A 144,179-nucleotide genomic window follows, 5' to 3' on the forward strand; every position below is an offset into this window, starting at 1 on the left:
GGTATGGTGAGAAAGCAGGAATGGGGTACTGAAGTTGCATGTTCAGCCATGAACTCATTGAATGGCGGTGCAGGCTAGAAGGGCCGAATGGCCTACTGCTGCACCTATTTTCTATGTTTCTATGTTTCTATGAATACAGGCCTAGTCGACCCAATCTCTCCTCATACAACAGTCCTGCCATCCCTGGAATCAGTCTTGTGAACCTTCGCTGCACTCCCTCTATGGCAAGCCCCTCTCTTTTGTGAAAACAACCGCAAAGTATTCATTAAGAACCATGTCATGTATGTAACCATCATACAACTGTAACCTTCATGTAACTGTAATCTTCATGTAACCACTGTACACTGTACACATATCCTAGAAATGCACACCTTGACCACAGGGGGTGAACTTGTGGGAGACACTCCTCACCTGGGTATTCAGGTATTTAAAGGGAGGTCCCACGCAGGGTCATCACTTCTTAGTCCTGGGAATAAAGGTTAAGGTCACGTAGTGACTGTGTCTGCAGTACATGCCTCGTGTGAATTAGTAGCAAAGTGCAGGGACACCACATTTGGCAACAAGCAATGGGAATCATCGAACCACGAAGATGGCCACCGGTAGCACTGTGTGGGTGAGGACTGGAACGATTTCGTGGAAAGACTCCAGCAGAGCTTTGTCATGAAGGACTGGCTGGGAGCGGCAGCGGCTGACCAGCAGAGGGCGCATCTACTGACCAGCTGTGGACCACAGACATATGCGCTGATGAAAGACCTGCTCGCACCCCAGAAGTCGGCGGACAAGTCCTTTGAAGAGCTCAGCCAGCTGATCAGTGAGCATCTCAAACCGGCGAGTAGCATACACATGGTCCGGCATCAGTTCTACACACACCGGCGTCGGGAGGGACAAAACATCTCGGACTTCGTTGCGGACCTGCGGCGCTTGGCCAGCCTCTTTAAGTTCACAGATGCCTGCAGAGGGGAGATGTTAAGGGATTTCTTCATTGAGGGCATTAGTCATGCCAGGATTTTCAGGAAGCTCATAGAGACCAAGGACTTGACTTTAGAAAGGGCGGCATTGATAGCTCAGACCTCCATGGCAGGGGAAGAAGAGACCAAGCTAATTTACGCACGCAGCCCAGGTTCCAACATGACGGTGGACCAGGGAGTTAACATGGTGAATGTGGCTCAGTACCCCGCAGGCAGGCAAGGGCATTTCGAGGCTTGCCATAGAGGGAGTGCAGCGAAGGTTCACAAGACTGATTCCTGGGATGGCAGGACTGTCGTATGAGGAGAGATTGGGTTGACTAGGCCTGTATTCACTAGAGTTTAGATGAATGAGAGGGGATCTCATTGAAATGTATAAAATTCTGAATGGGCAGGATAGACTGGATGCGGGGAGAATGTTTCCCCAGGCTGTCATGTATCTGACATTATTATATATAACTGTATTCCAACATGCTATACATGACTGTAATAAGATATGACCTGTAACCACCAGCATACCTTACCACCAGGGGTGCACTTGCAAGAGACAGGTATATAAGGACAGGTCTCAGGCAAGTGCAGCATTCCAGAGCTGTGAAATAAAGGTGCAGGTCCAGAGTGACCTTGACTTCACTACATGCATCGTGTGAATCTGTACTGAGGGGACAGGACTTTACAGTGGCGACGAGTTACGGGATTACAGAATCCATAGAATGGCGAACAATGGATCAGATGAAAAGTACAATGCAGGAGACAATTGGGAGGACTTTATAGAAAGGCTCCAGCAAAGCTTTGTAACCAAAGACTGGTTAGGCGACAATAAGGCAGACAAGAGAAGAGCCCATCTCTTGACCAGCTGTGGCTCGAAAACATACGCTTTAATGAAGGATCTGTTGGCACCTGAGAAACCAGCAAGCAAGTCGTTTGAAGAATTGAGCACACTGGTAAGAGACCACCTGAAGCCAGCGAGCAGCCTACACATGGCCAGACACAGGTTCTACAACTACAGACGCTGTGTGGGCCAGAGCATACCCGACTTCGTGGCGAAACTTCGGAGGCTGGCTGGTTTATGTGAGTTCTCCGATGAACTGAGGAGAGAAATGCTGAGAGAGTTTTTCATTGAAGGAATAGGCCACGCAGGCATATTCCGAAAGCTCATAGAGACCAAGAACCTGACCTTAGAGGCAGCAGCACTGGTTGCACAGACACTCTTGGTAGGGGAAGAAGAAACGAGGTTGATTTACAATGCAGGTACGACAACTAATGAAATATCGGAACAAGAAGTTCACAGCACTAAACAAGCTGCTACCCCCACACACAGACAAAACTGGGAGAACAGGCTCTCGACAGCAGGCAGAAGCCATCAAGGGCCACAGGAATGGCCGTTCACACCTCATCAACCCACAATGCGAGCAATCAACTACAAACTGAGAGAAGCTCAAGAGAGATCAGCCAGACGCAGTTCATTCTTTGGGAACTCTTTGAACAATGGAACAGGTCTGTGCTGGAGGTGTGGGGGTGGGCACTTGTCAAGGGGATGTCGATTTCAGCAGGCTGTTTGCAGAAATTGTGAATATACAGGGAATTTGGCTCGCATGTGCAAAAAAACGGCAGCTCGGCTGGTATACGAATCGGATGGGTCGGAAAGTGGACCAGAAGATGGTGGGGACAGTACCTGGGACACCGATGTACAGCGGGTCAACACAATCAACGGCCGCTGCTCCTACAACAGGACGCCTCCTATAATGATGAGGGTCCTACTCAACGGGATATCTGTCAACATGGAGCTGGATACGGGAGCGAGTCAATCTCTCATGGGCGCTCAACAATTTGAACAACTGTGGCCGCATAAAAGAGACAGACCAAAACTCACAAGGGTCGACATCAAACTAAGGACCTATACCAAAGAAATCGTACCAGTCCTCGGCAGCGCCATGCTCTCTGTCACACACAAAGGGACAGTGAACCGACTTCCCCTGTGGATTGTCCCCGGAGACCCCCTAGCACTGCTGGGGAGAAGCTGGCTGACAAAACTAAACTGGAAATGGGATGATGTCCATGCCATGTCATTAGAGGAACGGACCTCCTGCTCAACAGTGAGAAAGCGATTTGAACATCTCTTTCAGCCAGGCACTTTCAAAGGAGCCAAAGTCAAAATCTGCATCACACAGGATGCTAGACTGGTCCATCACAAGGCCAGAGCTGTACCCTATGTGATGAGGGGAAAGATTGAACACGAACTAGACAGGTTTCTGCGGGAAGGCATTATATCACCTGTGGAATTTAGCGACTGGGCAAGTTTCATCGTCCCAGTCATGAAGCCTGATAGATCCGTACGAATCTGTGGGGACTACAAATCTACCATAAAGAGAGTCTCCCTACAGGACCAGTACCCGCTGCCCAGAGCGGAGGACTTATTTGCCACATTGGCTGGAGGTAAACTTTTCTCAAAATTAGACCTCACATCTGCATATATAATGCAAGAATTGACCGAGGAATCCAAGCTACTCGCCACCATCAACACACATCGAGGGCTTTTCATGTACAATCGATGCCCATTCGGCATCAGGTCGGCAGCTGCCATATTCCAGCGCAACATGGAGAGTCTTCTCAAGTCCATCCCGGGGACGGTTGTATTTCAAGACGACATATTTATCACGGGCAGGGACACCGACTCCCATCTCCGTAATTTGGAGGAAGTACTAAAGCGGTTGGATTGGGTAGGCCTACGAGTCAAGAAATCCCAGCGACCCCACATTATCCTTAGTAAAAAGATGTGTCCTAACCGGTGACTGGGCAGAGACTCGCGATGCCTGCCCCGAGGAATTAAAACCCTTTCACAGGCGCATGCATGAGCTATCACCACAAGCAGACTGTCTGATGTGGGGCAGCCGAGTAGTCATGCCTCTGCGAGGCAGAGAGGCATTTGTCCGGGAGCTCCACCGCGAGCACCCGGGGATCGTTCTCATGAAGGCCATAGCCAGATCCCATGTCTGGTGGCCTGGTATTGACGCGGACTTGGAGCTCTTCGTCCGAAGGTGCACCATTTGTGCCCAACTCTGCAATGTCCCCAGGGAGGCTCCACTGAGCCCCTGGCCCTGGCCTACCAAACCGTGGTCGCGGGTGCACGTAGACTATGCGGGCCCATTCATGGGCAAAATGTTCCTCGTAGTTGTAGATGCATTTTCAAAGTGGATCGAATGCACCATTTTAAACTTGAGCACAACCTCCACCATTGTGGAGAGCCTCGCAACCATGTTTGCAACGCACGGAATCCCTGACATATTGGTCAGTGACAATGGTCCATGCTCCACCGGCGCAGAATTCCAAGACTTTATAATTGACCACGGCATAAATCATGTCAAGGCGGCATCGTTCAAGACGGCCTCCAACGGCCAGGCGGAGAGAGCAGTGCAAATCATTAAACAAGGCATGCTTAAAATCCAAGGTCCCACGCTGCAAGGTTACCTGACGCGACTGCTGCTGGCATATAGATCTCGTCCGCACTCACTGACTGGGATCCTCCCCGCGTAACTGTTGATGAAAAGGACTTTAAAAACAAGGCTCTCAATAATCCTCCCAGACATGCACGAAATCGTTGAGGCAAAGCGCCGTAAGCTGCCTGAGTACCATGACAGAAATTCGAGGGGGAGATGGAATGAGATAGGGGACAAAGTGTTTGTACTAAACTATGGCAGGGGTCCCAAATGGCTTGCAGGGACAGTAACGGGCAAGGAAGGAAACAGGCTACTGGTAGTACAAATGGACAATGGCAAAACCTGCCGGAGGCATGTAGACCAAGTCAAAAGCAAATTTACCAACAACACTGCGGAACCAGAGGAAGACTACAATGTGGAACTCGCACCACACCTGGTGGACAGACAGAGGGAACAACCTGAGGAAAGGGCAATCCCAACAGACAGCCCAGGCGAGTCAACAACAATCACACCAATCGAAACAGACAGCCCAGGCGAGATACCAGCAACCACACCGAAAGAAAAACAGACACCAAGGCAAACAACTGAACCACAACTCAGACGCTCCATGTGAGAGCGTAGACCACCTGAGAGACTGAACCTATAAAGACAATAAGACCTTGGGGGAGGGTGATGTCATGTATCTTACATTATTATATATAACTGTATCCCAACATGCTATACATGACTGTAATAAGATATGACCTGTAACCACCAGCATACCTTACCACCAGGGGTGCACTTGCAAGAGACAGGTATATAAGGACAGATCTCAGGCAAGTGCAGCATTCCAGAGCGGTGAAATAAAGGTGCAGGTCCAGAGTGACCTTGACTTCACTACATGCCTCGTGTGAATCTGCATTGAGGGGACAGGACTTTACACAGGCAGCAATAGACTCTACGGTCGGCCCGCAACAGGGACAATGGAAAGAGGATCGGCAATTCACGCCATTGCGAGGAACAAAGCGTCTCGTGATGGGACCATTGACAACCACCATCAGAGTGCTTAAAAACAACCAAAGGGACAATCAGAGAGGAATGCCTGGTAACAGTCCTTTTGTTAACAACGATCTCAGGAGGTGCGGGGGTAGACACAATGCGAAAAGCTGCAGGTTCCAGCAATTTATCTGTAGGAATTGTAACGTCAGTGGACATTTGGCCGGAATGTGAAGAAAGGCTAATCTGCGAGTCAGAGGAACCAGACAAGGGGTCTGCAATGCAGGATGACACCTGGGGCAAAGCCATGGATGCTGAGGTTCAGCGGGTTCATGTGGCTGATGTCCACATCTCATACACCAAAACGCCACCCATGATGGTGAAAGTTTCATTGAATGGCATCCCGGCGGTGCACATGGAGCTGGACACAGGAGCCAGCCAGTCACTTATGAGCGCCCAACAATTTTAGAGACTATGGCAACACAGAGCGAGCAGGCCCAAACTGGAACGCATTGACACGCAGCTACGGACATAGACCAAAGAGATCATCCCAGTGCTAGGCAGTGCAAACTTGATGGTAACACATAATGGATCACAGAACCGGCTGCCACTCTGGATTGTCCCGGGAAATGGCCCCGCGCTTTTGGGGAGGAGCTGGCTAGCCGAGGTGTACTGGAAATGGGGGGATGTGCACGCCATTTCATCTGTGGAGCGAAGTTCATGCTCACAGGTCCTACAAAAATTCGGGTCACTGTTTCAGCCCGGTGTCGGAACTTTCAAGGGCACCAAAGTAGTGATACGCATCACCCCAGATGCCAGACCAGTGCACCACAAAGCCAGAGCGGTGCCGTATGTGATGCATGAGAAAATTGAAAGTGAATTGGACAGGTTGCTCAGAGAGGGCATAATTTCGCCCGTGGAATTCAGTGACTGGGCAAGCCTCATTGTTCCTGTCCTTAAAGCGGACGGCTCGGTCAGGATTTGTGGCGACTACAAGGCCACCATCAACTGAGTGTCACTGCAGGACCAATACCCGCTTCCGAGAGCGGAGGACCTTTTTGCCACGCTGGCAGGTGGCAAGCTGTTCACTAAGTTGGACCTCACTTCGGCCGACATGACTCAGGAACTGGCTGAAGAAGCCAAGCTTCTGACCACCATCACGACGCACAAGGGATTATTTATCTACAACAGGTGTCCGTTTGGCATTCGTTCGGCGGCCGCTATCTTTCAGAGGAACATGGAAAGCTTGCTCTATTCTATTCCTGGAACAATCGTATTCCATGACGACATCCTAATAACGGGTCGAGACACCGCGGAACACCTCCACAACCTGGAGGAGGTGCTACGCCGACTGGACCAGGTAGGCTTGCTGCTGAAAAAGGCCAAGTGTGTGTTTTTGGCCCCAGAGGTCGAGTTTTTGGGTAGGAGGGTTGCCGCAGATGGGATCCGGCCTATCGAATCCAAAACAGAGGCAATCTGTCGTGCGCCCAGGCCCAGCAACACATCGGAGTTGCGATCATTCCTGGGACTTCTGAACTATTTTGGGAACTTTCTGCCGAACTTAAGCACATTGTTGGAGCCGTTACACGTGCTCCTGCATAAAGGTTGTGAATGGTTTTGGGGGGACTGTCAAGAACGGGCTTTCAATAGGGCGAGGAACCTGCTTTGTTCTAACAAGCTGTTGACCTTGTACGACCCCTGTAAAAAAACTGGTTTTAACGTGTGATGCATTATCCTACGGGGTTGGGTGCATGTTGCAGCAGAGTAATGATGACGGCCGACTCCAACCGGTGGCTTATGCCTCCAGGTCGCTCTCCCAGGCAGAGCGTGGATATGGCATGGTCGAAAAGGAAGCACTCGTGGTGTTTACGGTGTGAAAAAGATGCACCAGTACCTTTTCGGTAGATGGTTTGAGTTAGAAACGGACCACAAGCCGTTAACATCCCTGTTGTCCGACAGCAAGGCTGTCAATGCCAATGCGTCAGCTCACATACAGCGATGGGCCCTCACGCTGGCTGCGTATAACTACACCATACGGCACCGGCCAGGCACCGAAAATTGCGCTAACGTGCTCAGCAGGCTCTCACTGGCCACCACGGAGGGGGCGTCAGAGCAAAGCGCTGAGATGGTCATGGCCGTTGAGGCTTTTGACACCGCAGGCTCCCCCATCACAGCCCGCCAGATCAAAATCTGGACCAACAGAGACCCCCTTCTGTCCATGATAAAGAAATGTGTCCTGACTGGGGATTGGGCGCCCGCACACGGGGCGTGCCCCGAGGAGGTCAAACCGTTTCACAGACGGATGGATGAGCTCTCCATCCAAGCCGACTGCCTGCTATGGGGCAGCTGGGTAGTCATGCCCCAGAAAGGAAGGGAAGTGTTCATCAGGGAACTCCACAGTGAGCACCCTGGCATCGTGTTAGTGAAGGCCGGGAATTGACTCAGACCATATCAGTACCAATGACAAAGGTAGAAAGAGGGATGAGAGGTATAGGTTGAAAGAGGGATGAGGTCCTGCAGGCAGATTTTAGGGAGCTAGGAGATCAAAATGCAGTACCTTAAAGGTAGTAATCTCTGGATTACTTCCGGTGTCACATGCTAGTGAGTACAGGATGAAGCAGCTGAATGCGTGGCTGGAGAGATGGTGCAGGAGGGAGGGCTTTAGATTCCTGAGGCATTGGAACCATTTCTGGGGGAAGTGGGACCTGTACAAGCCGGACGGGTTACACCTCAACAGGACCGGGACCAATATCCTCGTGGGGCGGGGGTTAAACTAGCTGGGCAGGGAGTTGGGAACCTGAGAGTAGATTCAGAAGGGAGAAGAAAAAAAGCTGGAAATGGAAAGCAGAAAATTAGAAACAAAGGCTGGAAAATAGCTAACAAGGGAGTTTGGCAATGCTAAATGGTATATACTTCAATGCAAGGAGCCTAGGGAATAAGACAGATGAGCTGAGAGCACAGATAGACACTTAAGAATATGATATAATCATAGAAATATACAACACGGAAGAGGGCATTTTGGCCCATCGTGTCTGTGCCGCCCAACAAGAGGCTATCCAGCCTAATCCCACTTTCCAGCTCTAGGTATTCGAACTATTACTGAGAGAAGGGCAGGTATAACAGCTCAACATTCCTGGTTTTCAGACGGGAAAGTGGGGGGCCCAATGCCCTGTTACAATGTAGGAAACAAACCGTGATAATGTATGCAGCAAACGAGCTCCGATTTCCAAACGTAAAAACAGTGCAGGTTGTCCCTTACAAACAACAACACGCAGAGGAGAGAGAATGGGTGAATTAATAACAGGTGGGAACCTGGACAGGTTGTCCCCTGTTGAGAGGCACTTGCCAGCCCTGCTTCACTGGCGCTGGAGCGGTCCACCGAGCGCTGGGTGGCGCTGTGTTGGGAGGAGGCGGGTCCGCCGAGCGCTGGGTGGCGCTGTGCTGGGAGGAGGCAGGTCCGAGGGTGGCGGTCCGCCGAGCACTGGGTGGCGCTGTGTTGGGAGGAGGCGGGTCCGCCGAGCGCTGGGTGGCGCTGTGCTGGGAGGAGGCAGGTCCGAGGGTGGCGGTCCGCCGAGCACTGGGTGGCGCTGTGTTGGGAGGAGTCGGTCCCGAGGGTGGCGGTCCGCCGAGTGCTGGGTGGCGCTGTGTTGGGAGGAGTCGGTCCCGAGGGTGGTGGTCCGCCGAGCGCTGGGTGACGCTGTGTTGGGAGGAGTCGGTCCCGAGGGTGGTGGTCCGCCGAGCGCTGGGTGACGCTGTGCTGGGAGGAGTCAGGTCCGCCGAGTGCTGGGTGGCGCTGTGCTGGGAGGAGTCAGGTCCGCCGAGCGCTGGGTGACGCTGTGCTGGGAGGAGTCAGGTCCGCCGAGCGCTGGGTGGCGCTGTGCTGGGAGGAGTCAGGTCCGCCGAGCGCTGGGTGGCGCTGTGCTGGGAGGAGGCGGGTCCGCCGAGCGCTGGGTGGCGCTGTGCTGGGAGGAGTCAGGTCCGCCGAGCGCTGGGTGACGCTGTGCTGGGAGGAGTCAGGTCCGCCGAGCGCTGGGTGGCGCTGTGCTGGGAGGAGTCAGGTCCGCCGAGCGCTGGGTGGCGCTGTGCTGGGAGGAGGCGGGTCCGCCGAGCGCTGGGTGGCGCTGTGCTGGGAGGAGGCGGGTCCGCCGAGCGCTGGCTGGCGCTGTGTTGGGAGGAGTCGGTCCCGAGGGTGGCGGTCCGCCGGGCTCTGGGTGGCGCTGTGCTGGGAGGAGGTGGGTCCGCCGGGCGCTGGGTGGCGCTGTGCTGGGAGGAGGCGGGTCCGCCAGGTGCTGGGTGGCGCTGTGTTGGGAGGAGGTGGGTCCGCCGAGCGCTGGGTGGCGCTGTGCTGGGAGGAGGCGGGTCCGCCGAGCGCTGGCTGGCGCTGTGCTGGGAGGAGGCGGGTCCGCCGAGCGCTGGGTGGCGCTGTGCTGGGAGGAGGCGGGTCCGCCAGGCGCTGGGTGGCGCTGTGTTGGGAGGAGTCGGTCCCGAGGGTGGCGGTCCGCCGAGCGCTGGGTGCCGCTGTGTTGGGAGGAGCCGGGTCCGGGGTTGAGCTGCTCGGGTTGCTGGGCGACGGGCTGCAATGGCCGGGCAATGGATGCTGCGAGCGATGAGGTGTGCCGGCTGGGTCTCTGCTCGGGTCCGGCGCAGCTTCGGCGCGGGCTTGCAGGCCGGCTCGCTCCTCGGCTCCACCGGCTGCGTGCTGGGCCTGCACTAGAACCGGCGGCGGGAGGGGGGTGTAGGGCGACCCGTGCAGCCCGAGGCGCTGCCAAACCCTGACCCTTAACCTCTAACCCTTAACCTTTACCTTTAGCCTCTAACCCTTAACCTTTACCCTTATCCTTTAACCTTTACCCTTAGCCTCTAACCCTTAACCTTTACCCTTAGCCTTTAACCTTTACCCTTAGCCTCTAACCCTTAACCTTTACCTTTAGTCTCTAACCCTTACCCTCTTAACCTTTACTCTTAGCCCCTTTACCCTTAGCCCCTTTACCCTTGGCCCTTAACATTTACCCTTAGCCCCTAACCCAACCCCTCGTCCTAACCTTAACCTCTAACAACAACCATTACCAGTGGGCATAGATTTAAAGTAATTGGGGGAGGTTTAGAGGGGATTTGAGGGGAAGTTTCTTCACGCAGAGGGTGGTGGAGGTCTGGAACTCACGTCCTGAAAGAGTGGTAGAGGCAGAAACCTTCACCACATTTATAAAGTACTTGGATGTGCACTTGAAGTGCCGTAACCTGCAGGGTTACAGACTTAGAGCTGGAAAGTGGGATTAGGCTTGATAGTCTCTTGTTGGCCGGCGCAAACACGATGGGCCGAAATGGCCTCCTTCTGTGCTGCAAATTTCTATGATTCTATGAACAACTTGCATTGATATAACATCTTCAAGTGGAATCTGGTTAAGCAATAGAAGGATTTGTTGATGGAGTTTAGATGAAGTAGGGGTAAGAGGAGACCGGCATAACCTGTTGGGCCGAAGGGCCTGTTTTTGTGCTGTAAGTACTTTGTTAAAAAAAAATACACCATCCAAAGGCGTTTTACTGCAGTATTTTCAAACAAAAATTCGACACGAGTCTCAGAGATATCTGGACAGGTGGTCAAAAGCTTGGTCAAAGAGATCGGTTTTCAGGAGCATCTGAAATGAGCAGAGAGAGGACAGAGTGGTTTAAGAACATAAGAATTAGAAGCAGGAGTAGGCCATTTGGCCCCTCGAGCCTGCTCCGTCATTCAATGAGATCATGGTTGTGACAGCTGTGGCTCCGTGGTTAGCATTCTTGCCTCTGAGTCAGAAGGTTGTGGGTTCAAGTCCCAGTCTTAGGGACTTGAGTACAAAAAAATCTAGACTGACACTATTTCGAAGAAAAGCAGGGGAGTTATCCCTGGTGTCCTGGCCAATATTTATCCCTCAATCAACATAACAAAAAGAATATCTGGTCATTATCACATTGCTGTTTGTGGGTGCATGCTTGTGTGCAAAATGGCTGCCGTGTTTCTTACATTACAATAATGAATATACTTCATTGGCTGTAAAGCTCTTTGAGATGTCCAGTGGTCGTGAAAGGCACTATATAAATCCAAGGCTTTCTTTTCTTTTTATGGCTGATCTTTTACCTCAACTCCACTTTCCGGCACCATAATCCCTTGATTTCCTTAATATCCAAAAAATCTATACTCCCTGAGCATCCACAGTTCTCTGGTAGGGTATTCCAAAGATTCACCACCCTCTGAGTGAAAAAAATTCTCCTTATCTCAGTCCTAAATGGCCGACCCCTTTCTGAGACTGTAACCCCTGATTCTAGACTCTCCAGCCAGAGGAAACCTCCTCCCTGCATCTAGCATGTCAAACCCTGTAAGAATTGTGTATGTTTCAATGAGATCACCTCTATTTCTTCTGAACTCTAGAGAATATAGGCCTAGTCTACTCAATCTCTCCTCAGAGGACAATCCGCCCCCCCATCCCAGGAATCAGTCTGGTGACCCTTCGTTGAACTCTGGCAAGGAGACCAAAACTTTACACAATACTCCAGGTGTGTTCTCACCAGGGCCCTATATAATTGCAGTAAGACATCTTTACATAAGAACATAAGAATTAGGAACAGGAGTAGGCCATCTAGCCCCTCAAGCCTGCTCCGCCATTCAACAAGATCATGGCTGATCGGGCTCGAGCCAGTGTAAGTGGACTCAGCTCCACTTACCCGCCCGCTCCCATAACCCTTAATTCCCTTATTAGTTAAAAATCTATCTATCTGTGACTTGAATACATTCAATGAGCTAGCCTCAACTGCTTCCTTGGGCAGAGAATTCCACAGATTCACAACCCTCTGGGAGAAGAAATTCCTTCTCAACTCGGTTTTAAATTGGCTCCCCCGTATTTTGAGGCTGTGCTCCCTAGTTCTAGTCTTCCCCGACCAGTGGAAACAACCTCTCTGCCTCTATCTTGTCTATCCCTTTCATTATTTTAAATGTTTCTATAAGATCACCTCTCATCCTTCTGAACTCCAACGAGTAAAGACCCAGTCTACTCAATCTATCATCATAAGGTAACCCCCTCATCTCCGGAATCAACCTAGTGAATCGTCTCTGTACCCCCTCCAAAGCCAGTATATCCTTCCTTAAGTAAGGCGACCAAAACTGCACGCAGTACTCCAGGTGCGGCCTCACCAATACCCTATACAGTTGTAGAAGGACCTCCCTGCTTTTGTATTCCATCCCTCTCGCAATGAAGGCCAACATTCCATTCGCCTTCCTGATTACCTGCTGCACCTGCAAACTAACTTTTTGGGATTCATGCACAAGGACCCCCAAGTCCCTCTGCACCTCAGCATGTTGTAATTTCTCCCCATTCAAATAGTATTCCCTTTTTTTGTTTTTTTTCCCAAGATGGATGACCTCACACTTTCCGACATTGTATTCCATCTGCCAAACCTTAGCCCATTCGCTTAACCTATCTAAATCTCTTTGCAACCTCTCTGTGTCCTCTACACAACCCACTTTCCCACTAATCTTTGTGTCATCTGCAAATTTTGTTACACTACACTCTGTCCCCTCTTCCAGGTCATCTATGTATATTGTAAACAGTTGTGGTCCCAGCACCGATCCCTGTGGCACACCACTAACCACCGATTTCCAACCCGAAAAGGACCCATTTATTCTGACTCTCTGCTTTCTGTTAGCCAGCCAATTCTCTAACCATGCTAATACATTTCCACTGACTCCGTATCTTCTGCAGTAACCTTTTGTGTGGCATCTTATCGAATGCCTTTTGAAAATCTCAATACACCACATCCATCGGTACACCTCTATCCACCATGCTCGTTATATCCTCAAAGAATTCCAGTAAATTAGTTAAACATGATTTTCCCTTCATGAATCCATGCTGCGTCTGCTTGATTGCACTATTCCTATCTAGATGTCCCGCTCTTTCTTCCTTAATGATAGTTTCAAGCATTTTCCCCCCTACAGATGTTAAACTAACCGGCCTATAGTTACCTGCCTTTTGTCTGCCCCCTTTTTTAAACAGAGGCGTTACATTAGCTGCTTTCCAATCCGCTGGTACCTCCCCAGAGTCCAGAGAATTTTGGTAGATTATAACGAATGCATCTGCTATAACTTCTACCAACTCTTTTAATACCCTGGGATGCATTTCATCAGGATGAGGGGACTTGTCTACTTTGAGTCCCATTAGCCTGTCCAGCACTACCCACCTAGTGATCGTGATTGTCTCCAGGTCCTCCCTTCCCACATTCCTGTGACCAGCAATTTCTGGCATGGTTTCTGTGTCTTCCCCTGTGAAGACCGAAGCAAAATAATTGTTTAAGGTCTCAGCCATTTCCACATTTCCCATTATTAAATCCCCCTTCTCATCTTCTAAGGGACCAACATTTACTTTAGTCACTCTTTTCCGTTTTATATATCTGTAAAAGCTTTTACTATCCTTTTTCTGTTTTGCTCAAGTTTACCTTCGTAATCTATCTTTCCTTTCTTTATTGCTTTCTTAGTCATTCTTTGCTGTCGTGTAAAATTTTCCCAATCTTCTATTTTCCCACTAACCTTGGCCACCTTATTCGCATTGGTTTTTAATTTGATACTCTTCTTAATTTCCCTGGTTATCCACGGCTGGTTATCCCTTCTCTTACCGCCCTTCTTTTTCACTGGAATATATTTTTGTTGAGCACTATGAAAGAGCTCCTTAAAAGTCCTCCACTGTTCCTCAATTGTGCCACCGTTTAGTCTGTGTTTCCAGTCTACTTTAGCCAACTCTTCCCTCATCCCACTGTAGTCTCCTTTGTTTAAGCATAGTATGCTCGTTTGAGACACTACTTCCTCACCCTCAATCTGTATTACAAATTCAACCATACTGTGATCACTCTTTTTAGGGAAGAAATTCCAGAGCTTGGAGCCTAGACAGCTGAAGGCACGGCCACCAATTAAAATCAGGGATGCTCAAGAGGCCAGAATTGGTGCAGCACAGAGATCTCGGAGGGTTGTAGGACTGGAGGAGATTATTTTCTAACACTGACGACTAACACTAAATTGCACAGTGCCAATAGTCATTGTGACGCAATGTCGGTTGACTGCATTGTCAATATGACTCCGTTAACACAATGGACCAGTAACCTGAACCATAGTATATGGGGACGTGTGTAAAGGCGGTTGGCTGAAACACTGGAACACCCCTGCAATAATTTAGCCCAGCCCCTATACCCTTAGCAGGAGGCCGTTCAGCACCTCGAGCCTATTCCATCATTCAATTAGATCATGGCCGATTTGTAGCTTAACTCCATTTTCCTATCTTTGCTCCCTATCCCTTGATGCCTTTCATAGAAACATAGACATTTACAGCGCAGATGGAGGCCATTTTGGCCCATCGTGTCTGCGCCGGCCGACAAAGAGCCGCATGGCCCTTGGTCAGCAGCCCTAAAGGTTACATACAAACCCATGAACAATAACGGAAAGGCAAAGAGCACCCAGCCCAACCAGTCCGCCCCGAACAAAAATCTTACCAATCTCAATCTTAGAAGCTCCAATTGTTCTCCACCATCCATAGCCTTTTGGGGGAGAGAGTTGTGGGGAGAGAGTTGAAGATTCCACTACCCTTTGTGTGAAGAAGTGCTTCCTGACATCACCCCTGAATGGCTGAGTTCTTTTAAGATTATGTTCCCTTGTTCTGGACCACCAGAGGAAATAGTTTGTTTCCATCTCCCTCATAATATCCTTTAATAGGATTTTTAATCCTTCAGTAGGGTGTCTGGGATAATCTAACCTCCCCTGCACCTCTGGGTCCCTGAGATCATTTACCCCTCACTCTCCTTACCCCGCACTCTTGGGTCCCTGAGATAATTCAATGCTTGAGCCTATTCAGATAATTGAACTTCTCCCATGTGCCCTTGAAATACTTTCACCCTCCACCATCCCCTTGGGGCCCCCAAGATAGTTTACCCGGCTTGTGCCCCTTGGACAGCTGAACCGCTGCCGTGACCCATGAGCACCCTCCTGGGCCTTGAAATAGCACATCACTCCCACTGTCTGACCACTGGGATATTTCAAACCCACCCCCACCGCCCCTAGATTTCTAAATAGCAACCATCTTGTTCCTGCCCTCAGATGCCTCACACCACCCACCTCGGCCCCCACCGACCACTGAGGTGGCACGATCACCCTCCACCCCATCCTGCTTTTCTGATTCTAAATACTGCATTTACTCAGCGAGTGACACGCAGTAAATTCTGGCAGTAGAAAATCACGGTACACCAGGGCCGTCATCCACTGTAAGGAGATATTTGAGTTCAGAATGAGTGTTGCAAACCTGTTTCTCTTCCCCCATCCCCCCAGTCATCAAGGTCCACGGCACGGCCCTGGACAACGTGGACCATTTCCCATACCTCGGGAGCCTCTTATCAACAAGAGCAGACATTGACGACGAGATTCCAGTGCGCCAGCGCAGCCTTCGGCCACCTGAGGAAAAGAGTATTTGAAGACCAGGCCGTCAAATCCACCATCAAGCTCATGGTCTGCAGGGCTGTAGTAATACCCGCCCTCCTGTATGGCTCAGAGACATGGACCATGTACAGTAGACACCTCATGTCGCTGGAGAAATACCACCAACGATGTCTCCACAAGATCCTGCAAATCCCCTGGACAGGCGCACCAACATTAGCATCCTCGCCCAGGCCAACATCCCCAACATTGAAGCACTGACCACACTTGATCAGCTCTGCTGGACAGGCCACATAGTTCGCATGCCAGACACGAGGCTCCTAAAGCAAGCGCTCTACTTGAACTCCTTCACGGCAAACGAGCCAAAGGTGGGCACAGGAAACGTTACAAAGCCTCCCTGATAAAGTGCAACATCCCCCCTGACACCTGGGAGTCCCTGGCCAAAGACCGCCCTAAGTGGAGGAAGTGCATCCGAGAGTGCGCTGAGCACCTCGAGTCTCATCGCCGAGAGCGTACAGAAATCAAGCGCAGGCAGTGGAAAGAATGTGCGGCAAACCAGTCTCACCCACCCCTTCCCTCAACGACTATCTGTCTCACCTGTGACAGGGACTGTGGTTCTCGTATTGGACTGTTCAGCCACCTAAAGAGTCATTTTTAGAGTGGAAGCAAGTGTTCCTCGATTCCGAGGGACTGCCTATGATGATCATCATCATTTATTTCCAAGAGTGCGGTAAGTAAAAACAGGTGATATTTTTGATCCAAATTGAGTGAGTCTCAATCTAAATGAGTGACAATTGATTGGTCTGCTGTAAGGTGTCAGCCGTGGCTCAGTGGGCAGCACTCTCGTCTGAGTCAGAAGGTTGTGGATTCAGGCCCCACTCCTGAGAATTGAGCACAAAATCCAGGCTGACGCTCCAGTTCAGAGCTGAGGGAGTGCTGCACTGTTGGAGGTGCCGTCTTTCAGATGAGATGTTAAACCGAGGCCACGTCTGCTCTCTCAGGTGAATGTAAAACATCCCATGACATTATTTCGAAGAAGAGCAAGGGAGTTCTCCTCGGTGTCCTGGCCAGTATTTATCCCTCAATCAATATCATTAAAACAGATTATCTGGTCGTCATCATGTTGCTGTTTGTGGGAGCTTGCTATGCGCAAATTGGCTGCTGCGTTTACCACATTACAACAGTGACTACACGTCAAAAGTACTTCATTGGCTGTGAAATGCTCTGGGACGTCTGGTGGTCATGAAAGGCGCTATATAAATGCAAGTCTCCATGGCTTCGCCCTTCCCTATCTCTCTAATCTCCTCCAGCCCTACGACCCCCCGTCGCAGCCCCCCCCCCCCCCCCAGCCAAGATTTCTGCGCTCCTCTGACTGGTCACTTGAGCACCACACTTTTCATCGCTCCCCCATTGGTGATCATGCCTTCAGCTGCCAAGGCCCTAAGCTCTGGAATTCCTTCCCTAAACCTCTCCTCTCTTCCTCTCTTTCCTCTTTTAAGGCGCTCCTTAAATCCTTCCTCTTAGACCAAGCATTTGGTCATCTGCTGTCATTTCTCCTTACAAAAGTAAAATACCGCGGATGCTGGAAATCTGAAATAGAAACAGAAAATGGCTTATCTGCGGAGTATTTCCAGCATTTTCTGTTTCCATTTTTAATTTCTCCTTATGTGGCTCGGTGTCAAATTTTGTTTGATATCGCTCCTGTGAAGCGCCTTGGGACGTTTTACTCTGTTAAAGGCACTATTTAAATACATGTTGTTACATAAGAACATAAGAAATAGGAACAGGAGTCAGCCATTTGGCTCCTCGAGCCTGCTCCGCCATTCAATAAGATCACTGCTGATCTGATCATGGACTCATCTCCACATCCCTACCTGCTCCCCATAACCCTTTACTCCTTTATCCCTCAAAAATCTGTCTATCTCCGCCTTAAATATATTCAATGACCCAGCCTCCACAGCTCTCTGGGGCAGAGAATTCCACAGATTGACAACCCTCTGAGAGAAGAAATTCCTACTCATCTCAGTTTTAAATGGGCGACCCCTTATTCTGAGACTATGTCCCCTAGTTTTAGTTTCCCCTGAGTGGAAATATCCCCTCTGCATCCACCTTGTCGAGTCCCCTCATTATCTTACATGTTTCGATAAGATCACCTCTTATTCAGCTCTTGTTTTTTTCCTTTAACTGTCCACAAATCCAATGAACAATGAATCCAGCTTCCGAATGAATGAGTGAATGTATGAATGGGAAGCAGAGTCAGGGGGCCTCTATGACGACAGATACCAGATTGAGACCTGAATCCATTGATGGTGATGTGGGATTGATGGACCTGATTTCCGCAGCCTGTCTCCTTTCCATTGGCTGGCCTGGGAGAGCTCAGCACCCTGCTCGGTTCAGCAACTGGCTGAAGTTTAACTGGCGGGAAGAATAGGGAGGTCACTTATTACTTGGAGGGTGCGAGTCTAGGTGGGGTAGAGGAACAAAGGGACCTCGGAGTATAAATACACAAATCACTAAAAGTTGCGACATGGGTTAGCAAGGCCACAAAAAAGCAAACCAAGCACTAGGGTTTATTTCTAGAGATGTAGAATTGAAAAGTAGGGAAGTTATGCTAAACCTGTATCGAACCATGATTAGACCACACTTACAGTCCTGAGTACAGTTCTGGTCACCACATTATAAAAAGGATATAGAGGCACTTCTGAACGTGCAGAGAAGATTTACAAGGATGATACCAGAACTGCGAGGGTATACATATTAGGAAAGGATGAACAGGCTGGGTTTCTTTTCTCTTGAAAAAAGAAGGTTGACGGGTGACCTAATAGAGGTCTTTAAAATGATGAAAGGTTTTGATAGAGTGGATACAGAGAGAATGTTTCCACTTGTGGGGAAGAGCATAACTAGAGGTCATCAATATAAGATAGTCACCAAGAAATCCAATAGGGAATTCAGAAGAAGCTTCTTTACTGAAAGAGTGGTGAGAATGTGGAACTTGTTACCACAGGGAGTGGTTGAAGTGAATAGTGTGGATGCATTTAAGGGGAGTCTAGACAAACACATGAGGGAGAAGGGAATAGAGGGTTATGTAGATAGATTTAGATGAGGTAAGATGGGAGGAGGCTCGAGTGGAGCATAAACGCCGGCATGGACTGTTTGGGCCGAAGGGCCTGTTTATATGCCGTATATCCTATGTAATTTGGGACAACTTCCTAGAGGTAGTCTCATACCACTTGACAACTTTGCACTCCAATCACACTGCACTGTGTGTGTTGACACATAATTAAAAATGCTGCATTATCAGCGCAAGCTGTTTGGTATCCTTACTCTATTTTGAAGTCCACGACCTTGTTTATATTCACTGATGTCTGAGCAATGCTGAAGCTGCTCTAGTTTTCGAACGCTCATTGACAGCCGACCTGTTGTGTTAAAAAAAAAACATTTTTTTTGCCTGCCTTGTTTCTTCAACCACTGCTCACGGCTGATTATTTTCTTCTCTCTGCAGAACCTGTAAAGGACAGCCAGCTGGAAAAGTACGGCTTGCCTGTGATTGGCACAAGGGTTCGCTATTGCACCAATCATGTCTCATCCTATGATCAGACTAAGAGGACTCCCAGATGGGTTCTTGAGCATCTTACAAAGGAAAAAGTGCGAGGTGCATCCTGTAAAACCAGACCTCTTGACCAGCTTTGCCTTGTGTTTGTAGCTTTGTAAACCAGGAGTGATTGGTTCCCCTCCTCCTGTACTGTCAGTGCCTGTCAAAGACTCTGTTCCAAACACCATTTGACAAAGTGGGCAAATTGAAAGATGGGACAGCAGCCCTTTGCTCCTGCCAGTTTTAAAACTTACAATATAAGAGAGTTACTAAGAAATCCAATAGGGAGTTCAGGAGAAACTTTTTTACCCAGGGAGTGGTTGAAAAGAAAGACTTGTATTTGTACAGCGACTTTCACAACCTCATAAGAACATAAGAAATAGGAGCAGGAGTGGGCCATATGGCCCCTCGAGCCTGCTCCGCCACTTAATACGATCAGACTGATCTGATCATGAACTCAGGTCCACTTCCCTGTCTACTCCCCAAAACCCCTTATTCCCTTATAGGTTAAGAAACTGTCTATCTCTGTCTTAAATTTATACAATGTCCCAGCTTCCACAGCTCTCTGAGGCAGGAATTCCACAGATTCACAACCTTCTGAGAGAAGAAATTTCTCCTCACCTTAGTTTTAAATGGGTGGCCCCTTATTCTAAGATCATGCCCTCTAGTTCTAGTCTCCCCTATCAGTGGAAACATCCTCTCTGCATCCACCTTGTCAAGCCCCCTCATAACCTTATACGTTTCGATAAGATCACCTCTCATTCTTCTGAATTCCAATGAGTAAAGGTCCAAACTGCTCAACCTTTCTCATAAATCAACCCCCTCATCTCCGGAATTAAACTAGTGAACCTTCTCTGAACTGCCTCCAAAGCAAGTATATTCTTTCGTAAAAATGGAGACCAAAACTGCACGCAGTATTCCAGGTGTGGCCTCACCAATACCCTGTATAACTATAACAAGACTTTCCTGCTTTTATACTCCATCCACTTTGCACTAAAGACCAAGATTCCATTGGCCTTCCTAATCATTTGCTGTACCTGCATACTATCCTTTTGTGTTTCATGTACAAGTACCCCCAGGTCCCGCTGTACTGCAGCATTTTGCAATCTTTCTCCATTTAAATAATAACTTGCTCTTTGATTTTTTTCTGCCAAAGTGCATAACCTCACACTTTCCAACATTATACTCCATCTGCCAAATTTTTGCCACTCACTTAGCCTATGGCCTTTTGCAGATTTTTTGTGTCCTCCTCACACATTGCTTTTCCTCCCATCTTTGTATCGTCAGCAAACTTAGCTATGTTACACTCGGTCCCTTCTTCCAAGTCATTAATATAGATTGTAAATAGTTGGGGTCCCAGCACTGATCCCTGTGGCACCCCACTAGTTACTGATTGCCAACCGGAGAATGAACCATTTATCCCGACTCTCTGTTTTCTGTTAGTTAGTCAATCCTCTATCTAATATATTACCCCCAACCCCGTGAACTTTTATCTTGTTCATTAACCTTTTATGCAGCACCTTTTCAAATGCCTTCTGGAAGTCCAAATATACCACATCCACGGGTTCCCCTTTATCCACCCTGTTCATTACATCCTCAAAGAATTCCAGCAAATTTGTCAAACATGACTTCCCCTTCATAAATCCATGCTGACTCTGCCTGACCAAATGTTGCTTTTCCAGATGTCCCGCTACTGCTTCTTTAATAATGGAATCCAACATTTTCCCAACCACAGATGTTAGGGTAACTTGTCTATAGTTTCCTGCTTTTTGTCTGCCTCCTTTTTTAAATAGCGGCGTTACATTTGCAGTTTTCTAATCTGCTGCGACCTCCCCAGAATCCAGGGAATTTTGGTAAATTACAACCAATGCATCCATCTCAAGACCGCAGGACGTCCCAAAGTGCTTTACAGCCAATGAAGTACTTTTTGAATAGTAGTCACTGCTGTAATGTAGACACTTACTTTCCAAGGAGTATGTGGCCTCCTTCATCTTTCTACCAAAATGTGCTACCTCACATTTATCAATATTAAAGTTGATTAGCCTATTCTACAAGTTTATTTATGTCTTCCTGTATCTTGTCACGGTCCTCCTCTGTATCAACCACACTCCCAATTTGGTGTTGTCCTCAAAATTTGAAATTGTAATTCCTTTCAGGAGAGATGGGAGGTGGCGTGGGGCAAAATTGATTTGGGGTTTTATTTCACTGCATTCTATCAGAAAATAGCCCTCCGTGTGTGTGCCTGCGTGTATATAGTTGGTAGCACCCTCGCCTCTGGGTCAAAAGTTTGTGGGCTGACACTCCAGTGCAGTATCGATGGAGCACTGCACTTTCGTACTGTCTTGGTTAAGATATTCAGTGCTTACTACTTTAAAATGGAATTATCCTTCCTTAATTAACAAACAAAAACTAACATTTCTACAACTAAAGTGTCAGCCGTGGCTCAATGGGTAGCACTCTCGCCTCTGGGTCAGAATGTCGTGGGTTCAGGTCCCACTCGAGAGACTTGATTCCATAATCCAGGCTGACAGTCCAGTGCAGTGCTGAGGGAGCGCTGCTCTATCGGAGGTGCCGTCTTTCGGATGAGATATAGGGGCTAAAATTCCAGCCTCGCTGGGTCCGTACGAAGTGCGCACAGACCCGGCGAGGCCTCGCAAAAGCTGGTTTTCGGGCCGCAATGAACATGCGCCGAAAACAGGCTTTTCTAATTGATCAAGCTTTCTCTTGACAGATCCTCTGCATCCCTGGGAGAAGTAGATCCGCGTGGGAGAGATTGGGTATTTGCCCATCTCGAGCCCAGCGAATATCCTTCAAACTTTTATGCCTGGTAAAAGTAGGCTATGCGTAAGCGTTTTAAAACTTATAAAAATTACATTTAAATACACATTTTTATAGTAAAAACCCTGTCCATTAAGGTAAGTTTATTTTTAACACTATTAAAACACATTAAAAAAAATCCCCCCCCCCCCAATTTTTTTTTCTATAAACATTTAATTGTTGTGTATAGAAGAACTCCATGAGGCTCAGTATTGTGAGCTAAACTTAGTGTGACCTTAGCCTTCTTTATTACAACTCCAGAGTGCCTAAACAACATGGCAGTCAATCTTTTATACTGGCCCAGCACATGTGTGCAGGTGACCATTAGGACTCCAACAGTCGCACCCTCTGGTGGCAAGTATTACATAGTTACATACATAACATCACCAACCCCTCCCCAAAAGTCTTCAGTACAAGTTATTCCTTCACTCCCTGGTTGATCGTCTAAGTTCAAACCCTGGTGTGTGAGAGTTGGTTGGACCATTGCTGCACTGCACCGCGGCTGGTCTGACCGGACTGTCAGGGATGGTGGGTTCATCCTCGTGATTGACAGCGAGGTTGATTGCCGGTTGGGCGTGTGTTGGTGGATCGTCTATGGTGATGTCCTTTTCAAGTCGTTCCTGGTTGTCAGTAAATCGCAATTTGGTCTGATCTAAATGATTTTTGCATGTTTAGAAACATAGAAAATAGGTGCAGGAGTAGGCCATTTGGCTATTCGAGCCTGCACCACCATTCAATAAGATCATGGCTGATCATTCCCTCAGTACCCCTTTCCTGCTTTCTCTCCATATCCCTTGATCCCCTTAGCCGCAAGGGCCATATCTAACTCCCTCTTGAATATATCCAATGAACTGGCATCAACAACTCTCTGTGGCAGGGAATTCCACAAGTTAACAACTCTCTGAGTGAAGAAGTTTCTCCTCATCTCAGTCCTAAATGGCTTACCTCTTATCCTAAAACTGTGTCCCCTGTTCTGGACTTCCCCAACATCGGGAACATTCTTCCTGCATCTAACCTGTCCAGTCACGTCAGAATCTTATACGTTTCTATGAGATCCCCTCTCATCCTTCTAAACTCCAGTTGATCCAGTCTCCTCAAATGACAGTCCAGCCATCCCTGGAATCAGTCTGGTGAACCTTTGCTGCACTCCCTCAATAGCAAGAATGTCCTTCCTCAGACTAAGAGACCAAAACTGAACACAATATTCCAGGTGAGGCCTCACTAAGGCCCTGTACAACTGCAGTAAGACCTCCCTGCTCCTATACTCAAATCCCCTAGCTGTGAAGGCCAACATACCATTTGCCTTCTTCACCACCTGCTGTACCTGCATGCCAACTTTCAATGACTGATGAACCATGACACCCAGGTCTCATTGCACCTCCCCTTTTCCTAATCTGCCGCCATTCAGATAATATACTGCCTTCGTGTTTTTGCCCCCAAAATGGATAACCTCACATTTATCCACATAATACTGCATCTGCCATGCATTTGCCCACTCAACTAACCTGTCCAAGTCACCCTGCAGCCTCCTAGCATCCTCCTCACAGCTCACACCGCCACCTAGTTTAGTGTCATCTGCAAATATGGAGATATTACACTCAATTCCTTCATCTAAATCGTTAATGTATATTGTAAAGAGCTGGGGTCCCAGCACTGAGCCTTGCGGCACTCCACTGGTCACTGCCTGCCATTCTAAAAAGGACCCGTTTATCCCGACTCTCTGCTTCCTGTCTGCCAACCAGTTCTCTATCCACGTCAGTATATTACCCCCAATACCATGCGCTTTGATTTTGCACACCAATCTCTTGTGTGGGACCTAGTCAAAAGCCTTTTGAAAGTCCAAATACACCACATCCACTGGTTCTCCCTTGTCCACTCTGCTAGTTACATCCTCAAAAAATTCCAGAAGATTGGTCAAGCATGATTTCCCTTTCATAAATCCATGCTGACTTGGACCAATCCTATCACTGCTTTCTAAATGCGCTGCTATTTCATCCTTAATGATTGATTCCAACATTTTCCCCACTACTGATGTCAGGCTAACTGGTCTATAATTACCCGTTTTCTCTCTCCCTCCTTTTTTAAAAAGTGGTGTTACATTAGCCACCCTCCAGTCCATCGGAACTGATCCAGAGTCGATAGACTGTTGGGAAATGATCACCAATGCACCCACTATTTCTAGGGCCACTTTCTTAAGTACTCTGGGATGCAGACAATCAGGCCCCGGGGATTTATCGGCCTTCAATCCCATCAATTTCGTTAACACGATTTCCCGCCTAATAAGGATATCCTTCAGTTCCTCCTTCTCACTAGACCCACTCTCCCCTAGTACATTCGGAAGGTTATTTGTGTCTTCCTTCGTGAAGACAGAACCGAAGTATTTGTTCAATTGGTCTGCCATTTCTTTGTTCCCCATTATAAATTCACCTGAATCCGACTGCAAGGGACCTACGTTTGTCTTCACTAATCTTTTTCTCTTCACATATTTATAGAAGCTTTTGCAGTCAGTTTTTATGTTCCCTGCAAGCTTCCTCTTGTACTCTATTTTCCTCCTCTTAATTAAGCCCTTAGTCCTCCTCTGTTGAATTCTAAATTTCTCCCAGTCCTCAGGTTTGTTGCTTTTTCCAGCCAATTTATATGCCCCTTCCTTGGTTTTAACACTATCTTTAATTTCCCTTGTTAGCCACAATTGAGCCACCTTCCCTGTTTTATTTTTACCCTAGATAGGGATGTACAATTGCTGCAGTTCATCCATGTGATCTTTAAATGTTTGCCATTGTCTATCCACCGTCAACCCTTTAAGCATCCTTTGCTCGTCTATTCTAGCCAATTCACGCCTCATACCGTCGAAGTTATCTTTCCTTAAGTTCAGGACCCTAGTTTCCGAATTAGCTGTGTCTTAATAAAGAATTCTACCATATTATGGTCACTCTTCCCCAAGGGGCCTCGCACAACAAGATTGCTAATTAGTCCCTTCTCATTACACATCACCCAGTCTAGGATGGCCAGCTTTCTAGTTGGTTCCTCGACATATTGGTCTAGAAAACCATCCCTAATACACTCCAGGAAATCCTCCTCACCGCATTGCTACCAGTTTGGTTAGCCCAATCAATATGTAGATTAAAGTCACTCATGATAACTGCTGTACCTTTATTGCACACATCCCTTATTTCTTGTTTGATGCTGTCCCCAACCTCACTACTACTGTTTGGTGGTCTGTACACAACTCCCACAAGCATTTTCTGCTCTTTGGTATTCCACAGCTCCACCCATACCGATGCTACATTGTCCAGGCTAATGTCCCTCCTTACTATTGCATTACTTTCCTCTTTAACCAGCAACGCCACCCCACCTCCTTTTCCTCTCTGCCTATCCTTCCTAAATGTTGAATACCCCTGGATGTTGAGTTCCCAGCCTTGGTCACCCTGGAGCCATGTCTCTGTGATGCCAATTACATCATACCCGTTAACTGCTGTCTGCGCAGTTAATTCGTCCACCTTATTCCGAATACTCCTCACATTGAGGCACAGAGCCTTCAGGTTTGTCTCTTTAGAATTTTGCTGTAATGTGGCCCTTTTTGTTTTTTTGTCTTGGGTTTCTCTGCCATCCATTTTTACTATTCTCCTTTCTATCTTTTGCTTCTGCCTCCATTTTATTTCCCTCTGTCTCCCTGCATAGGTTCCCATCCCCCTGCCATGTTAGTTTAACCCCTCCCCAACAGCACTAGCAAACACTCCCCCTAGGACATTGGTTCCGATCCTGCCCAGGTGCAGACCGACCGGTTTTTACTGGTCCCACCTCCCCCAGAACCGGTTCCAATGTCCCAGGAATTTGAAACCCTCCCTTTTGCACCACTCCTCAAGGCACGTATTCATCTGAGCTGTCCTGCGATTCCTACTCTGACTAGCACGTGGCACTGGTAGCAATCCTGAGATTACTACTTTTGAGGTCCTACTTTTTAATTTAGCTCCTAGCTCCCTAAATTCATCTCATAGCACATCATCCCGTTTTTTTTACCTATATCGTTGGTACCAATGTGCACCACGACAACTGGCTGTTCACCCTCCCTTTTCAGAATGACCTGCACCCGCTCTGAGACATCCTTGACCCTTGCACCAGGGAGGCAACATACCATCCTGGAGTCTCGGTTGCGGCCGCAGAAATGCCTATCAATTCCCCTTACAATTGAATCCCCTATCACCATAGCTCTCCCACTCTTTTTCCTGCCGTCCTGTGCAGCAGAGCCACCCACGGTGCCATGAACTTGGCTGCTGCTGCCCTCTCCTGATGAGTCATCCCCCTCAACAGCACTCAAAGCGGTGTATCTGATTTGCAGGGGGATGACCGCAGGCGACCCCTGCACTACCTTCCTTGCACTGCTCTTCCTGTTGGTCACCCATTTACTATCTGGCTGTGTACCCTTTACCTGCGGTAAGACCAACTCACTAAACATGCTATTCACATCATTCTCAGCATCGTGGATGCTCCAGAGTTCATCCACCCGCAGCTCCAGTGCTGCAATGCGGTCCGTCAGGAGCTGCAGGCGGATACACTTCCCGCACACGTAGTCGTCAGGGACACCGGAAGCGTGATGAATCTGTGGAATTCTCTGCCCAAGGAAGCCGTTGAGGCAAGCTCATTGAATGTATTCAAATCACAGATAGATAGATTTTTAACCAATAAGGGAATTAAGGGTTACGGGGAGCGGGCGGGTAAGTGGAGCTGAGTCCATGGCCAGATCAGCCATGATCTTGTTGAATGGCGGAGCAGGCTCGAGGGGCTAGATGGCCTACTCCTGTTCCTAATTCTTATCTTCTTATGTACATCTGGTAATTGAGCAGAATGCGAGACCAGCGGGTCTGCAGGGTGCCGTCCGTCACGTGTTTCATGCTCTGCTTGATTGTTTGGACTGCCCGCTCCGCTTGACCGTTAGATGCGGGCTTAAATGGAGCAGACCTGACATGCTTGTTGCCATTGCGGGTCATAAACTCGTTGAATTCCGAGCTGGTGAAACACGGTCCATTGTCACTGACAAGGACGTCGGGCAAGCCATGGGTGGCGAACATGGCCCGGAGGCTTTCAATGGTGGCTGTGGAGGTGCTGGATGACATGATTACGCATTCAATCCATTTGGAGTAAGCGTCCACAACGACTAAAAACATCGTTCCTAGAAAGGGGCTGACAAAATCTACTTGGATCCTGGACCACGGTTTGGACAGCCATGACCACAGACTCAGTGGAGCCTCCCTTGGTGCATTGCTCAGTTGCGAGCAAGTGTTGCACTGATGCACGCATGACTCCAAGTCCGAGTCAATGCCGGACTACCAAACATGGTGCAAGGATCAAGGATGTCTCGGAGCGGGTGCAGGGCATTCTGAAAAGGGAGGGTGAACAGCCAGTTGTCGTGGTGCATATAGGTACCAACGATATAGGAAAAAAACGGGATGAGGTGCTATGAGATGAATTTAAGGAGCTAGGAGCTAAATTAAAAAGTAAGACCTCAAAAGTAGTAATCTCAGGATTGCTACCAGTGCCACGTGCGAGTCAGAGCAGGAATCGCAGGATAGCTCAGATGAATACGTGGCTTGAGGAGTGGTGCACAAGGGAGGGATTCAAATTCCTGGGACATTGGAACCGGTTCTGGCGGAGGTGGGACCAGTACAAACCGGACGGTCTGCACCTGGGGAGGACCGGAACTAATGTCCGAGGGGGAGTGTTTGCTCGTGCTGTTGGGGAGGTGTTAAACTAATATGGCAGGGGGATGGGAACCTATGCAGGGAGACAGAGGGAAGTAGAATGGGGGCAGAAGCAAAAGAAGAAAAGTAAAAGTGGAGGGCAGAGAAATCTAAGGCAAAAAGCAGAAAGGGCCACATTACACCAAAATTCTAAAGGGGCAAAGTGTGTTAGAAAGACAAGCCTGAAGGCTCTGTGCCTCAATGCGAGGAATATTCGGAATAAGGTGGACGAATTAACTGCGCAGATAGCAGTTAATGGGTATGATGTAATTGGCATCACGGAGACATGGCTCCAGGGTGACCAAGGCTGGGAACTCAACATCCAAGGGTATTCAACATTTAGGAAGGATAGACAGAAAGGAAAAGAAGGCGGGGTGGCATTGCTGGTTAAAGCGGAAATTAATGCAATAGTAAGAAAGGACATTAGCTTGGATGATGTGGAATCGGTATGGGTGGAGCTACGGAATAGCAAGGGGCAGAAAATGCTAGTGGGAGTTGTGTACAGACCAAACAGTAGTAGTGAGGTTGGGGACAGCATCAAACAAGAAATTAGGGATGCATGCAATAAAGGTACAGCAGTTATCATGGGTGACTTTAATCCACATATAGACTGGGCTAACCAAACTGGTAGCAATGCGGTGGAGGAGGATTTCCTGGAGTGTATTAGGGATGGTTTTCTAGACCAATATGTCGAGGAACCAACTAGAGAGCTGGCCATCCTAGACTGGGTGATATGTAATGAGAAAGAACTAATTAGCAATCTTGTTGTGCGAGGCCCCTTGGGGAAGAGTGACCATAACATGGTAGTATTCTTTATAAAGATGGAGAGTTCATTCAGAAACTAGGGTCCTGAGCTTAAGGAAAGGTAACTTCGATGGTTTGAGGCATGAATTGGCTAGCAGAGACTGGCAAAGAATACTTAAAGGGTTGATGGTGGATAGGCAATGGCAAACATTTAAAGATCACATGGATGAACTTCAGCAATTGTACATCCCTGTCTGGAGTAAAAATAAAACGGGGAAGGTGGCTTAACCGTGGCTAACAAGGGAAATTAAGGATAGTGTTAAATACAAGGAAAAGGCATATAAATTGGCCAGAAAAAGAAAGAAACCTGAGGACTGAAAAATTTAGAATTCAGCAGAGGAGGACAAAGGGTTTAATTAAGAGGGGGAAAATAGAGTACAAGAAGAAGCTTGCTGGGAACATAAAAACTGACTTCAAAAGCTTCTATCGATATGTGAAGAGAAAAAGATTAATGAAGACAAATGTAGGTCCCTTGCAGTTGGATTCAGGTGAAGTTATAATGGGGAACAAAGAAATGGCAGACCAATTGAACAAATATTTCGGTTCTGTCTTCACAAAGGAAGACACAATTAGCCTTCCGGAAGTACTTGGGGACAGTGGGTCTAGTGAGAAGGAGAAACTGAAGGATATCCTTATTAGGCGGGAAATTGTGTTAGGGAAATTGATGGGATTGAAGGCCGATAAATGCCCGGGGCCTGATAGTCTGCATCCCAGAGTACTTAAGAAAGTGGCTCTAGAAATAGTGGATGCATTAGTGATCATTTTCCAACAGTCTATCGACTTTGGATCAGTTCCTGTGGACTGGAGGGTAGCTAATGTAACACCACTTTTTAAAAAGGGAGGGAGAGAGAAAGCGGGTAACTTTAGACCGGTTAGCCTGACATCAGTAGTGGGGAAAATGTTGGAATCAATTATTAAGGATGAAATAGAAGCGCTTTTGGAAAGCAGTGACAGGATCGGTCCAAGTTAGCATGGATTTATGAAGGGGATATCATGTTTGACAAATCTTCTGGAATTTTTTGAGGATATAACTAGTAGAGTGGACATGGGAGAACCAGTGGATGTGGTGTATTTGGACTTTCAGAAGGCTTTTGACAAGGTCCCACACAAGAGAATGTTGTGCAAAATCAAAGCACAATGTATTGGGGTTAATATACTGACGTGGATAGAGAACTGGTTGGCAGACAGGAAGCAGAGAGTCGGGATAAACGGGTCCTTTTCAGAATGGCAGGCAGTGACTAGTGGAGTGCCGCAGGGCTCAGTGCTGGGACCCCAGCTCTTTACAATATACATCAATGATTTGGATGAAGGAATTGAGTGTAATATCTCTAAGTTTGTAGATGACACTAAGCTGGGTGGCGGTGTGAGCTGTGAGGGGGACGCTAAGAGGCTGCAGGGTGACTTGGACAGGTTAGGTGAGTGGGCAAATGCATGGCAGATGCAGTATAATGTGGATAAATGTGAGGTTATCCACTTTGGGGGCAAAAACACGAAGACAGAATATTATCTGAATGGCAGCAGATTAGGAAAAGGGGAGGTGCAACGAGACCTGGGGGTCATGGTTCATCAGTCATTGAAAGTTGGCATGCAGTGACAGCAGGTGGTGAAGAAGTCAAATGGTAATGTTGGCCTTCATAGCTAGGGGATTTGAGTATAGGAGCAGGGAGGTCTTACTGCAGTTGTACAGGGCCATGGTGAGGTCTCACCTGGAATATTGTGTTCAGTTTTGGTCTCCTAATCTGAGGAAGGACATTCTTGCTATTGAGGGAGTGCAGCGAAGGTTCACCAGACTGATTCCCGGGATGGCAGGACTGACATATGAGGAGAGACTGGATTAACTGGGCCTTTATACACTGAAGTTTAGAAGGATGAGAGGGGATCTCATAGAAACATATAAGATTCTGATGGGACTGGACAGGTTAGATGCGGGAAGAATGTTCCCGATGTTGGGGAAGTCCAGAACCCGGGGACACAGTCTTAGGATAAGGGGTAGGCCATTTAGGACTGAAATAAGGAGAAACTTCTTCACTCAGAGAGTTGTTAACCTGTGGAAACCCCTGCTGCAGAGAGTTGTTGATGCCAGTTCATTGGATATATTGAAAAGGGAATTAGATATGGCCCTTACGGCTAAAGGGATCAAGGGGTATGGAGAGAAAGCAGGAAAGGGGTACTGAGGGAATGATCAGCCAAGATCTTATTGAATGGTGCTGCAGGCTCCTGTGTTAAAATGTCTGTGTGGAAACATAGAAACATAGAAAATAGGTACAGGAGTAGGCCATTCGGCCCTTGATTGAGCTGAATTAGGTCCCTCTTGCAGGCTGAATTTATAGTCCCATTTTCCATTCTTTATGTCATTATCTTGTTTTTGATTTCCTCACCAATGGACATAATCCATCTTTACATATGCTGCAAGCTCCCAGCAATTGCAGAATCGCTTTCCCGAAAAGGTCAAAAAAACACTAAAACAATCAATAGACGAGAATGAGAAAAGTGAATGGACACTTGCCAGGCCCCATCGAGTGCTCCGAGACTGGGGAAAGGTGGTGATGCTGCATTATTTATACTCTCTTTATACGCACCATGCAAGCTCACAATTTACACCTCGGGAAATGTGGCAGTGTGAAGAGTTATTTACTCCAGATTTAAACCACATATTGAGCCCCGGCTGACAAACTGGAGATTGATAGCCTGATTGGTATTAATTGAAATCTGCTGCTGAATTATTAATCTGTAAATCAAATTGTGCCGCTACCTCGATGCACCAGCATTTGTCGCACGGCCTGAGCTGGGGGCAGCTTTGCACAAAATCCATGGGGTGAGACCGTACTCGGGTAGGGTCAAAAGAGCAGAGAGGACAGCTCCATCCAGGCTTCACTGCATCGTGCTGGGAGTGCATAGAAATGAACATGCGGAGAAAGAGTCTCAACTCCACTGCCAATTTCTATGATCCACGTACCACAAGATCCTCTCCCCACCCCCCCCCCCCCACCCACCCCTTTCCCTGGAATCATAGAATGGTACAGCACAGAAAGAGGCCATCCGGCCCATCGAGTTTGTGCTGGCTCTTTTGTAGAACAATCCAGTTATTCCCGCTCCCCCGCTGTATCCTCATATCCCTGCAATTTATTCTCCTTCAAATATTTATCCAATTCCCTGTTGTAGGCTACTACTGAATCTGTTTCCATCACCCAATCAGGAAGTCCATTCCATAACCTAACCACGCGTTGGGTTAAAAAAACTGTTTTTCCTCATGTCGCCACTGGCCAATCACCTTAAATCTGTGCCCTCTGCTGATCAAAAGCACAGCAGCGATCTTCGCCTTGTGTTTGTAGAATCACAGGCGTCAAAATGGACAGTATCTTCAATAGCCAACCAGTGGCTCCGTTGGTAACACCCTCACCTCTCAGTCAGAAGGTTGTGGGTTTAAGTCCCACTCCAGAGACTGGAGCACATAAATCTCGGCTGACACTCCAGTGCAGTGCTGAGGGAGTGCTGCACTGTCGGAGGTGTCGTCTTTCGGATGAGACGCTAAACCGAGGCCCCGTCTGCTCTCAGGTGGACGTAAAAGATCCATGGCACTATTTCGAAGAAAATCAGGGGGGAACATGGCCAATATTTATCCCGCAATCAACATCACTAAAACAGATTATCTGGTCATTCTCACATTGCTGTTTGTGGGAGCTTGCTGTGCATAAATTGGCTGCTGCGATTCGCACATTAAAGCAATGACTACACTTCAAAAAGTACTTCATTGGCTATAAAGCGCTTTGAGACATCTGATGGTCGTGAAAGACGCTATATAAATGCAAGTCTTTTAATTTCTTGAGTTATGATAGATCGACAGAGAAAACCTGACGGAAACTGAAAAGGCCACGTTCTGGCAGTAATGGTTCGTTTACATTGTTTTTATACAGCAGCAGCTGATCGCAAGCACTGCAAGTTTAAGCAGGATCCCAGCGTTCCATCGCTGTTCACCGCCACGAACGAAGACTACCTCAACAGCGGATGGAGCCACGGACATAAGAACATAAGAATTAGGAACAGGAGTAAGCCATCTAGCCCCTCGAGCCTGCTCCGCCATTCAACAAGATCATGGCTGATCTGGCCGTGGACTCAGCTCCACTTACCCGCCCTCTCCCCATAACCCTTAATTCCCTTAATAGTTAAAAATCTATCTATCTGTGACTTGAATACATTCAATGAGCTAGCCTCAACTGCTTCCTTGGGCAGAGAATTCCACAGATTCACAACCCTCTGGGAGAAGAAATTCCTTCTCAACTCGGTTTTAAATTGGCTCCCCCGTATTTTGAGGCTGTACCCCCTAGTTCTAGTCTCCCCGACCAGTGGAAACAACCTCTCTGCCTCTATCTTGTCTATCCCTTTCATTATTTTAAATGTTTCTATAAGATCACCCCTCATCCTTCTGAACTCCAACGAGTAAAGACCCAGTCTACTCAATCTATCATCATAAGGTAACCCCCTCATCTCCGGAATCAACCTAGTGAAACGTCTCTGTACCCCCTCCAAAGCTAGTATATCCTTCCTTAAGTAAGGCGATCAAAACTGCATGCAGTACTCCAGGTGCGGCCTCACCAATACCCTATACAGTTGCAGAAGGACCTCCCTGCTTTTGTACTCCATCCCTCTCGCAATGAAGGCCAACGTTCCATTCGCCTTCCTGTTTACCTGCTGCACCTGCAAACTAACTTTTTGGGATTCATGCATCAGGACCCCCAGGGCCCTCTGCACCTCAGCATGTTGTAATTTCTCCCCATTCAAATAGTATTCCCTTTTTTTGTTTTTTTTCCCAAGTTGGATGACCTCACACTTTCCGACATTGTATTCCATCTGCCAAACCTTAGCCCATTCGCTTAACCTATCTAAATCGCTTTGCAGCCTCTCTGTGTCCTCTACACAACCCGCTTTCCCACTAATCTTTGTGTCATCTGCAAATTTTGTAACACTACACTCTGTCCCCTCTTCCAGGTCATCTATGTATATTGTAAACAGTTGTGGTCCCAGCACCGATCCCTATGGCACACCACTAACCACGGATTTCCAACCCGAAAAGGACCCATTTATCCCGACTCTCTGCTTTCTGTTAGCCAGCCAATTCTCTATCCATGCTAATACATTTCCTCTGACTCCGCGTACCTTTATCTTCTGCAGTAACCTTTTGTGTGGCACCTTATCGAATGCCTTTTGAAAATCTAAATACACCACATCTATCGGTACACCTCTATCCATCATGCTCGTTATATCCTCAAAGAATTCCAGTAAGTTAGTTAAACATGATTTCCCCTTCATGAATCCATGCTGCGTCTGCTTGATTGCACTATTCCTATCTAGATGTCCTGCTATTTCTTCCTTAATGATAGTTTCAAGCATTTTCCCCACTACAGATGTTAAACTAACTGGCCTATAGTTACCTGCCTTTTGTCTGCCCCCTTTTTTAAACAGAGGCGTTATATTAGCTGCTTTCCAATCCGCTGGTACCTCCCCAGAGTCCAGAGAATTTTGGTAGATTATAACGAATGCATCTGGTATAACTTCCGCCATCTCTTTTAATACCCTGGGATGCATTCCATCAGGACCAGGGGACTTGTCTACCTTGAGTCCCATTAACCTGTCCAGCACTACCTCCCTCGTGATAGTGATTGTCTCTAGGTCCTCTCTTCCCACATTCCTGTGACCAGCAATTTTTGGCATGGTTTCTGTGTCTTTCCCTGTGAAGACCGAAGCAAAATAATTGTTTAAGGTCTCAGCCATTTCCACATTTCCCATTATTAAATCCCCCTTCTCATCTTCTACGGGACCAACATTTACTTTAGTCACTCTTTTCCGTTTTATATATCTGTAAAAGCTTTTACTATCCGTTTTTCTGTTTTGCTCAAGTTTTCCTTCGTAATCTATCTTTCCTTTCTTTATTGCTTTCTTAGTCATTCTTTGCTGTCGTGTAAAATTTTCCCAATCTTCTATTTTCCTACTAACCTTGGCCACCTTATTCGCATTGGTTTTTAATTTGATACTCTCCTTAATTTCCCTGGTTATCCATGGCTGGTTATCCCTTCTCTTACCGCCCTTCTTTTTCATTGGAGTATATTTTTGTTGATCACTATGAAAGAGCTCCTTAAAAATCCTCCACTGTTCCTCAATTGTGCCACCGTTTAGTCTGTGTTTCCAGTCTACTTTAGCCAACTCTGCCCTCATCCCACTGTAGTCCCCTTTGTTTAAGCATAGTATGCTCATTTGAGACACTACTTCCTCACCCTCAATCTGTATTACAAATTCAACCATACTGTGATCACTCATTCCAAGAGGATCTTTTACGAGGAGATCGTTTATTATTCCTGTCTCATCACACAGGACCAGATCTAAGATAGCTTGCTCGCTTGTAGGTTCTGTAACATACTGTTCTAAGAAACAATCCCGTATGCATTCTATGAATTGCAACTCCAGGCTACCCCGTGCAATTTGATTTGACCAATCGATATGTAGGTTAAAATCCCCCATGATTACTGCCGTTCCTTTTTCACATGCCTCCATTATTTCCTTGATTATTCCCCGCCCCACCTTGAAGTTATTATTTGGGGGCCTATAAACTACGCCCACCAGTGACTTTTTCCCCTTACTATCTCTAATCTCCACCCACAATGATTCAACATTTTGTTCATTAGAGCCAATATCGTCTCTCACAACTGCCCTGATATCATCCTTTATTAACAGAGCTACCCCACCTCCTTTCCCTTCTTATCTATCTTTCCGAATCGTCAGATACCCCTGTGTGTTTAATTCCCAGTCTTGGCCACCCTGCAACCACGTTTCTGTAATGGCCATCAAATCATACCCATTTGTAATGATTTGTGCCGTCAACTCATTTACTTTATTTTGAATACTGCGTGCATTTAGGTAGAGTGTTTTAATACTAGTTTTTAAACCATGATTTTTAGTTTTGACCCCTCCTGCAGCCCCTTTACATTCAGTGGCCCTTTTTGTTTTTTGCCTTGGGTTTCTCTGCCCTCCACTTTTACTCATCTCCTTTCTGTCTTTTGCTTTTGTCTCCTTTTTGTTTCCCTGTCTCCCTGCATTGGTTCCCATCCCCCTGCCATATTAATTTAACTCCTCCCCAACAGCACTAGTAAACACTCCCCCTCGGACATTGGTTCCGGTCCTGGCTCCAGCAGGGGACAACAAGTTCTCGCTGGTAAAGAACAAAAATGCCCACAGTGTTGGTCTTGATTAGTGTGTGCGTGTGAGAAAGGCAACAAAGGAAGTGAAGAGGAGGTCTGGTTCAGCTGCGGAGCTCACCAGCCCACAGCCGGTTGGGGTCAGCAGTTTGAATCCAGCTGCCTTTTTACCAGCACCAAGCAAACTCTCAACTTTCTGCTCTGTAGATGTTAAGCTGGTAATGGATGCTCACCCTTTTGGGGGTAGCATGGGAGGTGCTCATACCTGGGCGGTGCATGGCACCATCTTGCAGCTAGCGTTGGGGTGGGGGGTGCGAGATATCTGGCAGCCTGACATGGGCAAAACAGGGTTATGTGGCAGCCTGGCATGGGGGAAAGGGGGATATTTTCCTTAAAGAAAGCTGAAACAAAATCTGGAAATGTGTACTAAGGTGGGACAAAACTTTTGATTTTAGCGACAGCTGTGGCTCAGTGGTTAGCACACTCGCCTCTGAGTCAGAATGTCGTGGGTTCAAGTCCCACTCCAGGGACTTGAGCACATAATCCAGGCTGACACTCCAGTGCAGTGCTGAGGGAGTGTTGCACTGTTGGAGGTGCTGTTTTTGGGATCAGACGCTAAACCGAGGCCACGTCTGCTCTCTCGGGCGGATGCAAAAAATCCCATGGTACTATTACGAAGAAGAGCAAGGGGACTTCTTTTCAGTGTCCTGGCCAATACTTATCTGTCAACCAAGATCACTAAAAATCCCAGATTATCTGGTCATTATCGCACTACTGTTTGTGGAACCTTGCTGAGCGCAAATTGGTTACTGCATTTTCTAAATGACAATAGTGACTAAGCTTTAAAAAGGACTTAATTGGCTGTGAAGTGCTTTAGGACATCTTGAGGTCCTGAAAGGTGCTATATAAATGCAAGTGTGTCTTGCTATTAACTTAGAATGAAATGGGGACTCTTTAAAGCAACGCCTCGATTTTAAATTTCTCATCCTTGTTTTCAAATCCCTCCATGGCCTCGCCCCTCCCTATCTCTGTAATCTCCTCCAGCCCCACAACCACCAAAATATCTGTGCTTCTCCAATTCTGGCCTCTTGAGCATCCCAGATTTTAATCGCTCCATCATTGGTGGCCGTGCCTTCTCTTCCCTGGGCCATAAACTCTGGAGCTCCCTCCCGAAAACTCTCCACCTCTCTACCTCTCTTTCCTAATTAAGACGCTCCATAAAACCTACCTCGTTGACCAAGCCTTTTGTCATCTGCCCAAATTTCTCCTTATGTGCCTGATAAAACTCCTGTGAAGCACCTGGGACGTTTTAATACGTTAAAGGCGCTATATAAGTTATTGTTGAGATGTTAAAGCGAGGTCCCGTCTGCCCTCTCAGGTGGACGTAAAAGATCTCACGGCACTTTTTCGAAGAACAACAGGGGAATTATCCCCACTGTCCTGGCCAATATTTATTCCTCAATCAACATAACAAAAATAAGATTATCTGGTCATTATCACATTGCTGTTTGTAGGAGCTTGCTGTGTGCAAGTTGGCTGCCGCGTTTCCCACATTACAGCAATGACTACGCTCCAAAAATATTTCATTGGCTGTAAAGCACTTTGAGACATCTGGTGGTCGTGAAAGGCGCTATATGTTGGCCTTCATAGCGAGGGGATTTGAGTACAGGGGCAGAGAGGTGTTGCTACAGTTGTACAGGGCCTTGGTGAGGCCACACCTGGAGTATTGTGTACAGTTTTGGTCTCCTAACTTGAGGAAGGACATTCTTGCTATTGAGGGAGTGCAGCGAAGGTTCACCAGACTGATTCCCGGGATGGCGGGACTGACCTATCAAGAAAGATTGGATCAACTGGGCTTGTATTCACTGGAGTTCAGAAGAATGAGAGGGGACCTCATAGAAACGTTTAAAATTCTGACGGGTTTAGACAGGTTAGATGCAGAAAGAATGTTCCCAATGTTGGGGAAGTCCAGAACCAGGGGTCACAGTCTGAGGATAAGGGGTAAGCCATTTAGGACCGAGATGAGGAGAAACTTCTTCACCCAGAGAGTGGTGAACCTGTGGAATTCTCTACCACAGCAAGTAGTTGAGGCCAATTCACTAAATATATTCAAAAGGGAGTTAGATGAAGTCCTTACTACTCGGGGGATCAAGGGTTATGGCGAGAAAGCAGGAAGGGGGTACTGAAGTTTCATGTTCAGCCATGAACTCATTGAATGGCGGTGCAGGCTAGAAGGGCTGAATGGCCTGCTCCTGCACCTATTTTCTATGTTTCTATAAATACAAGTCTTGCTTTCTTTTTTGCTGCTGTCATTTCAATTCTCTGCCAGAAGATGGCGATGTTGCACAATGAGTAACTGTGATTCTGTCACTAGTACAGTCAAAGGCCACGTTCCCCAGGCAAGTTTCTCTCAGGGAACACTGCACCACAGTGATGGGACATGGGCCTATGGGTTCAGTGTGCCCTTTCGGTTGTTTTGTGAATGCTGGGATTATCCTGCCTGTTTAAAAACAATCCCTTATTTTCTCTTGCTGGAGAGGATTAAAAGGAGAGGGTACCACAAGTCTGGACCTTAAAGCCATAGAGAGCGTATGGCATAGTTTGACCAAGAGGTGGCCAGGGATGGGAAAGTAATCACAATCCCCTGAATAGTAAGAGCCAGAATGTAATGGCACGCCTTTAATTAAGTTCCTACATTAAGTAGGTGATTCATTCATACAGAGGAGATTTACGAGGATATTGCCTGGACTGGAGAATTTTGGCGATGAGGACAGATTGGAGATGCTGGGTCTGTTTTCTTTGGAACAGAGGAGGCTGAAGGGAGACCTGATTGAGGTGTATAAAATTATGAGGGGCCTGGATAGAGTGCATAGGAAGGACCCGTTTCTCTTCCAGGGGGCATAGATTTAAAGTAATTGGTAGAAGGTTTAGAGGAGATATGAGGGGAAATTTCTTCACCCAGAGGGTGATGGGGGTCTGGAACTCACTGCCTGAAAGTGTGGTAGAGGCAGAAACCCTCACCACATTTAAAAAATACTTGGGTGTGCACTTAAAGTGCCGTAACCTACAGGGCTACGGACCTAGAGCTGGAAAGTGGGATTAGGCTGGATAGCTCTTTGTCGTCCGGCGCGGACACGATGGGCCGAAATGGCCTCCTTCCATGCTGTAAATTTCTGTGATTCTATGAACTCTTGTTGGTAAGGACTCATCTGTAGGTTTAAATGAGTTGCACGTTTGAGATGACATTAACTTGTTTGTAAATTTCTGTTTCTAAACCTCATCAGTCTCAGTTAACACATTCAGTGCTTACTACTTTAAAATGGAATTATCCTTCCTTAATTAACAAAAAAAGGCTAAACGATAACATTACTGCAACGAAAGTGTCAGCCGTGGCTCAGTGGGTAGCACTCTCGCCTCTGAGTCAGAAGGTTTTGGGTTTGAGTCCCACTCCAGGGACTTGAGCACAAAAATCCAGGCTGACACTCCCAGTGCAGTGCTGAGGGAGTGCTGCACTGTCGAAGGTGCCGTCTTTCGGATGAGTCGTTAAACTGAAGCCTCGTCTGCTCTCCCCGGTGGACGTAAAAGATCCCATGGCACTATTTTGAAGAGCAGGGGAGTTATCCCTGGTGTCCTGGCCAATATTTACCCCTCAATTAACATCACTAGAAAAAAACAGATTATCTGGTCATTATCACATTGCTGTTTGTGGGAGCTTGCTGCGCATAAATTAGCTGGCGCATTTCCTACATTACAACAGTGACTACACTTCAAAAGTACTTCGTTGGCTGTAATGCGCTTGGGATATCCTGAGGTTGTGAAAGGCGCTATATAAATGCAAGTCTTTCTTTAAGGAATAATCAATCATAGTCTTACATTAGCACGCGTCAAATCAGTCTAATTAACCTTTGCACCTCTCAAACAACCACATTTGCGAAGACTTTGCCTTTTAAATATAAATTCTAAGTTCATTTTTTTGTTATTCGTGCATGGGATGTGGGCATTGCAGGTAAGGCCAGCATTTATTGCCCACTGTAAGAATGTACACACCCTTTATTCTTGTGTATATTAAAAGGCTTTGCCAGGCTAAAAGACTTTTTGATGTCAAATAAAGCTGTTGAAGTAACAAGCTGTCTTTCTCTGATAAAAGGAGAACGAGAACGTCCTTTAAGTCTTGCTCTGAGGATTTAATGGAGATCGATAACAAACTTTGATGAGCGAAGGCCAAGGACACGGCCAAATTCACCAGCATGCTTTGAGAAGCGTTAAGCAGTGCTGATGGGTAAATTTATTTTGGAAAACTTGTTGAATTGTTGAACTGAATTGAAACATTAATCTCGTTTTCTAAATGGCTGGTAAAGCCAGACAGTGCAATCAGTTCGGATGGCTGATGGGGCCACGGAGTTATGAAACAAAACATTTGTAGCTGAAGGGACGTCTGCAAGACAGGACACAAGTGAGCGAGTTTTGCACAATATGTATTGAGACCGAATGCTCTGCGGACCATGTACTGATCAACTCTGGGTCTGATACCGGCGCGAACACATAGAAACATAGAAAATAGGAGCAGTAGACCCTTCGAGCCTGCACCGCCATTCAATACGATCATGGCTGATCCTCTATCTCAACACCATATTCCCGCTTTTTTCCCATACCCCTTGATGCCCTTTGTTTCTAGAACCTTATATTCCTTTCCCCCTCATGTACCCATCTAACCCCCCCTCAAATGCATCGATACCACTCGCCTCAACTACTCCATGTGGTAGCAAGTTCCACACTCTCACCACTCTCCAGGCAAAGAAGTTATAAATGCATACCTTGCTTGATGAAATAAATCAGAAGTAGCCTATCTCCTTTTCCCACCTCAATTTCCTCCCCAACCCTTGCGATAGTGAAAACTCCTTGCTGGGGCACAGACCTACAGATCTCGGATACCTCACTCAGGTGACTACATTTCTACTGAAGACCAGGCTGAGTGTTAGCAGGCTGGCCCACCTTGGAGCGGACCATAGCTAAGCCCAATATAGTATTTACACGCCTACAGACCAGCAGGGATCACTGGCTGATTGTTCTCTGCCTTAGCCCAGGGCCATTGAAGCCAATTGCGGCACCCATCCCCCAATCTCAGGTTGAGATCAGCCATCACCACGGATTGGAAATCAAGCCTGGGACATTACAGACTTTATGCTCAGTACCTCGCAGCGACTTTACCCAAGAGGAGCTGAGCCATGTAAACCAGGGAGCTAACTTCACACCACTAAGTTCCTGAGCTGGTGTGGCTGTAGGGTCGCAAAACAAATCGTAGATCTCGGCAATTCAGGAGCGAAATTAGGAAGGGTCTTAGCAATCTGGAACATCTCCAAAAAGGCTGTGGATGCTGGGACAATTGGAACACGATGGGCTGAAATGGCCTCCTCCCGTGCTGTAAATTTCTATGATTCTATAAGGCCAGCGAGCAGATAACAACAGTCGGCAGACATCGGATGTGTATGTTTGAGAGATTGACAGCTCAGACAATTCAAGCCGAACATTGGAGGAACACCTCTCACATCCCCAGCATGATGGAAATTTACAGAGCGGAACAAGAACTGTATAAAAGACAGTGACTAAAAGATAGCAACATTGCAGTTGGAAGGCCTGGCCAATCATCTCGCCCACGAGGACCTACAATCAACACTGCGCTGATCATTTGCAGGCAGTAGTATGTATGATCTCTTGTAACAAAAGCAGATAATCTGGTCATTATCATATTGCTGTCTGTGGGAGCTTGCTGTGCGCAAATTGGCTGCCATGTTTCCCACATTACAACAGTGATTACAGTCCAAAAGTACTTCATTGGCTGTAAAGTGCTTTGAGATTTCCGGTGGTCGTGAAAGGCGCTATATAAATCCAAGTCTTTCTTTCTTTAACATTATTGCTCGAATGGTGATTGAAGTTTTGAATTTGTCTTAAGAACAATAAAATCTTAAAGACGGAACTCCTGTGTCTTGTGTTATTTCTCATAAAGCTCAAGTGCGAATCAGTAGGTCTCACACCATCCCGAGTTGCCCTTGAGAAGGTGGTAGTGAGACAACTGAGTGGCTTGCTAGGCCATTTCAGAAAGCAAGTGAGAATTAACCACATTGCTGTGGGTCTGGAATCACACACAGGCCAGACCGGGTAAGGACAGCAGATTTGCTTCCCTAAAGGACATTAGTGAACCAGATGGCTTTTTACAACAGTCTGGGAGGGAGTCACCATTACTAGCTATTATATGCCAGATTTATTTAATTAACTGAATTTAAATTCCTCAGCCGCCGTGGTGAGATTTGAACTTGTGTCTCTGGATCATTAGTCCAGGCCTCTGGGTTATTAGTCCAGTAACATAACCACTGTGCTACTGTTCCCTAACTTATTCTGTTATGTGATCCTATACTGTGCTTTTGTTTCCTTTGCAGCAAGTCATGGCGGAAACATTCTATCTATCCAACATTGTGCCTCAGAATTATGAAAACAATGCTGGCTTCTGGAACAGGTGCGAGCTGAAATCCTCTGACTTTAAACATAGGAAATAGGAGTTGGCCCTACGGCCCATCGAGCATGCTCCGCCATTCAATAAGATCATGTCTGATCATCGATCTCAACTCCTCTTTCCCGCCCGATCTCCATATTTCTTGATTCCCCTAGACTCCCCTAGCTGCAGTACAGCAGGACCTTGGGGTACTTGTGCATGAGACACAAAAGGATAGTATGCAGGTACAGCAAGTGATCAGGAAGGCCAATGGTATCTTGGCCTTTATTGCAAAGAGGATGGAGTATAAAAGCAGGGAAATCGTGTTACAGTTATACAGGGTATTGATGAGGCCACACCTGGAATACTGCGTACAGTTTTGGTTTCCATATTTACGAAAGGATATACTTGCTTTGGAGGCAGTTCCGAGAAGGTTTACTAGGTTGATTCCGGAGATGAGGGGTTGACTTACGAGGAAAGGTTGAGTAGGTTGGGCCTCTACTCATTGGAATTCAGAAGAATGAGAGGTGATCTTATCGAAATGTATAAGATTATGAGGGGGCTTGACAAGGTGGATGCAGAGAGGATGTTTCCACTGATGGGAGAGACTAGAACTAGGGGGCATAATCTTAGAATAAGGGGCCGCCCATTTAAAACAGAGATGAGGAGAAATTTCTTCTCTGAGGGTTGTAAATCTGTGGAATTCGATGCCTCAGAGAGCTGTGGAAGCTGGGACATTGAATCAATTTAAGACAGAGATAGACAGTTTCTTAACCGATAAGGGGTTATGGGGAGCGGGCAGGGAAGTGGAGCTGAGTCCCTGATCGGATCAGCCATGATCGTATCAAATGGCGGAGCAGGCTCGAGGGGCCCTATGGCCTACTCCTGCTCCTATTTCTTATGTTCTTATGACTCCAAATATCTATCTCTCTCAGCCTTGAATATATTCAGCGAATCAGCATCCACAGTCCTTTGGGGCAGACAAGATTCACAACTCTCTGAGTGAAGACCCGACAAGGGTGCCTAAAAAAATTGCTAGTTTCCAAGCGGCCAGCTTTTTCCCTCGCCGCGCAGTCCTATACATGCGAGCTTGTGATGGCTGCAGCGTCGCAGGCGTTGGCCAACGCCCCCCCCCCCCACTCCCCTTTCCCTGCCCCCCTTCCCTTTCAGCGCCCTGGCCCAGTTGGGCCTCGGCTTTGACTGTCAGCAGCCCCGTTGAACTGGGAGGGTGTCTCAGTCGAGCGTGATCCTGCCCACCCCAAGCTCCACACACATACACACAGGCACTTTCGCAGGAGTCAAGTGAATAGTTAAATCAGAAGCAGAAACCCCGCCCATTTATCCCTTGTCTATCCTTGGGTCATGGACGGCAGTTGTGGCATCCCAGCTTTAATGCAGGTTGTAGTTAGTAACTTAGCACAGACCAGCGACCGGGCTTAGTGCCTTCCTGGTTAGTCTGGCTCAGGGCCATATTGGGCATCGCTTTCACAGCGCAATTTTTGGCACAGTTTAAAACACCAATCTTTTAATTGGCAGTGCAATGTGCTGGTTAATAACCTCAAGTTTCCATGATCAATATGATCATTGGTTATTGACTTGTTAGCAAAATAAAAGACAATGGTATTAAAGTGAAGTTGACAGCACTGATACGAAATTGGCGAAAGGATATAAAGAGCGCAGTGGTGAATGATTCTTTAGATTGGAGTAAAGTATACAGTAGTGTTCCCCAGCGGTCAGTATTAGGACCACTGCTCTTTTCGATATATATATAACCTAAACTAGAATGATACAGCGTAGAAGGGGGCCATTCGGCCCATCATGCCTGTGCCAGCTCTTTGAAAGAGCTGTCCAATTAGACCCACTCCCCTACTCTTTCCCCATAGCCCTGCATATTTTTCCTTTTTAGATATATATCCAGTTCCCTTATGCAAGCTACTATCGAATCTGCTTTCACCACCCTTTCAGGTAATGCATTCCAGATCATAACAACACATTGCATAATAAAAAAAATTCTCATCTCTCCTCTAGTTCGTTTGACAATTAATTTAAATCTGTGCCCTCTGGTTACCAACCCACCTGCCAGTTGAATTAGTTTCTCTTTAGTTACTCCATCAAAAGCCCTCATAATCTTGAACACCTCGGTTAAATCTTCACTTAACCTTCCCTGCCCCAAGGAGAACAGTCCCAGCTTCTCTGATCTCTCCACATAACTGAAGTCCAGCATCCTTGGTACCATTCCAGCAAATCTCCCGGGTCCTCGCTAATGCCCCATGAAAGCTCAGATGACATATCGGTGGGATATGCGGCATTGTCGGAGGTGCCGTCTATCAGATTACATCCTGGAGCCATTTCAACCCCAAGGAGACCGTACCTACCTGTCCTCAATAGAAAAAGGACAATCACTATTTAGTTGTTGGGTACGGTAGTGTAATAGTTATGTTACTGGACTGGTAACCAGGGGTGTAGACGAATGATCCAGAGTACAAGAGTTCAAATCCCACCATGGCAGTTATGAGAATTTGTATTCAGTTTAAAATAAATCTTGTAATAAAAAGCTGGTATCAGTAAAAATAAAAACATGTCGGATTGTCATAAAAATCCAACTGGTTCACTAATGTCCTTTAGTGAAGGAAACCTGCTGTCTTTACCTGGTCTGGTCTGGTCTGTACGTGGCTCCAGTCCCACACCAATATGGTTGACTCTGGCCTGCCCTCGGAGGTAGCACAGCAAGTCACTCAATTGTATCAAACTCTCAGGGCAACTAGGGAGTGAATAATAATTTAAAAACTAATAAATGTAAGTTCGCGTCCTTGATAGCTAGACCGATGATTCCAGGAGCTCCTCAGAAACAACTCATCAAAACTCACCACAAAATATCTGAGTGCATTGCCAACATCCCCATGACATAAGAACATAAGAAATAGGAACAGGAGTAGGCCATTTGGCCCCTCGAGCCTGCTCCGCCATTCAATAAGATCATGGCTGATCTGATCTTGGCCTCAACTCCACTTCCCTGCCCGCTCCCCATAACCCTCGATGCTCTCATGGTAACAGCCGGGACCCCCACGATAGCCTATTGAAAATTAGTTCCATCATTAGGACATGTGGAGCATCAGCAGTAGCTTTTTCCCTCTCGCCCAAACCAGGGACATATGAGTACGTATTGTCACACTTGGCCTCCAGGTGACAAAGTTGTCGCTTCTGTGGCAGATGCAGGCTCCATTCTGCTTCATATAAAATGTTCTCATGTCTCATACCCTTTCATATGAATTTCTATCTCGGCAAACGATAGTCTATTTAAAATGGACTTCAGAAAGCATGTTATCAGGTTTCTCATGACTCCCAAAGTGCTTCTGATACTGTGAAGGGCACCTGCTGGTTACGTAGGCAAATGTGTTCGGCATTTTGCACACAGTAAGATCATATGTGACCACCCATGAAGGATGGGCACTTAGTTGAGGTAGCAGAGGCCTGCTCCCACCAGTGGAAATGTTCTCCAGTTAGGCCTGATGGCGTCCATGGAGGAGGGGAGAAAACTGGGGGAAAAAAAATCCATAATCTGCAACTTGCGTTTAGATAGCGCCTTTAACATAGTAAAATCATCCTCTAAGGGGCTCCACAGGAGCTTCAGACAAAATTTGACACTGAGCCACGTAAGGAAATATTAGGACAGGTCAAAGAGGTAGGTTTTAAGGTGTGACTTAAAGGTGGCAAAAGAGACGGGGAGGGAATTCCGGAGGTTAGGGCCCAGGCAGCTGAAGGCACGGCCGCCAATGGTGGAGCGAAGGAAATAAGTCAACGAGGCATTTGTATTGTTTTTGGCAGGTTGGAAATGTACTGCCGTGGGCTGTCCCAGAGGTATGAACACGTTTGGATCATTTCTGGCCCTTTGACTCTACCAACAGTTGGAACTGATGGGAAGAAAAGCGTCACCTACCAGGTGAGATAAGATGTGGGATATTGGATGTCTGTGTATAGCAGGCTCAGGGATATTTGCCTTGCTGCCACTTGGAAGGCAAACGGGAGAACAGAGAGGGGGAGACAAAGCATCAGAGTTGGAGAGAAACAGTTACAGGACGAGAGAAATGCAAAGCACAAAAGGCTAGCAGAACCTTGAGCATTGATTCAATTAGGTAGGGTCTACAGACACTCAAAAACAGCATGACAGCGTCAAAGCTATTGAATTAAAAAACCGCAGTAAAATCACCACCAGATATCTATTATCTTGTACTATCCTCAGACTATTTCAGAAAAACAATGATTTATTTGTTGCTTTTGTTAGTCTGTTCCCACCTCAAAGAATTCCACGAAGCTTGTCAAGCAGGATAGTCCCTTCTTAAATCTCTGGCGGCTATATGTAACTGTTTTCTCTCTATTCATTTCATTCTTAATTAAATATTCTAGAATTTCCCCTGCCGCAGATGTTAAGCTAACTGGCCCGTAATTATCCAGATTAGCTGTGTCTTTTTCTACTAATGGGTTCTCCAGCCGTCGGACACACGTGCGCACGCAATAGAGCCCTGAAATATCATTTCGTAGGCCTCACCAATTTCTGTCCTCAGGATCCCAGAATGTATCTTACAAAAGCAAAATACTGCGGATGCTGGAATCTGAAATGAAAACAGAAAATGCTGAAAATCTCAGCGAGTCAGGCAGCATCTGTGGAGAGAAAAAACAGAGTTACCGTTTCAGATCGATGACTCTTCGTCAGAACTAGAATGTATCTTGTTGGGCCCTGGCATTTTGTCTTCTGTTGGCTTAACTAAATTCTTTTTTATCCATTGTATTTTATCCATTACAACAGTGACTACACTCCAAACGTACTTTGGCTGTAAAGCTCTTTGAGATGTCCAGTGGTCATGAAAGACGCTATATAAATCCAAGTCTTTCCTTTATTAATAACTTTTGCTCGCCTCACTCTCAACTACTTCAGGATTCACTACATCAGATATCCTTCTGTATAAGAACATAAGGAATAGGAGCAGGAGGAGGCCACCTGGCCCCTCGAGCCTGCTCCATCATGCAATAAGATCATGACTGACCTGATCATGGACTCAGCTCCACTTCCCTGCCCGCTCCCCATAACCCTTTATTCCCTTATCGCTCAAAACTCTGTCTATCTCCGCTTTAAATATATTCAATGACCCAACCTCTCTGGGGCAGAGAATTCCATGGATTTACAACCCTCTGAGAGAAGAAATTTCTCCTCATCTCAGTTTTAAATGGGTGGCCCCTTATTCTAAGACTATGTCCCCTAGTTTTAGTTTCCCTTATGAGTGGAAATATCCTCTCTGCATCCACCTTGTCGAGCCCCCTCATTATCTTATAAGTTTCAATAAGATCACCTCTCATTCTAATGAACTGCAATGTGTATAGGCCCAACCCACTCAACCTATCCTCATAAGTCAACCCCCTCATCTCCAGAATTAACCTAGTGAACCTTCTCTGAACAGCCTCCAATGCAAGTATATCCTTCCTTAAATACGGAGACCAAAACTGTACGCAGTATTCCAGGTGTGTCCTCACCAATACCTTGTACAGTTGTAGCAGGACTCTCTGCTTTTATACTCTTATACTTTTGAACATAAAATCCAGGCAGACACTCCAGTGCAGTGCTGAGGGAGTGCCAAACTGTTGGAGGTGCCATCTTTTGGCTAAGACGTCAAACCGAGGCCCTCACAGGTGGACATAAAAGACCCGATGGCACTATTTCGAAGAAGAGCCGGGTGTTCTCTTCGGTGTCTTAGTCAATATTTATCCCTCAATCAACATCAGTAATACAGATGATCTAGTCACAATCTGCCCTCATCTCCCCACAATCTGCCCTAATCCAATCAGCTGTCCCAGTTTTGGTACTGACTTTTTCCCTTTCTAGTTGGATGGAGCCTTTTGTGCATCCCCCGCTCCCTTAACCCTACCATTGGCAGCCTTGCCTCCAGCCGTCCAGGCTCTGAGCTGTGGAATTTCTTCCCTATTAGTATGGATTCAGTATTGATTAAAGGGCAGAAAACAGGGAGTAGGAATAAGAGGGGCATTTTCGGGATGGCAGGTTATAACTAGTGGGGTGCCGCAAGGATCAGTGCTGGGGCCTCAGCTATTTACAATCTATATCACGGACTTCGCTGAGGGGATCAAGTGTACTGTATCCAATTTTTCTGACGATACAAAGCAAGTGGTGTCCTGCAGGGATCTGTGTTGAGGCCTCAACTATTCACAGTATTTATTAACGATGTAACTATTTTTACTGCGTTTTTTCTGCGCATGTGTCTGTCAAGCTCCGCCCCCCCCCTCCCCCCCCAAATGCCTCCTGACCAAACCGGAAGTGCCGGGCAGGAAGTGCGATCCCAATCTCATTCCACGCGGCCGAGAAGGCCGGCGGGAGGACGAGAGCGGCAGCAGGCAGAGAAGCAGCGGGGGGCCGAGAAGGGGTTGGAAGAGAGAGAGAGAGAGAGACTTGGGGAGGAAGAGAGAGACGGGGAGGAGAGACATGGGTGGGGGGGATTGGAGGGGAGAGAGGGGACTCGAGGACAATGGATCACGTTCTTCCAACCCCCTACAAAGGACATCGTGGAGTGGATGAAGTCACGACACTGTCACTATTCACTTCATACCCAATAAACCTGTTAACAATCTGTACACAATGCCCCATCTATAGCAGTGGGGGGAAGGATGTACTTGCGCTGGTGTAAGGCATTTCGGCTGGCCCTTGCTGTCTTCTGGGGAGCTCTGTCCTCTGTCGCTTCAGGAAGTCAAAGTGGATCGAGTTACAATTTGCAAAGTCAGTGACATTTTGGGATGGGCGGTTCCAGTTACACATTCCAGTGAAACTTCAAGGTGTGGCTTATCCTCCAAGGGGACCAATCATAGACAAAGGGTGGAGCATGGCGGCCATTTTCACAGTACAAATAAGTGCGCCCGTTTATTAACAACTTAGATGATGGCACAGAAAGTCATATATCCAAATTTGCCGATGGCACAAAGACAGGCGGCATTGCAGGCAGTGTAGATGAAAGTATAAAATTACAAAGGGACATTGACAGATTACGTTAATGGGCAAAACTGTGGCAAATGGATTTCAATACAGGCAAATGTGAGGTCTTCCACTTTGGACCTAAAATGGTTAGAACCGGATACTTTCTAAATGGTGAAAAGCTAAAAAAAAGAGACTTGGGGGTTCAGGTACATAGATCATTAAAATGCCATGAATAGGTACAGAAAATGATCAAAAAGGCTAATAGAATGCTGGCCTTTATATCTAGAGGACTAGAATACAAAGAGGTAGAAGTTATGCTGCAGCTTTATAAAACCTTGGTTAGACCACACACTGTGAGCTGTTCTGGGCACCACACCTTAGGAAGGATATATTGGCTTAGCTTTACCAGAAGGACACTGAGGTAGTCAGGGCCCGCTGAAGGTCTTCTTAACCGAGACTCTGCCTTCGATGCGAGTGTCCTCGACTCCATCCCGCAGCATGCAACCCGCCACCATCTCAGCAAAACCTCAGCTCTGCACGAGGTAGAAAAGGCCATCCGTCAGCTTAAGAACAACAAGGCCTCAGGAGCAGATGGAATCCTCGCTGAGGCACTAAAGTATGGCGGAGAAGCACTGTTGGCATGAATGCATGATCTGGAAGGAGGAGAGCATGCCAGGATGTAATGTATGTACATAAGGTCTGCCCACCACCAGGGGGCACTACCGTCAGAGGACCTAGGGTCATAGGCACACTCGTGCTGGGCCCGGTATATAACCTGAACTTCACCTTTGTATCCTCACTTCTGGAAGCCATTAAAGACTGACCAGGTTACACCTAGTCACTGGCTCACAGTACGGAGTTCATTGTATCATTTCATACACCACAACTGGCGACGAGGCAAATACGAACCCACGCAAAAGTATGGCGAGCTCAGCACGATCGAGTACTGTTGGAATTCTCGAGAGATTCAATGAGGGAGAGGATTGGGGAGATTTCACGATCGTCTTGACCAGTATTTCGTGGCAAAGACAAGGATGCAGAAAAGCGCCGGGCAGTTCTTCTCACCGTCTGTGGCCCCACGACCTATACACTCATCAAGAATCTGCTCTCACCCACTTTTCTTACAGAAAAGGATTACAAAGAACTGTGTACTCTAGTTCAGGAACACCTTAAACCCACGGAAGGAACCCTCATATCCAGATATCGCTTCTATACGCACGTTCGTCCAGAAGGCCAGGACGTAGCGGCATTTGTTGCCGACCTGAGACGTCTTGCAGGGCCTTACAAACGTTGGAAGACATGCTGCGTGACTTTTTCATGATCGGGGTCAAACACGAGGCGATTTTAAGTAAGCTGCTGGCTGCGGAGGTACCAGACCTCAGCAAGGTCATCACCATCGCCCTGGCTTGCATGTCCACGCAGAAAAGCACTAAGCAGATATTGCGACAAAACAGGAACTCCACAGCAAGTACTGTTTACAAAATTGTAGCGTCGGCCGGCAGAGCTGAGCATGGCAGGGCCTACTCGACGGCGTCTGCAAGACCGGGAGCCGCTCAAAGTTCGCCATCGAGGGCCTACTTGACTGCGTATGCGAGAACGGGAGCCGCTCAAAGCCCGCCATTAGGCGCAGGTCCGAGCTCAGCGTGTTGGCGTTGCGGGGGCAATCACTGACCCCATCAGTGTCGCTTCAGGCAGTATGTAGCAGAGGGTGTGCGAAGACGGGGCATCTTCAGCGGACGTGTCCACAGCGAAGCAAGCGAGCTGCGACACACCACGTAGATGATGATCAATTCAGCGTGGATCTGGCGATGCAGCTCGAGACATTTGAGAGCTCCGAGGAGGAAGTGTATAGCGTACGTGCGCTCCTAACAAAGAGCCAACCGATAATGATGAAGGTAACATTAAACGGCGTGCCAGTATCCATGGAATTAGACACGGGTGCGAGTCAATCGATAATGAGCCAGAGGACTTTCGAAAAGCTGTGGGAGACCAAGGCAGAAAGACTCAAGCTGAGTCCGATAAATGCGAAGTTGCGTACCTACACCAAAGAGCTCATACTAGTGATTGGTAGTGCAGCAGTAAGAGTGTCGTATGAGGGAGTGGTTCATGATCTACCATTGTGGATTATCCCGGGCAATGGCCCATTGTTATTCGGCAGGAGTTGGTTTGAGAAAATAAAATGGAAATGGTACGATATCAAAGCTTTGTCATCAGCGGATGATGATTTGTGTGCTCAAGTGCTGAGCAAATTTCCCGCAACAGGAATTAGCAGCTCCAAGGGAGCCAAGGCGCAGATTCACCTAGGCCCAGACGCAAGGCCCATCAATCACAAAGCCAGGGCGGTCCCGCACATGTTGAGAGAAAAGGTCGAGCTCGAATTGGACAGGCTATAACACGAAGGGGCCATCTCACCAGTCGAATTTAATGAATGGGCCAGCACGGTCTAATCGTGACGGCACGGTCAGGATTTGTGGAGACTACAAGGTCACGATCAACTAAGTTTCAAAACAAGATCAGTACCCGCTACCGAAAACTGATGACCTGTTTGCAACACTAGCCGGGGGAAAATCGTTCACCAAATTGGATCTAACGTCGGCCTACATGACACAGGAACTGGTTGAAACATCAAAGAAACTTACGTGCATCAACACGCACAAAGGACTGTTTATTTACAACAGGTGCCCTTTTGGCATTCGTTCGGCGGCAGTCATATTTCAAAGAAACATGGAGAGCCAATTGAAATCTGTCCCCAGGACCGTGGTTTCCAAGAGGACATCCTAGTCACAGGTCATGACACCGCCGAGCACCTGCACAATCTGGAAGAGGTTCTGCGTCGTCTGGACAAAGTGGGACTCAGGCTGAAACGTTCGAAATGCGTTTTCATGGTACCAGAGGTCGAATTCCTTGGAGGAAAGATTGCTGCAGACGGAATCAGGCCTACAGACGCAAATACAGAGGCCATCAAAAATGCGCCCAGGCCCCAGAATGTGACGGAGCTGCGTTTGTTCCTGGGTCTTCTCAACTACTTTGGTAACTTCTTACCCAAATTGAGCACAGTATTAGAGCCTTTGCACAAGCTGCTCAGGAAAGGAGACGACTGGGTGTGGGGTGAACTTCAAGACAGAGCCTTTGAGAAGGCTAGAAATCTGTTGTGTTCCCACAAGCTACTGCACTGTATGACCCATGCAAGTGTCTAGTTTTGACCTGTGATGCATCGTCCTATGGGGTCAGCTGCGTACTCCAGCAAGCCAATGAGTCAGCCAGTTGCATACGCGTCTCGAAGCCTGTCCAAGGCGGAAAGAGCCTACGGCATAGTAAAGAAAGAGGCTTTAGCATGTGTTTATGGGGTAAAAAAATTCACCAGTACCTGTTTGGGCTTCGCTTCGAGCTGGAAACCGATCACAAGCCGCTTATATCGTTGTTCTCGGAACATAAAGGTATCAATACCAACGCGTCGTCCCACATCCAGAGGTGGGCGCTGACATTATCTGCCTATGATTATGTCATTCGCCATAGACCAGGCACCGACAACTGCACTGATGCATTGAGCCGGTTACCGTTGCCCACACCGGAGGTGGAAACGGCAATGCCCGCAGAGCTACTCATGGTCATGGATGCCTTTGACAGTGAAGGGTCGCCTGTCACTGCTCAACAAGTTAAGACCTGGACCAGCCAGGATCTGACCCTATCGGTTGTAAAACGTTGTGTTCTTAGTGGGGACTGGTCGATCATCCCCAAGGAAATGGGTGATGAAACCAAACCATACAGCCGTCGCAAAGATGAGCTTTCCATCCAGTCCGACTGTTTACTGTGGGGTAATCATGTTGTAATGCCCAAGAAAAGCAGGGCGAGATTTGTACGGGAGTTACATAGTACGCATCCCAGTATTGTCATGATGAAGGCCATCGCCACGTCCCATGTTTGGTGGCCTGGCATTGACTCGGAAGTAGAGTCATGCGTGCATCAGTGCAGCACTTGCATGCAGTTAAGCAATGCCCCAAAGGAAGCTCCGTTCAGTCTGTGGTCATGGCCATCCAAACCGTGGTCTAGAATCCACATCGACTTTGCGGGGCCCTTCCTCAGTAAAATGTTTTTTGTGGTGGTGGATGCATACTCCAAATGGATAGAATGTGTGATCATGTCATCCAGCACTTCCACTGCCACCATTGAGAACCTGAGAGCCATGTTTGCCACACATGGTCTGCCAGACATCGTTATCGGAGATAACGGACCGTGTTTCATGAGCCTGGAGTTTCAAGAGTTCATGAAAAGCAACGGCATAAAACACGTGAGATCAGCCCTGTTCAAACCTGCATCCAATGGTCAAGCGGAGCGGGCAGTTCAAACCATCAAGCAGAGCCTGAAACGCATAACTCACGGTTCCTTGCAGACACACCTATCACGCATACTGCTCAGTTACAGGACAAGGCCACACACGCTCACTGGGGACCCGCCTGCGGAACTATTGATGAAGAGGGGCCTCAAAACTAGGCTCTCTCTCGTCCATCCTGACCTTAACGATCATGTCCAAACCTGACGTCAACGCCAGCAGTGGTATCAAGACCGTGCCACAGTGTCACACAGCATATCTGTAAATGACCCAGTGTGTGTACTTAACCATGGTCAAGGGCCCAAGTGGCTCCCGGGCAATGTTACGAATAAGGAGGGTAACTGGGTGTATATGATTAAGCTCAAGAGTGGGCAGATGTGCAGGAAACACATTGATCAAATCAAGCTAAGACACACTGACGAACCGGAACAGTTGGAAGAAGACACCGCGAGCTTAGACGACCAACTCACATCCAGCCATCAGAAGAACCCACTGTGGTCAACGCCAAGTCGTGAGAGACTCGGAAAGCACTGGGGGGGTTGTACTGCGATGGTCAACCAGGGATCGAAGGGCTCTGGATCGTCTGAACTTGTAATATGGAGTGCCAAGAACTGGGAGGGGTGGAATGATGTAATGTATGTACATAAGGTCTGTCCACCACCAGGTGGCACTACTGTCGGAGGTCCTAGGGTCATGGGTACACTCGTGCTGGGCCCGGTATATAACCTGAACTTCACCTTTGTATCTTCACTTCTGGAAGCCACTAAAGACTGACCAGGTTACACCTAGTCACTGGCTCACAGTACAGAGTTCATTGTATCATTTCATACACCGCAACACTATTGGCTTGAATGCATGACGTGGAAGGAGGAGAGCATGCCAGGAGATCTGAGAGATACGCTAATCGTGACCATCTTCAAAAAAGGGGACAAGTCCGACTGCGGTAACTACAGAGGAATTTCCCTGCTGTCGGCCACTGTGAAAGTCATTGCAAGAATCCTCTTCAATCGTCTTCTCCCTGTGGCTGAAGAGCTCCTCCCAGAGTCACAATGCGGGTTCCATCCACTAAGGGATACAACGGGACATGATCTTCACCGCGCGACAACTACAAGAGAAATGCAGGGAACAGCACCAACCCCTGTACATGGCTTCCTTTGACCACACAAAGGCCTTTGACACTGTCAACCGTGAGGGATTATGGAGCACCTTCCTCCGTTTTGGCTTCCCCAAAGGTTCCGTCACCTCCGCCTGCTCCACGATGACATGCAAGCCGTGATCCTGGGGTCAAGCAGGACTGCGTCATCACATCTTCCTTGCTGCAATGCTCTATCTCACTCTCAACAAGCTCCCCGCTGGAGTGGCACTAAACTGTAGAATCAATGGGAACCTGTTCAACTTTCAGGCTCGATCCAAGGTCGTCCCATCCTCTATCATCAAATTACAGTATGTGGATGACGCTTGCATCTGTGCACACTCAAGGCCGTACTCCAAACCATCGTCAACACCTTCACCGAGGTGTACAAAAGCATAGGCCTTACGCTAAACATCCGTAAGACAGGTCCTTCGCCAACCTGACCCCGCCACATTGCACTGTCCCCCGAACATCAAAATCCATGGCGCGGCCTTGGACAACGTGGACCATTTTCCATACCTTGGCAGCCTACTATCAGCAAGGGCTGACATCGATGACGAGGTCCAACACCGCCTCCAGTGTGCCAGCGCAGCCTTCGGTCACCTGAGGAAGAGAGTATTTGAAGACCAGGACCTCAAGTCTGACACCAAGCATTATGCTGTAATGGGACGTAGTGATACCCGCCCTCCTACATGGCTCAGAGACGTGGACCATATACAGCAGACATCTCAAAGCGCCAGAGAAATACCACCAACACTGCTTCCGCAAGATCCTGCAAATCCCCTGGGAGGACAGACGCACCAACGTCAGTGTTCTCGCTCAGGCCAACATCCCCAGCATCGAAGCACTGTCCACACTTGACCAGCTCCGTTGGGTGGGCCACATCGTCTGCATGCCCAACATGAGACTCCCAAAGCAAGCGCTGTACTTGGAATGCCTACACGGCAAGCGAGCCCCAGGTGGGCAGAGGAAACGTTTCAAGGACACCCTCAAAGCCTCCTTGATAAAATGCAACATCCCCACCGGCACCTGGGAATCCCTGGCTCAAGACCGCCCTAAGTGGAGGGAGAGCATCCGGGAGGGCGCTGAGCACCTCGAGTCTCGTCGCTGAGAGCATGCAGAAAGCAAGCGAAGACCGCGGAAAGAGCGTGCAGCAATCCAGGCTCCCCACCCACCCTTTCCTTCAACCACTGTCTGTCCCACCTGTGACAGAGACTGTAATTCCCGTATTGGACTGTACAGTCACCTGAGAACTCACTTTTAGAGTGGAAGCAAGTCTTCCTCGATTCCGAGGGACTGCCTATGATGATGATACAAAACCCTGGTTAGACTATACCTGGAATACTGTGTGCTGTCCTGGGTGCCGCACCTTTGGAAGGATATATTGGCCTTGGTGGGAGTGCAGCGTAGGTTTACCAGAATGATACCCAGACTTCAAGGGTTAACTTATGAGGAGACATTACACAAATTAGGGTTGTATCCCCTAGAATTTAGAGGGATCTGATTGAAGTTTTCAAGATATTAAGGGGAACAGATAGGGTAGATAGCGAGAAACTATTCCTGCTGATTGGGGAGTCTAGGACTAGGGGGCATAGTCTAAAAATTAGAGCCAGGCATTTCAGGAGTGGAATTAGGAAACACTTCTACACACAAAGGATGGTAGAACTTTGGAACTCTCTTCCACAAACGGCAATTGATGCTGGATCAATTGTTAATTTTAAATCAGAGATTGATAGATTTTTTGTGAACCAAAGGTATTAACATAAGAAATAGGAGCATAAGTAGGACATTTAGTCCCTCGAGCCTGCTCCGCCATTTAATAATATCATGGCTGATCTATCATGGACTCAGCTCCACTTCCCCGCCTGCTCCCCGCCAAAGGCGGGTATATGGAGTGAGGTCACAGATCAGCCATGATCTCATTGAGTGGCGATACAGGCTCGAGGGGCTCAATGGCCTACACCTATTCTTATGTTCCTAAGGAGATTCTAGCATTGAATCATCATCTAAGGAGTAGAAAGTGTGGCCATAGGGATTGGGCTTGGCTGTGATGCTGATACTTAATATATAGAACCAATAATGCTTGCTATGGTGAGGTAATGGAGGGTTGCCCAGCAAGAGCCAGTGAATTCAAAGTGGAAAGGTAGATCGGGTAAGCCAATCATCCTTATTTAGGCTGCTCAGCTGGAAGAGGATGATGGAAAGGTACAAAGGGGAAGGAAAATATGATCGGACATATAAGGTAAACCCCCTCATCCTCCCCTTCAAAGCTCCCTTATTGTGAAGTTCTCTGAAGCACATTGCCCAACAGACCCATTAATTTTTAGACTGAGGAAAAGAGTGTTTGAAGACCAAGCCCTCAAATCTGCCACCAAGCTGATGGTCTACAGGGCTATAGTAATACCCACCCTCCTGTATGGCTCAGAGACATGGACCATGTACAGTAGACACCTCAAGTCGCTGGAGAAATACCACCAATGATGTCTCTGCAAGATGCTACAAATCACCTGGGAGGACAGACACACCAACATTAGCGTCCTCGACTAGGCCAACATCCCCAGCATTGAAGCACTGACCATACTTGATCAGCTCCGCTGGGCGGGCCGCATTGTTCGCATGCCAGTCACGAGACTCCCAAAGCAAGCGCTCTACTCGGAACTCCTTCACGGCAAACGAGCCAAAGGTGGGCAGAGGAAAAGTTACAAGGACACCCTCAAACCCTCCCTGATAAAGTGCAACATCCCCACTGACACCTGGAAGTCCCTGGCCAAAGACCGCCCAAAGTAGAGGAAGTGCATCCGGGAGGGCGCTGAGCACCTCGAGTCTCGTCGCCGAGAGCATGCAGAAATCAAGTGTAGGCAGCGGAAAGAGCGTGCGGCAAACCAGTCCCACCCACCCTTTCCCTCAACGGCTGTCTGTCCCACCTGCGACAGAGACTGTGGTTCTCGTATTGGACTGTACAGTCACCTAAGAACTCATTTTTAGAGTGGAAGCAAGTCTTCCTCGATTCCGAGGGACTGCCTATGATGATGATGATAGTGGTTAAAGTCTGATGTCTGGCCCGCCTGAGGTGAGTGAGCCAAAGCTGACAGGAATCGTCCAGCAGGCTAAGTAAGTGATCACAGTCCAGATTAACAGTCTGCCAGGGACATATCACGCCAGGCTTCCCTTTCAGCTTCCCGATATTGTGCCTCTCTGCCACCTGATTAATTAAACTCGCCTGTGAACCTCTCAGCTGCTAATTGAGAGTTTCTCATGCCAACACGGAAATGTTAAATAATTCAGCATTTTCTGTGAAACCCAATACACGTTTTAACAACAACTCGGGCTTTAAAAAAAAATTCTCGCATATGCCATTTCCTGCGGTTAGAAAACAGAAATGCTGATAGTTGCAGTAAATCAAGCAATTCTTGTTCTTAATTTTGCATTCCTCACAATGATGGTCGGATGAGCAAGTAATTATTACATTGTTTTTGTCAGTGGAATTGTGTTGAATGGCGCTTTGTGTTTGCTGCCAGAATGTTGATTGTTAAAAATACGAGTCCCTTTGTAAGTTTGTGAGCCATGAATATTTTGCTTCTTCACGAAAGATTCCCAATTTTGCCAAGTCTAATATTATTTAAAGTCGTGCATGTGCAGCAACATCCTGTTCACAAAAGCTTACTTCCTGCCTCTCGATTTTTGCGCCATATTTCTATGTGAACATTTTATAATGGAAGGTCTATGCCAACATTTTTATAATGGAAAAGGCTATCTTCCATCACACTGTAGTTGCAGGTTCCCACCATTGATGGCGCTGTGACGGGAGAGTTGCTCCGCCTCTTCCTGCCATTTTTTACATTTTTACAATTTACCTGGCCAGGGTGTCAGCTGTAGCTCAGTGGGTAGCACACTCTCTCTCTCTCTCTCTCTCTCTCTTTCTCTCTCTCTCTCTCGCCTCTGAGTCAGAAGGTTGTGGGTTCAAGTCCCATTCCAGGGACTTGAGCACAAAAAATCTAGGCCGACACACCAGTGCAGTGCTGAGGCAGTGCTGCACTGTCGGAGGTGCCATCTTTCGGATGAGACATTAGACCGAGGCACCGTAGTGTAAAAGATCGCATGGCACTATTTCGAAGAAGAGCAGTGGAGTTATCCCTGGTGTCCTGGACAATATTTATCCTTCAATCAACATAACAAGAACAGATTATCTGGGTCATTATCAGATGGCTGTTTGTAGGAGCTTGCTGTGCGCAAATTGGCTGCCCGCATTTCCCACATTACCACAGTGACTACACTCCAAAAGTAGTTCATTGGCCGTAAAGTGCTTTGGGACATCCAGTGATCGTGAAAGCCGCTCTATAAATGCAATTCTTTTCTTTCTTTCCTTCCTTCCTTCCTCTTCCTTCCTTCCTTCTGTCTTTTCTCTTCCTTCCTTCCTTTCTCTTCCTTTTTCTTCCTCTTTCCCTTTTCCCCTCTTCCCCTTGCTCTTTCTCTTTCTTCCACTTTTAACAAAAGCGAAATACTTCAAATACTCGGTCAGGTAGCATCCGTAGAGAGAGAAACAAAGTTAGTGTTTCAGGTCGATGACATTTCGTCAGAACTGAAACGTTAATGCTGTTTCTCTGCACAGATGCTGCCTGACCTGCTGAGTGTTTCCCGCATTTTCTGTCTTTACTTCAATTTTTATGTTTTGCGGCAGATTTTAAATTTGAATAGTTTCGATCACTGCCTGTCACCAGGATTTCTGCCCCCCACCAGGATTTCTGCCCCCATACCCAGGCTGCTGTTGCACTGTGCTCTTCCACTGTGGGGCCAGGGCATGCTGCCTCCTGTACACCAGCTTGGCCTGCAGTCTTCATCCCTGCTCACTTGCCCCAACACCATACTGCTCACCATTGGACCTGTTGTTTGCTGTCCCAGGCTTGCTTGTCAGTCCATCAAACTCGGCTGCCCGTGTCCTAACTCGCACCAAGTCCCGCTCACCCATCACCCCTGTGCTCGCTGACCTACATTGGCTTCCGGTTAAGCAACGCCTCGATTTCAAAATTTTCATCCTCATTTTCAAATCTCTCCATGGCCTCACCCCTCCCTATCTCTGTAATCTCCTCCAGCTCCACAACCCCTCCCCCCTCCCCCCGAGATGTCTGCGCTCATCTAATTCTGCCCTCATCAGCATCCCTGATTATAATCGCTCAACCATTGGTGGCCGTGCCTTCTGTTGCCTGGGCCCCAAGCTCTGGAACTCCCTGCCTAAACCTCTCCGCCTCTCTACCTCTCTTTCCTCCTTCAAGATGCTCCTTAAAACCTACCTCTTCCTGTCCTAATTTCTACTTACGTATCTCGGTGTCAAATTTTTATCTCATAATACTCCTGTGAAGCGCCTTGGGACGTTTCACTACATTAAAGGCGCTATATAAATACAAGTTGTTGTTGTTGTCTGTCTCCCTGCCATCTCCCGTGCTGTTCTTCTCTGCAGTTTTGAAAACATACTGAATTTTTGCAAGTTCTAATGAAAATATGCTAATTTATGTGTGTTAGAACAAATATCTGATGTTGAAGGTGATTAATACACTGTAGTTGCTTCTATTTAGTATGAAGGCAGAAGATAGTTGCTGTTGACACTGAAGGAGGTTGATGAGATATAATTACAACCTGATATATCTGGTCAATATTTGTTTCATGGGAACATCATAGGTCGATAAATATAAAACCATTGGTAGAGTAAACAATGTCATTTCGACAGCCATGATATTTTACATTCTTATATAACAAACACAAAGTACAGTGTGTCATAGACCATTATTTGAAAATCAACATTATATTACCGAAGACTAAAGAGATTTTAAATTAATGACGTTGTAGTAGTGTAACTGATACTGTGCCCAGGATGCTTCCAGCGATATCTGTAAAGTCTGTTCCGCTGTGGTGATTGGGAGCTTGAGTTCTGTTTTCCTGTTGTGCAGTTGAATTTTTTCTTCATTGCACGCACTGTCACTCCATAGTTATCCAGTTTGTCTTTAAAGAGCAATTCATAACATTAAAATTCAGCTTAATTTTAATTAAAAATTAACATTAAGGGCATAACCTTAAAAATGGAGCTAAGCTGTTCAGGGGTGATGTCAGGAAGCACTTCTTCACACAAAGGGTAGTGGAAATCTAGAAGTCTTGCCCCCCAAAAGCTATTGAGACTGGAGGTCAATTGAAAATGTCAAAACTGAGATTGATCATTTTTTTGTTAGGCAAGGGGATTAAGGGATATGAAACTAAGGCGGGTAAATGGAGTTAAGATCCAGATTAGCCACGATCTAAGTGAATGGTGGAACAGACTTGAGGGGCTGAATGGCCTACTCCTGTTCCCAAATCACTGTCAAGACCCCTGCTGAAGGTACCAGTTACAGATGAATTTCCTTGTGTTCCTCTCCAATTGTTTGAAGGATAAGAATATAAGAAATAGGAGCAGGAGTAGGCCATATGGCCCCTCGAGCCTGTTCCACCATTTTATACGATCTTGGCTGATCCGATCATGGACTCAGGTCCACTTCCTTGCCCGTTCCCCATAACCCTTTATTCCCTTATCGGTTAAGAAACTGTCTATCTCTGCCTTAAATTCATTCAATGTCCCAGCTTCCATAGAATTCCACAGATTTACAACCCTCTGACAGAAGAAATTTCTCTTCATCTCTGTTTTAAATGGGCTGCCCCTTATTCTAAGATCATGCCCTCTAGTTCTAGTCTCCCCCATCAGTGGAAACATCCCCTCTGCATCCACCTTGTCAAGCCCCCTCATAATCTTATACGTTTCGATAAGATCACCTCTCATTCTTCTGAACTCCAATGAGTAGAGACCAAACCTACTCAACCTTTTCTCATAAGTTAACCCCCTCATCTCTGGAATCAGCCTAGTGAACCTTCTCTGAACTGCCTCCAAAGCAAATATATCCTTTTGTAAATATGGAAACCAAAACTGCACGCAGTATTCCAGGTGTGGCCTCACCAATACCCCGTATAGCTGGAGCAAAACTTCCCTGATTGGCTCTCTCTGATCACAAGACCTGATTGCTGATTGGTCTCCCTCCCCCCAGCTTCTCTCTCTCCCACTTCCGATGTTTTCTCTCCCTCAGAAGGCAGCAAAAATGTCACTGTAGGTAATCACAGCGATATTCTGTGTCAACGTCCTGAAGATAATTCAAAAGCTGGATACACGCAGCACAGCTCCACATGGCACAACTCCAGCTCACGATACAGGCCCGACTTCCGGTGTCGGGTTCGAGGAGTCTGCGCATGCGCGGGAGGATGGAGGGGCGCGGAGTCCAGGGGGACGGTGGTGCCCATGCGTAGGCGTCAGAGTCCAGGGCGCACAGGCGCAGAAAGACCTTGAAAAAAACGAGTGCAAATAATCACTGTTGTTGGAACAGGGAGCACTAACGACCTCATCAGTGAAACTGGCGGCCGAGTCTGACAGGTCACATACACCCATTACCCCAAACCGCATCATGCTAATTGTCATCCGCCCGTTTTCTGCCTCAGTATGGCTTCCAAGTTGATGTTTCCAGCTGGTGCTGTTTATAAATGATGGTGCCTGAAAGGGGAAAAAAATGAGTCTGTTATTGCCAGATTTGCCCTTGATGTGACAAGATTTTGCAATGGTACCCTCTCCACTGCCAGTCAGCTCTTGCTGCTTCCTGTCTGCTGTCACTCGCCCTGTTATACAGCCCTGGTGCCTCGCACTTTATGTTACAGTTGAATTGGCCGGAGTTAAACTCGAAAATTTCACCATCACGCAGTCATGTTTTGCACTGGCACATTACGGTCAATTAGAGTCGGCCATTGGCCACAGCACGTTTTGTAGAATTGAATGATGACTTGGTGTTTCACTCACTCCCTTTTCTGATAAAGTGCAACATCCCCACCGACACCTGGGAGTCCCTGGCCAAGGACCGCCCTAAGTGGAGGAAGTGCATCCGGGAGGGCGCCGAGCACCTCGAGTCTCATCGCCAAGAGCATGCAGAAATCAAGCGTAAGCAGCGGAAAGAGCGTGCGGCAAACCAGTCCCACCCTCCCTTACCCTCAACGGCTATCTGTCCCACCTGTGACAGGCACTGTGGTTCTCGTATTGGGCTGTTCAGCCACCTAAGGACTCATTTTTAGAGTGCAAGTAAGTTTTCCTCGATTCTGAGGGACTGCCTATGCTGATGATATGAGAATGATTTCTAAGAACATAAGAAATAGGAGCAGGCTCCTCCTCGAACCTTCTCCGCCATTCAATAAGATCGTGGCTGAACTTCTCTCTCGGTCTGCGTGGCTGTTATTCTCAGGCCGACCTTCACTCGCATTCGCTTCATCGCTCGCTCTGTCTCTTTCTCAGCCGTGGCTCAGTGGGCAGCACTCTCGCCTCTGGGTCAGAAGGTTATGGGTTCAAGTCCCACTCCAGAGACTTGAGCACAAAAATCTAGGCTGACCCTCCAGTGCAGTGCTGAGGGAGTGCTGCACTGTTGGAGCTGCCGTCTTTCGGATGAGACGTTAAACCGAGGCCCTGCCTGCTCTCTCAGGTGGATGTACAAGATCCCATCGCACTATTTTGAAGAGCAGGGGAGTTATCCTCGGTGTCCTGGTCAATATTTATCCCTCAATCAACTTAACAAAAAAAAACCAGATTATCTGGTCACTATCACATTGCTGTTTGTGGGAGCTTGCTGTGCATACTTTCGCTGCCACATTTCCTACATTACAACAGTAACAACACTCCAAAAGTACTTCATTGTCTGTAAAGTGCTTTTAGACATCTGGTGGTCGTGAAAGGCGCTATATAAATGCAAGTGTTTCTTTCTCTCTTGGTCTGCGTGGCTGTAATTCTCAGGCAGACTTTCGCTCTCTAGCATTGGCTTGTTCGCTCGCTCTTTATCTCTTCCTTTCTGCTGTGCTGCCGCTCTTGTTTGCTGTTATTCACATTGCTGGTGCCTCTGTATCAAAGGACAGCGCTCAGGATCCAGCAGAAAGCAGAGTCATTGGAGCCTGCCAGCAAAACGTAACGCCTTACCCGATTATCTTTGACTTGGAAATATAAATTGGATGCATTTTCTCTGCTCTTCAAATCACCGAGTCAGGCAGGCGTGCAGTTCCACATATGCTGGCAGCCCCAAGGGGACTATTTCAACAACCAAAAAAATGTGAAACCAGACTGCTAGTATCAAAAGGCTATTTAAACATAGCGATCATCACAGCTGAGCCTGATGCTGTAAATCAGTCCAGCGCTTTCTAGTCAAAGTCACTGGATAATGGTGAGGATTGTGCTCCCTCACTAATCTCCCTCCCCCCACACCCAGGTGCACTGATGCCAATCGATGTCGTCTCAACTCATAGCCCAGCAGAGTTTACCGAAATCAACACTGACCAGGGACTGAAGCCAGGCACTCTTCTGATCTGGACAGCTTTGTGCTGCCTCAGATTATGCGTTTATCAACGGAGCCACGTGGGACACTCGATTTGTATTTCAAAACAAAAGGTTGCTCTCTGAAGGCATGGCTGGAGTCCTGTGTTCAGTGAGGCCGAACTGCAGTCGTGTGATCAAAATGCAGTGAGGTATATATCTCAGTTGGCGAGCAGATGAGCTTCCCGCCAGTACCTTAAAATGATGCCTGGCCTGGCCATACGTATGTATGCATTTTAATTGGCTATTATCAATAGCAATGGAGAATCAATTACCGGTCATAAATCTATAATGCTTGTCCTTTAAGATTCCTGCTCCTCAAAACCTAACTCAATGACCAAGCTTTTGGCCCCCTAATGTATCAGCTGTGGCTCAGCGGGTTGCATGCTCGTCTCTGAGTCAGAAGGTTGTGGGTTCAAATCCTGTTGAGTCCTTAACTCTTAAACATAATCACACGAGGTATGTACCGCAGACACAGTCACTCTGTGACCTTCACCTTTATTACCTGGACCAAGGAGTGCTGACCTTGCGAGGAACCTCCCCTTATATACCTGAATCTCCAGGTTAGGAATACACCCCCTGTGCATTTCTGGTAAGTATGTGCAGTATGTAGTGGTTACAATTGTATAAGGGTTACAGTAGTATGCTGGTTACATACATGACAAGTCCCACTCCAGGGACTTGAGCACAAATAAAAAATCCAGCCTGACACTCCAGTGCAGTGCTGAGGGAACACTACACTGTCGGAGGGTGCCGCCTTTCGGATGAGATGTTAAACTGAGACCTCGCCTGCTTTCCTAAGTGAACGTAAAAGATCCCATGGCACTAATTTGAAGAAGAGCAGGAGAGTTATCCCTGGTGTCCTGGTCAATATTTATCCCTCAATCAACATCATTAAAACAGATTATCTGCTCATTATCACATTGCTGTTTGTGGGAACTAGCTTGTGTGCAAATTGGCTGCAGCGTTTCCTACATTACAACAGTGACTACCTTTCAAAAGTACTTCATTGGCTGTAAAGCGCTTTGAGACATCCGTGGTCGTGAAAGGTGCTATATAAATCCAAGTCTTTCTTTTCTTGAATGTGGCTCGGTGTCAAATTCTGTTTGAAACATAGAAACATAGAAAATAGGTGCAGGAGTAGGCCATTCGGCCCTTCGAGCCTGCACCACCATTCAATATGATCATGGCTGATCATGCAACTTCAGTACCTCATTCCTGCTTTCTCTCCATACCCCTTGATCCCTTTAGCTGTAAGGGCCATATCTAACTCCCTTTTGAATATATCTAACGAACTGGCCTCAACAACTTTCTGTGGTAGCGAATTCCACAGGTTCACAAATCTCTGAGTGAAGAAATTTCTCCTCATCTCGGTCCTAAATGGCTTACCCCTTATCCTTAGACTGTGACTCCTGATTCTGGATTTCCCCAACATCGGCAACATTCTTCTTGCATCTAACCTGTCCAATCCCATCAGAATTTTATATGTTTCTATGAGATCTCCTCTCATTCTTCTAAATTCCAGTGAATATAAGCCCAGTCGATCCAGTCTTTCTGCATATGTCAGTCCTGCCATCCCGGGAAACAGTCTGGTGAACCTTCGCTGCACTCCCTCAATAGCAAGAATGTCCTTCCTCAGATTGGGAGACCAAAACTGTGCACAATATTCCAGGTGTGGTCTCACCAAGGCCCTGCAGCAAGACCTCCCTGCGTCTATACTCAAATCCTCTCGCTATGAAGGCCAGCATGCCATTTGCCGCCTTCACCGCCTGCTGTACCTGCATGCCTACCTTCAATGACTGATGTACCATGACACCCAGGTCTCGTTGCACCTCCCCTTTTACTAATCTGTCACCATTCAGATAATAGTCTGCCTTCCTGTTTGATAACGCTCCTGTGAAGCGCCTTGGGATGTTTTACAGGTACTATGTTAAAGGTGCTATATAAATGCAAGTTGTTGTCCCTACCTCAAGCTTTGCAACCCTGGCTCTTGTGTAAACTCAGGAAGCCGAGTGTTCCTCTCATCAGATGCTGGATTTGTTTTTTTTAAATATAAGCGTGGTTTGAATTTTTTGCAGCACCAAATGTGCGTTTAAAAATAGCATGCAAGCACTTAAATAGTACGTAACGTATTGCACACAAGTCACCACTGAAGCACATTTGCCCTGTTACTATACTTGTGAAGGTGAACGACATTTGCATGTCTTACTCGATTGTCAGTTTAATCTGTTTTTTGAATGACTTCCAACTTTTCTATCTGGGGGAATCCCCTACAGATTCAGCACGTTCCTGGTGACCCCTCCCGGCCTAACTTTGGAACAAAGGAAACCCCGTTATCATTGGAGAAAAATATTTATTAATATACAGCAACAGAAATAACACACTAGTAAGTAAACAAGTACAAAAACACAGAGTACACAATTCTCGAGTCACTAAGCTCACAGGGTGCAGTGTAAAGAAAAAAAAACATGCATTTATATAGCGCCTTTTACGACCTCAAGATGTCCCAAAGTGCTTTATAGCAAATGAAGAACTTTTGGAGTGTAGTCACTATTGTAATGTGGAAATTGCTGCAGCCAATTGCACACAGTGAGCTCCCACAAACAGCAATGTGCAAATGACCAGAAATTCTGCTTTTAGTGATCTTGGTTGAGGGCTAAATATACTTCAAATGTATACTCAGCTTCAAACAAGCAGATATCTGATAACCTTGTGAACCATTTCTGATCTGGTTTGAAAACTGACGGTGAAAGCCACCGATTTGTGGCTTGCAAGGAAAAGTGAATGTAATCATGGAATGCCATTCTCCAAACACCAGTAAATATCCCATGGTCCCAAGTGAACGAGCCAAAATAAAAGTGTCATCCCACCAGACTGGCATAAATAAGTTTATCAACTTACCTTTTGAAATAAAAACTGAGCTCAGAATATGACATTCAGTTACCATAAACCAATGAGCCTAATTATTAGATTGAATTGATGAATGTGATCCCCAAAACAGCAGTAAAAATCCCGGACTCTCGTAATAAAGGTGGAATGTGATTTATTCAGTCACTGCAAAGCAGTGGCCTTGCTTATATTGTAGAATGTATTTCCCTCAAATCTGAGGCAGTTTTGTTAATTAAACTTATTTATATTTTTATGTTCATCTGATAAGATGTGAACTCCTCCTCTCCAACATTCCTTTATGTGTCGGCAGCTAGTTCGGAGCGCCCTTTGCTAAGGTTTAGGAGAGTGCCATGTTCACCTGTCTGGGTCTCGGGTTCAGGCGATGCATGACCTGAGACCTCTGTAGCACCTTTCACGACCAATACAGCCAATGAAGTACTTTTGGAATGTAGTCACTGTTGTGGGAAACGGGGCAGCCAATTTGCGCACAGCAAGCTCCCACAGACAGCAATGTGACAATGACCAGATAATCTGTTTTTTGTTATGTTGTTTGAGGGATAAATATTGACCAGGACACCGGGGAGAACCTCCCCTGCTCTTCTACGAAATAGTGCCATGGGATCTTTTATGTCAACCTGAGAGAGCAGACGGGACCGTGGTTTAACGGCTCAATCGAAAGACTGCACTTCTGACAGTGCAGCACTCCCTCAGCGCTGCACTGGAGTGTCAGCCTAGATTTATGTGCTCATGTCTCTGGAGTGGGACTTGAACTCAGCTGATAAAAAGACAATATTACCAGCCATGGGCCACCCCTCAATACAGTGCAAGTCATCTAATTATCTAACCTATCTCGCTATTGATCGGATCAGCTTGATATGCGAAATAGAAGTTTCCTTCTGAACAATTAAGGAATGATTGAGGAGCAAGAGGGACAGAGTACAATGCAGCATTTTAGCACTGGCCTTTCAGCCAGGCTGTTAGAGTGAAAAGTCTTGTCCTGCTCCAAGTGTTAGAAACATAGAAACATAGAAACATAGAAAAATAGGTGCAGGAGCAGGCCATTCAGCCCTTCTAGCCTGCACCGCCATTCAATGAGTTCATGGCTGAACATGAAACTTCAGTACCCCCTTCCTGCTTTCTCGCCATAACCCTTGATCCCCCGAGTAGTAAGGACTTCATCTAACTCCCTTTTGAATATATTTAGTGAATTGGCCTCAACTACTTTCTGTGGTAGAGAATTCCACAGGTTCACCACTCTCTGGGTGAAGAAGTTTCTCCTCATCTCGGTCCTAAATGGCTTACCCCTTATCCTCAGACTGTGACCCCTGGTTCTGGACTTCCCCAACATTGGGAACATTCTTTCTGCATCTAACCTGTCTAAACCCGTCAGAATTTTAAACGTTTCTATGAGGTCCCCTCTCATTCTTCTGAACTCCAGTGAATACAAGCCCAGTTGATCCAATCTTTCTTGATAGGTCAGTCCCGCCATCCCGGGAATCAGTCTGGTGAACCTTCGCTGCACTCCCTCAATAGCAAGAATGTCCTTCCTCAAGTTAGGAGACCAAAACTGTACACAATACTCCAGGTGTGGCCTCACCAAGGCCCTGTACAACTGTAGCAACACCTCCCTGCCCCTGTATTCAAATCCCCTCGCTATGAAGGCCAACATGCCATTTGCTTTCTTAACCGCCTGCTGTACCTGCATGCTAACCTTCAATGACTGATGTACCATGACACCCAGGTCTCGTTGCACCTTCCCTTTTCCTAATCTGTCACCATTCAGATAATAGTCTGTCTCTCTGTTTTTACCACCAAAGTGGATAACCTCACATTTATCCACATTATACTTCATCTGCCATGCATTTGCCCACTCACCTAACCTATCCAAGTCACTCTGCAGCCTAATAGCATCCTCCTCGCAGCTCACACTGCCACCCAACTTAGTATCATCCGCAAATTTGGAGATACTGCATTTAATCCCCTCGTCTAAATCATTAATGTACAATGTAAACAGCTGGGGCCCCAGCACAGAACCTTGCGGCACTCCACTAGTCACTGCCTGCCATTCTGAAAAGTACCCGTTTACTCCTACTCTTTGCTTCCTGTCTGACAACCAGTTCTCAATCCACGTCAGCACACTACCCCCAATCCCATGTGCTTTAACTTTGCACATTAATCTCTTGTGTGGGACCTTGTCGAAAGCCTTCTGAAAGTCCAAATATACCACATCAACTGGTTCTCCTTTGTCCACTTTACTGGAAACATCCTCAAAAAATTCCAGAAGATTTGTCAAGCATGATTTCCCTTTCACAAATCCATGCTGACTTGGACCTATCATGTCACCATTTTCCAGATGCACTGCTATGACATCCTTAATAATTGATTCCATCATTTTACCCACTACTGAGGTCAGGCTGACCGGTCTATAATTCCCTGTTTTCTCTCTCCCTCCTTTTTTAAAAAGTGGGGTTACATTGGCTACCCTCCACTCCATTGGAACTGATCCAGAGTCAATGGAATGTTGGAAAATGACTGTCAATGCATCCGCTATTTCCAAGGCCACCTCCTTAAGTACTCTAGGATGCAGTCCATCAGGCCCTGGGGATTTATCGGCCTTCAATCCCATCAATTTCCCCAACACAATTTCCCGACTAATAAAGATTTCCCTCAGTTCCCCCTCCTTACTAGACCCTCTGACCCCTTTTATATCCGGAAGGTTGTTTGTATCCTCCTTAGTGAATACCGAACCAAAGTACTTGTTCAATTGGTCTGCCATTTCTTTGTTCCCCGTTATGACTTCCCCTGATTCTGACTGCAGGGGACCTACGTTTGTCTTCACCAACCTTTTTCTCTTTACATACCGATAGAAACTTTTGCAATCCGCCTTAATGTTCCCTGCAAGCTTCTTCTCGTACTCCATTTTCCCTGCCCTAATCAAACCCTTTGTCCTCCTCTGCTGAGTTCTAAATTTCTCCCAGTCCCCAGGTTCGCTGCTATTTCTGGCCAATTTGTATGCCACTTCCTTGGCTTTAATACTATCCCTGATTTCCCTAGATAGCCACGGTTGAGCCACCTTCCCTTTTTTATTTTTACGCCAGACAGGAATGTACAATTGTTGTAATTCATCCATGCGGTCTCTAAATGTCTGCCATTGCCCATCCACAGTCAACCCCCTAAGTATCATTTGCCAATCTATCCTAGCCAATTCACGCCTCACACCTTCAAAGTTACCCTTCTTTAAGTTCTGGACCATGGTCTCTGAAATTACTGTTTCATTCTCCATCCTAATGCAGAATTCCACCATATTATGGTCACTCTTCCCCAAGGGGCCTCGCACAATGAGATTGCTAATTAATCCTCTTTCATTACACAACACCCAGTCTAAGATGGCCTCCCCCCTAGTTGGTTCCTCAACATATTGGTCTAGAAAACCATCCCTTATGCACTCCAGGAAATCCTCCTCCACCGTATTGCTTCCAGTTTGGCTAGCCCAATCTATGTGCATATTAAAGTCACCCATTATAACTGCTACACCTTTATTGCATGCACCCCTAATTTCCTGTTTGATGCCCTCCCCAACATCCCTATTACTGTTTGGAGGTCTGTACACAACTCCTACTAACGTTTTTTGCCCTTTGGTGTTCTGCAGCTCTACCCATATAGATTCCACATCATCCAAGATAATGTCTTTCCTAACTATTGCATTAATCTCCTCTTTAACCAGCAATGCTACCCCACCTCCTTTTCCTTTTATTCTATCCTTCCTGAATGTTGAATACCCCTGAATGTTGAGTTCCCAGCCCTGATCATCCTGGAGCCACGTCTCCGTAATCCCAATCACATCATATTTGTTAACATCTATTTGCACAATTAATTCATCCACCTTATTGCGGATACTCCTTGCATTAAGACACAAAGCCTTCAGGCTTGTTTTATTAACACCCTTTGTCCTTTTAGAATTTTGCTGTACAGTGGCCCTTTTTGTTCTTTGCCTTGGGTTTCTCTGCCCTCCACTTTTCCTCATCTCCTTTCTGTCTTTTGCTTTTGTCTCCTTTTTGTTTCCCTCTGTCTCCCTGCATTGGTTCCCATCCCCCTGCCATATTAGTTTAAATACATTAAGTGTTGTATGCAAATTGAGTTTTGGCAGTCTTGACCCAGTTCCTAATGGGCACAAAACTGCCCCAAATATGGCGCTAACTGGAAAATCTTCTCACGGGAAAATGGGCACAGGCGAGAGCATGTGCTTCCATGATGCCAAGATCTTCAGTGGGAGAGCTAAATCATAAAATGTACCCGTAGAAACACACTTAGAAACTGTTTTACGGGGGCAGGGGCTTCATGGGGCGGACAGCGAGGGCTTGTCGACCATGGTTTGGACACCCCCCACACATTGGAGGCGAGTTTAACCCTACTCGCTCAGCAGAAAGTTAAAACCGCCCTGGCTCTTCCCTGTCCGAAAGCGGCCATGATCACAGCAGCTGCAATTTTAACTTGCTCTCCTGAGCGGGCAGCAAGGACAGGCACCCAGAGTCAACAGGGTCCTTCTTTACATGTGCATATCGCGGCCTGATGACATCATTGAGACCCGACTGTCATTTTAACTCAGGCCTCAGCGGGGAATCCACCTGCAGTTAAAATCCAGGCTCAGGCAAGTTTTTAAATTATTGATGCACATCAATATTATGGAAAGGAAATAGTCACTGGAATTGTAGAAAAGAGAGAGCTCCCCTTTTTGTATTTGTTTCTGGTGCGTTTAAAACTTGTGTGGCCCCAATCGGAGTAGTGGCAACACAAATGTCAATCTCCCACACTTGCTTCAAGAGAAAAGGTTAAGCATGATGGTTGTTGAATCTGAACTGTGTGTTGAAGCTCCATCGCACCGATATCATGCACTTTCCGATATAGAAAGAACGACTTGGACTTATATAGCACCTTTCACAGCAACTAGACGTCTCAAAGCGCACAGCAAACTCCCACACAAACAGCAATGTGACAATGACCATATCATCTGTTTTTTTTGTTATGTTGATTGAGGGATAAATATAGGCCAGGACACCGGGGATAACTCCCCTGCTTTTCTTCAAAATAGTGCCATGGGATCTTTTACACCCACCTGAGAGAGCAGACGGGGCCTCGGTTTAACATCTGATCCAAAAGATGACACCTCCGACAGTGCAGCACTCAATTTATGTGCTCAAGTGGGACTTGAACCCACAACCTTCTGACTCAGAGGCGAGGGTGCTACTCACTGAGCCACAGCTGACACATATAGAGACATACTAATAGTAACACACATACATCTGTCCAAGGGATATTGGCTCTTTTATTGGAAAAGTTGCGAGTTCAGCTGTAGCTACTTCAGCATGCCAACAGGCTGCCGAGGCAGATAACCCTGGTACATCAAGATAGTTATTGGTGAAAGAATCAATTGAGGGCTACGAGGGACAGAGTGTGGTATGTTTTGAACTTTGGCACTGGCCATTAGTTCCGCACTGATCATTCCTCATCCTGTACATTCCAACCTTGGGTCTCCCAATACATTTCTGTCAAAATTTGCATGCTTTTGATACAGCAAGGTTCCACAGACTTGGTAATAATTACGAGATAAATTGTTTAAATGATGGCTTCCAACAGTGCAGCGCTCCCTCAGCACTGCACTGGGATTGTTAGCCTGGATTTTTGTGCTCAAGTCCCTGGAATGGGACTTGAACCCACAACCTTCTGACTCAGAGGCGAGAGAGTGCTACCCACTGAGGCACAGTTGACCCATTTAGTTGTGTCATGTATTCAACTGTCATTGTAATCCATGTATAAACTAACCAAAGTTGTACACCGTGAGAACACTGACCACTAGGTGGTGAACTTGTGGGAGACACTGCTAACCTGGACTTTCAGGTATAAAAGGGGAAGCTCCACCCACCTTCATCACTTCAGTGCTGGCTCATAAAAGTTACTGGTCACAGAGTGACCTTCTCTCTAGAATGGGCCTCATGTGCATTTGTACTGTAAAGTAAGGATATATTATTGGCGACGAGAAACTGGGATTTAAACCACGTGAGCATGGCCACTAGCAGCACAGACGAGAGGTACTGTGTTGGTGATGATTGGGACGATTTTATTGAGAGACTACAGCAAAGTTTCATCACTAAGGAATGGTTGGGACAGGATTCGGCCGACAAACGCAGGGCTCATCTCCTGACGGTTTGTGGGTCCAGAACGTACTCCCTGATGAAGGACCTTCTAGCGCCAGAGAAGCCGGCGGACAAGACTTTTGAAGAGCTCAGTAATTTGATCGGGGATCACTTTAAACCGGCGAACAGCATGCACATGGCGAGACACCGGTTTTACACGCACCGGCGGCGAAAAGGGCAAAGTGTTCCAGACTTCGTGGCAGACCTCCGGCGACTGGCGAGCCTATATAAGTTCCCAGATGCATGCAGAGCGGAGATGCTGCGAGACTTTTTTTATTGAGGGCATCGAGCACGCTGGGGTTTTTAGGAAACTGATTGAGACCAAAGATTTGAACCTGGAAACGGCGGCTTTGATGGCCCAGACATTTATCTCAGGGGAGGAAGAGACCAGAATGATGTTTGACAAAAATCTTGGTTTAAATGCAGCAAATGGACAGGGAGTCAACATTGTTAACGCGGCACACAGTTCTCCAGGCAGACAGAGGCAATCGGACATGCCCGAGCATGTAGTCGAACCCAAAGGGGGAATTCAACAGAGACAATGGCTAGCTGAATGGCGATTCATGCCATCGCAAGGGACAATGCGGCCAGTAATGGAGCCATCAACACCTGTCAATGGTGCGTTTAAGGACAGTTACAGAGACAGTCAGAGACGATCGACTAGTACTGGACCTTTTGTTTCCAACAACGGCTCATGTTGGAGGTGTGGAGGCAAACACACAGCCAGAGCTTGCAGATATCAGCAATATACTTGCAGAAAGTAGTGGGGTACCGCAAGGTTCTGTGCTGGGGCTCCAGCTGTTTACATTGTACATTAATGATTTAGACAAGGGGATTAAATGTAGTATCTCCAAATTTGCGGATGACACTAAATTGGGTGGCAGTGTGAGCTGCGAGGAGGATGCTATGAGGCTGCAGAGCGACTTGGATAGGTTAGGTGAATGGACAAATGCATGGCAGATGAAGTATAATGTGGATAAATGTGAGGTTATCCACTTTAGTGGTAAAAACAGAGAGACAGACTATTATCTGAATGGTGACAGATTAGGAAAAGGGGAGGTGCAACGAGACCTGGGTGTCATGGTACATCAGTCATTGAAGGTTGGCATGCAGGTACAGCAGACGGTTAAGAAAGCAAATGGCATGTTGGCCTTCATAGCAAGGGGATTTGAGTACAGGGGCAGGGAGGTGTTGCTACAGTTGTACAGGGCCTTGGTGAGGCCACACCTGGAGTATTGTGTACAGTTTTGGTTTCCTAACCTGAGGAAGGACATTCTTGCTATTGAGGGAGTGTAGCGAAGGTTCACCAGACTGATTCCGGATGGCAGGACTGACCTATCAAGAAAGACTGGATCAACTGGGCTTGTATTCACTGGAGTTCAGAAGAATGAGAGGGGACCTCATAGAAACGTTTAAAATTCTGATGGGTTTAGACAGGTTAGATGCAGGAAGAATGTTCCCAATGTTGGGGAAGTCCAGAACCAGGGGTCACAGTCTAAGGATAAGGGGTAAGCCATATAGGACCGAGATGAGGAGAAACTTCTTCACCCAGAGAGTGGTGAACCTGTGGAATTCTCTACCACAGAAAGTTGTTGAGGCCAATTCACTAAATATATTCAAAAAGGAGCTAGATGTAGTCCTTACTACTAGGGGGATCAAGGGGTATGGCGAGAAAGCAGGAATGGGGTACTGAAGTTGCATGTTCAGCCATGAACTCATTGAATGGCGGTGCAGGCTAGAAGGGCCGAATGGCCTACTCCCGCACCTATTTTCTATGTTTCTAAACTGCAATGTCAGCGGTCACTTGGCGCGTATGTACAGGAAGCCTGCAGCCAGGTTGATGTACGAGGAGGACGGGCCTGATGTGAAGCCCTACGAAGCCAAATGGACACTGGGGGAAATCGCTGGAAGCTGAAGTTCAACGAGTTAATGTGGCGCACATATACAGTTCATACACCAGGACGCCACTGATAATGATGAAAGTGCTCCTCAATGGCATCCCAGTATCAATGGAGCTAGACACGGGGACCAGCCAGTCCCCGATCAGCATCAAACTGTTCGACAAGTTGTGGGCGTCCAAGGCCAGGAGGCCAAAATTATTGCCAATTAACGCACAGCTACGGACATATACAAAGGAGATCATTCCGGTGCTAGGCAGCGCCATGGTAGTCGTGATCCACAAAGATTCAGAGAACAGTTTGCCACTCTGGATTGTCCCGCACTGCTGGGGAGGAGTTGGCTTGCTGTCATGAACTGGAAATGGGGTGATGTCAATGCAATTTCTTCTGTGGAGTGAGTATCATGCTTACTGGTCCTGGACAAATTTGACTCACTATTTCAACCCGGCATTGGCACTTTCATGGGGACCAAGATAGTGATTAACATAAACCCGGACGCCAGGCCAGTACACCACAAGGCCAGAGCGGTGCCATACGTGATGCGGGAAAAGATAGAAGGCGAATTGGACCGCCTGCTGAGGGAAGGCATCATCTCGCCAGTCGAATTCAGTGACTGGGCGAGCCCGATTGTGCCGGTGCTCAAGGCGGATGGGTCGGTCAGGATTTGTGGTGATTACAAGGCCACCATCAATCGAGTGTCACTCCAAGACCAGTACCCGCTACCGAGAGCGGAGGACCTCTTTGCGACGCTATCCGGTGGCAAACTTTTTTCAAAATTGGACCTGACCTCAGCTTACATGACCCAGGAGCTGGCGAGTGAGTCGAAGAAGCTGACCACCATCACGACACACAAGGGGTTGTTTGAGTACAACAGATGTCCATTCGGGATTCGCTCGGCCGCCGCGATCTTTCAACAAAACATGGAAAGTCTCCTCAAGTCGATTCCAAGGACGGTGGTTTTTCAGGACGACATCCTCATCACGGGTTATGATACTGAAGAACACCTCCACAACCTGGAGGAGGTGCTACGCAGACTGGACCGGGTAGGGCTGCGACTGAAAAAGGCGAAGTGCGTCTTCCTAGCTCCAGAGGTAGAATTCCTGGGGATGAGGGTAGCAGCAGACAGGATCAGATCTACTGCGTCCAAAATGGAAGCGATCCAGAGAGCACCCAGACCCCATAACACGATGGAGCTGCGTTCGTTCCTGGGGCTCCTGAACTATTTTGGTAACTTTCTTCCCAAATTGAGCACGCTGCTAGAGCCGCTGCACGTGCTCCTACGCAAAGGTCGTGAATGGGTCTGGGGGGACAGCCAGGAAAGGGCTTTTGATAGAGCACGCAATTTGTTATGCTCCTACAATCTGTTAACGCTATATGACCCATGTGAGAAACTTGTTTTAACATGCGACGCGTCGTCCTATGGGGTCGGGTGTGTGTTGCAGCATGTTAATGCCAAGGGTCAGTTACAGCTGGTAGCTTATGCCTCCAGAAGTCTGTCCTAGGCAGAAAGGGGCTACGGGATGGTAGAAAAGGAGGCGCTCGCATGTGTATATGCAGTAAAAAAAATGCACCAGTACCTGTTTGGCAGGAACTTTGAGCTGGAGACAGATCACAAACCCCTTACGTCCCTTTTGGCTGACAACAAGGTCATAAATGCAAATGCGTCGGCCTGCATACTGTATGTGGGCACTCACGCTAGTCGCCTATGACTATTCATTTCGGCACAGACCGGGCACCGAAATCTGCGCCGATACAGTCAGCAGGCCCCCACTAGCCACCACCGAGGGGGCAACCGAGCATGCTGCTGAGATGGTCATGGCTGTTGAAGCTTTTGAAAGCAAAGGCTCACCCGTGACAGCCCGTCAGATTAAAGTATGGACAAATAGAGACCCGCTACTGTCTTTAGTCAAGAAATATGTCCTGAATGGGGACTGGGCAGCCACGTACAGGGCATGCCCTGAGGAATTCAACCCATTTCACAGGCACAAGGATGAACTCTCGATTCAGGCCGATTGCCTACTATGAGGAAACCGCGTAGTCATGCCCCAGATGGGCAGAGAGGTGTTCATCAGAGAACTCCACAATGGGCACCCGGGCATTGTCACGATGAAGGCAATTGCCTGTTCACATGTTTGGTGGCCAGGGATAGACGCAGACCTGGAACTTTGTGTTCGCAGGTGCAACACGTGTGCCCAGCTGGGCAATGCGCCCAGGGTCCTGGCCCGCCAAGCCTTGGTCATGCATCCATGTGGACTACGCAGGTCCTTTCATGGGAAAAATGTTTTTAGTTGTAGTAGACGCCTGCTCCAAATGGATCGAGTGTGACATTCTCAATTCAAGCACATCCTCTGCCATGGTAGAAAGTCTACGGGCAATGTTCGCCGCCCATGGTCTACCAGACGTCTTGGTCAGCGACAATGGCCCATGCTTTACAAGCATTGAATTCCAGGACTTCATGGCAGGAAATGGTATCAACCATGTCAGAACAGCACCGTTCAAGCCGGCCTCAAACGGCCAGGCGGAACGAGCAGTGCAGATAATCAAACAGGGAATGCTCAGAATCCAAGGGGGTTCCCTACAAAGCCAATTATCATGCCTCCTGTTGGCCAATAGATCCCGACCACACTCGCTCACAGGGGTTCCACCCGCAGAGTTGCTAATGAAAAGGACGCTCAAAACCAGGTTATCCCTTATACACCCCACTATGAAAGAAATTGTTGAGAGCAGGCACCGGTCACAATGTGACTACCATGACGGGAATGTGAGGGCGCGATGTATTGATGTCAATGACCCTGTCTTTGTCCTCAACTATGCTGCAGGGCCCAAATGGCTCGCAGGCACTGTGATTGCCAAAGAGGGGAATAGGATTCTGGTAGTTAAACTTACCAATGGACAAATCTGCCGCAAACATGTGGATCAAACAAAAAGGAGGTTCAGCAACCCCATAGAAGAAGCAGAGGAAGAACACGATCTAGAGTTTACTCCACCACAGGTGACCAAACACCGGAACCAAGTGGAGGAGAGCCCAGTCACTGTGGGCAGTCCGGACAGGCCTGAGGCAACGCAAACAGCAGACACTCAGGCCAGCGCCCAACAACCGGAGCCCCAACTCAGGCGCTCTACAAGGGAGTGTAAACCACCAGAGAGACTCAACCTGTGATCCCAATAAGACTTTGGGGGGAGGTGATGTCATGTATTCAACTGTCATTGTAATCCATGTATAAACTGACCAAAGTTGTACACCATGAGAACATTGACCACTAGGTGGTGAACTTGTGGGAGACACTCCTAACCTGGACTTTCAGGTATAAAAGGGGAAGTTCTACCCATCTTCTCCACTTCAGTGCTGGCTATTAAAGGTAACTGGTCACAGAATGACCTTCTCTCAAGTATGGGCCTCGTGTGCATTTATACTGTACAGTAAGGACATTAATTGGCTTCCAAATGGGACGTTGCTGTAGATTGAGTTACATGGAGCAAAAGCTGACACCCTCCACGTCAACCTACGGACCAAAGCAAAAGCCTCAACTGGCTTCGCTAAAGCCCTTGAGGATTCCCCAGGTCACGTTTTCGCTCCGAGGTGTGGCCAAGCCCCTGTGATAATGAGACAAAATAAAATAAAAATACAGCAGCTGAAAGAGAAAGTGGTGTAACTGCTGCACTTGCTTTTGAAGGACACTACCTTAACTCTTAGCCTGTCTTTCCCTGTCAGCTGCCGATCGGGTGCTATGATTTCCAGCCCCTTTCTGTTTTATTCTAGTTTTCCGGCCTCTGGTTTTCCTTTTATCTGCAGTGCCCATTTTTCCGATCTTCGCTCAGTCTTGTCATTGTATCTCTGTCTCTTTCTACATTCAGGTGATCGGGAAGAATGACATTGCCGTGCCAACACGTCTGTACAAAGTCATTCTCACATAGAAGGCCAACGCATCGCCCGAACTGTCGCTGGGAGCCTTTGTCGTGTCCAATCAGCCGATTGGCTTTGACCACCAGCTGTCTGAATATCAGGTGGACCAACAGGACCTGGAGAAAATGTCCGGCCTGGCTTTCTTCCCAGCCGTGGACCGAGCCAAACGGTGCCACTATCTCTGCGAGACCGACACTTGCAAGCTGCTGACCTTTGCGGAGTTTACCCCGTACCTCGCTGGGCGCAAAGTGCGTCAGGCCGGAACTTTGCACAGGTTGGAGAAGGTCATGTCCGATCTCCGGGAGAGTGGGATTGAGCCAGATAAGTACCTGCAGAATCTGTACCAGCAGAAAAAGCAGAAAGTGGTATTAAAGGAACCAAGGGCAGCCAAGGGCGGTTAAACATGTAGAAATCCTTAGTATATTCTGACATGATCGATATGTGGTTATGCACTGATATATGTGCTTATACTGATATATGTTGTAACCGCTTGCATACTTTTGTATAGTATGTGCCATATGTACTGACATGACGTGCATGCACATATGTACATTACATAAGAAATAGGAGCAGGAGTAGGCCATAAGGCCCCTCGAGCCTGCTCTGCCATTCAATAAGATCATGGCTGATCTTCGACCTCAACTCCACTTTCCCACCCGATCCCCATATCCCTTGATTCCCCTAAAGTCCAAAAATCTAGCGATCTCAGCCTTGAATACACTCAACCACTCGGCATCTGGGGTAGAGAATTCCAAAGATTCACCACCTCCTGAGTGAAGAAATTCCTCCTCATCTCAGTCTCAAAATGGCCGACCCCTTATCCTGAGATTATGCCCCCTACTTCTGCAGTGCAGACGTCCTTTGTTGTGCAGCAGGTATAATATCGTTTCCACATTAAGTGCTCACAGACCAAAAGCAAAAAACGTTCTTTACATGCCTTTCGGGAATGTGAAAATTATATCAAGCATCCGCTAAATCTATGTATAATGCTTGCCTTTCAATGCAAAAGGATTTCTTTCCAGGGCTAAGCATTTAATCCAGTTGTGTTCAGCCAGTAGAATGGGCCTTTTGTCGATATGCTCTTTTGAGAAATACATCATTTGCTGTGATAATCTCCCTGGCTTATGAAATTCTTTTTTTCTCACTGACTTGGGCCTCCAAGGAAAGAAGGATCTAAAATTGCCAATGTTGGAATCCTTACGACACTGGATACAAGTAATCAGGCTTAATTTTTAATCCCCCGGCTCCAGAAATCCGGTATCTTTGGGCTGTCCTGCGATAAAACGACCAGTCCGCCCACATCGCACAACAGATGGTAGACGGCAGAGGACCTGTGAGCATTCCTTTGTGCAAAGTAATGCCCGTTTATACGGGGCATGTTGTTTACTAGTAATCAACTGTTGCTGATCGCTTGGTAAATACAGCGGGGAGGTTGATCCTGGAGAGTGTACAGGCTGTCGCTGCGCGTCAGTGATGCGGAGCACAGTGACTGTCAGCTTCCACCATGACAGCTGCTAGCAGCCAAGAAAATACAGATCCAAAAATGGACCCGAATCACCTCCGTGAACTCTACGAGACTTTCATCTGCTTTCAAGGTTCAGACAACGCTTATAAATAGACCGAGCTTTCGGCCCTGCCCATTGCCTGGTGTGGAACTGAGCCATAAAGGCGAGGACTATCCTAGGTTCCAGTACAGTAGTGCTGTGGGTTATGTTACTGGACTAATAATCCAGAGAACAGGAGTTCAAATCCTGCAATGGCAGTTTGAGAATTTAAATCCAGTTTAAAAATACCTGGAATTAATTAAGTTGGTATCATCATCATAGGCAGTCCCTCGGAATCGAGGAAGACTTGCTTCCACTCTTAACATGAGTTCCTAGGTGGCTGAACAGTCCAATACGAGAACCACAATCTCTGTCACAGGTGGGACAAATAGTCGCTGATGGAAAGGGAGGGTGGGACTGGTTTGCCGCACGCTCCTTCCGCTGTCTGCGCTTGATTTCTGCACGCTCTCGGTGATGAGACTCGAGGTGCTCAGCGCCCTCCCGGATGCACTTCCTCCACTTAGGGCAGTCTATGGCCAGGGACTCCCAGGTGTCAGTGGGGATGTTGCACTTTATCAGGGAGGCTTTGAGGGTGTCCTTGTAACATTTCCGCTGCCCACCTTTGGCTCGTTTGCTATGAAGGAGTTCAGAGTAGAGCGCTTGTTTTGGGAGTCTCGTGTCTGGCTTACGGACACTATGACCTGCCCAGCGGAGCTGGTCAAGTGTGGTCAGTGCGTCAATGCTGGGGATGTTGGCCTGGACGAGGACGCTAATGTTGGTGCGTCTGTCCTCCCAGGGGATTTGTAGGATCTTGTGGTGGTATTTCTCCAGCGACTTGAGGTGTCTGCTGTACATGGTCCATGTTTCTGAGCCAGAGGTTGGTATAGAAACATAGAAATTTACAGCGCAGAAGAAGGCCATTTCGACCCATCGTGTCCGCGCCAGCTGACAAAGAGAAACACGGCCCTCGGTCAGCAGCCCTGAAGGTTACATATAAACCTATGAACAATGGCGGAAAGGTAAAGAGCATCGGGCCCAACCAGTCCACCCCACACAACTGCGATACCCCATGCATCACAACATTTTACACTCCACCCCAACTGGAGCCATGTGATCTCCTGGGAGCGGCAAAAAAACAGATTAAAAACCCAGGCCAATTAGGGAAAACAATCTGGGAAAATTCCTCTCCGACCCATCCAGGTAATCGAAACTAGTCCAGGAGATCACCCTGGCCATATCCGATTCCCTGCAGTACTTACCATCGTGTCTGCGCCAGCCAACAAGAGGTTATCCAGTCTAATCCCACTTACCAGCTCCAGGTCCATAACCCTGCAGGTAACGGCACTGCACGTGCACATCCAAGCATCTTTTAAATGTGTTGAGGGTTTCTGCATCCACCACCCTTCCAGGCAGTGAGTTCCAGACCCCCACAACCCTCTGCGTGAAGAAGCCTCCCCTCAAATCCCCTCTAAACCTTCCACCAACCACCTGAAACCTATAGCCCCTTGTAATTGACCCCTCCACCAAGGGAAATAGGCCTATGCTATTCACTATATCCGGCCCCTCAACATTTTATACACATCAATTAAATCTCCCCTCAGCCTCCTCTGTTCCAAGGAGAAAAAACCCAGCCTATCCAATCTATCCTCATAGCTAAGATTCTCCATTCCAGGCAGCATCCTCGTAAATCTCCTCTGCACCTTTCCAGTGCAATCACGTCCTTCCGATAATACGGCGACCAGAACTGCACGCAGTATTCCAGCTGTGGCCTAACCAGTGTATTATATAATTTAAGCATACCTTCCCTGCTCTTGTAGTCTATGTCTCAGCCAATAAAGACAAGCGCTCCGTATGCATTATTAACCACCTTATCCACCTGGCCTGCTACTTTCAGGGATCTGTGGACAAGCATTCCAAGGTCCCTTTGTTCATCTACACTTCTAAGTGGCCTACCGCCTAATGTGTATACCCTTTCCTTATTAGCCCTCCCCAAGTTCATTACCTCACACTTCTCCGAATTAAATTCCATTTGCCACTGTTCTGCCCACCTGACCAGTAGATCGATATCCTCCTGCAGTCCATGACTTTCCTCTTCATTTATGACCACACAGCCAATTTTAGTGTCATCTGCAAACGTCTTAATCATACCTCCTATATTTAAATCTAGATAATTGATGTATACCACCCAGTACTGAGCCCTGCGGAACCCCACTGGAAACATTCTTCCAGTCATAAAAACATCCATCAACCATTACCCTTTGCTTCCTATCTCTAAGCCAATTTTGGATCCAACTTGCCACTTTGCCCTGGATCCCATGGGCTTTTACCTTCATGACCAGTCTGCCATGTGGACCTTATCAAAAGCTTTGCTAAAGTCCATATACACTACATCATACACACTACCCTCATCGACCCTCCTGGTTACCTCCTCAAAAAATTCAATCAGATTAGTCAAACACTATCTTCCCTTAACAAATCCGTGCTGACTGTCCCTGATTAATCCTTGCCTTGTTAAATGTAGATTTATCCTGACCTTCAGGAATTTTTCCAATAATTTTCCGAGCACTGAAGTTAGGCTGACAGGCTTGTAATTACTCAGCCTATCCCTTTCTCCCTTCTTAAACAAGGGTACCACATTAGCAGTCCTCCGGTCTTCCGGCACCATGTCTGAATCTAAAGAGGACTGGAAAATGATGGTCAAGGCCTCTGCTATTTCCTCTCTTGCTTCGCTCAACAGCCTGGGATGCATTTCATGTGGGACTGGGGATTCATCCACTTTCAAAGCTGCTAAACCCCTTAATGCTTCCTTTCTCACTATGTTTATTTCATCCAGAATTTCACACTCTTCCTTGATAGCAGTATCTGCATTGCCCCTTTCCTTTGTGAAAACAGACGCAAAGTATTAATTAAGAACCATACCACCATCTTCTGCCTCCACACACAGATTACCCTCATGGTCTCTAATAGACCCTACGCTTTCTTTACTCATCCTCTTGCTCTTAATATATTTATAAAACATCTTTGGGTTTTCTATGATTTTACTTGCCAAGAATTTTTCATGCTCTCTCTTAGCATTCCTAATATCCTTTTTAATTTCACCTCTGAACTTCCTATGTTCCTCCAGAGATTCGACAGTATTTAGCCGTCGGTATTAAACATAAGCTTCCCTTATTTTCTTTATCCTCCCCTGTAAGTCCTTAGACATCCAGGGGGGCTCTAGAATTGTCATTCCCACCCATTTTCTTTAAGGGCACATGTATCAGTAAAAAAAAAGGTGAGCTTGAAGCTATATTGTATTGTCATAGAAAAAAAATAACTGGTTCACTAATGTCCTTTCAGGAAGGAAACCTGCCGTCCTTTCCGAGTCGGGCCTATTTCTGACTCCAGTCCAGCACCAATTTGGTTGACTTTTAACTTCCCTTTGAAATGGCCTAGCGAGCCACTCGGTTGTATCAGGGCAACTAGGAATGGGTAATAAATACCGGCCTTGCCAGCAACGCCCACATCCCGAGAACGATTTTTTTTCCTTAAAGAAGGCCCCATCCCAGGTTCACACTCAGTTCGCTGAGCTCAGCTGAGGATTTGGCATGAGCACCCTGAGCTAGCGGAGAAACATCAGCTGGAGACTCTGCTGTGCCCATCATTATCCAGCAGTACTTGTCTTAAAACGTGTGTTCTTAAGAGTTCCCCATGGGGCCAGAAACAGGTTTACTTATGATGCCCCCTCTGGTCAAATAGCCTGCAATTTCCACAGTATAGGCTCACTCATGAAGAATGCCCCAAGCGAGTGAGATGTTGGAGAGGTCAATAAATTTAAGCTTGTCACCAAAAGAACGAGGGGAGAGAGGTTAGGGGAGATTTGCTTAAGCCACCAGTTGTCAGTGCGTGGAATGCACTACCAAAGGCAGTGGTGGGAACACAACCCATAATCGCTTTTACAAGGGCAGTGGATAAACATTTGAAAAATTGAAATTAAAAGGATACGGGGAAAGGGGATGTGACATTGTTTTTTTCATTCAGAGAGGCAGCGTGGCTGCAGGGTGAGTGGCCTCCTGTGCGGTAAAAAGTCGATATGATTTAGGAGCTGAAGGTACGGGGCATCATATGTATTCCACCACAAATGTCACAAACGCCTTTACCAATGTAACACTTGAGTTCCGTGAACCCGATAGAAAACAGTAATAAATTAACATTCTCCTCAAACTATATATAAAGACCGGCAAATAGCTGCCCCCGAGCTTAAGGTGGGAGCTGCGTTCCTCGGTGCTGATGTGGCATTCTTGTCCTCTTGAAGCTTGCTCAACCCTCCCGACATGTCACAAGCCCTGTGACCGTTCCCAGCGAGCTGCAGTCTTGCGCGTGTCACTTTAAACATTCACGCTCGGGGGACGCCTGCACCGCATTCTGCTGTTGCCCGCGACCCTGGCCAGGCCTTGAGACGTCTGACCCCAGCATAGTAGGCATTGTGGAGGACAAGTGTGGGGCTTTCCCTTGGGCTGCCGTTGAAGCAGGTGCTTTTCGAGGTTGGAAGCAATCCCCCACCATCCCGCAGGCATTCATTTTTCATCCACACAACAGATGAATTCTGACAACTCAGTAACCAAAACCTCGTCTGCACTTGGTTCAGGATTTCAATTGGCTGCTTCTCTCAGCATTCCTTTTTCAGGCCCCAGCTCGCTCAGTCCCGCTCCAAACAAAAAGAAAGAAGTTGCATTTACCTAGCGCCTTTCACAGCCTCAAGGCGTACCACAGCGCTTTACAGCCACAATGAAGCGCTTTTTGGAGTGCAGTCACTGTCATAATGTAGGAAACGCGGCGGCCGCTTTGCACACAGCAAGCTCCCACGGACAACAATGTGAGAATGACCTGATAATTTATTGTTTTAGTGATGTTGCTTGAGGGATAAATATAGGCCAGGACACTGTGGAGAACCCCCCCTGCTCTTCCTCGAAATAGTGCCATGGGGTCTTGGGCATATACTTGAGAAAGCAGACGAGGCCTCGGTTTAACGTCTCAATGGAAAGACGGCACCTCTGACAGTGCAGCACACCCTCAGCAATGCACTGGAGTGTCAGCCTAGATTATGCGCTTCAAGTTTTGGGAGTGGGACTTGAACCCAGAGCCTTTTGACTCAAAGCTAAAAGTGCTATCAACTGAGCCACGGTTGACACCATGAATGTTTATATTTTCTATCCGTCAACAAACGATAGGTAACCATGGTCAGCGCCTTTGGGCTGGATTTTCGGTTCTGATTATTTCAGGGCGGTAATGGTGGCGGGGCGGTAAAGTTTGCGGCCGGGAAATGGCTTGCGTCCTCAGCCTCAAAATTCATCAGCCGGGCCCTGAGTGTGGAGCGAAACGCTGAGGGAGGACACTAGGCCGGCTGAGCAAGCGAAAATCCCGAGCTAAACAGCCGGCCTCGGAGTGCTCTGAGAGAGGTCTGGGGGGGAGGAGGGGGGGAGGGGGGGGAAACCCACCAAAAACATTCCCAATAAATAGCTCACACCACCACAACATAATTCGCAAAAAAAAAGGAGAAAAACAATCACACTTACTTGAGGTTGACATTTCTTATCTCACTGTGGCCACTACAGCTCGGACCGCCCGCCTCCACAGGCGTTCCACCAGGGCTCGCCGCGGGTCAGGCAGCAGCCAAATCTCGAGCTGGTGTCGCAACCAGGGGTGTTGCACACTGGCTCGCCTCTTGCAGGAGGTAATGCTCTGCGCCCCGTCGAAACCAGCACTGAATTTCCCGGCGTGGCGCTGGAAACTGGTCGCCCGCCCGGACATGCTTATTGCTGCCCCTCTGGGGTGCTAACAGGGTCGGCAGAAGACCCAATCCAGCCCAATCTCTTTGCCTGATAAGCCTTCAATATTCAAATAATCTGCTACAAAGAACACAAATTAGAATGAAGGAGGACATTGGAGCTAATTTTCCTGGGTTTACTGCCCAAATCGTGCATAAAAAACTGAGCATTATGCGCAGGCAAAATGAGAGCTAATCCTTTCATCGGAACAGTACTGCAGCTGAAGTTCCTGTCGGACATTTTGGGTGGTGACAATACAGCAGCCACTACTGCTAAGAAAGTACCGAGAAAGTAGCAATACCGTTCAAAAGATGATGAGAAACGAGCACTGCTGCTGAGAAAGTGATGAGGAAGCAGCAATACCTCGGAGATGACGAGAAACATCGGAATTAGGAGCAGGAGTGGGACATTAGGCCCCTCGAGCCTGCTCCGCCATTCAATAAGATCATGGCTGATCTACCTCAAGTCTCCTTTCTTGCACTATCCCCGTATACCTCGATTCTCTTAGTATCCAAAAATCTATCGATCTCTGCCTTGAATACACTCAACAACTGAGCCTCCGCAGCCCTCTGGGGTAGAGAATTCCAAAGATTCACCACCCTCTGAGTGAAGACATTTCTCCTCATCCTAAAGCCATTGTTCAGTGGGTAGCTGAAAGTTGTGGGTTCAAGTCCCACTCTGGGGACTTGAGCACAAAAATCTAGGCTGCCATTCCAGTGCAGTGCTGAGTTAGTGTTGCAGTGTCGGAGGTGCCGTCTTTCAGATGAGACATTAAACTGAGTTTGCTCTCTCAGGTGGACGTAAAAGATCCCATGGCACTATTCAAAGAAGAGTAGGGGAGTTATTCCTGGTGTCTTGGCCAATATTTATCTCTCAATCATCATCACTAAAACGGATTATCTGGTCATTTATTTCATTGCTGTATGTGGGAGCTTGCAGCGCGCAAATTAGTTGCCTGTTTCCTACATTACAACAGTGACTACACTTCAAAGGTACATAATTGGCTGTAAAGCGCTTTGGGACATTCGATGGTCATGAAAGGCACTATATAAATGCAAGTCTTGCAAGGCCGACCCCTTATTCTGAGACTGTGACCCTAATTCAAGACTTCCCAGCCAGGGGAAACATCTTTCCAGCGTCTACCCTGTCAAGCCCCTTAAGAATGTTATGTTTCAATGAGATCACCTCTCATTGTTCTAAACTCTAGGGAATATAGGCCTAGTCTACTCAATCTCTCCTCAAACGACAATCTCCTCATCCTAGGAATCAGTCTGATAAACCTTCGTTGCACTCCCTCTAAGGCAAGTATATCCTTCCTTAGGTAAGGAGACCAAAACTGTACACAGTACTCCCAAGTGTGGTCTCACCAAGGCCCTATATAATTGCAGTACGACTTTTTTACTCTTGTACTTCAATCCCTTTGTAATAAAGGCTAATGTACAATTTGCTTTCCTAATTGTTTGCTGTACCTTCATGTTAACTTTCTGTGATTCATGTACAAGGACCAACATTTCCCAGTCTCTCACCATTTAAAAAATACTCTGCTTTTCTATTTTTCCGACCGAAGTGGATAACGTCACACTTCTCCAGATTATATTCCATCTGCCATGTTCTTTTCCACTCACTTAACCTGTCTAAATCCCTTTGCAGCCCCTTTGTGTCCTCCTCACAGCTTACTTTCCCACCTAACCTTGGATGGTCAGCAAACTTGGATACATTATACTCGGTCCCCACATCTAAGCGACTGACTGAAAATAACCCGTTTATTCCGACTTTCAGTTTCCTGTCCATTAACCAATCCTCCATCCTTGCTGATATATTAGCCCCAATCCCATGAGCCCAAATTTTGCGTAATAACCTCTTGTGTGGCACCTTATTGAATGATTTTTGAAAATCCAAATACACCACATCACCTGCTTCCCCTTTATCTATTCTGCCAATTACAATAGGCACAGCAGGCACCTCAAAGCAGTGGAAAAGTAGCACCAACGCTGCCTCCACAAGATCCTGCACATCCATTGGCAGAATAGGCACACCAACGTCAGTGTCCTCGCTCAGGCCAACATCCCCAGCATCGAAGCATTGACCACACTCGATCAGCTCCACGTGGACAGGACACATCGTCCGCAAGCCCGATACTAGACTCCCAAAACAAACGCTCTATTCAAAACTCCGACACAGCAAGCAAGCCCCAGGTGGGAAGATGAAACAAGGGCACCCGCAAAGCCTCCTTGAAAAACTGCAACATCCCCACCAACTTCTGGGAATTCCTGGCCCAAGACCACTCAAAATGGAGGAGAAGCATCCGGGAAGGCGCCGAACACCTCGAGTCCTTTCGCCGGGAGCACGCGGAAGCCAAGTGCGAACAGCGGAAGGAGCGCACGACAACCCAAGCACCCCACCCACCCGTCCCTTCAACCACCGTCTGCCCCACCTGTGACAGAGACTGTAGATCCCGCACTGGTCTCATCAGTCACCTGAGAACTCACATGAGTGTGGAAGCAAGTCATCCTCGACTCCGAGGGACTGCCTGAGAAGAAGAGTTACAACGTCAAAAAACTTCCAACAGATTTGTCAAAAATGATTTGCCTTTCATAAATCCATGTTATAAGAACATAAGAAATAGGAGCAGGAGTAGGCCATTTGGCCCCTCGAGCCTGCTCCGCCATTCAATAAGATCATGGCTGATCTGATTATGGATTCAATTCCACTTCCCTGCCCGCTCCCCATAACCCTTGACTCCCTTATCGTATTCAAAAATCTGTGTATCTCCACCTTTAATATATTCAATGACCCAGCCTCCACAGCTCTCTGGGACAGAGAATTCCACAGATTCACGACCCTCTGCAGGTGGTTTGCCTTGGTGGTTTCGAATCACCCCAGCTTATGGTTCTAGACACGGGAATTATTTGGGGAAACAGAAAATTGAAGCAGAGACAGGTCTTTCGGCCTCAACCGTACACTTTATTCAGTTACACACACACACACACACACACACACCAGTAAAAGTAACATCTGGTGGTGTAAACGGAACAGTACAACAGTACAAAAACTGGCCCGTCCTAACAAGCCCCTGTTGCAAATTAAGACGACGAAGAAAATACACGACGGTAATGTACAGGGTATAACTGGATTCGTCCAACAAATCGCATCTTACACACACTATAATCTCACGCAGCACCTCCCCACTAAACCCCTAAGGCTTGGTTTAGGACACACGACACCCCCCCCCACACTCGATTCGGTGGTTATAACAGTGCCTGGGCTTGGATAATGTTCACCCAGATTATCCGCTGGCTTACTCGCTGCTTCTTCCTTGGGGAAAGCTTTGTCTTCCGATTCCTTGCCACCGTTGCAGCATTCAGGTCCTGGTCTCGAGGGTCCTTCCGAAGGTAGAGTAGCGAGGTTCTTGGTCCCTTCTTGGTGGGTTTCCTCTCCATCCCAGATGGGGTGCACAGTTCTTGAAGCGAAGAGAGAAGAGAGAGAAATGGCAGCAAACTGCCTTCTCTTACATGTTACAGTCCATGCTTCTTCCTGCCAAAATAGAGTAAATACCTTTGTCTGGGGTGATTGTCTGAATAGCCCATCATCCCAGATCTTCAAGTTCATGTATTCTGTTGATGGCTCCTTGTGGCTTCTGCTTCCACTGGGTCTGCGATTTAATGGCAGTTCTTTGTTCAGTTTCCCGCCTTTCGGGGCTATCTCATCCAGGTAATGGCATAAATGGCCATTGATGGGTTTCTGCTTCGCACCTGATCTTGGGCTAAGCGGTTTCCCATTACTGAACAATCCTGCCAATCACCTGGGATGAGTTTTCTCTCCTGGCCATTGTTGCCCAGAGACCTCGGTCCTGCTCCAGGCATTAACACAAACAGGCTGCTGTCGTCTTTTCAGCAAACAATGAAACACAATATGTCCATAACTCCCAATCTTTGGGAAACAGTACAGTATCCAGCATGTTCTTTAATAAAAACCTTCTGACGTAAGCACTTTGTCCAATATCCTTTAATATCTTCCCGGGGCCTGCGCTGATGCTTACACCTCTGAGAGAAGAAATTCCTCCTCATCTCCGTTTTAAATGGTTGACCCCTTATTCTGAAACTATGCCCCTAGTTCTAGATTCCCCCACTAGGGGAAACATCCTCTCTGCATCTGCCCTGTCAAGTCCCCTCATAATCTTATACCTTTCAATAAGATAACATCTCACTCTTCTAAACTCCAATGAACGTAGGCTCAACCTTTCTTCATAAGACAACCCCTTTGTCTCAGGAATCAATCGAGTGAACCTTCTCTGAACTGTGTTGACTTTGCCCAATCATATTATGATTTTCTAAGTGCCTCTGTCCCCAATAATAGATTGTAGCATTTTCCCTACTACTGCTGTCAAGTATTACTGCTGAGAAGATGAAGAGAGCGCAGTGCTAAAGCTGAGTAAATGACAAGAACGCAGAAATACAACTGAGAAGGTGGTGTGTCAGCTGCAGAATCTGATGTGAGATCTCATTAAAGTAATGGAGAGGTGTTCCTCCTTTGCTCTTGTGGCACCAACAATTGCCTGGGAGCAATAAGATGGGGAACATTCCAGCTCTGTGGAGGCAGATTATCCTCTTTTTGCACTTGGACACTAAGGGGCCGATTTTCATCGAGGCCTCCGCCTGCCCGGTGGCCGCCGAGCTACCAGACGGTTGGCGGGCCGCAAATGGACGACGTACGTCGCCAATCTGGGCGGCAGCGGGCGGGAGCTCTCATTCTCGATGGCAGAGGCGCTTGCCGCACAAATGCCACCGAGGATGGAGTCAGGCCCACGGAGGGCCGAAGACCTGGAAAAAAAATTCAGCAGTAAAAAATAAAAAAAACTGTCGGAAGGCCTCCAGGAGTCCCCATTGCAGGTAAGTCATTGTGGAAATGTTTTTAAAAAAAATGTTCACGTACCTTTTTTTCAGATTCTTCATTCTCACCGTCGGGGACAGACCAGCCTCCAGCCAGCAGCCCCACCCCGCCGTTCTGCCACCGAGTCCCGCCCGCAGGAATCTGGGAGCTCGGCCGGCGGGAGCTCAGTTGCGGCGCTAGGCCGTCCGCTGACGTCAGCGGGCGGTTCTCGCCGGCTCTCCCCTCCCGCCCGCTCCAGGCCACCCCGAAAATGGAACTGGGCGGATCAAGAAGAGCAATGTCGGCGGCAGCGGGCAACAGTTGGCGGCAGCCGGCGGTGAGTTGATGAATTTCTGCCGCTAAGACTTCCCCGAACAGAGCACATGGAGAAAAATCAGGAGGGAAGGTTGGAGAACAACATCCCCTTCCTCAACGATGGTGGAGTGCAAAATGCACGTGAGCGCTAAAGACAAGGCAGAAGTACTCGCAACCATTTTCCGCCAGCAGTGCTGAGTGGATGATCCATCTTGGCCTCCTCCTAAGGTCCCCGCTATCGCAGATGCCAGTCTGCAGTCAATTTGATTCTATCCACGTGATATCAAGAAATGGCTGAGCGCATTGAGTACTGCAAGGACTATGGGCCCCTGCAACATCCCAGCTGCAGTGCTAAAGACTTGTGCTCCGGAACTAGCCGTACCTCTAGCCAAGCTTCCCCAGTACAGCTACAACACTGACATCTACCTGACAAAGTGTATAACTGCCCAGGCATATCATGTCCACAAAAAGCAGGGCAATTCCAATCCGACGAATTACCGCCCCATCAGCCTACAGCACTTCCTCACCAGTAACCTGCTCACCGATGCTCAGTTTGGGTTCTGCTAGGATCACTCAGCTCCAGACCTCATTACAGCCTTGGTCCAAACGTGGACCAAAGAGCTGAATTCCAGAGGTAAGGTGAGAATGACTGCCCTCGACATCAAGGCAGCATTTGACCGAGTGTGGCACCAAGGAGCCCTAGCAATACTGAAGTCGATGGGAGTCAGGGGGAAAACTCTCCACTGGCTGGAGTCATACTTAGCACAAAGGAAGATGGTTGTGGTGGTTGGAGGTCAATCATACCAGCATATCGCTGCAGGAGTTCCACAGGGCAGTGTCCTAGGCCTAACCATCTTTAACTCCATCATAATGTCACTTTCCTCTATCATAATGTCAGATGTGGGGATGTTCACTGAGGATTGCACAGTGTTCATTTCCATATGTAATTCCCCAGAAAATGAAGCAGTCCATGCCCTTGTGCAGCAAGACCTGAACAACATCTAGGCTTGAGCTGATCAATGGCAAGTAACATTCATGCCACACAAATGCCAGGCAATGACTAATTCCAACAATCTAGCCACCTCGCATTTAATTCTCTACCCCAGAGGGCTGTGGAGGCTCAGCCTTTGAGTATATTCAAGATAAAGATAGATAGATTTTTGTATATTAAGGGAATCAAGTGATATGGGTATAGTGTTGAGGTAGAAAATCAGCCATGATCTCATTGAATGGCGATGCATGCTCGAGGAGCCGAATGGCCTATTCCAGCTCCTAATTCTGATGTTCTTAACGGTATCAGCATCACTTAATCTCCCACCATCAACATCCTGGGGATCTTATCCTTGTTTTCAAATTCCTTCATGGCCTCACCCTCCCTATCTCTGGAACCTCTTCCAGCCTTACCTCTCCGAGATCTCTGCACTTTTCCAATTCCGGCCTCTTGAGCATCCCCGATTTGCTTCGTTCCACCATTAGTGACCGTGCCCTCAGCTGCCTAGGCCCCAAGCTCTGGAATTTCTTCCCTAAACCTCTCCGCCTCTCTACCTCGCTCTGCATCTTTAAGACGGTCCTTAAAACCTACCTTTTTGACCAAGCTTTTGGTCACCTGTCCTAATATCTCCTTATGTGGCTCAGTGTCAAATTTTGTTTGATAACCACTTCTGTGAAGCGCCCTGGGACATTTTACGATGTTAAAGTCGCTATAAAAATGGAAACTGTTGTTGCTTTTACAATAGAGACTATTTAGAAAATAAAATAAATAAAAATTTGAGGCAGAGATGGGGTGAAAAAATGTTGATGTATTTAAAAACATCTAGAGTTGCATTAGAACAGAGTGTGCAGACAGAAGCTCAACATTGGATCATTATTAATTCAGGGTGTTGTTAATGATGTTTGAAAGTAGCCCTTTCTGACCTCCAGACACTATTGAGTTACAGGCTCCGGACAAGGTTCTCTTTGGCTCAGGAGCTGGCCTTCATATATTAGTAAAGCAGTGCATGAACCAAGGGGGCTCGACAAGGTGGATGCAGAGAGGATATTTCCACTCATAGCGGAAACTAAAACTAGGGGACATTGTCTCAAAATAAGGGGCCGCCCATTTAAAACTGAGATGAGAAGGAATTTCTTCTCAGAGGGTTGTAAATCTGTGGAATTCTCTGCCCCAGAGAGCTATGGAGGCTGGGTCATTGAATATATTTAAGGCGGAGATAGACAGATTTTTGAACGATAAGGGAATAAAGGGTTATGGGGAGCGGGCAGGGAAGTGGAGCTGAGTCTCTGATCAGATCAGCCATGATCTTATTAAATAGCAGAGCAGGCTCGAGGGGCCAAATGGCCTACTCCTGTTCCTATTTCTTATATTCTTAGAAACATAGGAACAGGAGTAGGCCATTCAGTCACTCGAGCCTGTACTGCTATTCAATTAGATCATGGCTAATCTGTTATCTTAACCATCTTGGTTCCATAACCCTTAATACCCTTGCCTAACATGCTCAGATTTGAAATTTTCAATTAACCCAGCCTCAACATCTTTCTGAGAGAGGGAGTTCCAGATTTCCACTGACCTTTGTGTAAAAAAAGTACATCCTGACATCACCCCTGAACGGCCTAGCTTTAAGTTTAAGGTTATGCCACCTTGTTCTGAAGTCCCCCACCAGAGTAAATAGTTTCTATCTACCCTATCATCTCCTTTAAACATCTTAAACACCTCAATTAGATTTCCCCTTAATCTTCTATACTCAAAGAAATACAAGCCTAGTCTATGCAACCTCTTCTCATAATTTATCCCTTTTATCCCCGGTATTATTCAAGTAAACCTGCACCACAATCCCTCCAAGGCCAATATATCCTTCCTGAGGGGCAGTGCCCAGAACTGAATGCAGGTTCCAGATACAGTCTAACCAGAGCTTTATACAACTGTAGCATAACCTCCACTCCTTTGTATTCCCGCCCCCTTGAGATAAAGGCTAACATTCCATTTTTTACTGATTTCTGTGCATGGATCCATAAATCTCTCTGCTCCTGCATTGTTCCAAGCTTCTTACCATTTAGAAAATGTTCTGATCTGTCTTTCCTGGGTCCAAAATGTAAATGTCTTGCCAGCTGACATGTCTGATTCATCACTGCGACAATTTTAAAGGGGGCGCAGGAACAGAGAGCCTTGGGGGTTCACACACAAATCTTTGAAGGTGGCCGGACAAATTGATGAGTCTGTTTAAAAATAAACGATGCGTTTATTTGTACTAACTGAAAGACAGCCGTTTCTCTTATTGGCTCTCCATTATCACATGATTTATTGCTAATTGGTCCCCTTGGGGGATAAGCCACACCCTGAATTTCCTCTGCAATGTGTAACTGGAGCCGCCCAGCCCAAGTTCTGAGTGACTTTCCAATTTGTAATTCGATCCATTTTGACTTCAGAAGCCACAGAGGATAGATCTCCCCAAAAGCCACCAAGTTCCAGCCGAAGTCCCTTACCCCAGCACATGTGCTGCCTCCCCCAACTGAAGACCCTTTCTCAAGCACAAGACCTTACCTCCACCCCCCGTCGTAGATGGAGTACTGTGTGTGGATTGTTAACAGGTTTATTTGTATGAAGTGAATAGTGACAGTGTTGTGACTTTCATCCACTCCAATGATGTCCCTTGTAACTCGCACCGTGCTTGCACGCACCAGGGGGTTGGCAGAACGTGATCCGTCTTCCCTGAGTTCCCTCTCTCCCCTCTGATTTCCCCCTTCCCCCACCTGTGTTCCCCACACCTCCCCACCCCCGTGCTCTCTTCCCCCCTCCCCCCGTACACTTTCCCTCCCTCCTCCCCGTGCTCTCTCCTCCACCTCCCCCCCGTACTCTTTCTCTTTCCCCTCCTCGTGCTCTCTCTCACCTCTTCCCCCCCCCGTGTCTCCCTCTCTCTTTCCGCCCCCCCCCCGCCCCGCGTCTCTCTCTCTCTCTCTCCTGCCCCCGCCCCCCCCCCCACAGGCTCACTCTCCCTGTGTCTCTCTCCTTATGGAGCACTTTACGGTGCCGCTTGACTCTTCACGTACAGTAAACAGCTGCTGAGATAACTGGTAACTGTGGAGAGCTCTGACAATGTAATTGGAGTGAAAACTGCTTCCGATGGGATGTATCAAATTTCCCCCCTGAGAAATGAACTGCTCCTGGCCGCCCCGCTTCTCTCTCTCCCCCCGACCCACTTCTCTCTCTCCCACCGACTCACTTCTCTCTCTCCCCCCATCCCACTTCTCTCTCTCCCCCCCATCCCGCTTCTCTCTCTCCCCCCGACCCGCTTCTCTCTCTCCCCCCCATCCCGTTTCTCTCTCTCCCCCCCGACCCGCTTCTCTCTCCCCCCCGACCCACTTCTCTCTCTCCCACCGACTCACTTCTCTCTCTCCCCCCATCCCACTTCTCTCTCTCCCCCCCATCCCACTTCTCTCTCTCCCCCCGACCCGCTTCTCTCTCTCCCCCCGACCCACTTCTCTCTCTCCCCCCGACCCACTTCTCTCTCTCCCCCCCATCCCACATCTCTCTCTCCCCCCGCCCCACTTCTCTCTCTCCCCCCGACCCACTTCTCTCTCTCCCCCCGACCCACTTCTCTCTCTCCCTCCGACCCACTTCTCTCTCTCCCCCCCGCCCCGCTTCTCTCTCTCCCCCCGACCCACTTCTCTCTCTCCCCCCGACCCACTTCTCTCTCTCCCCCCATCCCACATCTCTCTCTCCCCCCGCCCCACTTCTCTCTCTCCCCCCGACCCACTTCTCTCTCCCCCCCCGACCCACTTCTCTCTCTCCCTCCGACCCACTTCTCTCTCTCCCCCCGACCCACTTCTCTCTCTCCCTCCGACCCACTTCTCTCTCTCCCTCCGACCCACTTCTCTCTCTCCCTCCGACCCACTTCTCTCTCTCCCTCCGACCCACTTCTCTCTCTCCCCCCCGCCCCACTTCTCTCTCTCCCCCCGACCCACTTCTCTCTCTCCCCCCGACCCACTTCTCTCTCTCCCTCCGACCCACTTCTCTCTCTCCCTCCGACCCACTTCTCTCTCTCCCCCCCGACCCACTTCTCTCTCTCCCCCCGACCCACTTCTCTCTCTCCCTCCGACCCACTTCTCTCTCTCCCCCCGACCCACTTCTCTCTCTCCCTCCGACCCACTTCTCTCTCTCCCCCCCGCCCCACTTCTCTCTCTCCCTCCGACCCACTTCTCTCTCTCCCCCCCGCCCCACTTCTCTCTCTCCCTCCGACCCACTTCTCTCTCTCCCTCCGACCCACTTCTCTCTCTCCCTCCGACCCACTTCTCTCTCTCCCCCCCGCCCCACTTCTCTCTCTCCCCCCGACCCACTTCTCTCTCTCCCCCGACCCACTTCTCTCTCTCCCCCATCCCACTTCTCTCTCCCCCCGCCCCACTTCTCTCTCTCCCCCGACCCACTTCTCTCTCTCCCCCCGACACACTTCTCTCTCTCCCCCCACCCCACTTCTCTCTCTCCCCCCGACCCACTTCTCTCTCTCCCCCCGACACACTTCTCTCTCTCCCCCCGACACACTTCTCTCTCTCCCCCCGCCCCACTTCTCTCTCTCCCCCCGACCCACTTCTCTCTCTCCCCCCGCCCCGCTTCTCTCCCCCCCATCCTGCTTCTCTCTCATCCCACTTCTCTCTCTCCCCCTGACCCACTTCTCTCTCTCCCCCTGACCCACTTCTCTCTCTCCCCCCGCCCTGCTTCTCTCTCTCCCTCCGACCCACTTCTCTCTCTCCCCCCCGCCCCACTTCTCTCTCTCCCCCCGACCCACTTCTCTCTCTCCCCCGACCCACTTCTCTCTCTCCCCCGACCCACTTCTCTCTCTCCCCCGACCCACTTCTCTCTCTCCCCCGACCCACTTCTCTCTCTCCCCCATCCCACTTCTCTCTCTCCCCCTGACCCACTTCTCTCTCTCCCCCCGACACACTTCTCTCTCTCCCCCCGACCCACTTCTCTCTCTCCCCCAGCCCCACTTCTCTCTCTCCCCTGACCCCGCTTCTCTCTCTCCCCCCGACCCACTTCTCTCTCTCCCCCAGCCCCACTTCTCTCTCCCCCCCGCCCCACTTCTCTCTCTCCCCCCGACCCACTTCTCTCTCTCCCCCCGACCCACTTCTCTCTCTCCCCCCGACCCACTTCTCTCTCTCCTCCCCATCCCACTTCTCTCTCTCCCCCCGACCCACTTCTCTCTCTCCCCCCGACCCACTTCTCTCTCTCCTCCCCATCCCACTTCTCTCTCTCCCCCCGACCCACTTCTCTCTCTCCCCCCGCCCCGCTTCTCTCTCTCTCCCCCTCGCCCCACTTCTCTCTCTCCCCCGACCCACTTCTCTCTCTCCCCCGACCCACTTCTCTCTCTCCCCCATCCCACTTCTCTCTCTCCCCCCGACCCGCTTCTCACTCTCCCCCCCGCCCCGCTTCTCTCTCTCCCCCCGACCCACTTCTCTCTCTCCCCCAGCCCCACTTCTCTCTCTCCCCCCGACCCACTTCTCTCTCTCCCCCCGACCCACTTCTCTCTCTCCCCCCGACCCACTTCTCTCTCTCCCCCGACCCACTTCTCTCTCTCCCCCATCCCACTTCTCTCTCTCCCCCCGACCCGCTTCTCACTCTCCCCCCCGCCCCGCTTCTCTCTCTCCCCCCGACCCACTTCTCTCTCTCCCCCAGCCCCACTTCTCTCTCTCCCCCCGACCCACTTCTCTCTCTCCCCCCGACCCGCTTCTCACTCTCCCCCCCGCCCCGCTTCTCTCTCCCCCCCCGACCCACTTCTCTCTCTCTCCCCCGCCCCACTTCTCTCTCTCCCCCGACCCACTTCTCTCTCTCCCCCGACCCACTTCTCTCTCTCCCCCCGACCCACTTCTCTCTCTCCCCCGACCCACTTCTCTCTCTCCCCCGACCCCGCTTCTCTCTCTCTCCCCCCGAACCACTTCTCTCCCTCCCCCGACCCCGCTTCTCTCTCTCTCCCCCCGACCCACTTCTCTCTCTCCCCCGCCCCGCTTCTCTCTCTCCCCCGACCCCGCTTCTCTCTCTCTCCCCCCGACCCACTTCTCTCCCTCCCCCGACCCCGCTTCTCTCTCTCTCCCCCCGACCCACTTCTCTCTCTCCCCCGACCCACTTCTCTCTCTCCCCCGACCCCGCTTCTCTCTCTCTCCCCCCGACACACTTCTCTCTCTCCCCCCGACCCGCTTCTCTCTCTCCCCCGACCCACTTCTCTCTCTCCCCCGACCCCGCTTCTCTCTCTCCCCCCATCCCGCTTCTCTCTCCCCCCATCCCACTTCTCTCTCTCCCCCCGACCCGCTTCTCTCTCTCCCCCCGCCCCGCTTCTCTCTCCCCCCATCCCGCTTCTCTCTCATCCCACTTCTCTCTCTCCCCCCGCCCCGCTTCTCTCTCCCCCCATCCCGCTTCTCTCTCATCCCGCTTCTCTCTCCCCCCATTCCGCTTCTCTCTCCCCCCATCCCGCTTCTCTCTCATCCCGCTTCTCTCTCCCCCGCCCCGCTTCTCTCTCCCCCCCCGACCCGCTTCTCTCTCTCCCCCTGACCCGCTTCTCTCTCTCCCCCCATCCCACTTATCTCTCTCCCCCCGACCCACTTCTCTCTCTCCCCCCGCCCCGCTTCTCTCTCCCCCCCGACCCACTTCTCTCTCTCCCCCCCGCCCACTTCTCTCTCTCCCCCCGCCCCGCTTCTCTCTCTCCCCCCGACCCACTTCTCTGTCTCCCCGCCGCCCCACTTCTCTCTCTCCCCCCGACCCACTTCTCTCTCTCCCCCCGCCCCACTTCTCTCCCCCCCATCCTGCTTCTCTCTCATCCCGCTTCTCTCTCACCCCCATCCCGCTTCTCTCTCCCCCCATCCCACTTCTCTCTCTCCCCCCGACCCACTTCTCTCTCTCCCCCCGCCCCGCTTCTCTCCCCCCCATCCTGCTTCTCTCTCATCCCGCTTCTCTCTCACCCCCATCCCACTTCTCTCTCTCCCCCCGACCCACTTCTCTCTCTCCCCCCGCCCCACTTCTCTCTCTCCCCCTGACCCACTTCTCTCTCTCCCCCCGCCCTGCTTCTCTCTCTCCCCCCGCCCCACTTCTCTCTCTCCCCCCGCCCCACTTCTCTCTCGCCCCCCGCCCCACTTCTCTCTCCCCACCCCATCCCACTTCTCTCTCTCCCCCCGCCCCACTTCTCTCTCTCCCCCCGCCCCACTTCTCTCTCGCCCCCCGCCCCACTTCTCTCTCTCCCCCTGACCCGCTTCTCTCTCCCCCCCCGCCCCACTTCTCTCTCTCCCCCCTCGCCCCACGTCTCTCTCTCCCCCCCGCCCCGCTTCTCTCTCTCCCCCCGCCCCACTTCTCTCTCGCCCCCCGCCCCACTTCTCTCTCTCCCCCCGCCCCACTTCTCTCTCTCCCCCCTCGCCCCACTTCTCTCTCTCCCCCCCCGCCCCACTTCTCTCTCTCCCCCCTCGCCCCACGTCTCTCTCTCCCCCCCGCCCCGCTTCTCTCTCTCCCCCCGCCCCACTTCTCTCTCGCCCCCCGCCCCACTTCTCTCTCTCCCCCCCGCCCCGCTTCTCTCTCTCCCCCCGCCCCACTTCTCTCTCGCCCCCCGCCCCACTTCTCTCTCTCCCCCTGACCCGCTTCTCTCTCTCCCCCCTCGCCCCACGTCTCTCTCTCCCCCCCGCCCCGCTTCTCTCTCTCCCCCCGCCCCACTTCTCTCTCTCCCCCCGACCCGCTTTTCTCTCTCCCCCCCATCCCGCTTCTCTCACTGCCCCCGACCCGCTTCTCTCTCTCCCCCCGACCCGCTTCTCTCTCTCCCCCCGCCCCGCTTCTCTCTCCCCCCATCCCGCTTCTCTCTCATCCCGCTTCTCTCTCCCCCCATCCCACTTCTCTCTCTCCCCCCGACCCACTTCTCTCTCTCCCCCCGACCCACTTCTCTCTCTCCCCCCGACCCACTTCTCTCTCCCCCCATCCCACTTCTCTCTCTCCCCCCGACCCACTTCTCTCTCTCCCCCCGACCCACTTCTCTCTCTCCCCCCGACCCACTTCTCTCTCTCCCCCCGACCCACTTCTCTCTCCCCCCATCCCACTTCTCTCTCTCCCCCCGACCCACTTCTCTCTCTCCCCCCGACCCGCTTCTCTCTCTCCCCCCGACCCACTTCTCTCTCTCCCCCCGACCCACTTCTCTCCCTCCCCCGACCCACTTCTCTCCCTCCCCCCGACCCACTTCTCTCTCTCCCCCCGACCCACTTCTCTCCCTCCCCCGACCCACTTCTCTCTCTCCCCCCATCCCACTTCTCTCTCTCCCCCCGACCCACTTCTCTCTCTCCCCCCGACCCGCTTCTCTCTCTCCCCCCGACCCACTTCTCTCCCTCCCCCGACCCACTTCTCTCTCTCCCCCCGACCCACTTCTCTCTCTCCCCCCGACCCACTTCTCTCTCTCCCCCCGACCCACTTCTCTCTCTCCCTCCGACCCACTTCTCTCTCTCCCCCCGACCCACTTCTCTCTCTCCCTCCGACCCACTTCTCAGTCTCCCCCCGACCCACTTCTCTCTCTCCCCCCGACACACTTCTCTTTCTCCCCCCGACCCACTTCTCTCTCTCCCCCCGACCCACTTCTCTCTCTCCCCCCGACCCACTTCTCTCTCTCCCCCCGACCCACTTCTCTCTCTCCCCCCGACCCACTTCTCTCTCCCCCCATCCCACTTCTCTCTCTCCCCCCGACCCACTTCTCTCTCTCCCCCCGACCCGCTTCTCTCTCTCCCCCCGACCCACTTCTCTCTCTCCCCCCGACCCACTTCTCTCCCTCCCCCGACCCACTTCTCTCCCTCCCCCCGACCCACTTCTCTCTCTCCCCCCGACCCACTTCTCTCCCTCCCCCGACCCACTTCTCTCTCTCCCCCCATCCCACTTCTCTCTCTCCCCCCGACCCACTTCTCTCTCTCCCCCCGACCCGCTTCTCTCTCTCCCCCCGACCCACTTCTCTCTCTCCCCCCGACCCACTTCTCTCCCTCCCCCGACCCACTTCTCTCTCTCCCCCCGACCCACTTCTCTCTCTCCCCCCGACCCACTTCTCTCTCTCCCCCCGACCCACTTCTCTCTCTCCCTCCGACCCACTTCTCTCTCTCCCCCCGACCCACTTCTCTCTCTCCCTCCGACCCACTTCTCAGTCTCCCCCCCGACCCACTTCTCTCTCTCCCCCCGACACACTTCTCTTTCTCCCCCCGACCCACTTCTCTCTCTCCCCCCGACCCACTTCTCTCTCTCCCCCCGACCCACTTCTCTCTCTCCCCCCGACACACTTCTCTTTCTCCCCCCGACCCACTTCTCTCTCTCTCCTCGCCCCACTTCTCTCTCTCCCCCTGACCCGCTTCTCTCTCTCCCCCCGAACCACTTCTCTCTCTCCCCCCGACCCACTTCTCTCTCTCCCCCCGCACTGCTTCTCTCTCTCCCCCCGACCCACTTCTCTCTCTCCCCCGACCCCGCTTCTCTCTCTCCCCCCGCCCCGCTTCTCTCTCTCCCCCCGACCCACTTCTCTCTCTCCCCCTGACCCACTTCTCTCTCTCCCCCTGACCCACTTCTCTCTCTCCCCCCGACCCACTTCTCTGTCTCCCCGCCGCCCCACTTCTCTCTCTCCCCCCGACCCACTTCTCTCTCTCCCCCCGCCCCGCTTCTCTCTCTCCCCCCGACCCACTTCTCTGTCTCCCCGCCGCCCCACTTCTCTCTCTCCCCCCGACCCACTTCTCTCTCTCCCCCCGCCCTGCTTCTCTCTCTCCCCCCGACCCACTTCTCTCTCTCCCCCCGACCCACTTCTCTCTCTCCCCCCGCCCTGCTTCTCTCTCTCCCCCCGACCCACTTCTCTCTCTCCCTCCGCCCCGCTTCTCTCTCTCCCCCCCCGCCCCACTTCTCTCTCTCCCCCTGACCCACTTCTCTCTCTCCCCCCCCGCCCCACTTCTCTCTCTCCCCCCGACCCACTTCTCTCTCTCCCCCTGACCCGCTTCTCTCTCTGCCCCCGCCCCACTTCTCTCTCTCCCCCTGACCCACTTCTCTCTCTCCCCCCCCGCCCCACTTCTCTCTCTCCCCCCGACCCACTTCTCTCTCTCCCCCCGCCCCACTTCTCTCTCTCCCCCTGCCCCACCTCTCTCTCTCCCCCCGACCCACTTCTCTATCTCCCCCCCCATCCCGCTTCTCTTTCATCCCGCTTCTCTCTCTCCCCTGACCCACTTCTCTCTCTCCCCCCGCCACGCTTCTCTCTCCCCACCCCATCCTGCTTCTCTCTCCCCCCCCATCCCATTTCTCTCTCTCCCCCCGACCCACTTCTCTCTCTCCCCCCGACCCGCTTCTCTCTCTCCCCCCGACCCACTTCTCTCTCTCCCCCGACCCACTTCTCTCTCTCCCCTCGACCCACTTCTCTCTCTCCCCCCGACCCACTTCTCTCTCTCCCCCCGACCCACTTCTCTCTCTCCCCCCATCCCACTTCTCGCTCTCCTGCCGACCCACTTCTCTCTCTCCCCCCGACCCACTTCTCTCTCTCCCCTCGACCCACTTCTCTCTCTCCCCCCGACCCACTTCTCACTCTCCCCCCATCCCACTTCTCTCTCTCCCCCCGACCCGCTTCTCTCTCCCCCCCATCCCACTCCTCTCTCTCCCCCTGACCCACTTCGCTCTCTCCCCCCCGACCCACTTCTCTCTCTCCCCCCATCCCACTTCTCACTCTCCCCCCATCCCACTTCTCTCTCTCCCCCCGACCCACTTCTCTCTCTCCCCCCGACCCACTTCTCACTCTCCCCCCATCCCACTTCTCTCTCTCCCCCCGACCCGCTTCTCTCTCTCCCCCGACCCACTTCTCTCTCTCCCCTCGACCCACTTCTCTCTCTCCCCCCGACCCACTTCTCTCTCTCCCCCGACCCACTTCTCTCTCTCCCCCCATCCCACTCCTCTCTCTCCCCCTGACCCACTCCTCTCTCTCCCCCCGACCCGCTTCTCTCTCTCCCCCCGACCCACTTCTCTCTCTCCCCCCGACCCACTTCTCTCTCTCCCCCGACCCACTTCTCTCTCTCCCCCCATCCCACTCCTCTCTCTCCCCCCGACCCGCTTCTCTCTCTCCCCCCGACCCACTTCTCTCTCTCCCCCCGACCCACTTCTCTCTCTCCCCCCATCCCACTTCTCTCTCTCCCCCCGACCCGCTTCTCTCTGCCCCCCATCCCATTTCTCTCTCTCCCCCCGACCCACTTCTCTCTCTCCCTCCGACCCGCTTCTCTCTCTCCCCCCGCCCCACTTCTCTCTCTCTCCCCCCCATCCTGCTTCTCTCTCCCCCCGACCCACTTCTCTCTCTCCCCCCTGCCCCGCTTCTCTCTCTCTCCCCCCCATCCTGCTTCTCTCTCCCCCCGCCCCGCTTCTCTCTCTCTCCCCCCCATCCTGCTTCTCTCTCCCCCCGCCCCGCTTCTCTCTCTCTCCCCCCCATCCCACTTCTCTCTCTCCCCCCGATCCGCTTCTCTCTCTCCCCCCGACCCGCTTCTCTCTCCCCCCCCATCCCGCTTCTCTCTCTCCCCCCGACCCGCTTCTCTCTCTCCCCCCATCCCGCTTCTCTCTCTCCCCCCATCCCGCTTCTCTCACTCCCCCCGACCCGCTTCTCTCTCTCCCCCCCATCCCGCTTCTCTCTCATCCCGCTTCTCTCTCCCCCCCCATCCCACTTCTCTCTCTCCCCCGATCCGCTTCTCTCTCTCCCCCCGACCCGCTTCTCTCTCTCCCCCATCCCACTTCTCTCTCTCCCTCCGACCCACTTCACTCTCTCCCCCCCGCCCCACTTCTCTCTCTCCCCCCATCCCACTTCTCGCTCTCCCCCCGACCCGCTTCTCTCTCTCCCCCCCATCCCGCTTCTCTCTCATCCCGCTTCTCTCTCTCCCCCATCCCACTTCTCTCTCTCCCCCCCGACCCGCTTCTCTCTCTCCCCCCCGACCCTCTTCTTTCTCTCCCCAGCGACCCGCTTCTCTCTCAAAAGGGTCAAAGTGTGTTAAAAAAACAAGTCTGAAGGTTCTGTGCCTCAATGCAAGGAGTATTCGGAATAAGGTGGATGAATTAACGGCACAGATAGCAGTTAACGGATACGATGTGATTTGCATCACGGAGACATGGCTCCAGGGTGACCAAGGCTGGGAACTCAACATCCAGGGGGTATTCAGCATTTAGGAAGGATAGACAGAAAGAAAAAGGAGGCGGGGTGGCAATGCTGGTTAAAGAGGAAATTAATGCAATAGTAAGGAGGGACATTAGCCTGCATGATGTGGAATCGGTATGGGTGGAGCTGCGGAATTCCAAAGGGCAAAAAACGCTAGTGGGAGTTGTGTACAGACCACCAAACAGTAGTAGTGAGGTTGGGGACAGTATCAAACAAGAAATAAGGGATGTGTGCAATAAAGGTACAGCAGTAATCATGGGCGACTTTAATCCACATATAGACTGGGCTAACCTAACTGGTAGCAATGCGGTGGAGGAGGATTTCCTGGAGTGTATTAGGGATGGTTTTCGAGACCAATATGTCGAGGAACCAACCAGGGAGCTGGCCATCCTGGACTGGGTGATGTGTAATGAGAAGGGACTAATTAGCAATCTTGTTGTGCGAGGCCTTTTGGGGAAGAGTGACCATAATATGGTAGAATTCCTTATTAAGATGGAGAGTGACAAAGTTAATTCAGAGACGAGGGTCCTGAACTTAAGGAAAGGTAACTTCGACGGTATGAGGCGTGAATTGGCTAGAATAGACTGGCAAATGATACTTAAAGGGTTGACGGTGGATAAACAATGGCAAACATTTAAAGATCACATGGATGAACTTCAGCAATTGTATATCCCTGTCTGGGGTAAAAATAAAACTGGGAAGGTGGCCCAACCATAGCTAACAAGGGAAATTAAGGATAGTGTTAAAACCAAGGAATAGGCATAAAAATTGGCTAGAAAAAGCAACAAACCTGAGGACTGGGAGAAATTTAGAATTCAACAGAGGAGGACTAAGGGTTTAATTAAGAAGGGGAAAATAGAGTACGAGAGGAAGCTTGCAGGGAACATAAAAACTGACTGCAAAAACTTCTATAAATATGTGAAGAGAAAAGGATTAGTAAAGACAAACGTAGGTCCCTTGCAGTCAGATTCAAGTGAATTCATAATGGGGAACAAAGAAATGGCAGACCAATTGAACCAATACTTCGGTTCTGTCTTCACAAAGGAAGATACAACTAACCTTCCGAATGTACTAAGGGACAGTGGGTCTAGTGAGAATGAGGAACTGAAGGATATCCTTATTAGGCGGGAAATTATGTTAGGGAAATTGATGGGATTAAAGGCCGATAAATCCCCGGGTCCAGATAGTCTGCATCCCAGAGTACTTAAGGAAGTGGCCCTAGAAATAGTGGATGCATTGGTGATCATTTTCCAACAATCTATCGACTCTGGATCAGTTCCTATGGACTGGAGGGTAGCTAATGTAACGCCACTTTTTAAAACAGGAGGGAGAGAGAATGCGGGTAATTATAGACCGGTAAGCCTGACATCAGTAGTGGGGAAAATGTTGGAATCAATCATTAAGAATTAAATAGCAGCCCATTTGGAAAGCAGTGACAGGATCGGACCGAGTCAGCATGGATTTATGAAAGGGAAATCATGCTTGACGAATCTTATGGAATTTTTTGAGGATGTAACTAGCAGAGTGGACAAGGGAGAACCAGTGGATGTGGTGTACTTGGACTTTCAAAAGGCTTTTGACAAGGTCCCGCACAAGAGATTGGTATGCAAAATCAAAGCACGTAGTATTGGGGGTAATGTACTGACATGGATAGAGAACTGGTTGGCAGACAGGAAGCAGAGAGTCGGGATAAACGGGTCCTTTTCAGAATGGCAGGCAGTGACTAGTGGGGTGCCGCAGGGCTCAGTGCTGGGACCCCAGCTCTTTACAATATACATTAACGATTTGGATGAAGGAATTGAGTGTAATATCTCCAAGTTTGCGGATGACACTAAACTGGATGGTGGTGTGAGCTGTGAGGAGGACGCTAAGAGACTGCAGTGTGACTTGGACAGATTAGGTGAGTGGGCAAATACATGGCAGATGCAGTGTAATGTGGATAAATGTGAGGTTATCCATTTTGGGGGCAAAAACACGAAGGCAGAATATTATCTGAATGGCAGCAGACTAGAAAAAGTGGAGGTGCAACGAGACCTGGGTGTCATGGTTCATCAGTCACTGAAAGTGGGCACGCAGGTACAGCAGGCGGTAAGAAGGCAAATTATATGTTGGCCTTCATAGCTAGGGGATTTGAATATAGGAGCAGGGAGGCCTTACCGAAGTTGTACAGGGCCTTAGTGAGGCCTCACCTGGAATATTGTGTTCAGTTTTGGTCTCCTAGTCTGAGGAAGGATGTTCTTGCTATTGAGGGAGTGCAGCGAAGGTTCACCAGACTGATTCCCGGGATGGCGGGACTGACATATCAAGAAAGACTGGATCAACTGGGCTTGTATTCACTGGAGTTCAGAAGAATGAGAGGGGATCTCATAGAAACGTTTAAAATTCTGATGGGTTTAGACAGGTTAGATGCAGGAACATTGTTCCCAATGTTGGGGAAGTCCAGAACCAGGGGTCACATTCTAACGATAAGGGGTAAGCCATTTAGGACCGAGATGAGGAGAAACTTCTTCACCCAGAGAGTGGTGAATCTGTGGAATTCTCTACCACAGAAAGTTGTTGAGGCCAATTCACTAAATATATTCAAAAAGGAGTTAGATGTAGTCCTTACTACTAGGGATCAAGGGGTATGGCGAGAAAGCAGGAATGGGGTACTGAAGTTGCATGTTCAGCCATGAACTCATTGAATGGTGGTGCAGGCTCGAAGGGCCGAATGGCCTACTCCTGCACCTATTTTCTATGTTTCTATGTTTCTAAACTTCTTCACTCAGTGATTTGATAACCTCTGGAATTCCCTACCGTAGAGAGTTGTTGATGTCAGTTCTTTGGATATATTCAAGAGGGAGTTAGATATGGCTCTTATGGCTAAATAGATCAAGGGGTATGGAGAGAAAGCAGGAAAGGGATACTGAGGTGAATGATCAGCCATGATCTGATTGAATGGTGGTGCAGGCTCGAAGAGCCGCATGGCCTACTCCTGCACCTATTTTCTATGTTGTAAGAATTCATTCCTGCAAGTTGATCGGTTTTAAATTCAATTATTTTAGTGAAAGGGCTCCATCAATTTTCTGATTTGAATAATCAAACTTGACCATTTACAGTCACCAGCCACAAAATATCAAATTAAATACCAGTCACCAGTTGATGCTGCATTGATATAGAATCATAGAAACATAGAAACATAGAAAATAGGTGCAGGAGTAGGCCATTCGGCCCTTCGAGCCTGCACCACCATTCAATAAGATCATGGCTAATCATGCAACTTCAGTACCCCATTCCTGCTTTCTCTCCATACCCCTTGTTCCCTTTAGCCGTAAGGGCCACATCTAACTCCCTCTTGAATACATCCAATGAATTGGCATCAACAACTCTCTGCGATAGAGAATTCCACAGGTTAACAACTCTCTGAGTGAAGAAGTTTCTCCTCATCTTGGTCCTAAATGGCTTACCCCTTACCCTTAGACTATGTCCCCTGGTTCTGGACTTCCCCAACATCGGGAACATTCTTCCTGCGTCCAATCCTGTCAGAATTTTATATGCTTCGATGAGATCCCCTCTCATTCTTCTAAATTCCACTGAATATAATCTTGCTTATATGTTCTTGCTTACCAAACTCTAGTGGTTGTAATTTTATGAAAAGCATCTCTCCCCTCATCCCTGAGTTACAGGCGTGGTCAAAAGGATATGCAACGCAATGTGAAGATTTGGATAGAAATCCAACAAGTTCTCCCTGTAAATATGAGCATTTCTATAGAGTCTTCTAGCACAGAAAGAGGCCATTCGGCCCATCGTGCCTATGCCGACTCTTTGAAAGAGCTATCCAATTAGTCCCACTCCCCTGCTCTTTCCCCATAGCGCTGCAAAACCTACCTTTTCAAGTATTTATCCAATTCCCCTTTTGAAATTCCCTACTGAACCCGACATTTCAGGCAGTGCATTCCAGATCATAACATGTTGCGAGATAAAAATTTCTCATCTCCCCTCTAGATTCTGCCAATTATTTTAAATCTTTGGTTACCAACCCTCCTGCCAGTAGAAAGTTTCTCCTTATTTACTTGATCAAAACCCCTCATCATTAAACCTTCTCTGATCTCTCCTCATAACTGAAGTCACGCATTCCTGGTATCTTTCTAGTAAATCTCCTCTGTGCCTTGACATTCTTCCTAAAGTGTGGTTCCCAGAAATGGACACAATACTCTGGCTGAGGTCCAACCAGTGATTTATAAAGGCTGAGCATAACTTCCTTGCTTTTATACTTTTATGCCTCTATTTATAAAGCCATTATTCCCATGTTTCCTTTTTTTTTAACGGAGTTACTATTTGTACTAAGTCTCCTTTCTGCACACGCATCTCCTGACACATGGGCAGAAGCTAGAGTTAGGACAAAGATCACCAATTCCGCACCCCACCCCACCCCCCCCTCGGCGCAATTCCCACGAAACCTTCCTCTCCCATCCGCCCCCCCACCCCGACGCCCGAGCCGAAACCAGAACCGGAACCGGAACCAATCCAACACCAGGTTGCCTCCAATCCATCCAACAGCAGCCCCGAGGCCCAAGCGGCCAAACGCATCCGCTGAGCCTCTGAGCCTGCGAGCCCCGAGCGGGGAGAGAGAGAAGCAGGTCGGCGGGGAGAGAGAGAGAGAAGTGGGTCTCTAGGTGGTTTTGCCCTCGATGGTTTCGAATCACCTCCCTTACAGCAGTTCTCGACACCGGAATTATAGTGGTGAATGGAATACACAGTTATAGATGCTGAAGTGCTGAATTCTTACTGTATAAAGTAGTCAATTCTTGCATTTAAAGTGATTCTCACAGTACAAAATGACACATTCTTAAATTTAAAGAGACACATTATTACATTTTAAAGTAACATTCTTACAGTTTAAAGTTATGAATTCTTATAGTATATAATGACACATTCTTACAATATAAATGATGAAATCTTACACTATGAAATGATGAATTCTTATAGTATACAGAGACATTCATAGTGTATAAAGCGATGAATTATGACAGTATAAATTGATGAATTCTTACATTTTTAAGTAACCTTTGCAAGATGGAATCTTGTGGTATCAGTTGAAAGGCTTCATTAGGAATTGGCTCCAATCCCACAGCCAAAATATTGTAGTTAACATAAGTGCTTCAGCTTGGAGACATGTTACTAGTGGTGTGCCCTAGGGATCGGTCTCAGACCGACTACTCTTCATGGTCTTTATTAATGACAGCGACAGAGGTGTTGGGAGTATGGTAAGTAAGTTTGCAGATCACACCAAAATCTGTGCAAGGGTTAAGATGGTTTGGAGTGCAATCTGTACTGATAAACTGAAAGATATTGGGTTGTATTAATGGAACCATTCAGTGTAAATCAAAGGACAGTGTTCAGATCGCTGGTCAGGTCACATCTGGAGTACTGTGCCCCCACATGGTGGCCTTGGAAAAGGTCCAGAGGAGAGCTACAAGACTGATTCCTAGCTTAAAGAACCTCGGCTACTCAGATAGGCTTAAGGACCTCAGTCACTCAGATAGGCTTAAGGACCTCAGTCACTCAGATAGGCTTAAGGACCTCAGTCACTCAGATAGGCTTAAGGACCTCAGTCACTCAGATAGGCTTAAGGACCTCAGTCACTCAGATAGACTTAAGGACCTCAGTCACTCAGATAGGCTTAAGGACCTCAGTCACTCAGATAAGCTTAAGGACCTCAGTCACTCAGATAAGCTTAAGGACCTCAGTCACTCAGATAGGCTTAAGGACCTCAGTCACTCAGATAAGCTTAAGGACCTCAGTCACTCAGATAAGCTTAAGGACCTCAGTCACTCAGATAGGCTTAAGGACCTCAGTCACTCAGATAGGCTTAAGGACCTCAGTCACTCAGATAGGCTTAAGGACCTCAGTCACTCAGATAGGCTTAAGGACCTCCATCGACTTACTTTAGAGCTGCGTAGACTTAGAGGTGACCTGATAGAGGTCTATAAAATAATTAAAGGGCTGGCTAGCATGCCTATTGAGAGATGACTCCAGTTTAATAGATTGGGGAGAGTAGGAATAGACTGGATGTATTGTGTCTGCAAGCACTCTAGTAATGACGTAGCCAGTAGTGGTGCCTTTGCCGTCCACTGATCGCTGGCCCTGCAGCTGGTATGCTCCCTCTGTGTGTGGCCACGCTCCCTGGGGTATCACATTGGTCCCGGAGGCACAGGCTACATGATCGGGTAGCCCGCTGGACCTGGGTGCTTCCGACGGGCGGTTGCCCTTGGTTTTGTCGGCATACATGTAGAACCCAGCATCGCACATCATTTCTTCATTTACTGTCATGATACATTGGCTCCGACCGCAATCGCCCGACTCGACACGTTTGCATTTGTCAATTACATCTTTTACATGTGTATTACCGGCATCACTGTACAAAAAGTGGAACTGTCCCTTTAATTGTGATGGGTTGCCGGTCTCCTTTAAGAGGGCCTTGAAATCTTTACCCCAATCCGGTTCGCTGCTCGGCATCACGTGTTGCTCCATCAACGCTGCCCCTCGTGGTCTGGCCGCCGCCATCTTTACTTCAGGAGCTTCACCTTGTGGTGCGGGCGCCATCTTCTTTCTCTCCACGAGGTAGGCTGCGGTGATCCTTTTCTCCCCAGGTTCTGCCACGGAAGTACGGAAGTTGCCTTCTGCACCGATTTTCTTCCTCCGGAGTTCTGCCACTGGAGCCTGGAAGGTGAGGTTGGGTCGTTTGGGCTGGATCATCTCGCCATTGGGTTGAGCGGTCTGTGTCATATCCACACAGTCGAGTTGAGCGGCTGGTTTCTCAGGTGTTGTGCTGGATCCAAATTTGGGGCCACGTAGGACGTCGATCGCCAGAGGCAGGAGGTTTTCCCAGCTCCAATGGATTTGTTTCATCCATCTTCGTCCTAGCAGCATTGGACCATCACCAGCAATGATCCACAAAGGTAACTTGTGCATCGCGCCGCCGTGGGACACCTGGACATCCACGCTGCCAACCACTGGGATGGCGTCATTTATGCAGGTGAGCAACTTCACTTGGATCGGGATCATTTTAGGTCGTTCGATTGGATTGTGCCAGAGTTTCTCAAAGGCCACCTGATTCATCAGTGATTGGCTCGCCCCTGTGTCCACCTCCAGCATGACTGGAACATCGTTGATTTCGACTTCCATTTTCAATGGAGAGCTCTTGGTGGTGCAGGTAAACACTCCGTACACCTCATCGTGGGGTTGAGCTGCCTAATGGACTCTCTCTTCATCGTCGCTGGAGTCCAGATGATCGGCCAACTCTTCATCGACTCGGTGAGTAAAATTTCTCTTGCACATTCGCTGGAGGTGGCCCTTCATGTTACAGCCTATGTGTGTATAGTCTTTGTAGTGACACTGGTGGGCCCTGTGATTTCCTCTACAGCACCAGCATGGGGTTGGCCGGTAGGCCCCATGTGGCGGACTCAGGGTTGTGGGACTCGGGGTTCTGTTCTCTCTACCCTGAGAGAGACTGCGTTCAGCAGCCTTGCCTCGAAAAGGTGCCAGTCGGTTCACAGTACTTGCCAAGTTAGAGTCCTGGGGGTGAGTCATCCACTTGGAATCGCAGGCCGAGGTCATGAACGCCTGGCTCACGTTAATGGCCTTCTGCAGGGTGATCGTGGTGTCTGCAGAGAGCAGCTTGTGGAGAAGGCCCTTGTGGTCGATTCCAATAACGCAGCACTTCGGTGAGGTGGTCGCCAAAGTCACATGGTGCAGCCAATCGTCTGAGGTCTGCAGCATATTTTGCGATTTCTTGGCCTTCGGGCCGCCGGTGGATGTAGAACCGGTGTCTGGCTGTGTGGATGCTTTCTTTAGGTTTGAGCTGTTCCTGTATCATCGTTACAAGCTCCGCATATGTTTTGGTTGTTGTCTTCTCTGGGGCTAGCAAGTCCCTGATGAGGCCATAGATGGTGGGCCCACAACTGCTGAGCAGGATAGCTCTGCGCTTATCAGCCAGTGAGGTCGATGTGTCTCCCACCAGGTTGTTCACCATGAAAAAGTGTTTGAGCCTTTCCACAAAGGCCCCCCAATCTTCCCCATCGGCGAAGTGTTGAAAGGTGCCAAAGTTAGCCATTTGTCGCGTGGAAATTCGTAATCACGTCGCCAGTTATTGTGTCTGTAAGCACTCTAGTAATGACTCCTCGAGGTAAGGTATTGTACTTGAACTGTGGTGACCTTAGTCCATTTATTACAGCTCCTGAGCGAGGGTACAGCATGGTGAGCTCCCTTTTATACCTGGTTATCTGTCGTGCACCGGTGACCCCTAGGTCTCCACTCTCTGATGGTACATTCAGTAGTCTTATGTAACTGTACATTGAGTGTACAGGGAGTGTATTTATATTATGCACACACAAAGGATGGGTGTGTCTTCTTGTCTCAGAGAGTAGTGAGCCTCTGGAATACAATGCCGACTGGTGTGGTGGGTACTGACTCTCTGCATTGCCTTCAAAGAGGGAGCTGGACCAGTTCCTGACTGGGGCAGAGATCACATCGTATAAAAGGTCAGTGTCGGTCCGTGTGATCCCCTGGACCGGTTTTGATCACCTGAGGGGGTCGGAGAGGAATTTTAGAGAGTATTTTTTCCCCTTATTGGCCCTGGGTTTTATTCTGTTTTATTTTACTCTCCCAGGAGATTACATGGCTGTGAGAGTGGATGTGAGGTGGTGAGGGGGGGAGGGAGGGGAGAGGCAGGGGGGTGGGCAGGGAAGAAGTGTTTAGCCATGATGGTCCTGCTGCTCTTTACCTGACCGTCATTTCCATATTCTCTGTGGCCGAAATTGCCCCTGTCCATAAGGCCTGTTACCACCGCAAATCAGCGGCTATGCTGCGGAGTGGAGATGGCCGGCCACTTTTTGCGGAATGACCGCTGCTATCCCAATTGCCCTCCCGAGTTTTCCCGGTTGTGCCCCGATCCTCCCCCTTGCCGCGCCGCTGCTGCCGATTCGGTGTTAAGCGCATCATCACCGTGCGCACCGCCGATCTACCCCCCCACCCCCGACGGCGACATTCCCCTCGGCAAATCTTCAGCCCGCCCGGCGGTGCCAAAACAAGCTTTCCCCCCGGTGCTCCAGTGAGGCTGTGGCCTTCTGCAACGGCGGTGTGGCTCCCCTTAAAGGGTGCCAGGCCACTGGCCCGACCGAGACCCTCCCCTGGCCCAGTGGACCGGTTTTTAAAGCGCGGAGGCTCGCCCCTTTAAGTGAAGCGGAGAGCCGTGGTGACGCGGCGGCGTGATGACATCATCGCGGCGATGGCTCCGCGCCCACCCAACCTCCGCCCCTCAGTTGTTGCCTCCACCGTGTTTTTGTCCCTCAGGAAGCAGTCACCGCCCTCACCATGACCGACTTCCGCATCAAACAAAAAAAACCAGAGAGCGCAATTTGGTGAAAGAGTCGACCGCAGCCGCGGCAAAAGCCACCGAAACGGGCTGCGTGCGCCCCATTTCGGGCGGTGGGGGGGTGGGGGGGGGAAATTTGTACCTGTTGCACTTTAAAGTGAAAGTTTCTTAAATTTTAAATGGTGGATTCTTACAGTATAAAGTGATTACACAGGATTACACAGGATATACGGCACAGAAACAGGCCGCTCGGCCCAACCAGTCCTTGCCGGCGTTTATGCCCCATGGGTTGGGATGGAGAAAAGAATGAAAAATCGGTAACTGCGCCCCATTTGGGGCGGTGGGCAAGTTCAGCTCCTCTCTCTGTATCCACTCTATCAAAACCTTTCATCATTTTAAAGACCTCTATTAGGTCACCCCTCAGCCGCCTTTTTTCATGAGAAAAGAGACCCAGCCTGTCCAACCTTTCCTGATCTGCATACCCTCGCATTTCTGCTATCAGCCTTGTAAATCTTCTGTGCCCCTATACAGTGTCTCTCTATACATTTCATAATATGGCGACCGGAACTGTACGCAGTACTCTAACGGCTGGATTTTCAAGTGGTTTGCGACCGGGGTGTCTCCGCGTTTTGACCATCCGCGGTGAAAAACCGGGGGCTCAGCTGTTTATCGCCCGCTCGCGATCGTCGGCTCGGTTTTTGTGGCGGTGCTTGGGGGCACCGCCGGGGAGAGCTGCGCTGGTGGTGGAACGACTCGGATTGCGTTACCATCCGAGTTCCGGCACTCACCCGACCCGTACACCAGGGAAAACACGGCGGTGCAGCCCTGCCAGCAGTGGTAAGATATAAATACGCAAAAAAAAGGGAAGTTAAAGTTTCTATTTTTTTATATTTTTGCAGCGATTTGTCAGGTAAGTGTTATGTATTGATGTGTGTATCGTCCTGGTACCTTAAATGTAATGTAAGCACAATGCTACACCACAGAGGGCGCTGTGGTGGGAAACCTGGAAGTGCCTGCAACAGGCGCTATAAAAGGCTGACCACCACACCTGAGAGGCACTCTGGAGCCGAACAATAAAGGACGAAGGTCACAGCAGTTAGACTTACACCAGACCGTGTGGAGTCAGTGATTTGTGTGCTACATACACCACAGTAAGGGTGTTGGTAACGTTTTTTTGAATTATTTTCTTGTTTTTTTCCTCCCTTCCAAGGCTTCTCTCAGAGCATTCCCGGCCCCGCACTAAAGTTGCCGAGGATCCCGTTTTTGCGCCCCGAATAATAGTGCAATGCCTCCCTTTGTGCTGCGCCTCTGGCCCAGAACACAAGTGCCGAAAGTTAGGCAATTAATCGCTAACGCTAATCGGGAGATAATTTTCACGTATCGCTTACGTTTTCGCCCAAAAACGGAAAAAAACGAAAATCCAGCCCTAAGTGTAGTCGAACCAAGGTTTGATCCAGGTTCAGCATAACTTCCCTATTCTTCTCGTATTGGACTGTACGGCCTAAGAACTTGTGTTAAGAGTGGAAGCAAGTCTTCCTTGATTCCGAGGGACTGCCTATGTTGATGATTTCTAGAAATAAACCCTAGTGGTTGGTTTGCTTTTTTTATGGCCTTGCTAACTGGTGTTGCTACGTTTAGGGATTTGTGTATTTGTGCACCGAGATCCCACCGAGATGAATTCTTGCATTTTAAAGTTTAAAGTGATTAATTCTTTCATTATAAAATGACAAATTCCTACATTTGAAAGTGATGAACTCAGACAGTTTAAAGTGATGAATTCATACAGTATAAATGTGAAGGATTGTTACATTATAAGGTGATGAATTCTGGCAGTATAAAATTATGAATTCGGACAGTATAAACCGAGGCCCCGTCTGCCTTCTCAGGTGGATGTAAAAGACCCTATGGCACTCTTTCAAAGAATAGCAGGGGAGTTATCGCTGGTGTCCTGGCCAATGTTTATTCCTCAATCAACATAACTAAAAAAAATTATAGATCATTATCACATTGCTGTGTGTGGGAGCTTGCTGTGTGCAAATTGGCTGCTGCATTTCCCACATTACACCAGTGACTACACTTCAAAAGTACTTCACTGGTCGTAAAGCACTTTGGAATAACCTGAGGTTGTGAAAGATGCTATATAAATGCAGGTCTTCCTTTCATTAATGGTCGGTTGTGTTCAGTATTGGAGAGCTGCCACATATAAATCTCTACCCCGGATAGAAAGAAAAATCCTATGTTTATTTTGTTGATGATCACAGCTCTCTGATATATTCCAAAACATTTCATATCTAATGAATTAATTTGCATAAAAGATACCAAAATGAGGATGTGAGTGGACTAGTGTTCAGCCTCTCCATTAGATGGAACCATCTCAACATTACCTTCCTGTTCCAGGCTCGCCGCTCCAGCTCTTTTATGTCCCCTACCTACGGAGGAAAATCGTGGTCCCCTGACCTGCGAGAGAAAACCTCCTCAGGTCGGGGACATAAAACAGCTGGAGCGGAATACCACTACAACTTCCAGCGCGAGCTGCTACAAGCGTGCGACGATTTCGAGGTGGGCGACTGGGTGACGTCATGAAAACCCAGGTCTCCGTTTGGAGCGTGGGCAGGAACATCGGCAGGGCCCTGGTACAGCGGAGGAGCGGCAAGAGATCGTGGCGGAGGTGCAGTGAGTGATTGAGGCGGAGGAACGATGAGAGAGCGAGCGTGGTGGAGGTCCGGCGACCGGTTGATGCAGAGGGACGGTGAGAGATCGTGGTGGAGGTACATCGAATGTTTTTGTGGCGGAGGAGTGGCGAGAGATTACGACGGAGATGTGGCGAATGTTTGTAGCGGAGGAACGGTGAGAGATTGTGGCGGAGGAGCAGTGAGAGATTGTGGCAGAGGTGCGGCGAATGTTTTTGTGGTGAAGGAACGGTGAGAGATCGTGGCGGAGGTGCGGCAAATGAGGGTACAGGGCCCAGAAGAGCCAAGGGCCCAGGGGCAGCACGGGCCAGCCCACACTGCAATATTCAACGGATCCATTACAGACCCAATTCACGTCCGGACCGGGTCAAACAGGGCTGCTTCATTGCCCCAACCCTCTTCCTCACTACCATGCTCCACCTCACAGTCAACAAGCTCCCCGCTGGAGTGGAACTAAACTACAGAACCAGTGGGAACCTGTTCAACCTTCGCCGTCTCCAGGCCAGGCCCAAGACCACCCCAACCTCTGTCATCGAGCTACAGTACACGGACGACGCCTGCGTCTGCACACATACAGGGGCTGAACCCCAGGACATAGTCGACGTATTTACTGAGGTGTACGAAAGCATGGGCCTTACGCTAAACATCAGTAAGACAAAGGTCCTCCACCAGCCTGTCCTCGCCGCACAGCACTGCCCCCCAGTCATCAAGATCCACGGCGTGGCCCTGGACAAAGTGGACCATTTCCCATACCTCAGGAGCCTCTTATCAACAAGAGCAGGCAACGACGACGAGATTCAACACCACCTCCAGTGCATCAATACAGCCTTCGGCCACCTGAGGAAAAGAGGGTTCAAAGGCCAGGCCCTCAAATCTGCCACCAAGCTCATGGTCTATGTGATAGCTTCAGGGAAGCACACAACACATAACGTGTAAGATGGCTGTCGGTCCAGAATCTTCTGACCTGCTGGTCAGGTGACCTGTTCTTTATTAAACAGCACTAGCTGCAGTAACACAGGCATCCACAGTGCGGAGCTACAGACATTACACTTCTCCCTCCTTAATGAAGAAGTTATTATAACAAACAATCATCATACATAACTTGCATGGTTATACATAACAAGGATATGGACTTATTTTGCCATATTTACAAATCAAGCTTAACCACTTGTTTTCTCTTTCGAAGAGGATACCTTTGCTCTCGAACAGAACCTTCCAAACAAGGTATCGAATTTAAATTCATTCGAGGCTGATCCTGAGGGAAGTTTTCCATTTGAACTCTCTAACATCAGACTGTTTGTTTTCCTGACTCGGACTCAGACTTAAATTCTGACTTTCTCTTGGATTTGTTACAGTCCATTGGATGTAGGATATGCTACTGGTGTATCAAAATTATCTGATGAGTCAGAAATAATTGAATCACTCCCACTCTCAACTACTTCCATGTCAGTCGGTAAAATATGATCAATGTGAACAAACCTAACCTGTCCATTATCAAACGTCTTGTCCAAATATGTGCGAGGACCACATATCTTCCTGGTAACCACTTCACTCTCACCTTCTGGTTTAATTTCACACTTCTCTCTTTTACTCTACCTCTATCATGATTCTCTTTCTGTCTTAATTATGTCTCTTCTACGGACTGTGCCAAGTTTGGTTTTAACAATGAGAATCTGGTTCGTGGCTGTCGTTTGAGAAACAACTCTGCTGGTGTTCTACCAGTAGTTGTGTGAGGAGTATTACGATACATTATTAGAAAATTAGCCAATTTGAGGTCCAATGACAACTGTCGTTTCTTTGGATTTGGATCCAACATTTGTTTGATGAAGGCACGTTTTACAATTTGTACAGTGCGCTCTGCTGCACCATTCGAAGCAGGATGATACAGTGGAACCTTGGTATGTTTCACACCATTTTTGCTTATGAACTGTGCAAATTCTTCTGAACGAAATTATCCGAAATAATTTCTTCTGGGAGGCCAAATGAAGAAAATAATCTTCGCAAAATGTCTAATGTTTTACTTGTTATTTTCCACATTAGAAACACTTGACCCACTTCGAATGGCTATCAATCACAATGAACAATTGTTGTCCTTCTAGCTCAGCAAAATCAATATGTAACCTTTTCCACACCCTGGGAGGCCATTTCCATAGCTGTAATGTTGTTCTCGCTTAGTTGGAATCCGAATCAGTGTTATACCCTTTGGCTTGTCAGGCACATGCAAATTTATCAGCATTTCATACAACTCGGGCCTGGCCTCAGTTAAGAATATAGATCTTTTTCGTTCCAACACCGCCAGGTTATTATCTTCATTATCGGGAATTTTGATGATATTATTTGCATTGAAAAACATTTCTAGCCAATCCACATACGCTCTGAAACTTTCACGGTCGCATTGAAATGCCCCCAGATGCCCTCTCACTCCCATAGGAGCAGCCATTTTGACTCTGGCAGTTTAACCAATTTACCTTGGATTTGTAGCGGTTTCCAAAAAGAGAGAAGTTCTCAAAGTCTCTGTCGGCTGGCTGAATCCTTCACCAACAAAAATTTCAGCTTTGTATTATCTGATTACATCCCATTCCCATCACCAAATGTGATATCTTCAGGGAAGCACACAACACACAACCTGTAAGATGGCTGCCGATCCGGAATCTTCTGAGCTGCTGGTCAGGTGACCTGCTCTTTATTAAACAGCACTAGCTGCAGTAACACAGGTGTCCACAGTGTGGCGCTACGGACATTGGAGTACACAGGCCCGTAATAATACCCGCCCTCCTGTATGGCTCAGAGACATGGACCATGTACAGTAAACACCTCAAGTCACTGAAGAAATACCTCCAACGATGTCTTCGCAAGATCCTGCAAATCCCCTGGGAGGACAGACACACCAACATTAGCGTCCTCGACCAGGATTGAAGCACTGACCACATTTGATCAGCTCCGCTGGGCAGGCCACATTGTTTGCATGCCAGACACGAGACTCCCAAAGCAAGCGCTCTACTTGGTACTCCTTCTGGCAAATGATCCAAAGGTAGGCAGAGAAAATGTTACAAGGACACCCTCAAAGCCTCGCTGATAAAGTGCAACACCCCACCGACACCTGGGAGTCTTTGACCAAAGACCGCCTTAAGTGGAGGAAGTGCATCCGGGAGGGCGCTGAGCACCTCGAGTCTCATCGGCGAGAGCATGCAGAAATCAAGCGCAGGCAGCGAAAGGAGCATACGGCAAACCTGTCACACCCTCCCTTACCCTCAACGACTGTCTGTCCCACCTGTGACAGGGACTGTGGTTCTCGTATTGGACTGTACAGCCACCTAAGGACTCACTTTAAGAATGGAAGCAAGTCTTCTTCGATTCCGAGAGACTGCCTATGATGATGATAATGATGATGATGTGTGTGCACTCGGTCCATGCAGCAGAGCAGGTCTCCAGTCGTCCTGGTTAACCCTTGTCACTGGATAAAAACGTAGCTCTGTCAAGCCCGAGCGATGGCTGATGTGCAACGGTCACCACATGTTAAAAAAATCCATGCACAGGCATTTTCCACCCCCTCAACTGGAGTTCAGGACTGGAATATTGGATCCTTCATTGAAACATCTGTGAACTCATGTGAAAGCAAGTCATCCTCGTTCGAGGAACCGCCTATGATGACCTTCCCATAGAACCATAGTAGTTTACAGCACAGAAGGAGATCATTTGACCCATCATGTCACTACCCTCTTCTCAAACAACCCCAAACTAATCCCACTGCCCTGCCCATCCCGCATAGCCGTGTATCTTCCCCTGCTTCAAATAGTTATCCAGTTCTCCCTTTAAGGATGCAATGGTCTCTGTCTCGACCAATCCCAATGGCAAACCACTCATATTTCAACAACCCTCTGTGTGAAAAAAATCTCTGAACCTCCCTTCCCTCTGGATTAGTGATCATTTTGATATCCCGTCACCAACTCCCCAACCATAATAAATAATCCTTCACTACTCACTCTGTTGAAACTCTTGGTGTTATAAACACCTCCAATAGACCTCCTTTTAAAAGGTGCGAGACGAGTAAATGTCAGTATGCAGAGGGAGGCAAGGTCCCCTGTAAGGTGCGCTGCCTCCTGTGTGGGCTGCCTCACCCAGTGCGAGGCCCATTCAAATATTTGCACATGCGCAGTATCAACAATGCCAGTGAGCGTCTTGTGCGGGACCTTGCAAATGGCCGCGTGGACTCGCAGCTTATTGGGAACATTGGACATAGGGGTCCTTGTACATGAATCACAGAAAGTTAATGCTGTGTGTGGAGAAAGAGTCAGACTGAACACTGAGCTCAAAGTAAAGTGTGGCCGTAGTCTTTTATTGCAGGTCTCCAGAGAGCCTCTCAAACCTGTGAAGCCTCCTTAAATACCTGTGCTCCCAAGGGATTATGAGATCCCTTGGGACTCCAGGGGATGAGCCCTCTGGTGGCTGTACAGAGTAACTACAAATTTACATATATAACAACACTCCCACACAAAGTCAATAGTGTAACTATTTACAATGTGAGTCGATCTGGGACCCTCCTTGCCCTGGTTGATCGTCTCGGTGTGAAAGCTGATGTTGTTGAATCATTTGTTGGGCCCTCGCTGGGCTGCTGTGCAGCTGGCCTTGCTGGGCTGCCTGATATGTTGGGCCCTGCTGGGCTGCTGTGGATGATGGGTTCTGCTTCGTGGTCAACCGTGATGCCAGTTGCCACTGGTGTGTATGTTGGGGGATCAAAAAAGGTAGGACCCAAGGTGGGTTGCTCAGGATAGTCCGTGAATCTGAGTTTGATTTGGTCCAAGTGTTTCCGGTGAATGAGTCCATTTGTAAGTTTGACCCGAAGCACCCTGCTCCCCTCTTTGGCCACGGCAGTGCCGGGAAGCCACTTGGGACCTTGTCCATAATTTAATACAAATACAGGATCATTGATTTCAATCTCACGTGACACATTTGCACTATCATGGTATGCACTTTGTTGAAGCCGCCTGCTCTCTACCTGTTCATGTAGATCAGGGTGAACAAATGAGAGCCTTGTCTTAAGTGCTCTTTTCATAAGCAGTTCAGCAGGTGGGATCCCAGTGAGTGAGTGTGGTCTTGTTTGGTAGCTAAGCAGGACTCGGGATGGGCGAGTCTGCAGTGAGCCTTCAGTTACCCTCTTCAAGCCTTGCTTGATGGTTTGCACTGCTCTCTCTGCCTGACCATTGGATGCTGATTTAAACAGGGCAGATGTGACATGTTTGATCCCGTTATGGGTCATGAATTCTTTGAACTCAGCACTAGTAAAACATGGCCCGTTGTCGCTCACCAGGACACCGGGTAGACCGTGTGTGGCAAACATGGCCCGCAGGCTTTCAGTAGTGGCAGCGGACGTGCTAGCCGACATTACCTCACATTCAATCCACCTGGAGTACGCGTCTACAACCACAAGGAACATTTTACCCAAGAACGGGCCTGCATCGTCGACGTGTACCCTAGACCATGGTTTGGAGTGCCAAGACCATAAACTTAGGGGTGCCTCGCGGGGTACATTGCTTAACTGTGAGCATGTATTCCATCTGTGAAATCAGGACTCTAAGACCACATCGATACCGGGCCACCACTCGTGGGATCTGGCTATCGCTTTCATCATTACTGTGATGAGTACTGTGGAGGTCATTGATGAAGGTGTCTCTGCCCTTCTTGGGGACCACTACTTGATTGTCCCACAGAAGGCAGTCTGTCTGTATAGACATTTTATCTTTGCGCCGCTGGAACGGCTTTATCTCTTCCTGTATTTCCACTTGAACACTGGACCAGCTCCTGTGAAGCACACAGCTTTTGACTAGAGATAATAAGGGGGCCTGGATTGCCCGGGCAGTGACGGGTGATTGCTCACTCTCAAATGCTTCCATAACCATGGCTAGATCTGCGGGCTGCGCCATTTCCATTCCCATGTTGGGCAATAGCAGTCTACTGAGAGCATTGGCACAGTTTTCTGTGCCTGGCCTGTGGCGGATGGTGTAGTTGTATGCGGACAACGTGAGCGCCCATCTCTGGATGCGGGCCGATGTGTTGGTATTTATCCCTTTACTCTCGGAAAACAGGGATATAAGTGGCTTATGGTCAGTTTCCAATTTAAATTTTAGCCCAAAAAGGTTTTGATGCATTTTCTTTACCCAATGAACACACGCTAACGCTTCTTTCTCAACCATGCTGTAGGCTCTCTCAGCCTTAGACAGACTCCTGGATATATAGGTAACCGGTTGCAGTTTTCCAAAATCATTAGCTTGTTGCAATACACACCCGATGCCATATGACGACGCATCACATGCTAGTACCAAACGCTTAGGTGGATCATACAACACAAGCAATTTGTTTGAGCATAACAATTTTCTCGCTTTTACAAAGGCATTTTCTTGGCTTTTGTCCCAAACCCATTCATCCCCTTTTCGTAGTAAGGGTTCTAACAGTGTGCTGAGACCCGGTAAGAAGTTACAAAAGTAGTTCAGGAGTCCCAGAAACGACCGCAGCTCTGTGGCCTCGGTGCGTTCTCGATTGCCTCCGTTTTCGCGTTGGTGGGCCTGATGTCGCCCGTCGCAATTCTCCTTCCCAGGAACTTCACTTCAGGCATCAGGAAAATGCACTTCGAGCGTTTTAATCTGAGCCCCATGCGGTTGAGTCGACTAAGAACCTCCTCCAGGTTCTGCAGATACTCGACTGTGTCCCGACCTGTGACCAAGATGTCGCCCTGGAAGAACACGGTGTGTGGGACCGACTTCAGTAAGCTTTCTATGTTTCTCTGGAATATCGCCGCCACCGATCGGATTCCATACGGGCATCTGTTATGAACAAGAAGACCTTTGTGCATGTTGATGCAGGTGAGGGCCTTCGATGATTCCTCCAATTCCTGCGTCATGTAGGCTGAAGTCAGATCCAGCTTCATGAACATCTTGCCTCTTGCCAGCGTTGTAAAGAGGTCGTCGGCCTTTGGTAGTGGGTATTGGTCCTGCAGGGAGAAACGATTAATAGTTATTTTGTAATCTCCACAGATTCTGACTGTGCCATCTCCTTTGAGGACTGGGACGATAGGACTGGCCCACTCGTTGAACTCGATCGGGGCCTAGCTCGATCTCTACCCTTTCTCTCATCATGTATGGTACTGCTCTCGCCTTGTGATGGATGGGTCGCGCCCCTGGAATTAGGTGGATCTGCACTTTTGCTCCTTGGAATTTCCCGATGCCTAGTTCGAACAGCGAAGGAAATTTGTTTAAGACCTGGGCACAAGAAGTGTCGTCAGCGGGCGATAGTGCTCGGACGTCGTCCCAGTTCCAGCGTATCTTTCCCAGCCAGCTCCTGCCGAGCAGTGTGTGACCATTGCCCGGTACCACCCAGAGTGGTAACTCGTACACCGCTCCATCGTAGGAGACCTTTACGGTAGCACTGCCGATTACAGGTATCAGTTCTTTCGTGTAAGTTTCGTGCAAACTGGAGTTAAGACTGACCTTGAGGCCTTGTTGCTCCACAACCTTTCGAAAGTCTTTTTGCCCATGATGGACTGGCTCGCGCCCGTGTCCAGCTCCATTGACACCGGGAGTCCATTTTGTTCAAAATTCAGCATTTTCGGGGGACAATTCATGGTGAATGTGTGCACCCAATGTACCTCTGCCTTCTTGATCTGAGACTCTGGTTCGTCATGATCCTTCGTGTTGCTCCACAAAAGTTTCCCAATCATCCTCCTCTGCAACATGATGGTTTGCAAGTTTAACAGGCTTTGCAGCTCGCCTGCACACTCGTTGGTGGTGTCCCATTGTTGCACACCCCTTGCAAATGTACTCTTTGAATCGGCATGAATGGAAATGATGATCACCCCCGCAGCGCCAACAAGATGTTAATAGCCTTGCATTCATCACACTTTGAGTGTTTTAATCTGAGCCCCATGCGGTTGAGTCGACTAAGAACCTCCTCCAGGTTCTGCAGATACCCGACTGTGTCCCGACCTGTGACCAAGATGTCGTCCTGGAAGAACACGGTGTGCGGGACCGACTTCAGTAAGCTTTCCATGTTTCTCTGGAATATCGCCGCCACCGATCGGATTCCATACGAGGCAAGCGGGGGCGGACTCTGAGACATCTTGATGGTGGACTCTGAGACATCTGCGGACGTGTAGCTGCAGGTATGTGTGACCTGCCCTGTACTTTACCATTCGAAAACAACATCACTTTGTTCACAGTACTTGTAGCAGCACTTGTGTGCTGAGAGATTTGCTTCGTATTGTCACTGGTGGCAATAAATGCCTGCGCTATCGCTATGGCCTTACTCAAGATTGGGGTCTCCAAGTCAAAGGTTTGCGAAGTATGGTTTCATGGTTAATGCCAAGTACGAAAAAATCTCTGAGCATGTGCTCCAAATGTCTTTCAAATTTACAATGTCCTGCAAGGCGTCTTAGCTCGATGACATAACTCACCACTTCCTGGCCTTCTGTAGGTGTAGAACTGGTACCTTGCCATCAGAACACTTTCCTTTGGGTTCAAATGCTCCCGCACCAGTGTGCACAAATCATCGTACGATTTCTCTGTGGGTTTCGCTGGAGTGAGCAGATTTTTCATGAGGCCATACGTTGGTGCCCCACAGACGGTGAGGAGGATCGCTCTTCATTTGGCAGTGTTCTCTTCCCCATCTAGCTCGTTGGCCACGAAGTATTGGTCGAGTTGCTCCACAAAAGTTTCCCAATCATCTCCCTCCAAGAATTTCTCCAGGATGCCCACTGTATCTCGTCGCCAGTTGTTGTGTATGGAGAAAGAGTCAGACTGAACACTTTGAGCTCAAAGTAAAGTGTGACCGTAGTCTTTTATTGTAGGTCTCCAGAGTGCCTCTCCAACCTGTGAAGTCTCCTTAAATACCTGTGCTCCCAAGGGATTATGGGATCCCTTGGGACTCCAGGGGATGAGGCCTCTGGTGGCTGTGCAGAGTAAATACAAGTTTACATATATAACAGATAACATGCAAGTGCAGCAAGCAATTAGGAAGGCAAATGGTATGTTAGCCTTTATTGCAAGAAGATTGGAGTATGAGAGTAAGGGGGAGGCAACATATGACAGTCCCCGAAAATGGACGCAGGGATCCCGATGCAAGCAGCATGCATACTTCATGCTGCCTGCTAATTTAAATGATCGGAGCATTCAGCCTGCGCTAAATGCACTGTTGAGTGGCTGAATGCCTCACCAGAGACCCGAAGTTTGTGCCAGGGTAGCAGCATTTACAGCTAGCCTGCACTCCTTAAAGCCAGCCTGCTCCTCTTAAACTGGGACTCCAGCTGAAAGAACACTGAATAATGGCGCAACAGGGCCGAGAGCGGGGTACAAGGTTCTCTGATGCAGCACTGGAGACCTTGGTGCAATAGGAGGACAGGAGGAGAGAGGCCCTGCATCTACAGGGGGCTAGGAGGTAGTGGGAGCAGATAACCGTGGAGGTCAATGTCAGGAGTCAAGCCCCGAGGACCTGGTTGCAGTGCCGCAAATATTTCAGTGACCTCACACGAGTGGTTGAGGTCAGTAAATTAATCTCAAAATGCCATATCCCACGAGCTCATCATCATCAAAGGCAGTCTCTCGAAATCGAGGAAGACTTGCTTCCACTCTAAAAGTGATTCTTCGGTGACTGAACAGTCCAATACAGGAATTACAGTCTCTGTCACAAGTGGGACTGACAGTCATTGAAGGAAAGGGTGGGTGGGCAGTCTGGTTGGCTCTTTCCATTGCCTGTGCTTGTTTTCTGCATGCTCTAGGCGACGAGACTCACGGACCACTAGCCTCACACACTGCTCAAAGCACTACACCCCCATCACTCACCTACCAACAACCGCTATCAAACAGGACTCATACCGCACATTCATAGCTTCACCTCACCCTTTCACACTTAGCACTGCTGCAAGCCTCACACCCACATCTCACAACTTGCACACACTGTCAACTATTCAACCACGACAGGCACATCACCCAAACACATTGCACCACACACAATGTGTGCGCAGTCATTGGTATGCTGCACTATGGCACTGCAAGTTACAGCGCGAGCTGGTGCAGGAGGGTGATGGCAGCGAAGAGGACGATTGGACTGGACGTCATTAAGTTCCAGGTCAGTGATTGGAGGGTGGGCAGGTACAGCAGGAGCTGCAGCTGATTGTGGAGCGACGTGATCGGGGCCCAGAAGAGGCGTGGGCCCAGGGGCAGCACGGGCCAGCCCACACTGCGATATGTGTGCGCACTATGTCCGTGCAGCAGAGCTGGTCTCCAGTCCTCTTGGGTAACCCTTGCCACTGGACCAAGACCTAGCTCTGTCAAGCCCGTGTGGTGGCTGGTGTGCAACGGTCACCACACGTTAAAAAAATCCACGCACCGCCATCTTCCACCCTTCAACATGTAGTTCGGGATCTGGAATATTAGGTCCTTTATTGAAACACCTTTGAACTCATCCCTTTTTGGCGTGAAAACACGTCATCCTCGATACGAGGGACCGCCTATGATGATGATGCACTATGGGGAAGACTGCAAGCCTCGTGAAGCGATGTGCTCGCTCTGCCTGCTGCCCTCTGGTCAGGGAGAAAGAAATGTATTTAGCTCTCTTGGAATACAGAGCCTCAGTTACCTCCCTTATGCACCAGTGCACCGCAAACTGGGAGATGTTGCAAATATCTCCTGCTCCAGCCTGGCAGGAGCCCGATGCATAAAAGATCATGGCCACCATGACCTTCACAGTCACTGGCAATGCAGTCCTCGCCCTGCTAGATTGGGACTATACACATTGGAGTTCAGAAGAACGAGAGGTGATCTTATTGAAACATAAGATAATGAGGGGGCTCGACAAGGTGGATGCAGAGAGGATATTTACACTCATAGGGAAAAGTAAAACTAGGGGAGATATTCTCCGAATAAGGGGCCGCCCTTTTAAACTGAGATGAAGAGGACTTTCTTCCCTCAGAGGGTTGTAAATCTATGGAATTCTCTGCCGCAGAGAGCTGTGGAGGCTGGGTCATTGAATGTATTTAAGGTGGAGATAGACATTTTTGAGCGATAAGGGAGTAAAGGGTTATGGGGAGTGGGCAGGGAAGTGGAGCTGAGTCCATGATCAGATCAGCCATGATCCTATTAAATGGCAGAGCAGGCTCGAGGGGCCAAATGGCTGACTCCTGCTCCTACTTCTTATGCTCTGAGATTGCAGTTGTGGCTGCAGCAAGTGGCAGATCTCAGTGAACGTCTTTGGTGAAGTGCAGGCATCTGACTGTTGACGCGCTGTTCCTCGCTGAGGTTCAGGTAGGAGTATTGCTCCCTGAACACCCTGGGCGGATATGGCCTCCTGCCGAGAGCCCCCCTCCCCCACCGCCCCCTCCCCCATCTCCCTCTTCTAGCAGCTTGTCTGCTCTGTATCGCCTCTGCTCATTCTCCCTGTCATGCTGTCAGCCATGGGGGATACAAACTACTGCACCCATGTCTGGCAGCTGGTGGTCACTGCAGAAACCTTGAAGTCAGGATAAAGTCCTTCAGCACCTGCCACACCACTCCCTGTAGACTTTAGCAACTTTAAATAACTCTACAAACCACCAAACACTCCTACAATCTCAGCAGCAGCCGGCAGAAATCAATCAGCAGCTAACCTGTAAGTAGTTGATGAACCCTTTAAATAGCACTGGTAGGGGGTCCTTCCTGGTGCTGAATGCGTATTCAGCTGTGCGAGCTTAAGAGAGGGCATTAGCTGGAGCGTTGAGCTCCAAAATGGCAGCGCTGGTGTCACATCAGCATTCATCAGTCAGTCAGTCAGATAGGCAATCCCTCGTATCATAGAAACATAGAAAATAGGTGCAGGAGTAGACCATTCGGCCCTTCGAGCCTGCACCACCATTCAATATGACCATGGCTGATCATGCAACTTCAGTACCCCACTCCTGCTCTCCCCCCATACCCCCTGATCCCTTTAGCCACAAGAGCCACATCTAACTCCCTTTTGAATATATCCAATGAACTGGCATCAACAACTTTCTATGGTAGAGAATTCCACAGGTTCACCACTCTCTGGGTGAAAAAGTTTCTCCTCATCTCGGTCCTAGATGGCTTACCCCTTATCCTTAAACTGTGACCTCTGGTTCTGGACTTTCCCAACATCGGGAACATTCTTCCTACAACTAACCTGTCCAATCCCGTCAGAATGTTATATGCTTCTATGAGATCTCCTCTCATTCATCTAAATTCCAGTGAATTTAAGCCTAGTCGATCCAGTCTTTCTTCATATCTTCAGTCCTGCCATCCTGGGAATCAGTCTGGTGAACCTTCACTGCACTCCCTCAATAGCAAGATTGTCCTTCCTCAGATTAGGAGACCAAAACGGCACACAACACTCAAGGTGTGGTCTCACCAAGGCCCTATACAACTGGAGTAACACCTCCCTGCTCCTATACTCAAATCCTCTCGCTATGAAGGCCAACATGTCATTTGCTTTCTTTACTGCCTGCTGAACCTGCATGCCTACTTTCAATGACTGATGTACCATGACACCCAGGTCTTGTTGCACCTCCCCTTTTACTAATCTGTCACCATTCAGATAATCTGCTTTTCTGTTTTTGCCCCCAAAGTGGATAACCTCACACTTACCCACATTATACTGCATCTGCCATGCACTTGCCCACTCACCTAACCTGTCCAAGTCACCCTGCAGTCTCTTAGCATCCTCTTCACAGCTCAGACTGCCACCCAGCTTAGTGTCATCTGCAAACATGGAGATATTACATTCAATTCCTTTGTCTGAATCATTAATATATATTGTAAATAGCTGGGGTCCCAGCACTGAACCTTGTGGTACTCCACTAGTCACTGCCTGCCATTCTGAAAAGGACCCGTTTATTCCCACTCTTTGCTTCCTGTCTGCCAACCAGTTCTCTATCCACGTCAATACATTACCCCCAATCCTTAATTTTACACACTAATGTCTTGTGTGGGACCTTGTCAAAAGCCTTTTGAAAGTCCAAATACACCAGATCCACTGGTTCTCCCTTATCCACTCTACTAGTTACATCCTCAAAAAATTCTAGAAGATTTGTCAAGCATGATTTCCCTTTCATAAATCCATGCTAACTTGGACCAATCCTGTCATTGCTTTCCAAATGCGCTGCTATTACATTTTTAATAATTGATTCCAACATTTTCCCTACCACTGATGTCAGGCTAACCGGTCTATATTTCCCTGTTTTCTCTTTCCCTCCTTTTTTAAAAAGTGGGGTTACATTAGCTACCCTCCAATCCATAGGAACTGATCCAGAGTCCATGGAATGTTGGAAAATGACCACCAATGCATCTACTATTTCTCGGGCCACTTCCTTAAGTACTCTGGGATGCAGACTATCAGGCCCTGGGGATTTATCAGCCTTCAATCCCATCAATTTCCCTAACACCATTTCCTGACTAATAAGGATTTCCCTCAGTTCCCTCAGTTCCTCCTTCTCGCTAGACCCTCGGTCCCCTAGTATTTTCGGGAGGTTACTCCTGTCTTCCTTAGTGAAGACAAAACCAAAGTATTTGTTCAATTGGTCTGCCATTTCCTTGTTCCCCATTATAAATTCACCTAATTCTGACTGCAAGGGACCTACATTAGTCTTCACTAATCTTTTTCTCTTCACATATCTATAGAAGCTTTTACAGTCAGTTTTTAATGTTCCCAGCAAGCTTCCTCACACACTCTATTTTCTCCCTCCTAATTAAACCCTTAGTCCTCCTCTGCTGAATTCTAAATTTCTCCCAGTCCTCAGGTTTGCTGGATCACTTGCTTCCACACCAATAAGGGATGAGTCCACAGAAGGACCTAATATTCCAGATCCCGAACTGCAACTTGAAGGGTGGAAGATGCCTGTGCGTGGATTTTTTTAACGTGGGGTGGCCGTTGCACACCAGCCACCACACGGGCTTGACAGAGCTAGGTCTTGGTCCAGTGGCAAGGATTGACCAAGGCCCTGCTGCACCGACCTAACGTGCACACAATTGCAGTGTGGGCTGGCTCGTGCTGCCCCTGGGCCCTTGCCTCATCTGAACCCCAAACTCACGCCTCTTCTGGCCCCTAATCACATCACTCGACATTCTCTCTCCGCTCCTTCGCCCTGACCTCGCCGCTCCTGCTGTACCAGTCCGCACTGCAATCAGCCGTCATCCTCCTGCGGCAGCACGCGCTGCTCACTGCAGTGGCATGCCACCACACGCTGCTCCCTCCAATTGCCCCAGTCTGCTGATGGTCTTGCAGGCCCGGACCACGGCGATCATCAGCAGGCCGGGGCCATTGGAGAGAGCAACGTGCGGTGGCTCAGCCCGGAAATCGGCGCGGTCCAGGCCTGCAAGACCATCAACACCAGCATTACAGGCTGATTGATGTCATGATCTGCCAGCTCTGCGTACTTCTGGTACCCGCTCACTGCGCCCGTACTAACGTCCACAACAAGATGGCACCCAGCGCAACTCGCACCAGAAGTGTGCATGTGTACGTGCACCACGGACACCATTTTGGAGCCAAAACTGCATTTTTGTAGCACGAAACAACGGGTGTTACAGAGCCCAATTTCGCGGCCAGGAAGTCTTGCTCATCATCATCATCATAGGCAGTCCTTCAAAATCGAGGAAGACTTGCTTCCACTCTAAAAGTGAGTTCTCAGGTGACTGTACAGTCCAATACGGGAACTACAGTCTCTGTCACAGGTGGGACAGGCAGTGGTTGAAGGAAAGGGTGGGTGGGGAGTCTGGTTTGCCGCACGCTCCTTTCGCTGCCTGCGCTTGTTTTCTGCATGCTCTCGGCGACGAGACTCGAGGTGCTCAGCGCCCTCCCGGACGCTCTTCCTCCACTTAGGGCGGTCCTTGGCCAGGGACTCCCAGGTGTCGGTGGGGATGTTGCACTTTGTCAAGGAGGCTTCGAGGGTGTCGTTGAAACGTTTCCTCTGCCCACCTGGGGCTCGCCTGCCGTGTAGGAGTTCCGAGTAGAGCGCTTGCTTTGGGAGTCTTGTGTCGGGCATGCGGACAATGTGGCCCGCCCAACGGAGCTGGTCGAGTGTGGTCAGTGCTTCGATGCAATCATATGGAGGCCACATCTGGAGTACAGTGCACAGTATCCCTTACCTAACAGCTGCTTGAAGCCCCCTGACAATGGCGACCATTGCTGCTGCACCAGGCCTCTGCAGCAGCAGCCGACTACTGCACCCCACCCCCACCACCTCTGGGGGTGAGTCCCCAGCTCCAGGGTCAAGAACATGGGAGGTGGGGAGAGAGATACCATTGATGTTACTGGGCCGTGAGATGGCTTGCCAAATGTAGGTGTACTGAGGCCTGGTCAGGCGCAACGTAGTCAAGTAAACTGCATCGATGCAGCCTCCAGGGAATGTAATGCAGTGCGGGTGAGGATTGGAAATCATCCCATATATTCCGACTGAACTTTCCCTTGTCTACATTTGAATCAGTGTTCCTGTGTTAGTATTGATCGACACTCTGGGACCCACCTTTTCTGGTTCCACTAACCCAGCTCTTTCCCCCCTTGCCTTTCCAGTCTCAGCTGTCAACATAGAATCATAGCGGTATACAGCACGAAAGGAGGCCATTTCGGCCCATCGTGTCCACACCGGCTAACAAGAGGCGACCCGGCCTAATCCCACTTCCCAGCTCTCGGTCCGCAACCCTGCAGGTTACGGCACTTGAAGTGCCCATCCCCCAAGTACTTTTTAAATGTGGTGAGGGTTCCTGCCTCTACCAGCCTTTCAGGCAGTGAGTTCCGGATCCGCACTGTGGTGTGTGAAATGATACAATGAACTCCGTACTGTGAGCCAGTGACGAGGTGTAACCTGGTCAGTCTTTAATGGCTTCCAGAAGTGAAGATACAAAGGTGAAGTTCAGGTTATATACCGGGCCCAGCATGAGTGTACCTATGACCCTAGGACCTCCGGCGGTAGTGCCCCCTGGTGGTGGGAAGACCTTATTGTAATGTCTGTAAGCTTGTAATGTTTGTAGCGCCACATTGTGGATGTGGACATATTGTGTACTGCAACTACAGAGTTAATAATAAACAGAACCAGGGGGTTCCGGAAACTTCCGAGAGAGCTGCCTGCCATGTTAGAAAGCTGTGTGTGCTTGTGCTCTGTGAAAGTATCGCACTTATGTACATACATTACACGCACCATCCTCTGTCAGCAGGGTGGAGCACTGTCAGAAGTCCCCCCCCACACACGGAGCAGGTGAACGGCCTCTCCACTACGCGAACCAGCTGGTGTTCTCTCAAATCCCTGGAGCTTTTAAAACTCTTCCCATAGTCAGAACACATAAACAACCTCTCATAGTTGTCCCTCATTGTAATGCAGGATGTCTCCCTGTAGCACAGTGACCAGAAAATTGCACAATACCCACAATGGGGGGGGGGGGGGAAGCTTGAAGCGAAGGTACTATATGGATACATATGGTGGCCATTTTGCACACAGCAGGGAACCACAAGCAGCAATGAGGTGAGTGAGCAGTTAGATCTATTCATTCTCGGGATGTGGGTGTTGCTGGCAAGGCCGGCATTTACTGCCCAACCCTGACTGGCTTGAGAAGGCAGCAATGGACTTACATAAGAACATAAGAAATAGGAGCAGGAGTAGCCATTTGGCCCCTCGAGCCTGCTCCGCCATTCAATAAGATCATGGTTGATCTGATCATGGACTCAGCTCCACTTCCCTGCCCGCTCCCCATAACCCTTTATAATTCAAAAATCTATCTATCTCCACCTTGAATATACTCAATGACCCAGCCTCCACAGCTCTCTGCGGTAGATAATTCCACAGATTCACAACCCTCAGAGAAGAAATTCCTCCTTGTCTCCATTTTAAATGGACGACCCCTCATTTTGAAACTATGCCCCCCAGTTCTAGATTCCCCCATGAGGGGGAATCATCCTCTCTGCATCTACCCTGTCAAGTCCCCTCATAATCTTATATGTTTCAATAAGATCACCCCTCATTCTTCTAAACTCCAATGAGATAAGGCCCAACCTGCTCAACCTTTCTTCATAAGACAACCCCTTCATCTCAGGAATCAACCGAGTGAACCTTCTCTCAACTGCCTCCAATGCAAGTATATCCTTCCTTAAATAAGGAGACCAAAACTGTACGCAGTACTCCTGCACATTGAATCTTGAGGTGAGAAAATCATGAAAGGGCATTTCAGAAGCTGCTGGGCTGAGGCAAGAAAGGAGAATGGAGATGTTATGAATGTAGAAGTAGTAAACTGACTCACTGCAGTTTGATACACTAAGTGGCTTGCTCGGACACAACTGAGGACAATGTGGGACGGGAGTCACATGTAGACCCAGAACGGGTAAGGACGGCAGATTTACTTCCTTAAAGGACATCGGTGAACCAGCTGGACTTTTTCGACAATCCAGCAGCTTCACAGTCACTTACACTGATTCCAGCTTTTTAATTCCAGCTTTTTTTTCAACTGAATTCTCAAACTACAACAGTGGGATTTGTACTTGCATTCTGTGGATTGTTAATCCAGGCCTCTGTGAATCCAGTAACAAAATCACTACATTACCATACCCCCGGTGTGTTTGGTGATTTTAGTGAGGAGAGTGAGTAAGGAATGGCCGATATAATATATATACTGAAGCTCCATAGCACAATAAATGTAAGCTTGCCGCAGGCATAAATACCACTGAGCAATAGCGATAAGGGAGTCAACAGTTATGGGGAGAGGGTAGGAAAATGGAGTTGAGGCCATGATCAGATCAGCCATGATCTTATTGAATGGCGGAGCAGGCTCGAGGGGCCAACTGCTCCTATTTTTATGTAAATGTCCATTGTTGACTCGGCATTAATCTTCAAAAGAAAAATCTGAAACCCCTGTTTCTTTTTGTACTAAGAACAGAAAATGCTGGAAAGTACTGAGCAGGTCAGGCAGCATCTGTGGAGAGTGAAGCAGAGTTTCAGGTGATTGACTCTCATCAGAAGTGGAAAAAGATAGAGATGTAACAAGTTTTAAACAAGTACAGGGGCAGGGAAAGGGGGGGAGGGAGGAGGGGAAATAACACAAGGGAAGATTTGTGAAAGGGTGGAAGGCAGGAGAGACTGAATGACAAAAGGGATTTTGGTAATGAGTAAAAGGACAATAAAAGGAACAAAAACTAAGTTTGGAGGAGCTGTAAATGGCAGCGCCTGCTGGATAAAAAGATGTGAGTAGTGCTTATGATCTGAGATTGACCATAAACATAACTGGACCAGCCACATAAATACTGTGACTATAAGAGCAGGTCAGAGGCTGGGTATTCTGCGGCGAGTGTCTCACCTCCTGACTCCCCAAAGTCTTTCTACCATCTACAAGGCACAAGTCAGGGGTGTGATGGAATACTCTACACTTGCCTATGGGAGTGTTTGCTAGTGCTGTTGGGGAGGAGTTAAACTAATAGGGTAGGGGGATGGGAACCAATGCAGGGAGACAGAGGGAAACAAAAGGGAGACAAAAGCAAAAGACAGAAAGGAGATGAGTAAAAGTGGAGGGCAGAGAAACCCAAGGCAAAAACAAAAAGGACCACTGTACAGCAAAATTCTAAAGGGTCAAAGTGTAATAAAAAGGCAAGCATGAAAGCTCGGTGCCTCAATGCAAGGAGTATTCGGAACAGAGGAGAGGGCTCTGAGCTAGTTAGAATAGGTGAGAACTCAGATGAACAGGATCCCAAGAAAGAATGCAAAAGGCAGGAGGCAACAGAGCAGAGTAGCACTGGGGTAAGTGTAAACCACAAGGTGATAGGAAGGAACAATATGTATGAATATAAAGGGGCTGCAGGAGGGGTCAAAACTAAAAATCATGGTTTAAAAACTAGTATTAAAACACTTTACCTAAACGCACGCAGCATTCAAAATAAAGTAAATGAGTTGACGGCACAAATCATTACTAATGGGTATGATTTGGTGGCCATTACAGAAACGTGATTGCAGGGTGGCCAAGACTGGGAATTAAACATACAAGGGTATCTGACAATTCGGAAAGATAGACAAGAAGGGAAAGGAGGTGGGATAGCTCTGTTAATAAAGGAAGATATCAGGGCAGTTGTGAGAGACGATATTGGCTCTAATGAACAAAATGTTGAATCATTGTGGGTGGAGATTAGAGATAGTAAGGGGAAAAAGTCACTGGTGGGCATAGTTTATAGGCCCCCAAATAATAACTTCACGGTGGGGCGGACAATAATCAAGGGAATAATGGTGGCATGTGAAAAAAGAATGGCAGTAATCATGGGGGAATTTTAACCTACATATCAATTGGTCAAATCAAATCGCACGGGATAGCCTTGAGGAGGAATTCATAGAATGCATACGGGATTGTTTCTTAGAACAGTATGTTACAGAACCTACAAGGGAGCAAGCGATCTTAGATCTGGTCCTGTGTAATGAGACAGGAATAATAAACGATCTCCTAGTAAAAGATCCTCTCGGAATGAGTGATCACAGTATGGTTGAATTTGTAATACAGATTGAGGGTGAGGAAGTAGTGTCTCAAATGAGCATACTATGCTTAAACAAAGGGGACTACAGAGGGATGAGGGCAGAGTTGGCTAAAGTAGACTGGAAATACAGACTAAACGGTGGCACAATTGTGGAACAGTGGAGGACTTTTAAGGAGCTCTTTCATAGTGCTCAGCAAAAATATATTCCAGTGAAAAAGAAGGGCGGTAAGAGAAGGGATAGCCAGCCGTGGATAACCAAGGAAATAAAGGAGAGTATCAAATTAAAAACCAATGCGTATAAGGTGGCCAAGGTTAGTGGGAAACTAGAAGATTGGGAAAATTTTACACGACAGCAAAGAATGACTAAGAAAGCAATAAAGAAAGGAAAGATAGATTACAAAAGTAAACTTGCGCAAAACATAAAAACAGATAGTAAAAGCTTTTACAGATATATAAAACGGAAATGAGTGACTAAAGTAAATGTTGGTCCCTTAGAAGATGAGAAGGGGGATTTAATAATGGGAAATGTGGAAATGGCTGAGACCTTAAACAATTATTTTACTTCGGTCTTCACAGTGGAAGACACAAAAACCATGCCAAAAATTGCTGGTCACAGAAATGTGGGAAGGGAGGACCTTGAGACAATCACTATCACTAGGGGGTTAGTGCTGGACAGGCTAATGGGACTCAAGGTAGACAAGTCCCATGGTCCTGATGAAATGCATCCCAGGGTATTAAAAGAGATGGCGGAATTTATAGCAGATGCATTTGTTAGAATCTATCAAAATTCTCTGGACTCTGGGGAGGTACCAGCGGATTGGAAAGCAGCTAATGTAACGCCTCTGTTTAAAAAAGGGGCAGACAAAAGGCAGGTAACTATAGGCCAGTTAGTTTAACATCTGTAGTTGGGAAAATGCTTGAAGCTATCATTAAGGAAGAAATAGCGGGACATCTAGATAGGAATAGTGCAATCAAGCAGATGCAGCATGGATTCATGAAGGGGAAATCATGTTTAACTAATTTACTGGAATTCTTTGAGGATATAACGAGCATGGTGGATAGAGGTGTACCGATGGATGTGGTGTATTTAGATTTCCAAAAGGCATTCGATAAGGTGCCACACAAAAGGTTACTGCAGAAGATAAAGGTACGCGGAGTCAGAGGAAATGTATGAGCATGGATAGAGAATTGGCTGGCTAACAGAAAGCAGAGAGTCGGGATAAATGGGTCCTTTTCGGGTTGGAAATCGGTGGTTAGTGGTGTGCCACAGGGATCGGTGCTGTTTACAATATACATAGATGACCTGGAAGAGGGGACAGAGTGTAGTGTAACAAAATTTGCAGATGACACAAAGATTAGTGGGAAAGCGAGTTGTGTGGAGGACACAGAGAGGCTGCAAAGAGATTTAGTGAATGGGCTAAGGTTTGGCAGATGGAATACAATGTCGGAAAATGTGAGGTCATCCACCTTAGAAAAAAAAACAGTAAAAGGGAATATTATTTGAATGGGGAGAAATTACAACATGCTGCGGTGCAGAGGGACCTGGGGGTCCTTGTGCATGAATCCCAAAAAGTTAGTTTGCAGGTGCAGCAAGTAATCAGGAAGACGAATGGAATGTTGGCCTTCATTGCGAGAGGGATGGAGTACAAAAGCAGGGAGGTCCTGCTGCAACTGTATAAGGTATTGGTGAGGCCGCACCTGGAGTACTGCGTGCAGTTTTGGTCACCTTACTTAAGGAAGGATATACTAGCTTTGGAAGGGGTACAGAGACGATTCACTAGGCTGATTCCGGAGATGAGGGAGTTACCTTATGATGATAGATTGAGTAGACTGGGTCTTTACTCGTTGGAGTTCAGAAGGATGAGGGATGATCTTATAGAAACATTTAAAACAAGATAGAGGCAGAGAGGTTGTTTCCACTGGTCGGGGAGACTAGAACTAGGGGGCACAGCCTCAAAATATGGGGGAGCCAATTTAAAACCGAGTTGAGAAGGAATTTCTTCTCCCAGAGGGTTGTGAACCTGTGGAATTCTCTGCCCAAGGAAGCAGTTTAGTCTAGCTCATTGAATGTATTCAAATCACAGATAGATAGATTTTTAACCAATAAAGGAATTAAGGGTTATGGGGAGCGGGCGGGTAAGTGGAGCTGAGTCCACGGCCAGATCAGCCATGATCTTATTGAATGGCGGAGCAGGCTCGAGGGGTTAGATGGCCTACTCCTGTTCCTAATTCTTATGTTCTTATGTTCTCTCCACTTACCTGGATGAGTGCAGCTCCAACAACACTCAAGAAGCTCGGCACCATCCAGGACAAAGCAGCCTGCTTGATTGGCACCCCATCCACCACTTTCAACATTCGGGGGGAGAAATTAAGTATCGCGCCAAATTTTGAAAGCTGGAAAAATTAGCGTTAGTCGCCAATGATTCCCAGCTTTTTCCAAATTCCAGGAAGTGGAGCGCTAAATCAAGTGCTTCACTTCCTTCCTGGAGCGCTAAAGGACGCAGGCGGGGCAGTAGTGGCAATCCAAGGCTCCTTCCCTCCCTTAAAGGGAAAGGCCATCACCGCAGGCTGTGCATTGGGCAGCCACGATCTGGCCCGATCAGCCCCAAGCCCTCCAGCAGAGTGCCGGGCTGATTGATGGTGGCCCAGGCACAATCCAAAAAAAAATCACTTTCTGCGTTGATAACATTTTTCGCCTGCCCGTGCCAACGTCCCCTCTTCCTTGCGCCTCCGAAGCTCCCGGCCTCCCAAACAACGCCCCCTGCGGCTGTCGGTGTTGTCGCCCGCCAATGCTGCGGGGGCCGAACCGAAGTTCAGGTCCGGGGTGATGCGCATGGCAATGACATCACGATCGCCGCAAAGTGCTATCGCTGCTTCAAACCGCTCCGCCATGTTAGCGGGAGTCGTTCATCTCGCTGCGCCTGATCGGTAAGTCGTTCGCGCCCCGTTATCGCCCCCCGGTGGCAATAACAGGAGGTGCTAAAGAGGCCAATTTCTCGGCCTCACTCCCTCCACCACCAGTGCAGCATGTCTGCCGTGTGTAGCATCTACAAGATGCACTGCAGCATCTTGCTCAGGGTTCTTCGAAAGTGCCTTCCAACCCTGCAACCTGTATCATCTAGAAGGACAAGGGCAGCAGGCGCATTGGAACACCATCACCTGCAAGTACCCCTCCAACCTGCACACCATCCTGACTTGGAAATATATCCCCGTTTCTTCATCATCGCTGGGTCAAGATCCTGGAACTCCTTCCCTAACAGCTCTGCGGTAGTACCTTCACCACACGGACTGCAGTGGTTCAAGAAGGCGGCTCACCACCACCTTCTCAAGGACAATTAGGGATGGGAAATAAATGCTGGCCTTGTCAGCGATGTCCACATCCCGTGAACGAATAAAATAAAATAACACAATCGACTGTTGAACTGGATGTTGTTTTTTTGGCTTTGAAAGTGTCTCGCCCCTTGGGCTGTGCTGATGTTGCACCAAACAGATATGCACCGTTTATAATCAACCTGCTCCTCCTATTCCACTCGGTCTCTGGGCTGCTGTCTGATCGTTTCCCGGAAACACTTATCCTAGTTTTGAATCTCTGGAAACCGAAAGCTGTCTCGCTGCAGGCCGCCTGGGACATATCCATTACACTGATAAGGGTAATGCACGAGGCACTGACTGCTGGCTCGAATGCTTTGCACACACTGATTCCTTTCACATGTCCCCGGCCCTGTTAACGCAGCAGAACAAACCCTCTCGTCTTCCCAAACAGCCTGTAATTAACTGCCTCGTGGTTATAATTTCACACTGTTCAGATCATTATTAAAATTATTACAATCACAGCCCCGATAATTGCCTAACTCAGTTGCATGGCTAAATCGGGTATCATACAAACTAGGGAGTGTTAAAACACATCTGACAAAGCCTTATTTCCCACTCCATGTCACTCTTCACTCAGTAATTAAATCTAGACAAGAGGAAACCATTTATCATCCACTTTACACAAATTGATTAGATTTCTCGAACATGCTGCTTGTGTCTGAGCAGCATTAGGCTGAGCATTTGATTCCCATTTACCCGGACCAGATCGGTCCTCAACCCACTAAAATTGGCGTTCCTCCAATTACGTATTTTAACTCTAGATTGCTCCCTGTCCTTTTCCATAGCTAATCTAAATCTTATGATACTATGATTACTGTTCCCTAAATGTTCCCCTTACAGACACTTGCTCCACTGGACCCACCTCATTCCCCAGAACCATATCCAACAACGTCTCCTCGTCGTTGGGCTGGAAACACACCGATCAGGAACGTTCTCCTCAACACACCTCAGAAATTCTCCCCCCTCTCTGCCCTTTACACTATTACTGTCCCAGTCTATATTCGGTTTATTTAAATCCCCAACCTTTTAGAGCAGAGAAAGTTGAGAGGAGATTTGATAGAGGTGTTCAAGATCATGAGGGGGTCCAGAGAGAGTAGAGAAACTGTTCCCGTTGGTGGAAGGGTCAAGAACCAGAGGACACAGATTAAGGTGATTGGCAGAACAACCAACGGCAACATGAGGAAACAAAAATTTACACAGCGAGTGGCTATGATCTGGAATGCACTGTCTGACTGGGTGGTGGAGGCAGATTCAATCATGGCTTTCAAAAGGGAAGTGCATAAGTACCTGAAGGAAAAAAAACTTGCAGGGCCACGGGGGGTGGGGGCACACGGCCCCGTTAATGTGCTGCGGAGCCCATTCCAAATTCTGCGCATGCGCGTTTTTTTTGCATTTAAAAGCCAGTTAGCCAACTGTGCAAACCCTCCAGAGTGCCGTGCGGCTGCGCAGTTTAAAGGGCGCATTGACTGGAATTCTACACATGGGGAATCATTTTCAAATCCTGCTATCTTAACTGTACAGCAGGAAGAGTAGATTTGTAAAGAGCACGTTATTTCAATTTAATAGGCTTTTGAATTAAATCAGTGCACCGATGAAGGAAACAGAGCCAAAATTGCCTCTCTCCTTAAGGCCTGTTACCACCGCAAATCGGTGGCCACGCTATCGAGTGGAGTGACCACCGATTTTTGGTGGAATGGCCGCGGATAGCCCAATTTCCCTCCCGAGTTTTCCCGGCGGTGCCCCGATCGCCACCCCCCCCCCTCACCCCCTCCACAACCGTCCGCTGCTGCCGATCCGCGGTATGTGTGTCATCACCGTGCGCACTGCTGATCTAACTCCCTCAATGGCAACATTCCCCACCGAAAATCTTCGGCCTGCACGGCGGTGCCAGAACAAGCTTTCACCCGCTGTCGACGCTTTGCTTCGGCTTGCTCTCGGCAAAGGGACTCGGTGTTCGGCGTCTTCCCGGATGCTCTTCTTCCACTTTGGGCGGTCTTAGGCCAGTGTTTCCCAGGTGCCGGTGGGGATATTGCACTTTTTCAAGGCGGCTTTGAGGGTGTCCTTGAAACGTTTCCTCCGACCACCTGGGGCTCACTTGCCGTGTCGGAGTTTCGAATAGAGCGCTTGATTTGGGAGTCACGTGTCAGGCATGCAGATGATGTAGCCCGCCCAACGGAGCTGATCGAGTGTGGTCAATGCGATGCTGGGGATGTTGGCCTGATCGAGAATACTGACATCTGTGTGCCTATCCTCCCAGGGGATTTACAGGATCTTGCGGAGGCAGCGTTGGTGGTACTTCTCCAGTGCTTTGAGGTGCCTGCTGTACATAGTCCATGTCTCTGAGGCATATAGAAGGGCGGGTATCACCACTACTCTGCAGATCATGAGCTTGGTGCCAGCTTTGAGGTCCTGGTCTTCAAACCCTCTCTTCCTCAGGCGACCGAAGGCTGCACTGGCACACTGGAGGCGGTGTTGGACCTTGTCGTCGATGTCTGCCCTTGTTGGCAGTAGGCTTCCAAGGTATGGAAAATGGTCCACGTTGTCCAAGGCCTTGCCATGGATTTTGATTATCGGGAGGCAGTGCAGTGTGGCAGGGGCAGGTTGGTAGAGTACCTTTGTCTTACGGATGTTTAGTGTAAGGCCCATGCTCTCGTACGCCTCGGTGAAGGTGTTGACGATGGCTTGGAGTTCGGCCTCTGAGTGTGCGCAGACGCAGGCGTCATCTGCGTATTGTAGTTCGATGACAGAGGAAGGGACGACCTTGGATCTGGCCTGGAGGCAGTGAAGGTTGAACAGTTTCCCGTTTGTTCTGTAGATTAGCTCCACTCCAGCGGGGAACTTGCTGACGGTGAGATGGAGCCTTGCAGCAAGGAAGATCGAGCAGAGGGTTGGCGGGATGACACAGCCTTGCTTGACCCTGGTCCGAACGTGGATTGGGTCTGTGGTGGATCCGTTGGTCAGATCAGGGCTTGCATGTCGTTATGGAGCAGGCGAAGGATGGTGACAAACTTTTGAGGGCAGCTGAATTTGAAGAGGACGCTCCATAATCCCTGTGAGGTCAAAGGCCATATACAAGGATTGGTGCTGTTCCCTGCATTTCTCGTGTTACATGCAGTTCTGGGCATCATTATAGGAGGGATGATAGAGCAATAGAAAGGAGATCCTCGAGAATCATAAGGCTCAATTTTCCCCAATGCCGTTTTTTGGCGTATTTGAAAAGTTGCGCCTGTTTTTTTGGGGTCCGACTATGCCAAAAAAAAACCATCAAAGTTTCCCCGTTCTAATTTTTGAAATTGGCGCCGTGCAGCCTGTCCTTTAGCTTTAGGGGTGGAGCCTAATGTCTGCGCCGAAAATCTTCGGCCCGCCCGGCGGTGCCAAAACAAGCTTTTCCCCGGTGGTCCAGTGAAGCTGTGGCCTTTTGCCGCGGCGGTGCGGCTTCCCTTAAAGGGGAGGGCTTTCTGCCGCCATGTTTGTTTTTGTCGGCCGACTACCAGGTCGGCCCGGCAAATATGCCCCTGGGTTCGGCCAGGTCACCAACAGGCAGCTTGGCACCTCCTCTTGGGTGCCAGGATGTTGGCCCGGCCGAAACCCTGCCTGGTGGTCCAGTGGGCCGAAGTTTTAAAAGCGCGGAGGCTCTCCCCTTTAAGGGAAGCGGAGAGCCGTGGTGACGCGGTGCCGTGATGACATCATCGCGGCGGTGACTCCGCCCCCGCCCCCAACTTCCGCCCTCAGTTGTTGCCCCCGCCACGTTTTTGCCCCTCAGGTGCAGTCACTGCCCCCATTATGACCGACTGCCGGATCAAACAAAAAAAATAAAGAGCGCAATGTCGCGAAAGAGCCGACCTGAACCGCAGCTGCGGTAAAAATATTTTAGAACATAAGAACATAAGAAAGAGGAGCAGGAGTCGGCCATACGGCCCCTCGAGCCTGCTCCACCATTTAATAAGATCATGACTGATCTGATCATGGGCTCAGCTCCACTTCCCTGCCCGCTCCCCATAACCCTTTACTCCCTTATTGCTCAAAAATTTGTCTATCTCCACCTTAAATATATTCAATGACCCAGCCTCCACAGCTCTCTGGAGCAGCAAATTCCACAGATTTACAACCCTCTGAGAGAGGAAATTTATCCTCATCTCAGTTTTAAATGGGCTCCGGTTGGAGTGGAGTTAGAATGTTCCAGTATAAGGGGTGTCGCAGTGGTGAGGGGGATTGGTTGGGCTGGGTGCTCTTTGCCTTTCCGTCATTGTTCATAAGTTTACATGTAACCTTTAGGGCTGCTGACCGAGGGCCGTGCGGCTCATTGTCGGCCGGCACGGACACAATGGGCCGGAATGGCCTCCTTCTGCGCTGTAAATTTCTATGTTTCTATGACCCCTTTTTCTGAGACTATGCCCCCTAGTTCTAGATTCCTCCATGAGTGGAAACATCCTCTCTGCATCCACCTTGTTGAGC

General features: G+C 48.7%; 1 protein-coding gene across 1 annotated transcript; it reads left to right on the forward strand.

Annotated features, from left to right (window-relative positions):
- Positions 1-9,983: 9,983 nt before the first annotated feature.
- On the forward strand, positions 9,984-79,561 carry LOC139264166 (nuclease EXOG, mitochondrial-like). The gene is given in 7 exon segments (XM_070880252.1): positions 9,984-10,080; positions 19,318-19,467; positions 32,678-32,785; positions 35,936-35,967; positions 42,385-42,461; positions 46,263-46,377; positions 79,112-79,561. Coding segments are annotated over 7 exon segments (1,029 nt in total).
- The last annotated feature ends 64,618 nt before the right edge of the window (positions 79,562-144,179 follow it).

The sequence above is a fragment of the Pristiophorus japonicus genome, chromosome 5, assembly GCF_044704955.1.
Source record: "Pristiophorus japonicus isolate sPriJap1 chromosome 5, sPriJap1.hap1, whole genome shotgun sequence".
Classification (NCBI taxonomy): domain Eukaryota; kingdom Metazoa; phylum Chordata; class Chondrichthyes; family Pristiophoridae; genus Pristiophorus; species Pristiophorus japonicus.